Consider the following 128577-nt stretch of genomic DNA (forward strand, 5'->3'; position numbering starts at 1 on the left):
ACAGAATCTCCCCATGAATAATAGAAATACTTTTATTTGCTGAAGCAGAATGTTAGTGTTGTGACCACCAGGGGGCAGAGTCAGCAGACATATGAGAGTCATGCTCACTAATCAATGTTCTGATGTGAATAATCTACCTGTTAATATTCCATCATTTCATCTTTCCACTTGTTCCAAACTGCCCTGTCTTTTTATTATAGGATCAATTGTTGTCCATAATAATAATTACTCTATAATTATGTTTAATTACTTAATAACTTAACGCTTTTAGTGATATTAATACTGATCCATGTTCATGCTCTGCTTTGAGTATGAACCACTGATTTTGTATTTCTTATTATGTGGATTTTTTTAATAGTTTTTTTTTGTCAAATTTGTATTGTCATATTATTTTCTTATTTTAGTTTTTAGTTTTGTTAGTTTTTCACAGACTTTTATCATTTCATTTTTTTTGTTTGTTTATTTCAAATTTGTCCAATTATTTATTTTTTTCAAATATTATGCTGATATTGTATTATAATCATTGAGGATCCCCTTGAAAATGTCTCAAGGCATTCTTCATAATTCATTCCATCTTCCATACTAAATGGATGGAAGTCATTGGTACTTCTACTCATACTACTACTACTACTAAAAGTTTACAAAAAATATGTCTCTTTAAACCAAACTAAAAAGACACAAAAGGAACACAAAGAGACACAAAACAACAAAAAGATGCAAAATGCCAACAAGGAGATGCAAAAAATAAACAAAAGACGTACAAAACAACCACAAAGAGACAAAAAACAACCACAAAGAGACAAAAACTGACCCAAAAAGCCTCGAAGAAGTGCTAAACGACAACAAAGAGATGCACAACAACCAAAAAGACAAACAAAACGACTACAAAGAGATGCAAAAGAACCAAAAATGTGTCTCTTTGACTCTGTGGGTTTGCTTAATTGGTCCCTATGTACAGTACGGGGAAACCAACACATCAATCTCCAATAACGACCTTTTTCAAACACACACATTTGAGCAAAGAAGGCCGATCCAAAACACAACCAAATCTTGAGCAATAAACACACAGTCCTTTATTTAACACCCGGCCTGCCTCTCAGTCTACAGATCGACTCATTCAGCTTGTATCCGCTCAGGAAGGACACAGTTTGTCCCTGAAAGACATTTATAAGGGAACAAAGGAGTCGGAGCACCAACGTCTATCCAAACGCTGTGCTCCAGTGTTTGATTAATGTTGAGTAGCTTACTGAGTGAAGGATGGGGAGTATGAAAGCAAAGAGAAGAAACCCAAATAACTAACCAAAGGCTGAAAGTTAAATGCATGAGCCTGAGAAAAGTTAGTTCATTTTCTGTTCCAGAACTGTGCCGAGCCAACATTCTCATGCGTCAGTAAGGGCCATTATATGAACAAGAGTAGTGGAAAAGGTCACTCTTTCCCTTGACTCCCTCATTTAAACTGAATCCCTGGGTGATGGGAGGGGCCGAGCCTCCTCGGAGCGCTCGTTAGCAGATCATTAATCAGCTTTCTTCAGACCTGGCATGCAGTTTCACAGAGATTGTTGAACCTTTTCAAGTTTAGTTTAGTTTTTTTTTAGTTTAATTTAAGTTCCTGCTGTGAATAACAACAAATAAACAGAGACTGCTGTAGGAGTCTTTGTGTACAAAGCTTCTTATTAGACGGCTAACTGTGATGTAGCAGAGCAGGAAGTTGGAGTTAAGACAGTCCGACACATGTTCATTCTCTCTCTCTCTCTCTCTCTCTGCAGATTTTTTCTTTTTCAGAAGCTAATGATCAAGAACGCTGCTGGTAAAAAAAAAAAAAAAAAAAAAAGGAGAGAGAAGCTCATTCACCAACAGACTGTCAGATACATCAGGGTGCATTATGGGTGCTTTATGGACCGAATATATTGGAAATGAAAACGAATGGACTTGCAGAACAGGGAAGTCTTCTTGGGTTATTCTGAATATTAATTATTCAGTGAATGTGACCAAAGTCATTAAACAAGGAGAAACTTTTTTTCTTGTTTTTGTCCTACATACATTTCCTGTCCCAATTTTCTTTCGCCATTATTTTATTAATTATGATAGAAACATGCTAAATGCTGCCATGATGCAGTGAGCTCAGATCAATAATCTGACTGGATGCACTTTGCAACATTAACAAAATACGGCTCTCTTCTTCTGCTGCAGAACAACAGCAGCGACCTCAGACTGACGGCATGGTGATTTATTTGTGTGGATTCTATTCTCCATTAGGTAATTACTTTGTTCACCATGTCGTTGCTTAAAGTGAACACTTGAGCGGAGAGTGAGGACTAATCCCGACGTCCTCACGCATCAACTTGCAGACTTTGAAGCTCTTTCCCGTTAAGTCCTAGAGGGCTGTCCCTGTGTCACATTTGATTTGTCTCTGAGACATTTTAATCCCTTAATTCACATTTTCATTGAGTCATCATTTCTGCAAGGAATAACCCAAAAGTCATAGTGTATAGACGTTAAACATGAGGACTGCCTTCTGAGGCTTGCAGACCCTCTCTAGTTAGAACTACAGGAAAAAACATTGTTTTCATGCAGTGATCAATTTTGCTTCCATAAATTCTTCTCTCAGACTAGTGGAAAAAATAAAAAATAAATAAATAATAATCTTTATTTATATAACACATTTCAAACAGACTATGTAGCTCAAAGTGCTGTACATTTGAAAAAAATAAAATAATAAATTAAAATTAAAATAGTACAGAACATGCTTTTTGCACTTACATTTTTAGTGCAATCCAGAAAATGTCAGCATATGAATAAAACTGGAAAACATATCACATTTAAAATGACCAGAGTTTAATTTAATACTTTGTCTATTTATGTCTGTAGATTTTTCCTAAATTCACCAAAAGTTACCATTATATAATGCCTCACTTGCATATTTAAACATCCAATTTCAGAAAACCAGTAATATAAAAAACACTTGGATTAATGTAAGTCTGAAAGTAACAACAAATGAAATCAATTAGCTGGTGGGAAAGGAAATGTTTGTTTTGAGAATCCAATAAAGATGCAATTCCAGCTTTCTCTCCAGATTCTCAGTCGTCAGAAAACAATAATCCTGTCACATAAACGAATCATTGCAAAGAATCCACTTTGTAAAACAGTTTTGGCAATAATGCAACCATCACGGGAATATAGATGCATAACTAAATGCAACTTCGCAAATGAAATGTTCAGCACAAAACTGTGAACGCCTCATTATTTCTAACAAAGACCGTTTTTTTTTCTGTTATTCAACAGCTACCGTTCCACTGAGGTGATGACATGCCATCAGTATCACAATGAGACCGTCTGGTGTGCATCGTTACCCTCAGAAAACACGGTCACCCGGCTGTTTGTGTTTGCAGAAACATAAACTTCAGAGGGGGGGTCGTCTGCCCCGGGTGGCTCGTTCTGAGCAGAGTATTCATATCTGAGGTGTTTCATATCGAAGCATTTGGACCTCGAACACATTCGTTTCCTTTAGGGAGAGATCAACAAAAACTGCATTTCAAAATTGCACTTCTTTTAAAAACTGGGCTGGAGGCTTTATGAAGCAACACATCTGTTGTAAAGCAGACAGAAATGATCCATGGAGGAAACTCAACAGTGACACATCTTTGTTGAGACGTTGTGGTGGACATTTTACACTCGTGGACGAGGAAAGTGTTAAATTCAAAAGACAACTCACAGTTTAGATTCCAAACCATGTTGAATTAATGACTCAGGTGTGCACACGGCCCAGCATGCCTTGCCTGTTTGCAAGAACAAATATTGGTTGGTATGGAGAGCTGCAGGATTGAGTCCTAAAACCAGGAAACGAGTCAGCATTTTTGTAGTTCCCACGTCACCAAGACAGTCTTGTTTGAAAATATTTTCTTATCCAATGGAAACAGTGTGATGCTAACTTCCTGGTTGGCTACAAAATCCATCACTCCTGCAGAACTCTATTAAGAAATATTGTTTTTGTATTCTAAACTACTCCAACTTTGCTCAGAAAAGTACGATAAAGATACAATCTATTTCTACTATTATAATAAACTCATCTCATGATCACATATTTACAATCGTTGCTAAAAATGTGGCCTCTTTATTGACATTAATTGGTGCATATTAATAGGTACAGAGAGAGTCAAATGTCTGCTTCATGATTAATAGTGGAATTATTCCACTGTCATCTTTCATTAAATATTTATTGCCTTATTTGTGTTCTTGGATGACTTGATGATGATGAAGGCGCTTATAACTAAAATGTATTATTATTATTATTTATTTAATTGAGGTAATAAAGTTGGATAATTAAAGCTGAAAATCAATTAACTACCAATTAAGCTGAAAAAAGAATCTAAATGTCATCTTAAGATGCTTTTTGTCCTCATTCTACTCCTTCTAATTATCACAGCACTGATTTGTCAGACGTTGATGCCCGGGGTTTCTTCAGTCTTTGTGTTTTTGTAGAAATGGTTTCCACTTGTGTTTGCTGTTGACTGGTCTCTCTGTTTACTGGAGATAATTGCCTCTGAGTGTCTGGGCATTGAGAGAGGGCTACTCTTAAAGCCCCAGAGTCCCACACTGATGTCTCTCTGAGCATTGTTCACAGTCATGGCTGCACTGTTTCTCTCTAAAGCCCCTCTATGTGTATTAAGTACTTCATCTTCAAACCTTTCCCATAATGAAACTTTATGAAAGTTGGAAGGCCCTCTCTCTTGTTTGACGGCCACGATCAACTATCAACTGTCAAACTGTCAAACTGTCCTTGTAATAAGCATTAATCAACAGTTAAAAATCCATTATCAGTCCTTATAAAATGCTTATTAACATCATTATGTGTTAATAAGACTATAAAAGTGTTAATTATAGCATTATAACCACATTTATTGTTAGATTATAAGATATTTATAATCACTTTTTAACAGTTTATAGACTCCTTAAGAACGCTAATAAAAGCTTTGAATTTCTTATAATTGTTTAAAATAGCTTTACAAACACATTTATTGTAGTAAACTAACTTAACTATAATATCATTAATAAACTTTACTAGCTTTATTAGGATTAATTAATTCATTATTATGCATTTATTATCTGTTATACACATATTAACAGTCATTTATGCTTTTTGCAAGTACCAGAACCAGAGAGAGAACAATGCCTTATTGAGATCAATAACTCCTTTATTGCGCACTAATGACAAGTTAAAAAAATAATATATGTTAATTAGTGTATGATAAATGATTTATTACATTTCTAAGGAATTGTTCTCCTTTAGATTTGATACCTGCAAAAAGCAAAGTTAACTGTTAATAAGTGCATAAAAAATTATGTATTAGTCATAATAAAGCAACAATAAAGGGTTAATAAAGGATATAGATGTGATTATATTGCTGCTATAAAGCCTTTTATTAAACCTCTAACTAGTTTCTTATACATGCTTATAAAGATCTTATAGTCTTAATTTATGTATTTTGCTAAATAACTAGTCAAAATATATGATAGGAAAATAAACTGGTGCATAAAATAATGAATTGCCTCTAGCTATGTCCAAAGCACAAACAATGTTTTACTGAAGTCTTTGGATTCAAAATTGATTTATCGTACAAACTGATCCACTGGACCTCGAAACACCTTCCTGCTCGGGTGCCGCCTTGAACTTCACAAAGCTTTAACTTGTTGCTGACAGCTAACACTAGAGGGCGCTGCGGCCTCTGTCTCACTGCGGTTCTGTTTGTGAATGGGTGGAAGGAGATGGAAGAGCTGCTGCAGGGGTTAGAGTTCTGGGTCTGCAGGGAGAGCCTCTCCTGAGAGACCATGAGCCTCTTTGTTAGGCAATGTGAGTAACAGGAAAAGTGGTGAGCCTTTCTAGTGTTCAAGAGGGGGGGATTATATCAAGATGGACTTATTGTGAATATAAATAAATGACATTTTAAAGCTGAATCTGTATCTTTAGCCGTTGCAAACGGAAGGACTTTGTGATTCTACTGGATCCAGAGGCACAGCTGTAATTTTCCATAAAAGGTCTCTTCTGCATGTGCAGCTTTAACACGACATCGTTGTTTCACGGTTAATTACAACGGGTCTCAATGTCAACCTGATCTTTGCACGCGGCGTGATGAAATGCGATGATGTTAAACGAGTGTGAAAGTGTCGCAGGTTTCCTCCGTCATCCCGCAAAGACGCAACAGATGGCGAGCGATTAGGAAACGTACGATAACATCAGGGCGCGCCGACGTGCACGGGGAAATAGGCCGTGTGTGCATGAATGGAAGGAGGAATGAAGAGTGTTTATGAGTGTATGAAGTGAGAAAAAGAAGGAAAAAGAAGGGTGTGATGGCAGAAAGGTAAAGGAGGCAGGCAGGGGCGGCTTTAGGTATTTTGTAGCCCGACATCGACCTCAAGGATGTTTTTTTTAAAGTGGTTGCATCAAAAACTAAAGGAATCCAAACTAAACTCAAACTGTTCATTTGCATGCGTGCAATTGAAAAGTTCTCGGCTACAAAACATGCTGGACTGAGAGTCATGGATTCATTCACCAGAGGTAAACACCACACGCACCCGTCCGTCACGGCGGACCCCCCCCCGACCAACAGATGGATGGGGTTAATATCATAATTAAGCACCTTCGGGCCGACGGGTTCCTGTTTACCGCTCGGTTGCTAGGCAGTGACATCAGCTGATCCCTCCCTCCGTCCTCTCTAATCCCTCTCCCTCACACTCCCTCACACACCACTCTCTCTCTCTCTCTCTCTCTCTCTCTCAGATAGGCAGCGCAGACGTGGGCAGAGTGTGGGGGTATAGGAAGAGGAGAGAGCGGGAGGGTAGGTAGTAGTGAGTGAGGCTGTCAGACAGCATGGTCCGGGTCTGAGGACGGCACTGGAAGACGCAGCAGCAGCACCACCAGCAGCAGCAGCAGCCTCCAGACCTCCATGTAGACCGGTGTGGTGACGTCCACAGATCACCTGGACCCGTCCGCCCGGCAGCACCCGCCCAGGTCAACACCGGAGAAGCAACAGGAAGAGGAAGCAGGAGGACGAGGTGGGGGGGTGGGTGTGTTTACCTTCCTTTTTTTCCAGTTTTTTTTGGGGGGGGTTTGTGGAGTAGGCTCCGGGCTGGACCGCATGCATGACACAACGCAAAGGCGAGAAACCCACCATCAGCATCCAGGAGCACATGGCCATTGACGTGTGCCCTGGTCCCATCCAGCCCATCAAGCAGATCTCAGACTACTTCCCCCGTTACCCGCGGGGCCTCCCTCCAACTGCGCCCCCAAGGCGGGCCCCGCCGGGCCCCCGAGCCCTGCCCTCTCCACCTCCACCTCGACCACCGCCTCTGTCACCGCCACCGCCGAAAGTGACCGCCCCAATGAGGATAAACCGGACCGGGCGTGTGCCGGAGCCTCCGCCTCCTTACAGGCCACCAGGAGGGAGGAGGAGCCCGACGTGGAGGGATACGACTCGGACGACTCCAGTGAGTGATGGTTACCCCGTCCAGTCGTCCCCATCCTTCTGTTGACCACGGTGTTTTCCAACATGTCCTTATGTGTGTGTGTGTGTGTGTGTGTGTGTGTGTGTGTGTGTGTGTGTGTGTGTGTGTGTGTGTGTGTCCATCCCTTTCTCCCTTTCTCTTATTACTGCATCTCCATTTTTTTTTGCCACCGGTTGCCAGGCATCCCTCCAGCCGTGTGGCTTTCTGTCTTTATCTGTCACCTTCCCTTCTCTCGACTCCCCGTCCATCTCTTTCTGTCTGCCGTGTGTGTGTGTGTGTGTGTGTGTCTGTGTGTGTGTGTGTGTGTGTGTGTGTGTGTGTGTGTGTGTGTGTGGTGTGTCTCCCTGCTGCAGCTAACTCTTTCCCTCTCACAGCCAACTGTTGCTGCTGAAAAGAATACAGCTCCCCTCCTCCTCCTCCTCATCCTCCTCTTCTCTCCTCCAACTGAAAAGATGACAATGTGCCGTTTTATTGGAGTGAATGACTACATGCGTGTGCCAACCTGGTGTGCATGTGTGCATTTCTTCATACCCCCCCCCGTGTGCTCGGTGTGTGCCGCCGATCGGGCTGAATGATTCATGGCTTCTTGGTGAAGCTTCACATTAGTCGCAGTTTTGCGCTCAGCTGTGAGCGGACGCGTCTGTGAGCTCACGTTTTCGGCTGGTGGCAAATCGGGCAAGTTCCAAATGTGAGAGCGCATCGTTCGCCTGTCGGTCTGGTTTTTTTGTGTTGCTTTCACAAAGCATAAAGATGTGTATGTGTGTGTGTGTGTGTGTGTGTCCTTATCTGTCTCCATCACCGAGGGGAGGCTCCTCTGCTGAATGTCATTCCTTCAATCTAACAGGTTTGAGTGGATGAATAATAATGGAAATTAATAGAACGCAGCACAGCTATCGGAGCAATAACGATTCAAAGAGACAGAACAAGATTTTCCACATCTTTCAAAAACATCTTTCAGCTTCCAGCAAACATCTCCGCAGACAGATGATACAACGGTCTAAAGGTGCTGCTGCCACCTGCATCATTTTCTTACAAACCTCAAGATCTGACTGATAAATCTCTGACACAGAGGAGGAATCTCTGCTCTGGTTGACTCTGAGCTCGTCCCGGTGTAACGTGTTGCTCTCACGTTGCACAAAAACAAACGTTTGCTTCACTTGTGTGTTTGTATCTGACTCTTAACAAACCGTTTTCTAAAGGTTTGTCACTGTTGTTCTCTGCACAGGAGACTTGTGATTGCAGGTTAATGTGTGACAGCAGTGCAGCTTCTCTTAGAGTTAATCCATGCAGAGCGGCATGCACGGGTGGAGGGGGGGTTTAGGCCATCTCTAATCCAGAACTGGACAGGAGGGGGGGATGGTAGGGAGCAGAGGCAGGTCTGGCCTGGCAGATGTTGCTCTATAACCTCCGACAGACGACAGGGACTTTACAGAGATGCATTCTCCTAATTTGTGCGAGCCGTTCTTGACTCCTGCAGTCAGATATGAGCTCTATGAAGGGTTTTAGCGCTTTTGTTTTCCAGCAATCACAACATTGATTCCGAATGCCTTTGTTGGTGCAATGTGAAGTGTGTGGAAATTTATATAATCAACTGCAAAGTGATACTTCTGGCTGCCTCTCACACTAATAGCATACTGCTAAATCCAAAGCCACCAACAGCAGATATTTTGGTGTCACTTTGCAAACCCTGCGAGGGAGTTGTTGTTCATTTCATACACGCTCAGTTTGTGTGAAGAAATGTGTCTTGGTTTCACGAGACTCACTCCAGTCCATGAGGTGATATGAAGAAACCACGAGCTGCTCTCCACCTGTTGCTCTAATGTGCGTGCAGTAGATAAGATCCAGTGTTGGCTCCTGCAGCTGTGACTCTGGAGGTAGAAAGCTGTGAGGATGGACCAGTGAAGCAGTGCTTTACGCTTTAAGGTAGGAAAAAGCTACACTGTATAATTCTTGTCCATTTAACATGCTTTTAGACCGAGTAAAGGGCTCAATATATTTATTTAAGTGCAACACCACGAATCCTTTGAGGAGTGACTCAACGAAAGTGTGAACCTCTGTCCCCAAAGACGAGCCAAGACAGAGTTCTTGGACAGACATTGGGGAACGCAACAAGGAGGATAACTACGACTGCGTATTAGAGCCATCGAGGGACAACAAAAAATATAATTATTGAGCCGGAGGAGGGGGGTAATATTCAGACACAAAACTTTGAATTGCCAAAATTGAAGTCCCAGATCTACAAGAAATAAACTCGTGAATTTGCTTGATTACATTAACAAAATAAAACTCACAAATATTTGGTATTTTAAAGTCATACATTTTGGAAAAAAATAATAAACTTGCAAGATGATTTAAAGATTTTAAAGTCACAAATTTACAAGAAAAAAACCCTAATATTAATTACAGTAGCTGCCGTTGAGTGTAGCTTTTTAAAACAGGTACAAACACGACCCAGAGTGAAGCATGCAAACACAAAACTTACGTACGCAACTCGAAAACAGCTTTAAAACATCTGGATAGAATAAATCTTTAATTTCAATCTTTTATAAATTGGTTGCATTTACACTCAGCTTGTCTCTAAAACAGCAGCTGTCTCATAAGATGTGTCACATGACGTGTACATGTGGTTGGCCATGTGCGACAGGTGGTGGGATGCCAAGACATCTGTAACTTTATCATATGGGAGTACAGCACAGTTATTAACCTACATGCTTACAAGGAGTCAGTTGAGTCTCAGTCAATCTTCAGGTTTATGCAAACGTCAGACCGTCACAGCTCCTCTGCATCCGCCCTGCTAACAAGGCAATTAGACACAAACATCTGCCGGAGCATCATCCTAATGATTTTACAATCACCTGAAGAGTCATCAGTGATGCAGGATGATTGCAACGACAACTACAATTCCCCCCCCCAAATAAAAAAAACAAGGCCAAAAGAGGAAGGAGCTTTTTAGTAACCATGGTAGCAATCAATTGTAAATAAAAAATATCAGATGTGTTATCTAGAGTCTGAGTCATCTGCATGCTTATCACCTCCAGCTAATGTGTCTAATGAAGGCAGGCACTTACAATAAATATATAAATAAAGAGTAAATAACAAGTGGCTGTTTGGGTCTGATGCAACGTCCCAAATAATCCCAAGCTGCTGCTGCTGCTGCCGAGGGAGTTTGAGAGGAGAAACATGAGGCGTATCAACAAAATACTGCAGCAGCAGCAGCAGTCTGCTTTAAGGAACGGCTCCAGTGACTCACTTATTAAGACCTGCTGCTCTTTACGTAGGAAAAGTCACACCGAGGCACTTTAACACTACGGGTGGCTCATCATGGGGTTTGGGTGTCAGTCAGATTCACTTATCCGGACTCGTTCATTTGCACAAAAAGCTCAACAGTTAAACAGTGACAGACGTACGCTTTTGTATCTGTATGTGTTTTGGATTGAGGAGAAATGTTAAAAGAAAGCTTCCATTATTGCTCTTGAAAATAAATCCTTTTTTTTGGTTTTATAAATACATAACAGACAAGATGAGTCCTGGAATATGCAGCCAGACGTAACAGCTTCTGAGAATAACAGCAAAGGGACTGATTTTATAACCACTTTCCTCCTGTCGTATCAGCTTAGCTTGTGTATGTTTCCAACTTCATCTCATCTCGACGGGTTAGTCAAGTTGTAACACCGTTGTCGTGAGGCTGATCCGATCGTTCCTCGGCCTCTTACACACCAGTCACAAACTCATTTTCTCTCTCCCCGACGGTGCAGCGAGCGGCGCTGTGATCCGAATGGAAAACAAGTTTGATTTGACTTTCAGAAAGTAGAACTTCCCCCACTGTTGCTGCATTAAATGTACGAGAAAGGAACTCTCTTCTTCTTCCTGTTGTTTGTGATTTAAAAAGAGCCAGCGCTGCCCCAAATTGGCTCCTACCGGTCCTGCGGGACTTGATCCAGTATCTGCACGCTTCCTCTTGGGTTTTGGGTGGAGCAGTGTGGGAGGAGGGTGGAGCGGTGAGGCAGTGTTCTCCCTTGTGTACCAAATCACACAGGGATATCTCAATCCTCGCTAAGAACCTGCTGGCTAATCTGCATAGCAGCAGCATTTCATGATTCACTGTGACTCAACCTTGATTTTAATTGAAACAGAAAAGTGCATCACCCACCAAGTGTCTCGGCTCCCCTGCGAAGGGTGGTGGTGGTGGTGGAGGGGGTGGAGGGGCGAGGGATCAAAACCAATTGGACATCCAGATCTCTGCCACATCAGTTAATGGCTGGTTCTGTGGCGGGTGTGGAGGGCCGTGGTCCGGGGAAATGACCGGGGTGACCCACGTGACGGAGCAGGCTGTTGTGTTTCTGAGAGATAAGCCTCAGAGCCATGTGTGTGTTGACGGGACTGGAGGTGGGGGGGGGGTTGTTTGGTAATGTATGCACATGCAGGTCTCCCCGGAGAGGTCTCGCTCTGGCAGTATACTGCTGTCTCCTCTGCACAAGACTGGAGCTGCAGTGTTTGCTTGTAGCTGTCAACTGGTGAGGAGATATGAAGCGAGAGGAGGAGGGAAGGAAACAAAGGAGACTGATCCGGCAGAGAAGAAGTCAATGAAATCAACAAAACTATATTTCAGATTTTGGGGTTATTGAGGATAATGGGGATTTATTAATTGGATTTTTTCCTGTTTTTTGCTGATTAAATGAGTACATTTACATGCAGAATAATATTCCACTATTTTTCCAAATTTGATACGCTTCGTTTAAACAGCATATTCTGTTTGGATATTTACCAGATGAGCCTTAATCCAATTATTGGAGCATTTTCCGATTTAAAGGTGCAGTGTGTAGGCTCTGAAGACAGTTAGCGGCGAGGTTTACAGATTTTAACCAACTGAAACTTCTCCCCGAGTAACAAGTGTGAGGGAGAACTACGGTTGCAGAAGCTCAAATACACATATGCCCTGTCTAGAGTTTGGTTTGTCCGTTCTGGGCTACTGTAGAAACATGGCTCCGTGAAAAGGAAGCGGTCTGCATGTACAGTAGATATAAACGGCTCATTATAAGGTAACAAAAACACAATGATTCTTACTTCCAGGTGAAAACATACTTATTAATATTATATTCCATTCTGCCAATAGATCCCCCTAAATGTTTCACACTGTTCCTTTAAGACATGTAGGATATTCTGATATTATTCAGGTTTTAAGAGCATTCTTTGGACATATATACAGTGCATTCAGTATATCTATCTCCATTGGGGTGTTTACAGCGGTTAGCGACACACTGCCTCTTTCCTGTTTATCATTATACACAAACCAACTAGCCGACAGTTTGCAGAGACACATGCCCAAAAGAAAAGCCCACATTTCTGGTCAGTAGGAGAAACAAAGCTCAGTTTGAACATTATCAAAGACTTAAGAGTTTAGGAGATGTGCAAATATCGCAACGCTGACCTTTCCAAGAAGGTGGTTGAAGGAACGAAAGGATGTGTTCACACGGTTAGATCTACCAATGATTGATTCATTTCAAAGTTAAATCACTTTCTCACAAGTGTCCATATTACGTCGTCTCATATCGTCAATACTGCATTGCTTCATGAGAAACCATCAATATACTTTTAGTCAAAAGATCTTTATCAGATATATCTGAACGGTGCTTTATGTCTAATAATTGTATGATTAACGTTGTTTGTCTAGAACTTTTAGATTAACAAGAGAGCAATAACAGATTTAGACAACAGGAGTTTTTCTGCAAAGCCAGCCGTCCTTTTGTAAGCTGTGCTGAAGCGTGCGTGAAGGAGGAGTGCTGAGGGTGGTGCAGCAAACCACTGCCTCTAGGTGCCTGTAACATTTTTCCACCCCTGCTCTTCACATCCCTGTCTCGCAAAATATGTTTTATTAAAAGTACCTGCCGTTCTTTGGCCCAGTGAGAGCACCTCTCCACAAAAAAACCTGATGATGTCTGAAAGGGAAACGGCAGCGCAGATGTCAGGAGAAGAATAATTGAATATGTCTGCATGCACCACCCTGATTTACTATGAGGATTAATCACAGTTGTTGTCTTTTCTGAGCAACATATGTGCAAGACTTGCAGCCCCAAATCAACGGCTTAGTCACCAACACTCCATGCTAACTCTTTAGCATGTTACACACACATCACGGATGTTTGTGCTGTCTCTGATCAATGGGATAATCCCCCTGAAAACTCAGCGTATTCCTTTAAGGGCGGACGAGGACGGCGTGTGTGTGTGTGTGTGTCGAGCCATCTGTTGCCTCTCTCCGACCAAAAGCCATTTCCAGACCTTTGCCTAACAGAGGGGCGGCAACAATCCACTTAGAAAACCTCCCCCCCGAGCCTCATGACGCTCCGCTCAATGTAAAGAGCCATTTCTCAGCGCTGGCGTTCCCTCCACAGCAGAATCCTATTAAGAGTCTATCTGCAAGCTGTCATGCAGTAGTAATGACTCACTGTAGTGTCCCATGTTTTTCCTGTGAATATTCCCCGGTGCTAACAAAGCGGGGGGGGCACATTGTCGGCCTGCTCACATTATGGGTTATTATTATTACTGCTACTGTCTCTCAACAGGAGTGTTTTAAGTCAGCAGCAGCTCTGCTTCATCAGAGCCAAACTCCGCCTCTGCCCTCCCTTCATCCCACTAAGCACATTATGTAACGATAATGCAAGCTATTACACACATCCGTTTGACGGCGGTGGGGAGAAATTTAGTTTTTTTGGGGGGCTTTGGTTTGTATCATTCTGCATGCACGCATTGAGGGAATGTGTTTGAATATTATTGGGTGATGCAGGAGGTTATGAATGCAAAATCCACCTGTTTATTAGTTAAAACCACATGCATGAGGAGTGCGTCATCCACTTTACTGAGAAGAAGTCACTCCATTTGCCTGAATTAAATCGGATCACTTTTCTGCCCACGCCATGTGATGAATCAAAACTTGACTAACTTAACCACAACTGCAGTGAGTGGGCACTCCGGTCCACAGAGAGCTCCGTTCACCAGCAGTACATTTTTTTTATCCCTTGGTGTAAAGTGTGTGAGTGTACCGTGTGCAGTTTAATGAGGCCACATTAAAGGACACAGCGGTACGGAAGTTCAGAGATTTCAAAGTGTTACATCTGATTTTCATTTGTATTTCTTGAGAAGAGATTATGGCTTCTTTGCATAGTTAGTCCAGTAACTTATAGGTCACAGAACTGTGAAGAAGACAGCATATCAGACATAACTACCAAATTCAGTTTAAGAGGAGAAAGATTTGAGAACCCTCCGGGCCGATTTCATTTCCAGCTTTTTCAATTTCTAATAAAACCACTGTATTCTACTTGCTGGACACCAAAACGCTGATAGACATATTTAGAAACTAGCTGGTGAAGAAACTCTTTTTTTATGTGAATTGGTGAAGACCAAACCAGAGCTAAAAGGAGAGTAAATATTGTACTACTGATGCTCAGTTGTTTGCTAGATGTGTAAATAAACAACTGTTTGCTAACATGCTAACCATACCAAATGTCTGAGGTGATAAAAGGTCTCCGCCAGCTTGTTTTAGCGTTCTTTTGGTTGATGGAGCTTTAACAATGGGTAATCTTTGTTTTGTGTGTTCTAATCATTATTTAAAGTATAGAACTCTTTTACTGCTGAATGTATCTGATGTAAGGGTGCCGGAGGGGTTGGAGAAACTGAAAAACAAACACAGGACTTTCACTCAGGAGATCGGCGTTTGTGTCCTGTGTGTAACCAACAGTTGAGTTATTATGATTGGCGACGTTATGTTACGCGACACAATGATGTTACCTCCATAGTTATTTCAATCCAATCCATGATCTTTCTCCAAAACCTAATGTTTCACAACATTACCTGCAACCATTTCACAACGTTAAGGTTACAAGGTTATTTTATTGTCATTGTACTACAGGGTTGCATAACGAAATGCAGATTGCAGTCTCATTTTGCTACACAACCAAACAAAAAACACAAAAAAATACACAAAACTATATCATTTGTGGAGAGGGGAGGATAAGTCAAGGAGTCTCAAAGCCTGAGGAAATAAGCTGTTCTGGAGTCTGGTGGCACGGCAGCTTGTACTTCTGTATCTCTTGCCAGATGGCAGCAGGGTGAACAGACTGTGGGCTTCGGTGGGAATTGTCTTTTAATATCCTTCGCAGGCACCTCTTGTCACCAATGTCCCTGATGCTTGGTAGATAAGCACCAATGATGTAATAACCACATGTTACAAGGTCAACCACAACAGATTCACAACACTGACTGCAACAGTTTCACAATGAGTAACCGTGTGTTACGTTAGCCGCTACCTTTTCAATTTAAGCTAATGCCTTGTGGCCATTTGGGGACTGCAGCCTAAGGCCCTGCTGCATTTAGCCAAAGTGGTAGCTATGTGGCATCAACTCAAGTAAAACTTTCTAAGAAGCCTTGAAGGTCTCAAAAAATGTACTCCATCTGCTGCAACACCTACTGTAGAATAAAGAGAAAGTCCATGTATATATATATATATGAATAGACAGTATTACACTATCAAAGACATATTATTTATCCAATAAAATCAATAAAATCTAACTTTTTGCTCGCGTAAGCTAGTGCTGCTGACCGTATCCGATGGGAAATACTGCCCACCTCATCTCCCCACTGCTTCCAACCGGAGCACTTCAGGTTAAAAACAGACAGAAATCAATTGTTCCTGGAATTTTCCCCTGTGCATCCCAGAAGGCCTCCTGATTGGAAAGCAGCGCTGAAGAACACCTCAAACCACCACATGATTGTTGTTCTTCCACATTTTGAAAAAAACCAACTGTGTATTTGTGACTGCTGACCTAATCTGAAGATTTTTACCATTTGATGTTTGAGAATATCTGAATATATAAGTTTGGTGCATTTGCTTTTAGTACTACAGATGTGTCTTGAATATAGAAATAAAAAAAACTTCTTTGTTGGGAGTTTCTCAATGGCCCAGAGGGTTAGCTCTGCTATGAATGGAGGAGCTTTTTGTAAGTCAGAGCCAGCAACACAGGTTTTTCTAACTTGGCATAAAAAGCTTTCTTTCTTTCCCTTCGAGTTCCTCTTGTTACTCCCTGAGAACATGCTGAACTCTAGTTCTTTCAAGGCTTCTGCATCCCACCGGAGCTGGGTCGATAAAAGGTCTCTGTCCTGCTTCTTTTGGACTCCTGGAAGCCACATCACGGTTGCTGCTCCCACACGGGGGGGAAACTCAATGAGCAGTACAATACAGCTCTGCTGCAGACGGGCCGCAGACCACAATGTCTGGCTGCGGAGAGGAGTGTTGAGCTGTGAATGCTCGCTGAGCTCACCTGGACAAATACCAGCCAGGCTGGAGGATTTCCTCGTGTAGGCGTATTGTGTGTTTCCTTTATCGTCTGCTAAAATGGATTTGGTTTCCTTGGAGTGGACGGGGGGGTTCTGTCTTGCTACATGTTCTCCAGACGACTGCACGCTAAACGTTTTAATCGTTAATCACACTGTAATAATGATACAGAAAATCAAATTTATGTCCTAGTTATTTTATATATTATCATTTGGAGTTCAGGCAAGGAATACGATCAACAATTATGTCATATGCAGTTTATATTTGGGTATAATATAAACATAAATATTTCGCCCTGATTTCTCAGAGATTTATAACCGATGGCCGTTACATTTAACCTGACCTGTTGATGGTTTTGTTACACAGAACCATCTGGGAAGCTGGAAACTGTTTGGAAAATGGCAGCTAATTTTAAAAAAGAAATACTTGGAAGGGGGTTTGATGAACCATCTGTCAATCAAACTCTTACCGAAGCAGGTTTGGAAAAAAGCATAAACATCTCATCTGTCGAGAAAAACCCTTCGGTGTCATTCTTTGTTCTGATTGGTCCAGACAAACCCATTGATTAGAGCCTGACATGACGGATCCTCGTGATAAAGCGAGAATAATTATTTTTGTTTGTAGAAAAGGAAGATAATGCCAGTGAAAACTGGTGCAGTCCATTCTTTTTTTAATTGTATTTTTAACTAAAAATGTAAACATTGCAAAAAAAAAATCAAGCTTGGCTGAGGTGGAAAAGTTTATATATCAATAAAAGCATAACACAACAATGCAATGAAAACAGACACATAAATCACAACTAATATAAAAGGTGATTTATTTGTCGCTCCAGGTGGCATTTTTATTGCGCTGTCTGCACTACATTTAAATGGAAACCTACCAAACAGTATGTTGCTATAAATTGGCTGTTAGATTATGATATATCTTCTTCAGTTGATGTTTTGGCCTGAGAGTGGAGGAAGGCTCATGAAATGTCCAAAATGGTGTTCATCCTCTGGGGAGCATGAATATATGCAAGTATCCTCTAGGTTGTATTAATTTACAAAAAAAAATCCAGGCCTGCAGTTATCCAGATATTTTTGTCTGGACTAAAGTTTAGGATGGACTAATCCTTAATTTACATTTATGGGACTTTGATTTAAATTGAGAAAATATGTAGTTCAATTAATTTTTCAAAATCCATTTTATTTGTATAGCTTAATATCACAAATCAGTACAGCAAACTCTGTCCTTGGACCTTCGCATCAAATAAGGAAAAAACTCCTTTACCTTTCGGTATTTGAATAATAGTGCATGTTATGACATTACAGATTTGTTAGGCTTAAATGAGACAACAAAACTCTCCAAGCAGCTGTTCTGAATTCAACAAAGCAACTTCCCCTCCTCATTTGACAGATAAGGTGAAACTAATATCACAGCGTTACAAATCAAGGGCTTCTCACAGTTTCGCGTGACATTTAATAGCCTTGTTGAGCATTAAAAGCTTATTCAGTATGCAAACTGTGTCTCCAATAAAATTCATCAAAATATCCCCACAGAGAGGCTTACATAAAGATCCATGACTCGTCCGCTTCTGGCAACCCCACAAAGTAGCAGAGCTTGAGTCATCTTTTTAGGGAGCCACAGGTCTGTTAAAACTCTCAGAAGGCCCAAAAAAATTACATTTTTCCATGAAAGTCAACTTTTATCAATAAATGCAGGGGTGTTCTTGATGGTTTACAGCCTCTAAACCTCCACTTTGGGTGAGGAGGGAAATGAGGAGGAGTTGTAAATGTACCTCACGTCACCGGAAAAATGTTGGTGGAAGAACTTCACAGAAGTATGAGCTAACGTTCTGATTCCTGCTCACAATTAGTATGTCCAGTATTTGAATTCTTATTGATTATTTAAATGTAGCTTGTTTTTAGAAAAGAAAGAAAGAAGTTTGATACAAAAACATGTTTTTGTATTTTAATTCTTAAGCATTAAAAGCAGCTTTTCGCACGTAGTTTGTGCAGTTGAAAACAGGCATAAAGTGAACCTGCAAACGTTGACCTCTTTGCTTTTGCATATTCACGTGCATGCTGCAGGTTCAGCCTGTCCTTTGGTCACTAATAATACATTCACACAGTGAAGAGTGACTTCCTTTCAAATCCCACTAAGTGCATTCTTATCAGCTCGTTGAGATTAAATATTTGACTATGGGACTCAGTTAGTTCCAGCTGCTCGCTATGCCTCTTCATATTCACGCATCTTGATTTTCATTGATGGATAGATGGTTGGATGGAGGGATGGATGGATGGAGGGATAGATTGGTGGATGGGTGGAAGGAAGGGTGGAGGATGGAGATTGGATGAGTTGATGGGTGGATGGATGGAAGGAAGATGGAGGATGGATGATGGAGGGAAGGACGGATGGGTGGATGGATAGATGAAGGGATGGAAGGATGGATGATTGGAAGGATGGATGGATGAGTGGATGTATGAAGGGGTGGATGGATGGAAAGACGGATGAGTGGATGGGTGAATGGATGAATGGAACGAAGGATGGGTAATTCAATGGATGGATGGAGAATGGAGGATGGGTAAATTGGTGGAAGGATGGATGAATGGATTGACAGAGCGACTGATGGATGGACGAACCGACCGGCCGACCGACCCACAGACGGATGGGTGGATGAGTGGATGGATGGATTGATGCATGGTTGGCTGAATGAGGGAATGAGTGGATGGTGGATGGATGATGGACGGATGGATGAGTGGATGGATGGACAGATGATCCATGATTAGCCGCTCTGTAACGTAACGCCTCCTTTTGATCCACATAAATACTTTGAGGCGTCTGCAGCAGTGCTGCTTCCTTTATTCACCCTGAGGTTTGACATGATAACAAAGCACAGCACCGTGAGCCCTCTCTCTCCGGCGCATTAACAGGAGCAGTCAACTTGAGTGTGCATCATAAAAAAACACAACACATCAATAATCCTTTAAAATGTAAATCCCCAGCCTTGAGTGCGAACACAATCCTTGTAGTAGACGTGCTGTGACACTGAGTGAACGTTTGATGGAACATAGCGTTTGTTGTGGGGGTGCGCCGTGAAAACATCACTCTCAATCATACTGTAATGCTTTGAAAGTCATCCATTCTTCACTGTATCTGATCACAGTGAAATAAATAAGTCATCTGTAGAACACACTTTTTGAAAGCTTCCATCATTTGAAGCTACTGTAAGGCATTTTACAGTGAAGAGTCACCACAGGGCCGCCACATGAAAGCAGGTGCTTTTTATTGACTGTTTGTGCTGTGAACCACTGTGATGGAGAACGGATGGTTACAATGCCACTATTGTTCTCCAGCCAAGTGAGGTTGAAGAACTGTCACTGGGATCGGCCATGACACCAGGTGCATAGGGTAAAAAATAATAGATGTCATAATGAAACTTGCCCAGATGATAACTTACATATAGACAATTCTTTTTTGTATTACAAGTATTCTGAAATAGTATGTTTAAAAATGCTATTGAGGCATTATCTAATGGTAACGTGGTGGTAAATTGAGGAGAAATCTACGGATGCAAAAGTAGGACATGTATGGGTATTTTGGATGTTTTCGTTCCACTATTCTGAAAGAAAACAATGTATGGGAGATAAGTAGCCCAAAAAAAATGATGTTTTATCCCTTAAAGATGCAGTGTCGTCTAGCAGTGAGCTTGCTTATCTCCTAATAATATCCCTCTAAATGCTCCAACCTGTTCCTTTAACAGGAAAGCAACGTAAGAACTAAGTGAGTTGCATCAGATGGTCAGGTATCTCAAAACTGCCCTTAATTACAACAGTGAGTACTTTGTTACTTTCCCACTCAGTTTAAAAGTAAACTCTGAGGTACAGAGCGGGAAAAGGCCTGCATCTCTTCGCTCGACTAGCATTTGTTGTCATCCCACCAGGTAGAAATCTACATCTCACTGAAGAGAGTAGCAGAACAAAAATCCCACACAGTGCTCCAAACAGTAATTCAGAAGGCAGCTTCATCGCACCATTTCAGGAACCGATGCTGGGAGTTTCAAAGGTTTTTGCTCCCTGCAGGTTCTTATCTTACTGTGTGGGTTCTGACTCATGATGTTTCAGCAAGTCTGATTTTCTTTTGAATTGTTTGTTAGACTCGAATATACAGTATCCTGCCCAAACAAAAAGCCAACTCAGCATAAGTATTTCATCCCATCTTCAGCAAGTTTTTAAGTTATTGATTGAGAGATCTGTTTTCCAGGTGGAGTGGGTTGACTGCTCTCGGAAGTCTGTGTAGCTTAAAGTAAAATAACCATCTGCCAAAGACATATCACTCCTCACAGCAGTCTCTAAATATCAAAGTACTAATCGCCTACCAAAAGGAGTATTTGCAGAACAGAGGGCCAAAATGGAAATGGGAATGCTGCCTCACATTCTGTAGGTGGAGGAACTGACAAAAAACTGATAAAAATACATACAGAGTATGTATACAGTACAAAATGTGTCAAACAGGATGGAAAACAGCCTGAATACTATACCAACAGTGTTTCACAAACTCCCGTTTCCTCTTCATTCAACAAAGTAGGATTAGAGAATTGTGTAATATGTCCTATGTTTTGGATTGAAACAGCCAAAAGGATTAATTTTAGTCCCCGACAGACCATTAGAGAATGAAATCTACACATATAGTTCAGGGCAGGTTACTGAAAAACAGCCTCATCAGCAGAAATCAATATTTGTACCAAGCACAAAGCCTAACCAGGGTATTCTCCACCCCCTAAAATAACATTTAAAAGAGCAAAACCCAGATATTAGATGCTTTCAGCAGACATTTAATTGTATAATTGAGTAGAGAAATTAAGTTCTTTCATCTCCTAATGCAGCCATGGAGCTCTCTCAAAGTCAGACCCTCATTAAACTGAGGTTCAGCTCTCTTTCAAGTGTGCAGAAGAAAAAGACCTATCAGCGATAACATGCACTGAGGAACAACACATAGGATGTGCGTGCAGCCCATACCAACCAGCTGATCTTTGCCTTCAAAGCGTATCATGCTTTGGTTTGAGTCCGTGTGCTCTGACGCAGGAGAAGCAGTCCATACCAAAAACATGAAGTGTGATAAATAAAGCGTGCTGCTCGGGCGCTTGAATCATCCGTGAGTTCTCACTCGGGGTAAAGCACTGAATCAACCCTGCACTGACCAAATGTGTCTTTATTTGCTGCTATTGTATCCCTGCAAACGTAGGTGTGTAATATTCCTGCGGCTCTTTCCTTCGTTGGCCATTGTGTTGTATCTTTTCCCGAGGCCCAAGTTCAAACTGACCTCAATGAACTAGCAGGAGACGGCCAGCTATCAGTGTTTTCCTGCTTTGCTCCATTTGTTACATGATTTGTTGCACTGATTTGCTACCCTGACCAGACAATCAGAGAAATCTCTCAGCTATTTCATTCGTCAACAATTCAGCCAAATACAGTTATCAGTGCAACCCCTCCAACATAAAACAAAGAAAAAAACTAAATCCACAGAAACACCATATACTGCTTATAAGACTTAGACGTAGTTGCTGTGACTTCACCAATTGGTTTGTGGATAACGGTTTTGAAGCCTCAAGTTAGGCATTTTGGGCGTCGGTTGTAAGAAGAAAATCATCCCCTGCTTTATGGTCCATTTGACTCTAAATGGAGCATCATTTACTAAATGAACATCATGCTGTATTGAAGAAGACTTGAAACTAGAGAGTGTGTGTGTGTGTGTGTGTGTTGTGTGTGTGTGTGTGTGTGTGTGTGTGTGTGTGTGTGTGTGTGTGTGTGTGTGTGTGTGTGTGTGTTTACACTCCATCAAATGTACCAGTAGAGCTGACTTTGACTACCAGGGTGTGTGAGTGTTTGTTGACAAAGAGTCTGCTATCAGAATATATTGAATTGATTTAAAAAAGTCTTAACTTTTATTCGTTCATTACAAAGTGTGATTGTATTCCACATATTAAAGTAAGTTGCAGTCCTGTTTATGATTGTTTTACTAAGGTTTTTGGTACAGCATTCCCCTTTTTTTGTGTAACTGTTCCTCCAGTTCAGCTCAGCTAGCAAACCGCCTTAAAGGGTCAGTGTGTGTAATTCAGCGACATCGATCATCGTGGTTTACGATTGAAACCATAGGGTGTAAATAAGAAGTGGGTGTAGTTGTCCTGGCGTCACACGTTGGTTTATGGACTGACGTTTTGAAGCCATTTTGGCCAATCTTGTTTATTCTGTGAAATGACCATTTTTAACTGTGGAGAAGTGACTTAGAGACATATGGATCTTGTAGTGACATTCACAAGCCATCTTGTTTATTCCAACTTGTGAAATGACCATAAACTCATGTTTACAATGTTTACTGAGGGAATAAATCAAGAGAGAAGTAGAGTCATTTTCTCATAGACTTCTATACAACCAGAGGAGTCGCCCCCTGATGGACAGGAGAGAGAATGCAGCTTTAAGACACTTCAGCATTGGCTTCACTTTTTAGAAATGGAGGTTTGCCGCCATTGGCACAAGTTTTGGTTTATAAGGAAATGTCACAGTCTTGTCAATACTACAAGTGGGTGCTTAAGTCCCCCCACCCCGACTTCTACACCACAACTACTTCTACTAAACTAGTTTTCAGTGACACGCTCCACTGACTCTGAAGCCTTGCTAAGCTAGCAAGTAAAACGGCTGCAAACCACCACCTTGGCCCTCAGTAAAGGAGACTTAGGGAGCGAGTGTCAAAAGGTAATGCTTGCATTGTCGGCTGACGGGAAAAAAAATGCTTTTGGTTGTGCAATTGAAAAGTAAGCCATTACCAGCCGGTTTGGACATTAATACTAGAGTTACATATGTAACTACTGTTCTGTGAATTCTGGATGTCTTCCAGATGTATTGTTTAGGCTTTACCAAAGCTAAATGTGGCGAAAACATGTCGCTGCAGACAGTGAGGAGTAAAGTCAGAATATCCCAACAACCCATATGCTTATCAAGTGACTCATAAGGGCCCTAGACCCCAATGCTCAGAAACTGTAATACACACATATTAACCATACTAAATACTTCAAAGCGGTTGTTTTTCGTGATATGAGCATCTGTTTGGAGCCAGAGATATTATCTTCAAATGAGCAACATTTTTCTTTATTCTTTTTATGGACGTGGAGGACTTTAAATTACCCGAGACACTGCTGACTATACAAATCAAAGGCATACAAGTAAACAGATAGTTCTTTATTTTTATTTGATTTAATTGTTAGTTAAATAAAAACCTTGCTAACATACAAAGGAAGTTCAACAGACGCGTTTACTGTAATTATTTGTCCTCCAGCATATTCTTTCCACCTCTTTGCTGCCTGTTAAGCACATTATTGAAAATGGTACTCTAATAGTCTGTTAGATGAATCAGAGTACTTTGTTGTGAAACAGCATTTTCCCGTTACTCATCAAGGTCAACCCCCATCCTTCCCCATCTGAGTGCAGTTTGATCGGATCCTGCTGGCTCTAATGAGTCGGCAACACCTTGGTAAGCTGCCCCTTGATCCCTCCAGAGATGCATTTACACTAAACACCAAACAAGGGTCCGGAGGTAGCACAATGGTGGCACAACGCTCAGTGTTTGACTGAGGTTTCAGGGTCCTGTGCAGGTTGCTGTAGCAGGCATGTTGTGTTGTAATAAATCATCACAGGAAAATGTTGTCTCGCTTACGTTAAGGGTAAAGTAGAGTGTGAAAGGGTCACGGCCAATACAGTGTACAGTGGCTTCAGAAATATAGATACACTACACAGGTCTTGCTTTGTGTTAAGGCGGGCTGGAAAAAGCCAGAGTGGAGTGTGCCTGTAGATGGATTGTTTATACGCTATATGTGCTTTGAACCGCCCCCATGACCTTTCAGTTTTCTCTGACTCAGAAAAGGAAGGATTGGGTAAAAGACTTGCATGGAGTCCTCTAGTATTGCAGTCTATTCAAGGTTCAGTCAAACCGGATAACAGAGCCGCCTCGCTATGGGAGGCTCGGGTACGAGTCGGGTTACAGGCTGAGAGAAGCCACCTACAGGCTGTATGACATTTGAAATCAAAGCAAAACTCTCACGGCAGCGGTACACCAGGGCTCCTCTTTGTTTGATAAATGTTTCTGGAAAGGTTAGTTATTTTATTACAATTTAATGCATATTTAATGAAGGCTCATGTTGACTTCCCTTGTCAGGATTTTTCTTTTTTTTATGAAATGTAAAATTCCTCAGTGTCTGCTATATTCACCCAAAAAGTTGAGTTCTCCTGCAGTGCCTACATGTACCAGGATGCATTGCACGTGTCGCTTCAATGGGTCGTACGTCACTCCAGTCAGTAGCTGTGAAACACAGGAAACTTCTGCTGGTCTTCAGGTGCTGCAGCACCTATTTCACCAGAGTCTCTACACACACACACACACACACACACACACACACACACACACACACACACACACACACACACACACACACACACACACACACACACACACACACACACACACTCTACAGCAGTGGCTCTGATCTTCACCAAATGAGCTACGCTACTCTTACAACAGCCAGTCGGTGTTTGTTCTCTGCAGCTCAGGTTCTAGAGGAGCCCCTCGACCTCTCTCCACTGCATTTCTTCAGCCATGTACTCTAGCTTGAATAATTACAGCTAAATATCGGAGTCAGCCTAAATAAAATCTTGTGCATAGCATCATCTGGGATGTCATTTTTTGCGCAGACTGCAATACAACCCAAGAGAACAAGGAAATTCTGTTTTTGAGCAACATATAGATCCCCCCTATACATATAGATCCCCCCCCCGTCCACCAGAGAAACCCATGCTGAAATATCCACCTGTAGTTCCTTCCTAACCTCCAACTACGTCACTGCACTGGATGCAAGAAGGAACAACTGATTTCAGCTAAAAAAAAAGCAGCTCACTTGGTAAATAGAGCTCCACGCTGAGGATTTTATTGCTTCAATTTATCACATTTACAACATAAAAGGGGCTGAGTTTTCCCTTTAATATTGTAGATTATTATTTTTATTTGTTAAACATGTCAGTTCAGGGTTCAGTGTGATGTAGTACATGTTAATTTGTAATTTGCATGACTCACTGACTGTAAATAGCCGTGGTATCCCACCACTATGTTTGTCTCCATTGTTAACCAGCTCAAACTACAGAATAACCATACGATTTGTCGAGATGGCAAAAGACAAATCCAAACTGTGGTCAGAATGGTAACTAAGTCTCCAACTGCTCTGAGAGTCGATCTGGAGGCGACAGATCTGAATCGCAGACTCCCACGCAGGACGAGATATCGTGAGCCGACTGTTCATGTTGACCTGCTGCATTCTGAACGGACCAGTGAAGACTCGCCGTGCTGTTGAAAATCAAATATTCTGGCAAAACTGGAGTTAGAATCAGCTGTCATATTGTGAAGTGTGTTTCCAGACAGACATCCAGCTTGAACAGAGAGTCTGCATCCAATAAGAGATGGACCAAGATTCAAGCTTTGGGAACCAACTACATTTGAATGAATTTTAACTGTGCCACAAAAACAATGCTGTTGTTGCTAAATTTAATTTGTATTTAATGGAATCACTTTCTCGTGAGGCAGCTTGTGAGAAATCCCATTCAGCTGGTGTTTATCGTCCTCCAGCAGGACGCTTCATTTGTCTTTATTTCATCAGGGAATCTATTCCAATGAAACATTTGACATCTGACCTGTAAAGGAGTTGCAGAAATACAAATATGATTGGATTATTAAAAGGTATACTGTGGAGTTTTTGACCATTTGTGGCTCCCTGTTTTGTTTGTTTCATGCACAAGTCTGTACACAGGTGTGCACATGGGTAATATGATACACAGTTTAGCGTATGGTTATACACCGTTCCATTAATGGACAGTTGGTGTCAGTAACGTGCCAAATAAATGTAGCTATGTGCATTTAACACATAATCAGGCCTAAGACAGCTGCGTTTTTATTTTTTGGGTGAAGAAACATTGAATGGTAACTTTGTTTGTTTACAAAAACTGCAAAGAAAACCTCTAACTTTCCAAATTGAGGAAGACTATTTACATTTTGCTGATGTCTTATTAGCAAGTGAAAAACTTATAACCTTATATTGCTTATCAACATTTATAACTTCTGATGATTTATTACCCTTTATTAATGACTTTTGTAACATTTATAACTCCTGATTTAATGTTCATTACCTTTTGTGAGTAACTTGCTAACATTTGTAACTGTAGAGTTGATGTTTATTACCCTTTATTAGCAACCTATTAACATTTATAACCACAGAGTTGATGGTTTATTATGTTATATTACTAACAATTAGAACAGTTGGGTTGACGGTTTGTTATATTTTATTAATGACTTACTAAAATGTATTGCTGCTGATTTCATGTTCATTCAACTTTATCATATTACTAATATTTCTAACTATTACTTTGATTGTTTGTTAGCTCTTATTATTGACTAACTAACATTTATAACTGCCGACTAGTCTTACAAACATTTATAACATTATATATTTATATTATGACCTAACCCACACCCCTTATAACTGCTCCATAAAACATTAGTACATGCTTTGTTATTCTTTAATGGAACCATTTGCTTCCACTTGTAATTGTAGACGCACCTTATTAAAAAGTGGTGCCAACATAACTGAACATGTGCGGAGGGAGGGAGCGTGGAGTAACTCTGGGAACAAATTCTCTCTCATGGCACCAAGTCTGTCTCTGACATCAAGAACGTGAAAAGACTGAATGAACATTTCACAGTGTGCAGCTGACTTGTCTTGCTTGAATGCACTCCATGATGAAGCCGGGTCTCTAATGCTTTCGCAGGGTTCATGTTTCTATGAATGTCTTATGTTGTGTGCACTGTCTCGCTGCTCGTGCCCCCGTGTGTATTTCATGGCTTTTTATCAATGAAGGCACAATCTCACAGGCTGTTTTTCTCTATCATTACTGGTAGAGAAACCGTTGATGGTCAATAAGCCCTGGCTGGTTGGATTTTCAAGCAGAAACTACACATTCTACAATATACACCCAATCTGCTCTCGGTTGGGCCTCACTGACTTTCCAGTTTTTTTTTTTTTTTTTACTCTGTGGTATTTTAGCTTTTCTGTGGTAGTTCACAGTGTGGAGAGACAGGGGACGTCATGAGACAGAGACAGAGGAGTAAGAGGAGGAGGAGGAGGGCATGCAGTGAGGTCCTGGGCTGGAACACAAACCCAGGATGTCATGTTTACGTTCCCTCAGGCACCAGGATGCCCTCTGAGTTCATAAAACTACCTCGACTCCTCTTTAGAAGTCTGACCACGGAGTCAGAAAACTTCTGAAGCCACATTTAACACTTTTAAAGAAGCACCACATGGATAATGGTTAGTTTAAAGCTAACCTGCCTCACTTTTCAAACATCCAAAAACATTTTTCTATGGGTTCCAATGGGTTAGTAGCACACACTTTGGTCTAAACTTAAATATCTAGGGACATTTGATTTCTGCTATCAGATGGACCTGATAAACATTACCATTTAGCTGCAGAGTCACAGAATGCTCGCATTTCTTTTGACTGTGGGAGGGATCTGTAGAACCCGTAGAGAACCCACACTGTCACGGGAGAACATGCAAACACAGAAGCCCCATCTAGCCCGGGAATCAAACCCATGCCCCTCTTGCTGTGAGACGACAGTGCTTACCAGATACTGTGCTATCTCTTCCTAAGCAATGAAATGTATTCAGAGGCGCCCTGCAGTTCACTCTTTAGTTGTTGCTTTCCATTATATCTCTCGGAGCACCAGTGTGTGCTGATAAGTCTATATTTGCATATCCGTCTTCACCCTGCGGCACCCAAATGTGGGTCTATCGTTACAGTTACAGGGTGGAATTAGCAAGCTAGCTAACTAACAAGCTGTGTGCCAGTCAGTCAGTTAGTTAGCTAGCTAGCTTTTTTAATTCCACCATGCTTAAATGCTACACTGGTTACAAATGAGCCTAGGAAGGTTGTCAATGTCCTTTCCTACACTTTGACAACATTTGACTAATTTACTCTAACTCTCAATGCTTCTCAAAGATACTGTTCCTCTGCTCGTATTGGTCGTTAATGCCAGATCTCAAGTCAGTGGGTGCAGGACTTGACGTAACTCCGTTTGGTTTATACAGAAGTTAGGCCGTTCCATCGGTCGCAAAGGCAACGTTCAAATAAAAATGGCCGCCGCTCTCCTCGTCCTGCTACATTAACTTGAATGGGAATGTCAGTTCTTTTCCTTTTCTATTTCTATGGTTCAAACCGACTGAAGATTCATTTAAATTCCTGTCAAACATACCGAAGTCAAACCGACCAATGGCTTTATGTGAATAAAATAATGCTTATGTTGGGGTGTGGGAGATTTAGGGTTCAAGAAGTGATTGGATTTTCAGAGACTGTTTACATTTCCCATCAGGTTCAGGTGCAGTATGCCTGTAGCTCTTAACTTTAAGGAGCACATTTACCTCTTGGCCTTTGAGCGATCGCTCTCTTCTTCCTCTCCAGAACCTTTACCCTCATCCTCATCTGCTTCCTTCAGACTGCTCTCCCTGATTTACAATGACTTCCTCATCCACATCACTGGTCTCCTCTCACTCTGGGGAGCACAGGGATGGGAGTATGTGTGTGTGAGTGTGTGTGTGTGTGTGTGTGTGTGTGTGTGTGTGTGTGTGTGTGTGTGTGTGTGTGTGTGTGTGTGTGTGTGTGTGTGTGTGTGTTTACACTCCATCAAATGTACCAGCTGACTTTGACTACCAGGGTGTGTGAGTGTTTGTTGACAAAGAGTCTGCTATCAGAATATATTGAATTGATTTAAAAAAGTCTTAACTTTTATTCATTCATTACAAAGTGTGATTGTATTCCACATATTAAAGTAAGTTGCAGTCCTGTTTATGATTGTTTTACTAAGGTTTTTGGTACAGCATTCCCCTTTTTTTGTGTAACTGTTCCTCCACCTCAGCTCAGCTAGCAAACCGCCTTAAAGGGTCAGTGTGTGTAATTCAGCGACATCGATCATCGTGGTTTACGATTGAAACCATAGAATGTAAATAAGAAGTGGGTGTAGTTGTCCTGGCGTCACACGTTGGTTTATGGACTGACGTTTTGAAGCCATAAGTTCTGCATTTTGGCCATTGCCATCTTGTTTATTCCAACTAGTGAAATGACCATATTTTAACTGTGGAGAAGTGACTTAGAGACGCCGTATATGGATCTTGTAGTGACATTCACAAGGTCATTTTCTCATAGCCTAAAGCATCCCCCTGCTTTATGGTCTGTTTGACTCTAAATGGAGCATCATTTACTAAATGAACATCATGCTGTATTGAAGAAGACTTGAAACTAGAGATTGAGACCATAAACTCATGTTTACAATGTTTACTGAGGGAATAAATCAAGAGAGAAGTAGAGTCATTTTCTCATAGACTTCTATACAACCAGAGGAGTCGCCCCCTGGTGGACGCTTGAAAGAATCACAGTTTCACAAGCGAGAGAACTACTGTGGCCTTCAGGTAATATAAATAACATGAAAGTCTCTCTCTAGAGTCAGTGTTTGGTTTTTTCAATTTTGAGATACCGTAGAAACATGGCAATGCAACATGGCCGGCACTGTGAAGAGGATCTGCTCCCTTTGTTGATATGAAGGGCTCATTCTAAGCTAACCAAAACACAACGAATGACTCTTAGTTTTAGGTGATTCTGTGATTATGTGATTAGTATTTCAGCTAGCAGATGCCCTGAAATGCTACACACTGGCCCTTTAAGGCAATTTCATAATAAAAGGACTGTAACTTTGACAGACACCCACTCAGACTTACACAAGAATGGGACTATAAATGTAGTCTCCCATCACTTACATTGGAATGGTCTTTTAGGAATCTATGGCCTGTACAGACAAAAAGGAACAATTTCAGTGACCAGTAACTCTTGGCATTTGAGTAATAAAATAGACTTGATCAAGCATGAACCTATGCTTTTTACTGTTCAACAGTGAGATGAGAAGTTCAAGCACTGCGGCATGAAAACAGTAATAGTGCTGCTTTAGTCCAGGATGTTGAGGACTGAGTCAGCCAGTGTATCCACTGTTGCCCTCTACATGTTGTCAGAGATGGTATCTTGTGGCGGATGGTGCCTGCTTGGTGCAGATTCAATCGCCGACGGCTCCATCTTCGCTGAGACGGCTCTGTGAACACCAGCATCGGTCAAACAGCACACTGCTCGTCTGCTCCAGTAAATGCTCAAAATGGGTCCCGAGGATAAAAGCAATTAGAGGTTACTTATTACTCTCAGTTCCTGGCCGTCTCTCATCCCCTCTGTTGTTCACAGAGAAAGAATAATCTTTTGTTTCTCAAATCCCCCTCCTGATTTCTCACTTTCCGTAAGATGAATTGTGCTATTAATTGGAAGTGAAATGCTGAACGTCCTAATGAGCCACTGCATACATTTTGTTTCTGGTGCTCATTCTTCATGAGCCGTAGCCCTTTTTTACATTTAGCCCAACCGGTCATTTCCAATTAATCCCGGTGCTCACCGTAATTGGCTCCCACACCTTGACTGTCAGAAAAAGAAAAGTCCATTATTTATTCAGCTTTTCTTCCACACTGTCCACTAGCAGCCTTTCTGTCGCCTGCTTCCTGCCAATAAAAGGCCTCCCATGGCTTCATTTATTACAAGTGAGGTGAAAAGGCATTAGTAATCATGAGTCATGTCCCCGTCCTTTCACCCCACCTCTTTTGCCCTCATGGTGCCGTCAGCAGCCACCAGAACTTTAAGGCTAATACTCAGCGTCCAGTGGATGGTGTGATGGACCAAACTGCTGTTTCTTTTTTGCCTTTTCAAATGAAATGAAACAGGAAGTGACAGCAAACTGAATGATACATCCTCTCTAAGATTGTAAAACATTTTTAACAAAGGAAACTTGGAACGATTTGGGCACTAAGTTCATTTCCATTTCTTTTCTTGGTCTACAACCATTCATTTCAAACACACATTTGCATGAAAACAAACATAACTAGCAATTATATCCCATATGCAAACAACTTATAAAAATCAGTCTGTGTATTAGTGGTACAAATCTGGTCGAGGCCTGCAGAAGCACTCAGCAGGCCTTTTCCTGCTGGCTTCTACAACACAGTATCTCCCCATAGACTCCTGCTGGCTAACATAATGCAATCCGTCTGTCTCCTCCTCTCCACACTCGCAAGACACGCAAATGCTTTGTCCCCTTCGATTTAATCAAAAGACACTTAAAACAACCAGCGTCCTTTCTCTTCTCTTTTTCCGTCCCTGCACACACTCACTCACGGCGCTCACGCACACTCCTTCTTCTCTTCCTTCAACCTATAGTTAAGAAACAATGAAGAGCTCTTAACATAAATTCCAGCCTGCTGGTAGGTATAGCAACAGGAGGGCTGTTTAAAATACATTCTGCTCTTAGTCATCCAGTTAGTCTGTGGTACAAAAGGAGGCTGTTTTAACAGAACTCAGGTGTTGTTTTGTTTTGCCTTAAATACACATGATGAATGCAGACATGCTGGAAAAAACAGGGTCTATATATAAGTAAGAAGCAATTATTGAGGAAAGGATATTTAAGGGTTCTATTAAGAATCCTTTACTTTCAATGAACCCTTTTTTGGGATTGTTTAAAGCATGGGTGTTAAAAGATCTTACCAGCCCACTGTTGGGTTCTCTGTAGAACCTCTCATAGGGGTTGCTGGGTGTAACCTTCCACAGATGGTTCTGGGTAGAACTCTCTGAAAGGGTTGAAGGTGAAAAACAAAAAAGGTTTCTCCTGTGGGAAAAGCTGAAGAACCCTATATGGTTCTAGTAAACACCTCTATTTTTTTAAAAGTGTAGGGTGATAAAAAACTGTATTCAATCAAAGAGAATTTGTATAGATCTTGTAATGATGATTTTACACGTTTGTAACTGAAAAGGTACACACATCTGGACAGTTGGTAGTTTCTGCTCCCTGGAAGGCGTCCGCCTCCTCCAAAGCTGTTCACAACAAACGCTTCCAGGCACTCAGATACAGAACATAGATATAGATGTAATATCTCTATTTCATAATTATGAAAAAACAAAGTTTAAATTGAGTGTATCTTCATACATCCCATTTTATTTTTGCCTCATTTTATTGTTAGGCACAATTTCAAGTCTTTTCTTTCCTTGTTTCAGCAGCGTCCTTAATGCTTAGTTGAACGTGCCAGGTAAAAAGGAACACCCATTTCTCTGGGTTATGAATTTAGATAACGAATTAACTTTATGATTTCTCTAGAGGAAGCTGTTTCAAGCCATCAGTGATGACACGCTGCTGTGATTGAGCAGACAGAAAACTTCAAATTTTGGTACAATCAAGTGTCTCAAACTGTGACCAGAGCAGGAGTTCATTTCCAGATGATTCAGTGTTTGAAGCTCAACCTTATGTTAATACCGAGTGCTGATATCATAACTTTTTGACTCTTTAAGGACCGCCCAGATGTTATCTCTTTAACAACTGTTAGATACTTTACATTTCTACTGTCAACTATTGAAATGCATTCTTCCTGTCTACTGGGCAGACTCTTTAAAACCTTTCACAGATGTGTAAACCATCCAACAGTACATTTTGTGTTCAAGCTTCATTACAACAGAAAGGTTCTGTGTAGAACCTCTCAAAGGGGAACAATTAACTCACATGACTGATGTTTTCCCTCTCAGTCTACTCGAATATTGTCATAACGAGCAAAAACATGGCTGCTAGAGGCAAAAACGGGTACATGTGGACGGATGAGGAGACAAAAGTATTCTTTAGTCCTACACACTGTCTCTATAAAATTTGTTTGACAATTGAATGGAAACACTGCTACACTGCTGTTAACCCCTCTTTAATAAAACATTTCCTTCAAAGTGTAATAGAAAACCAAATCCTTTGATTCGTGAGTCACAATCTTTTGCATCCATCTGCAGCTTCCAGGCCTAAAAACTTAGTCAGAAATTGCAGATTACCTGCCGATGTTGTGGTTGTCACATTAAAAAAACAGCCTCTTTTAATATTAGGCTTCTTTTTGTGCTATATTCCCACAATTCACAGTAGTTAATCCGACCTGAATACTGCATTAATTTAGCAACTCTTCCACAGTGTTGCTGGGCTGATTTGGAGTAGAAAAAAGAGTAGAAATGCTTTGATTTTGATCCTTCTCACCTCATGATTTCAGTTTACTGAACAGATGAAAGCAGTGTTGGTGGATGTTAATGCCTAGTCGTGGTGTGCATGATGGGAGGGCAAAAGGGAACAGCATTTCTTCAGAGAATTGCCGGGCAGCAAAACATGAGCATGCAAACTGGGGAGAGGAACCAAATTCCCCTTTCAGATTGCAGAGGCATTGACAAAGCGAAGTCCAATCATCTTCAGAGAAAAACGGGGGTCAAAGGTCAATCAAACGATCAGAGGGAAGGGCACTTCTATGCTGTAATTTGTCCTGAATGTCACACTGCAATATGGCTTTTTTAATAGGAAATCGAGCAGACGAAAAGGGACTGTTTCACATTTTCTCCCAGTGGCCTTGAGGAGGGAACAGTCTGCTGTTTTCACGTTGTGTGGTGTGAAGCGCTTCAAAGAAAAAAAATCAAGATGTTTAGCCTTGCTATTCACCGGGCTCATTTCATTGTTCAGTCAGAAGTCAGTGACGCAGATGATGCTTTTTGTTAAGGCCAGGGGGGGAGGGGTCAGATGGAAAATGAAACCTTTCATTAACCTTCCTCTATCGTTAGAATAACATCAGTTCTGTTTCAGGGGAGGCTTTACCTGAATAATTGATGCAAGCAATGGAAATGTAATCTTGAAATAATCCTTCGTTAAGCTTCAGAAATGTTTCGCTGATCAGCAAGATAAGCTTATTTAGCCACATAATGATAGCAGCAGCTCAGTGGAGCCGCAATGTGAGGACGATCACAAAGTGTGTCTCTATTTTGCATCAGTACCACTTCAATTATTTATTCCTCTTTCATTAAAGTCATGGCTGATGATTTTTCCTCACATTCACTTTTGTGCTTTAAGTGCCGAAGTCCGTTCCACAAAGTCCCAAGATAGCAAGTGTTTTCAAAGATTTGTCCAATTATCTGAAGCCAAAGTTAGATGGGCGAAGGGTCAATCAAATAATCAATCTGAAGGACACTTGCACACTTTAATTTTGCCTGAGAATCACACCTGAGGAGGGCTATTGCTTTTTCAACACAAGGGCCTTTCTGAAGGGGCAATTTCACATTTTATAACAACGGCCTTGAGAGACAGACCCTTTCAATTTGATTGGTCCTTTTCAAAGCTCTGAGGAGTGATGGAGAGCTTTGGTTGCCCTGTCAGTTTACACAATGAGGATGTGGGTGGTTTTGCTCATATCATTTCAACCATCCATTATCTTATGCTTATCTGAGGCCGGGTCGCGGGGGCAGCAAGCTTAGCGGGTTATTCCAGCTGTCCTTTTCCCCAGCAATGTTTTCCTACTCTTTCAGGACAGATGAAATATAATCTCTTGAAAATGTTCTGGGTCTACGAAGAGGCCTCTAACCATTTGGACATGCCAAGAAAACCTTTAAAAGGGAGGCGTCCAGGAGGATCCTGATCAGATGCCCAAACCACCTCTGCTGGCCGATTTCAGGGCAAAGAAGCAGCTTCTCCACTCCATGTTCCTCTGGATGTCTGAGCTCCTCACCATATCTCTAAGGCTGAGCCCAGCCACCCACAAATTAAGCTCCTCTCGGCCGCTGGTATCCACGACCTCATTCTTTGGGTTACTACCCAAAGCTCATGACTATAGCTGAGGTTCAGAACGTTGATCGGCTGTTAAATCTAACACTTTGCATTCCGGCTCAGCTCCATCTTCACCATCTCAGTCGGGTAAAACGCCTGCATCACTGTTTCCCAGCAGGGAACCATGGCCTCATATTTAGAGGGTCAGACTCTCATCCCGACCGCCTCAGTGCACGCTGAAGGTCACCAACAGAATCACATCATCTGCAAATAAGCAGAGATGTAACTCTAGAACCAGCCGCAGGTTAAACAGTATGCTATGGTAGGATTAAATTAATGGTGAGGGATATGTTTAAGTTTTTAGACCTATTAAGTAATTTGTTATTGTTTTTGTAGTCAAGGCGGCAATCTGTGAAGTGTTCCTAAAAGGCACATTTCTAAACTTCCATCTTAACATTTGACCATTTGGTTCTTTCGACAAGCCTAACAAGTGGTTGAGCAGACTCAATTATTTGCAGATGATCAAAGGTGTTTCTACATTCATGGCAAACTGTTGGAATGTGCATGTGCGCCCACCATTTTGCACAGTACAAATTTAATTTAAGCCTCTTTTTCGCACGACATACGAAAACGCAACAATCAGCGAGGATATTGGCTATTTCTATATAGTTATTCTCAATGCTTGTCATCAGTGTCATCGGTTCGGATACTGTGCAAAATCTTATAGGGGCTAAATAAATAAATGAGAGGTTTTGAACATGGACTATGGTGCTCAGAAACACTTTTGACCATAAGGACCCCCAAGATCAACACAAAATGAAACTACTTTATAGCAGCTTTAATATTTCCATAGTCAACCCTGCAGTGATTCCAACTCCAGCGAACTCCAGTTTGTGTAGGATTCAAACCTGACGATGGAAAGTGTGAGACGTGTTGAGATGGATAGTGGGCCATTCATCACAGGGAGCAGCCCCACTGATCCACTGCGCCTGTCTGTGTACATTATTGCATCATATACCATCTGTAGTTATGATTATATGTCACTGAAGGATTACATAACCAATAATAGAATGGAGACAACTGGGATAAGAGAGGAATGACTGAAGGTTTTTAGACCTTTATTAAATCTAGATCTATATAATCTCCACTGTATAGTTCTCCCTTTTCCCGTGCATTGCATATATATTGAAAGCACAGCAGTGTTTTCTCTTTATTGTCCTCTTATCCGTTACCTCTATTCCACCCAGCATGCAGACTTTCTTAAAAAAACATCCCACAGACAGCGTCTAGGTTTTTAACAAATCTGTAAAATGGCATGCTTCAACAAATACAGCATCAACAATGGTAAACCCCATATTTGAGTTAATATTTAAATGTATTCTAAAACTGTATTATGCTGATTATCATAGCCCCGGTTGCATGGCTTTAAAAAGCCGCCTACGCAATCAAAAGCAGACTGAACTGAAGGAATGAAAACAAAATAACAGACTGATGTCACAACCTGGCATCCTCTTAATGCCTCTGAACTGCAACATAAAAGAAACATTTGTGTTACAGGTGAAATCACATTATGGCAAAGAATAATGAACTGTACATGAAGAACAAAACTCTGAAAAATGGTTCAACCAGACTGATAACTAAAAGAGGCAAAGATCAAAGATCATTGGCAAAGGGAACTAGACGCTGAGCATCTAAATGTGTGCAGATTCCAACAGGAACAGCTTCCTGTTTCAGCGTCAAGTGTTGGAATGAAGCCCTAATTATTGTTATTAATTACAGCTGTGCTACCTGCTACACTAAAGAGTGTGTAAAATATTCCCCAGCAGGGTTAATCTTTTTGTTTTTCTGTCATCAGAAACACCTTTTCCCAGTCCCCCCTCCCCCCCCTCGGCTCAGTATACCATGAGATGTTGTGATGTTCAACGCAGAGATAAGAGCCAGATCACTCAAGTCATGTCTGACAGCAGGTTATCGATCTGCAGGCAATTTTATTCCTGCATCAGGAGAAATGAACGGCCCCTCTAATTCTCCGTGTGACCAAATCCTATCGGCCCTGCACATCTTTAATCTGCCGGACGGCAGGCGGATCAGCCGGGGGGGCTGAACACGGGCGAGATGTGAATGCAGTGTTTGTCGATATGGCTGCTGATACAAACTCTATATCTTTATTCGTTCATAAATCTGTGTTTTATGAGGTGAGAGTCTGTGATTTACACTGCTACTTACGATATGTAAATGGTCCCATTTGAAGCATATTTCTGTTTCCATTTTGGACTTCCATAATAATGTTTTTCTTAATTTTATGTTATGTTTTTCCAGGACTTTTGCAGATTAAGACTTTTCTGAATCGACTCTTTGTCCATCTCTGACCAAGGTCCAACAGCTGTCCAGATGTTCTTCATGTTCAGACTGGTTTGGTGGATTTTGAGTTTGTCGTGGTTAAACTCGTTACCTGGAGAGGGTGGAAGGCGATATAAGTTTCTAAAACGTTATGTTTCTAAAACGTTACCTGTCTTCGTAAAAACCTGTGGAGCTAACATCAGCAAAGTACGTTAGCACATCGTTAAAACTTCTATGCTACGCTAGCTACTTAAAAAGGTAGTTCTCCAATCAGAGGGTCGGTGGTTCGATACCCGGCTTCGGCAGTCGATGTGTCCTGGCTAACCCCAAGTTGCTCCTAAGGCTTGTTGTGTTACTGAATGGTAGCACATGCTGCATTTTCTTTTTTAATGATTGTAACAGTGAAAGTCATACCCGGCTTTCCAAGAACAGTGTTGTTCTTTAATTGCATTGTCTTCTGTCTTCTCTGCAGGTGATGTGGTGGTTCGCTTTTACACCAATCTGTAGCTTCAGCTTCTGTTTTGAATCGTTTAAACCTGTTTTCACTGATAACTCACTTTGAAATCCTGGTTATATCCTTCAAACACATATTGTTAGATAGTAATTATTCAGGGAGTGCATTTAGTGACCGTGTGGGCTCCATGGTAACGTGGCAGCGGGGGGCGGGGCTTAGCCAAGGGTCAGTTGAGCGGAACACAAAACATAGATCTTGTCCTTACAAACCTCGGCACGTCCAGCATTGCAATAAAGTGTCCAGTTCATGTCAAGTCAAACCGCTGCAAACCTCGGGGCCTGATAAACAGCCTTTTCTTCGTCCTTTTGTGAGGGCAAGAATAAGTGACATCCTGAACAGAGACGGGGCGTCTGACACTCACAGCTGGTTGAGACAGCTTTACTAATTATAACAGCAGTGTTGTTATTGTTGTTGCGTTGTTGATGCCTATAAGCTGATAAAACACACTGATGCAGGAACCTGCCTGCAGGTGGTCTTCATGCTGACAGCAGATTACAGCCTCCATGTTGATGATATCGAGGGGATTTTTCTGGGGGTTTGGATTATTTTGTCGTCCTGAAATGGACTGGAGCTCAAAGGTCAGCTCAAGTCCTTTTGAACCCAATTGCCTTTTTTTTCTTCGGTTTAACGAATACAACGTCAACCCTGAAAACAATAATCCATCCTGTCACAGTCCCCGTGGCCTACCTGCTCTATGCATTGTCCTTAAATGCTGTGTTTTATATTTGTGCGTGAATATGTGCGTCACTAAGATTTCTCCGTTGAGGTGTCAAGTCGCCAGAGGTTGAGGTGTCAACACCAGGAGATGGTCAGGAAGTAGCTGCGAGCTTTATTCATGCAGAATGTTTTGGCATGAACGTCCCTCTCATTTTCACACATATATTGTCCTTTGTGATCTGTACTATATATTTCCTGCTAATTAGCAGTGTTGAGATTAACACCAGTCCTCATCCTTCCTCTTAAGCAGCTAAATTACTCTAGATATGAAACAAGGATTCTGCATATACTGCAGAATCTTTGCTTCGGTCATTAAAAGACTGTCCCTGTGCTTTCGTCCAAACAGATCTCATCCTGCTGGATCCCCTGTGTAGTTAATTTACAGCTCTGTGATTCTGCAGCGATTCGGAGCTGGTGGAGTGACTAGATGAGGTGAACTGCAAGAGTGGAAGAGTGGAAACACAGAGTGGTAACAATGAGGGAGGTACAGTGGCAGAGAGAGGTGATGATCAATGCTGGAACCAACGATTCCTACTAAGTGAAATGTTTTTTTCAGGCAGGATCACGATCTTATCACTTTTCTTTTTCATGTCAGTTTTGAATTGTGTTTTGACAGTTACTGAACAGTTTAACCAAACTAATTTCCCTCATAAAGAAAATAAAACCCTTCAAGGTTACAAAGCACAACACTAAATTCAGTTCCCAAATTTGACACTTTTAAAGTTTCTTGAAGATGGGAAGTTTCTTTTCCCAAAAAAGTTCCATGTGTGGAGAGCCTATATGGTCGAAATGTCAGGGCTTGTTCCATCAATAATCCTCGTTTTTTTCCCCAACTCTGGTTGCTAAAGTTGTGATAGACAGTCAATTGTGTTTGGGAATTTTTGTATAGCAGCAGCGCTAATCATTTTGCTGTGGTTCTGAGCCATAGAACTGCAACTGACAGTATCCTGCTACAGTGCAAAGTCTTACAATCATACTGTAAAAGGTACATAAGACACATTTGAATCGGTCCCGATCTAATTTCATCATATCTCACACCCCTATACACAAGTCTCTCTGAGGGTAAGACTCGCACAAATGGTTCGGGAAGGTGTAAATATGGTTTTGCCAATGATTCTAGATAGATAGAAAACAAACTGTATTTAAAAGGAGCAGCTCAGTTTGTAGGAAACTTGAGCCATGCAAGTACTGGTACTTTATCATGGATATACAGCATGCATCAGATGAGAGGACGTAGACACACAGCTGAAATATTTAAGACATGACGATGGACCAATTTGACTTGGTGTGAGGAGAGAATTGGTTGATACCCAGCACTAAGCCTGCGAGGAAGCAGGACGTGTGGTGAAACGATAAGTGTTCTCCATATAACCAGTCAGTCAGGTAGGAGGGAAAACCCTGCTAACGCTTTGCTGGTAACCCCGAGATGTGTGAGAGTGTGTAAGAGCAGGCGGTGATTGACGGAGAAAAGGGAGGCAGTCTGAATGACACGGAGTGATCCTGAAGCTGTGAAAGCACAGCGTCAGTCCAAGGAGCTAAAGCCCTGATTGACGGGCTTCACATACGAGAACAAGAACCGGGTGTAGTTTGGAGGCGTGTCTTGTACTACAACATCCATTCTTGAAATACAATATCAGCTCAAAGCAACTTTTTTTATGGTTGGGCATTCACAACAGAATTGGGAGACAGCAATAGGTGCAGTTGGTTCAGGGGGCTCACCATAGAACGGATATAAGAAGTGGTCGTAACGTCACCCATTGGTTTGTGAACTGACGTTTTAAAGGCTCGAGTTCTGCATTTCGGTCTTTCAGTTTTTCCCAATGATGATGTCCTAACCTGGTTTGTGGGTGGTAATGAGCATCACTCATAGGGCATATTAGTTAGGGTATAAGAATGCACCTGCTGGTATCCTGATTATTAATATTTTTATATATTATATTATTAAAACAAAGCCTCTGTTGTAGGTTACATATTAGGCTATATTCCCTTTAGTTTTTTTCTGTGAACCCCCGACCTTAAAGTTCAAATGCAACTTCTCATTTTAGCGACACCATGATCTTTCCATAACTTCAACCAAATTGCATCACAGTATCACAGCCTTTCTTTTCTTTCATTTGAAAAGACGTTAACACTCAAACATATTACCAGCAGCAATTCAATTTCCCTGAAATAAAACCTGCAGTCAGACCAGTATGCTTTTGGACCACATCCTCTACCAGGACTGTATAATGAAAAGTAAGAACGTTCACTATCCTGTGAGTGTAGATAAGGGTTCCCATTAGGTTTTTATTATATATGGTGCTAATTTATCATCCAGCAACTGGAATGAAGCAGCCATTTATTTTATTGGGCTATTCAAATAAAATTAATTGAAAATTGATTCTGAAAAATAGTTTATAGAGAAGATCATAGATCCAAGACTAAACTCACTCAGAGAAAAAGTCACCAATACTAATCCGTCTGATACTTCAGCACCACGGACAGCACCATAGATTTATCAATACGCAGCACAGTTAGGCTACTGATATTTCAGAGCCGTGGTCGGGTTTATAGATTCTAACTTGCACAAACATCCGTCAGTCCAGGGATCAATAAACAGCTAAACAACCCCTCTGCCCCTGAGCTCGCTCTGCTACCAGGCTGGTAGAGAGGGGAGGGCAGGTTAACAAGGGTGATGCATTTTGGTTATTTTGCTAACAAGGATGATGACTTCTCTCAACATATTGACTACACTGCCCCGGGGAATTAAACTAATATTGGTTGGAAATGTTGGCTTTCTTTTTAAACACACTTTATAAAATGAGGAATATAGCTTCACTGTAAGGCGCTTTTGCTTTATGTACTGTTTCTCTCTAAGAGTATGGATTCAAAATCTAAATAAAAGGTTTCTACTTTTGTTTGAATTTAGAGCATTAAACATACTGACGTCACAAAATGGCTCTTTTGTGCATCCTTGTCATTTCACATTTAAAAGACGATATAGACTATTGAGCTGCACCCAAACCGATATATACCAAAACCCTCGGTATAAATATGTATGTGAATCACTGTAAACATCCATGAAAATGAATAAATGTAACAGTCACTCTGAAAGCTGCCGTCAGGGATAAAACCCTACCTTTGTTCATTTCCATGCATCCGTTGGACGCTGCTAGCCTTAAATCACCCGAGCCACACGATGACCACATGCAGCTGCGGTACATTTTTTAATATGATTGTTTCCAGCCACGTGCATATTCCCCTTCCACAACCAGCCATTTATTCCCCCCCCCTCCTTGATATTAGATCAAGTCTGGCCCGATGTGGTAAGCTATTTGATGGGGATATATAAAATGGTCTGCCTCATCCATTCCCCAGCTTGCCCAGTTCCTAGCAACCAACAAGATTAGTCTGTTTCTCAGTGGTTTGGAAAGACCATGAGTGCAGGCAGATACCATAATCACATTATACAGATAAACACATATGTCCCTGCACACACACCCGACCACACACAAAATTGATAAGTCAGTGATTCAAAACGAGATGTGGATATATAGAGAAAATTCTGCAATCATCCTGTATTATGAAATGCCAAAAATGTCAAAGAGGATGAGCTCGGGTGGATTCACTTTTCTCACCATTTTATTTGTAAAATAGAATTCATCCATTGTGTTATGCTGAGATAATGTTTTAGATAGGTCTGTGACACGAGGACAGAATGTTTTTAAAAGAACACTCACTGAACCAGAGTGTCCCAAACTCCTTATTTTTGCCTTTTTTGACCATCTACATCCGACTATAGACGAGCAATATCTGTCTATGTGTTCCTCCAACTAATCTACTTCACACTTGGTAGGTAGATTGCTGGGGATCCCATGACGTGCAGTGTCGCATTTTCGTTAAATATTAATTGGCTTTGGATAAACAAGTGATTTCACTCTTTGTAGCAGTGGGGGCGGGGCTTCAGAGCGAGCATGTAATGCTCCTCCTGGGGGTACTGCACCTGCAAGTGACTTTAAGTGATACACAACCCTAAAGTAATACCACAGCACCTGAATAATGACCAAATGATCAAATTGACCAAAAGCATGACCGCTTTTCGTACCTTGACCACGTTTTCGCAGCCTAACCCCCAAGTGTCCATTTCCACTGTTAAAGTCCTTTTACACCAACCATCCACCCCAACCTCTCCACTTCTGGGCATTACAATGAGACGAAGGTTTTGTAAGATATTAGAAGAAATGATGACATTAACATGCACAGACAAAGAGCAGAGGCAAAAGATTGTAAATGAGTCTTGAACTATCAGATCCGGCTCAGCAGGAGGTATTCTAACGTCAAATACATATATGGTTTTAGGAGTCATTGACAAACAACCTTTTATGATGTTATGAGGACAGCTTGTTCAAAGTTAAAATCAGTTCAATTTTAAAGGAGGCGGGACTTTTTCTTCCAAAACAGTTAAACCTGTTGCTTTTCTCTAACATCGAGTTTTGTCTTCCTTTATTTTGTCTGACTGATGGTTGATTAAATGGACGTAGCCTCGGTGAAGTCCTTGATGACATTTGGTGATGAACTGCCATAAAAATACATGGACTTGAACCTGAACCTGAGATCACCACCTGGTCAAGTGACCGTCCAGTCCTCGGTTTTGATCAACAACCCAATCAACCCTCACAGATACCATGCCCAGGGTCATTTAGTGCAGTGGGGCATTGCAGCCAAACCTCCAGGCCCAGCACCGGCAATGTTTAGGACATGAACAAACTACAAACCGCCGTGTCGCAGCAGCAGGGACACGGCCGCATTATGGACGATAACATGGGCAGTGATAGTGAGATAAGACAACAAGCACAGGGGGAAAAAAGAAACATGTTGATAGATAGATGGGATTACTGTCAAATGGGCTGATCCACCGCTGGGTAAGATCACTGTGTGTGACAGGTGCCTGACAGAGAAAAGACAGAAAGCTGCACACACACACACACACACACACACACACACACACACACACACACACACACACACACACACACACACACACACACACACACACACACACACACTAGGACATATTCATAGGCATTATTCGGTGCACAATCGAGAAAGCCGGCTCCTCTGAAAATAGAGGTTTATGTCGGATGTTGTTTGACTTACTCTACTCTCTGTTACCATACACTAAAGATTCAACCTTCAGGCATTTCATGAAAAGAAATACAGAAGACATCTGCCAGTGGACAAAATATAAAAAAAATCTTAAAAGAAGATCTATTTAATATTCTAACTGGGCCTTCGCTGTTGCTTTTTGTTCTCCTTCTACGGTATCTGTAGGAGACCTTAGCTGTGGTGACACATATGGATCCAGGCAGATGCTTCACAGTTCACGCTCAGCACTGATCAGACACAAAGATTAAGCGCCGCATCAATCAAGCAGCGCTCCATCAAACAGCCCGTCTTCACGGCAGTACATCTCAGTGCACGGAAACATACATATTCATACACCATACGTCTTCCTAATGGAACTCTGCTAGCGTTGCTTTATCATTTTGCCCCCCGTAATGTGGTACAATCAGACCCGACATTTCCCCCAGGTTGATGAGTAGTGCATTACTTATTTTGCAAAGGGTTGGGCAGTAGATGCATTGTCGTCTCGTCACACCAGAATGTATCACGGTGAGATTCATCCATGCACAACATACTTTCTTCTACAGGATTGGTGGCGTGTTGTAGTTGGCGAGCTAGTCTCCTGTTACCAGACAATTCCTACCAAACCTTAGTCCCTTACATGTCTTGGATTCGAACAGGTTAATAACAACCTTTTAATCTTAATGTGTGGGGACGCACAAATGTACCACATATGGTTAATGCATTGAAAATCAACTCAGCTATGGAAGACAGACAGGAGGGAGCTGGATAATCTGGAGGAATAACGACCCTCGAGTCACATTCTTGGTGGGAGTAGAGCTCCAAGATCATTTTGATTATTTAAACTTTAAAGACCCTTCTTTACGGTCTATTGGAGCGACTCTACTAATCGCAATCAGTTGGGCCTGATGGGAATATTAGAAGGTCTGTTAGTGGGTTAGTTTCACAAACACTTTGGTTAACAGTCAATCAGAAGATACTTTGTTTGGAGAAAAACAATAATTCATTACATGTGCATGATGGGGTTCGTGGCAGAATCTGGTTGGTTGAACAAAGAGTCAACGCTCATATTCAGCTGAAAGAATAGATGTTGAAGAGAGAGAGAGAGAGAGAGAGAGAGATTGTGAATGAAAGAGAGTCTTCCTGACTGATCCTCCACTAAGCTTCATTTGTCAAGACGTCGTGAGCCAGATTTTGTTGAAACTCTCTGTAAATATTAATTGTCTAGAGAAGATGGATCCATCTGTTGTTGATTTGATTTATTTCTTCTTCCAAGAGTCCTCAGGATTAAAACACTTCAATAATTACAAACAGAAACAAACACTATTCAAACAAGTAAGACACGTAAAGCCCCAAATTAGTCCACACATAAAATAACATGACAACAGTTGATGCCCAGCAGGGAACCCACTTTATATGCAGTAACCTATAGCATCATTACCTACATATGTCTATCGTCTTACATACATTAACTTAAGATAAAGATTTTTTTTTTAAACTATTCCGTGCCATTGGTAGTTTATTCCACCGTTGATGACCCTCTGAAGTTTAAATCTAGCAATCCAACCTCAAGGTCGTAAAAATAGTTAAATCATCAGAACGCCTTTCTTTCCAACCCTTTTTTTTTGTCATATGTCATATTTTTTGATGGTTGTATTTCTCATGAAAGTGAAGCAAAGTGAAACAGATACATATATGAGCTTCAGCGCTGGAAAAAAAAAAAAAATACCATTATTTTTCCTACTTGTCCAATCAAAACGCTATTATTTTAAAAAGGAGAAGAAAAAAGCGCCCCTGCCCCTTTGGCCCGTTCCCTTGTGTTAAGTTTCTCGTATTTTCCTCATCAAACATTGCGACATTCAATAGATGCTCATGTAATAGCCCGCGGCCTGCACTGAAAATGCGCCACAGCCGAAATGAAAGCGAGGACGGTGTCCGTAAGTCATCCATCATATCACTACCTGCTGCATCGCTCTGTGAAGTCAGCAGCTAAATATCGTTCAACAGCATCCAAAGCTGTTGTACTGAGGAGGGGGGGTTCACTCTGCTATAATATCATATTGTAAAACATTTTATACCCAGTTGGAGGAATGTTGAACTTGGCCTCTTCTTGCGCATTACCATCTGCTGAATGCTTGATGGGTTTTGATTGCATTCATCTTCAACAGAGGATGGAGAGCGCAGCGGCCCGGCAGCTCATCATAATGTTGATGTGATGGCATGTTTCACCCTCTGATATAAATATGAAAATCCCCGGCTGTTTTTTTATGCACTATGGACTTTATTTCTACCTATAATATAACGGAGTGATGAGTCATCATAATGCCGTTACAATCTGAGATATAATGAATTCAGCAAACATATATTTCCTCCGACTACAAAAGGTGGCAGTTGTAATGTGTCGGTGGGGGGTTGTTTCTTATCGGGGAAACGTTCTCTGTTGTCAGCTCCGTCGACAGAATTTCATATTTCAGCAGCAGAAGCACTCGTCTCCCCGTCTAAGCCACCGGGCTGCACCAGTGAATGTACAGCGGGGTGGAAAAGATAAATTCTCCTGCCAGGCACAACCTCCTGATCGCCGCCTCCCTTCATCGTTGTTCCCTCTACACTTCTAAATGAAGAAAAATGCAGCCAAAGTTTACCCAATAGCGAAACAGTCTTTAATCTGTCACAGTTCGGAAGAGAACTTTGAGCTCCAGAGGGATGCTGGACTTTCTACTCGGCCTATTAAGTGGATTAACGCAGCGTGTGACAACAGTATCATGGAGGTGTTATACAGGCCACTGTCTTCAAAGCCACCTTTTTGTTCCTGTAAGCCAACAGACAACCTGACAGCTTAATCCTTCTAAAGTGAAATTTTGTTGGATGAAAGACTGAAATGATGAAAAAAAAAAACACAAAAAGGTAAAGCTGTAACCTGCCATGCACTGAACATTTACCTCCTGGGGCTTTCATTCTTTATAAATAAAACTGTTACATCAGCAAAGAACAGTTCCATCATGGTGACCAAACTCTAACTGTTTGGCTCCACCATTTACTAGTCGAAAAAATCTACATTGTTGTTCCTTTAACAAAGCTTTCATTTTTTATTGTTACATTTTCATTATCAAGACGTATATATGTATAACTGCATAGCATCTGAATTACTCAAAATATAAGGTAAATTAAATGGAATCCTATTTCAAAGGTTATATCAAAGGTTCCGGCAACATTATTTTGTCTTTTGGTTTGAAACCAAAAGACAAAATAAAAAAACAAGACAATATCTCTAAATATCCACTTTACATAACAGAAATATTGTATATAACCAAGAGTACTCTGTCTTGTCAGCCAAGCTCTTCCTCATCTTCCAATCTTTGCAAAACCAAAACATCATACAGCTAATTAACCAACTCAACACACATCATCTTCAAACAAACCAAAAACAAATCAGGATAGTTGCTGCTGGGATTCACAGTGAGAGCTGAAGCTTTGACAGCGCTCACAGATAATCTGTCATCCTCCAATCGGCAGTTAGTGTGTGCACATTTTAGAAAGATGACATGTCTGCCATCCATTAAGGAATAAATGCTTTTTAACCATCGGCAAATCTATCAGCAATTCCCCATAGAGCTCATTTGAGCCTTTAGTTGGTGCAAATTCCTCCACTCTCTTCCCCTGTGCCCTCCAGTGCTGCACTGATCTCACTCATCTTCTCATACACTCACAGGGGTCTGCTCCGCCCACACAGAGATTTGGACTCTTGTTAAGTTCATTTACGGGCCGGGGGGGCAAGCTTTGGCTAGACATCTATTCTATAAACTGTAATATATTTCTGTGTAAAAGCCTCAACCTGAATCGAGTAATTAGGTTTTATGGGAGCGAAGGTCACTGGGAGGACAGAGCAGCCCTGATGGAACTGCTCTGGAAAAAACGTTGGGAAAATAATACTTTATAATCACAGGTCTTCTGTTGTTCACCTGCGTTTATTTCAAGCTTTAAATCTGTGTGTAAAATCAACGGATGCATTGTAATGAAAGATCAAGGGTGAACCTGAATTTGGTTTCCAATCAAAGTGAGATTATTTTTGCTCTGATTTATTATAAAAGGGTTTTCTGTACAGAGTCCCTCTCCCCTAATAATTTATATCATTATCAGCCTTCATCCAGATCCATAATCAGCTGACCTTTATTCTAAACTAGATACATGGAGTATTGATGCTGCCAGCTTTAGCTTTGTCAAAACAACAGAAAAGCAATTTGAGACAGAGAATAAAGACAGAGACTGAGGCTTTTGTGAGACATGGTATTAACAAAAAGGCAGCATAATCAAACGTAAGAACACAATTCAGTTCTGTTTAACATGAATTCCTCCCGTCTGAATTATTACCCATCACACGTCTAAAACACGCTGAGATTCAGAGGAGCGTTTGGCCTTGAAGACAGACCTGCCATGTATCACAATGACCTGTGCTCCAGCTGTCTCAGCTATAATACAGATGTGTCTCTTGGGAGAGTCCTGATAATTTAGTCTTCTTCTTGCCAAAGTTTGCATCGTGTGCAGAAAAAAGACAAAGACCGAGCCTTACGTACCCATGTGGAAGATGTTTTATATACCTCTGCTAACGCATGTTGGCCGGTTCGCCAGCTATTGGATGGCTCGCCATGCAATTTGGTAAAGATATTAGCAGTTCCCCACTGACTTCGTTCCCTACGTCACCAGCAGGTCAAAGTTTAAAAATCATATTACAACAGCAACTGAGCATTGATCCATCTCCATGGCAACTGAAGAAACTCCATCCCCAACGAGGACTGTAAACTAGGTGCTTTATGCCGATCCGGTAAATAGACTCGCAGATAATCCATCTGTTTACGCTGCATCTGAGGTATTTCTGATTCTGGTATCAGTATAGACACAACTCTACTTCCACCTTTGCTTCCAAGCGACGACTGTCATTGTTCACATGCCCTGAAGAGGTCACGTGACTAGAAGATGTATACATATTTAGTTTTGCACCTTTGACACTTGATCAATCTCCACAGAAAGCTTATTCTCAAAAACATCTCCAACCAATGAAACACTACCACTGGTGAGACTTTGCAATTGCAACGTCATTGGTGCTTCATATGACGTTAACACAGCTGAGCTTAAACAAGCATGGCTCAGCGATCCGACAGTAAAAACATGCAGTCGCACAGACTTCCTTGTCAGCGATTGCCGTCTTCCTTCATCCTTTTCCCATATATATGTTATTATCACATTCTCTATACTGGCATGGCAGCACACATCAGTGTATCCAGATTGTGTTTTACGAGCATGGGCGCATACACAGAATATTTTATGGATGTGTATCTAATGAGGAGAAACTGGAGAGTGAGCAGCTCAGACACAATGTGTCACACTCCAGCGGCTGTAGTAATTAACAGGAGGTTGACCTCTGCTCCTGCCAGCTCCACTAATCTGTCGAACTGCAGGTTCAAAGATGTACACTGCTTTAAATACCTGCTTGTAATTAAACTGGAAATGCGATTTTTTTTCCCATGTAAATAAGACAAACAAACCAAAAAGATTCATGAATTAAACATATTTTGCCGGCTCTTTTATCACGTGTCCAAGGTTTTTTCTTGTTTTAGTATTAATACAGATTCATTTTATAATTTTTGGAGGAAATATTAATGTACAAATTCAGCTTGTGATTGTGAAAACCAATTGATTTAAGGTTGCAAAGTGTTAGTTGTGTGCTGTTTCCATGATTTGGACACAGTGAGAGGATGTAAGAGTTTTGGCAATAGAAACAGAATAAGTGTAGAACGGACGTTGAATTGTTTTCCGTGGTCGTTTGACTAGTAAAAAAAATAGATGGTTATTGTTGTTATGGTAACAATACACGTCAGTGGACAGTAAAGTGTGGTCGCAGCTCTTCCCCAGGAAGAGTGCCAGGTTTGGAGCTAATTTTACAAAGTCACTAAATGGTGGAATTACAACTTCATGGTTCAGTCACTTGATGCGACTTTTCCCCATAGACTTGATGTAAACCAACTTCCCAGTACGAACTGTTGAAATAATTAGGTCCTTATACAGACTATAGATACATTTTTCCGTCCTTTGTTCATGTGAATGAGAACGGGATTGTCTGCTTTGTTGCAAGCAAATTACACAAAAAAACAAATGACCTGTTATGGTGAAGGTGTTTAAAAAAGTAAATCTTATTGTGTGTAAGTTTAATACCAGTTTAAGGCAGTTTGTTACTGGTTATAGGTAGTTTAATTCTGGTTTAAGACAGTTTAATACTGGTTTAAGACAGTTTAATACTGGTTAAAGGTAGTTTAATTCTGGTTTAAGACAGTTTAATTCTGGTTTAAGACAGTTTAATACTGGTTTAAGACAGTTTAATACTGGTTAAAGGTAGTTTAATGCTGGTTTAAGACAATTTAATACTGGTTAAAGGTAGTTTAAATCTGGTTTAAGACAGTTTAATTGTGGTTTAAGACAGTTTAATATGTATTTTACTGCTTTCTTTAGAAGGTGGCACAAGACATCCAATTAATATATTTAAAGGTATGTAGACTATACACTTATGTCTGCTGACTCCGGCTCTTCTTCAGTTGCCAGTTTATCTAAAAGGGGCTTTGTCGATGACACCAACCTGCTACAATATTAAACAAGCGCTCCCTAATGTGCTGCCACAATTGAGATATATTAAACATAACTGGCTGCTCTTATGTTGTCATTAAATGAATAAAAAGTAAATGTTCCAATGGAAAAAAGGCTTGTCTTGACAGAACACATGAGTAGTTTCTAAATGAATATGAACTCTAATCTAAAAGCATAACAGTGTTTGTTGAATTTTAATCCTTGATTAATGTGCAAATGTGTTCAGTCATGAGCTGTCTGAAATCTAATCATGTCCTCTGTAGGTGTATGCTCTGCTGAAGTCTCTATCGTGCTTCACACAGTAACCTCTGATGTCAAAAACAGATTTCTTTGTAAAAGTGAGCAGATCTGAATGTTCAGCACTTTCGAATGTTGTGACGGCTGAGGTGGAAATCAGACATTAAATCAACTCTGCAGCTAAAAGCAAAAACAAATAACGTCTTTTAGCGAACATGTCGTCCCCCATGAGGCTTTTAAGGCACATAAAGGCACATAAAGGGGGGCTGGGATTCTGGGATGCGATCTGAATTGTACATTCATTTTTGTTTTGTTTCACATGTGTGGGTTGTTGGAAGTAGGGTTCCATGAGCAGAACATCAAAGCCCAGCTGAGGTTCAGATGGAGTCTTGTTTGGAGACGTTCAGGAAGCATCTCTGCTAATTATTGAGGATGTTTCCGTTTAGCTTCATCAGATTTTGACCAATGATGTGCATTAGTGAAGGGTTGGGTTTGATGCAGTTGTGATCAGAAACCATGAATCGCTCAGGCTAGACATGTTGTGACTAGCTAGAGAAAGAAAGTGGCACATTTACGCAGTTGTCGTAAAGACAAAAACTGAGTTTTTCAAAACTAGTTTCTGGCCATATGTCATGATACCAGAAACTAGACTCCAAATAAGTGCTAATGTTGCTTTGTGTCTGATGGATGTGTAAACTGGCTAGTACCTTTCCAACATGGTCACCAAAACAACTTAATTAATTGCTAAAATGTCAGGGCTGTTTGTGCAAAAGATTATTTTGAACTTTTTTCTGTCTTAGTGAAAAAAAAAAAAAACAATAACAGCAGCTTCAAGATTAGCTGAAGGCTAGGAAATGAATGATGTAAATGGTATTTATTTTTGTTTTATTGAATTGTGAGAATTGTGTTATTTCACTGGTTCATGTAAACTAAAATTCTGGTATCATGAAATCCCTTCTTGGAAATGCAAGTATGATAATCAATATTTTAAATTGAAATCACTAGCTATAGATACACTCTGTTAGATTAGATTTGAAATTTGTAAAAGTAAATTAAAGAGAAATGACTATAAAGGCATCTTATCTTATTTCATGCAAATGAAAAACACTTTGACTTTTGCACATGTATTCAGTGATCCCAAATGTGATTTATCTATTATCCATTCTCAATCATTCTCTGCACAGTGATGTGAGAAAATCACAAGATGTTTAACCTACTTCTTCAGGATGCTTTGCTTTGCACTCAATTTATGCCATTTGACTTTCAGCTCTTTGGAGTTAATGGCATCCTAATTGCACTTTCATTCCACCTGAGCGGGCCTTAAAATCATAAATTGCTGTAGAGTTAGCAGGGTGCGCCGCTAATTTCTTGAAAGTGTTCTTGCCCGTGTTACAACTGCCTCTAGTCGATCCCTGCTGATCAATACTCAAAGTCTGACAGAAAACTATAGATCTGCTCAGCTGCCATCAAAAAGTGCAACGTTGCATTTCGAGATCTTTGAATGTGCATGTTTCTTTAAACCGGAAATACTAGCGTTGCTGCGTTTCATGAACTTTGCTCTCAGCTTGGAGGTGACTACTCGGTCAGACTCTCAGTGGGAATTTGCCTCTACAGTTTTGCCTGGAGGGCAGTAATACAGCTAGCGTGATGCTCCTCCTAACTGAGCATCGTGGTATCCACTCTGACAGCAGCCATCACTCAGAACAGCCTCCTGCCCTGTCAGCTGTGTCTCCTTCATTAGCTCCTTTAACACTATTATTCCCGATGGAGCATAAAGAGCCCTCTGACATGTTTTCGATGAGCTGCTTGGCTGTGCTGTCACATCAAGCACAAATGTGTGAATGGGTATATTACGCCCTTTTGACTGTGGTGGAGGCCCGAGGCTGTTTCCTCCTGTTACCAGTTTTTCAATAGCCGTCCAAGCGCTCTTTTTGGACACAAAGTTTTTTAAATGTCACTTCATGCACAAATTAAGTGACAAATTGTGTGCTGTTTTTGCACCGAGCCAAGAATATCCTCAGGTTAATGTGCCCTGAGATTAGCCCACACAAGCACTCCGAGCAATGGACACTAGCGTTTCTACTGTATGTTCATGGATTGAGAAGTGGTGAGGGAGGAAAATGGAACTTTCCAAAGACTGTGAATGGACTGTGCCGTCTGTTTTAACATCATAAACAGTCTAAATGGACACATCAGTCGGCTGTATACTCTAAAGGAAAGTGAGAGCCTGTGAAACTGTGAATGAAAATATAACTCATTGCTTTTTTCTTGCCACAAAGCCGTCGCTGTTGATGTAAAGAATGTGGCTGCTTTTCAAAAGTCTTAAACTCTGTGATACATTTTTTACAGTTGACTTTAAATCAAAGACCTGCGCAGCCACACTTCAGATGTCACTCCAGAGCCTCAGTCCACCGTTTAAAAAACACATTGGTCGATACGTCGGCTTCAAAAGGTTGCTTCAAGCAAAGTCTGTGATAAAAGACAGAGAGTTCTCTCGGCACATTAATCGTTACACACAGCGGGAACAACGTATGTTGTACAATAAATGACGACGCTGTCAACATTTTAGCACCTTCTCTCAACACTTGTCATCCTTTGTTGCCCGGGAAACAATCACATCTCCTCATTTATCTCCTGCTTTTAATAACAGCAATCTCTCTGGAGTGTCACCTGATGTCATTATTTCAACATTTCAATTCAACAGATTTACAAGCACCCTACTGAACTCTCACATCAAGGAAAAGAAATCAGTCACGCTCAAAGACATCCAATGTCACTTTGTTAGAGAGTAACTCAGCAGCATCCAAAGAAAGACCTGAGTACAAATAATTACTATGTTCATTTATTTCCATTTTTTCAAAGAATTGTCATTTGCAATTCTTTGCAGAAAATTGGGTGATTACTGCTTTCAATGCTTCAAGTAGCCACACAAATTGAATTACACCCATCACCCTTTTTTTCTGAAAGTCACAGAAATTAGGATGCACAGCAGGAGAGGAATATGACTCCACTGTAGGAAAAAACGACTCCACTTTATTATACTCCTGTAGTTCACAGCACCGTTGCATCTTATGCATCTGCAGAGCAAAATAGTTCCAAGCAGCGCATCGACAGAATCCTACTGTTGCCCTGAATACAGAGATAAACACAGGCAGCCTTGCAGTAAATTAAATATTAATGTTGGGAATGAATTCATGGAAGGACAAACCTTCCTTCATCCCTAAAAAAAAGTTTTCCTTTCCTTATCCATTGTAGTGACACCAGCAAAATATAATGAGTAGGAATGAGAAAAAATGAACCCTCATTGTACCCAACAAAAGATAACCTGCATCAGTGTTGTCATAACCGCAAATATGCGGATCATAAAATCAGATTTCCATACAGCATTGGTGGAGGCCCGGATTATATTAACTACACGGAAACAGATGATCCTCTATGACGACCCAAAACGGGAGCAGTCTAAAGAGTCATAACGACGGCACAACAAGTACATTTCAAAGGTTTCCCCATAACCTAGTTAGACAGATCAATAAGGATACTGATATTTTAGTGGCCGTTGACCAGTTCGAGTCATTTTGCAAGGTATCTGAGTTCTGACTCGTGTCAATGAATTTGAAAAACATTTTGTGAAAACCAAACGCACCCACAGAAAGGAAAATTCGAACAAGGGATCATTTTAGATCCATTACAACGCAACAAACAGAACGCAACCTCGGTTCTGAAAAGTGAAGCCAATGCGGAATTGTCCTTAACTTGAATTCTCTCTAGTGTCCATCAGGGGGCGACTCCTCTGGTTGTATAGAAGTCTATGAGAAAATGACTCTACTTCTCTCTTGATTTATTCCCTCAGTAAACATTGTAAACATGAGTTTATGGTCTCAATCTCTAGTTTCAAGTCTTCTTCAATACAGCATGATGTTCATTTAGTAAATGATGCTCCATTTAGAGTCAAACAGACCATAAAGCAGGGGATGCTTTAGGGCGGGGCTACATTTTGATGGACAGGTGACTTGATGTTCCGATACAAACGTTTGTTATCACTATATCACTGTAACTCACTAAACAGGGACAAAAACTTTCCTGCGATCCAAACCTAAGCAGACTTCATTTTCCATAGCGTTCCGCTTTCCAACCCTACTTTGGCATGTGCAATGAAAGACTTAATACTGGCACTATTACCTGTTGTATATAATATAATATATCTATTCTAGAGCTTTACCACAAGAGAATGGCTAACAACACACATATTCATAATAAAACAGAAACTGTGATATAAACTTAAGTGATAAAAGAAGTTATGTAATATGACCTGCCAACATAAACTATCTTTGCTCCAATATAAATAGATGATTAATTGGCTTTTACAGATATATTTTCTGTTCTTGGAGAAAAACTCAGTTTCTGAGTCACCGTCCACCTCTTTGATTCTATTCAGCCATTCAACCAGGTCTGCTGTTGTGATCATCGACTGCTGTTTCCCAGTTGGAGTAACAATTGACAAATTAGGGCTTTGTAGGTCAAGAATAGGGGCATCACTGCCCTGTGACAGAGCCAGAATCAATCCTGGCCCCCACTGGGCAGCCCTAACATGAACACAATGTCAGACTTAGTAACAAAGAGAAAACAACACGGAAAATCTGTCTGATTATCAGGCTGAGATGAAACAGTGGTGTAGGCGGAAATGGAATGGTTCATGAAAAAAGCATGCACATAGCAAATTGGTATAAATATCCATATTAGATTGTTTTTGTTGTCTTGTGCTCAAAGCTAGATGTATTCTCTGAGAAACATTAGTGTGTTTCATACATTTAATGGCAATTTGAGTCCCTGTGACCTAAGGAAAGGTTGTGGGGTCAACAAAAGGCTCATCTTCTGTGGATCATGAGAATTCAAGCTAAATTTCAAGAAAATCTGCACAGCATGTTAAGTCCTTAGGCCTTGCTGTTAGCGGTGTCAAAAGTCATAAGGTCCAACTTTTCAAGAAATTCTTCTTGTTTTTTTCCAGTTAAACTAGCATTGCCCTCCTATCTCTGGTTGGACTTTGGGCTCAGGTTAAGTTAAGAGGAAGGAAAAGGACAAGTATTGGTTCAGATTAAGGTAAAGTGAGACACAAGCTGATGGGAATCAAAATCTGGACTCCAAACAAACCTTTAATTTGGTGACGCTCCAAATGTTTCCATACTGTTCTACCAGGACATTCAGGGGTAAACATGGTTGCAGACTGTTTTGAAGATGCACTGAGCAGTTTTGCACCAAGAAGCATGGAACCATGACCTACCCATATATCATGTACCAGCATCAGCTCATCACTGGGCAGCAAACTAAATGTCTTCTTTGTCTTAGTGCGTGGAGGTGGTGAATAGAAGAAGAGCACTGATTCATTGCTGACTAGGAGACTCAGGACTACTTTAATCACAAACAGAAACTTGTTTCCAAATTGGGATTAATAACAATTTAATGTTTTGGAAGTGAGTACCAATGTTGATGGAGATCCCAGTTCAAGGCCCCAGTGTGGCCTGGTGGTTAAACCGATTATATCCTGTAACTCATCTGTTTTCTGGAAGTCTGGAATACTTTGGGTTCATTAAAGAGTAATGAAACAGCTTTCTGTACTCCACTCTACATGTACTTGAAAAACTAATTCCCTCTGCAGCCATAAAAGTGTTATTTTAATGTAACAGTTTTATGGCTGCAGAGGGAATTAGTTTTTCAAGGAGGATTATCTATTAAGTTTCACACTCTTTTTCTTAACTTTAACATAATTACAGGGAACATTAACTGCACCAGAATAATTTGTTTGGAAACTGTAACTTAAGACCAAAGCTCCTTTCCAAAATCAATTCATTCCTCACAGCTGTCAAACTCAGTGGAGCGAGACACTAAATCTTTGGCCTTTCCTGGATGGAGCTCCTGTCTGGCCCTTTACTAACCTCTTCTGTGGTTCTGATCCCACAGGTGCTTCCACCGCCGCTTCAAGCACCTGTTTCTCCGCTGAGCTTTACTCACTCATAGTTTTAACTTGAGTGCCAGTGAAAATGATAATATCTACTAACATAAGTGCCTAAGTAACATGTGTTTTTTTGTGCCAATGGCAGCAACCTCTAGTTCTTAATAGTAAATCCAATGCTGAAGTGGTGTAAACTTTCATTCTTTGAAATGTCCATCAGGGGGCGACTCCTCTGGTTGTATAGAAGTCTATGAGAAAATGACTCTACTTCTCTCTTGATTTATTCCCTCAGTAAACATTGTAAACATGAGTTTATGGTCTCAATCTCTAGTTTCAAGTCTTCTTCAATACAGCATGATGTTCATTTAGTAAATGATGCTCCATTTAGAGTCAATAAGGCAGGGCTATTTTGTGATTGACAGGTCACTACCACAGTGTTGTCCGGTCTCGGAGAGTCTGTTTTCAGTTCATGAAAGTTAATTGTAACATTTTGATCACCTACACATGTCTTTGGGTTGTACTTTGCTTCATGCTTTCCTGTCACTTCTGGTTGCAAAAAAAACAAGATGGCAACTGCCAGAATGTCGAACTTGAGGCTTCAAACAGCAGTCCACAAAAATTGATGAGTTTCACTTCTTATTTACAGTTTGTGGACCAAACCATTACCATTGTGGTGTCACATCAGTGATTTTTAATACTTTTGGAAGACACTGCTAAATGATGTCGTCTTGCCAAAGTGGGGTCAGATAAGAAAGCACTTTTATGTGCACTGAATTAAATGGTAACTAGTTGTCGAGATATTTCACTCTCAGCCACAAATGTCATCTTGATTGAAGCGCAACTGGAAGAACCAGGGAATCAGAGGTCATTGGAATTCATCCTTTGGGCTGAATGTTTGTACAATGTGCCACGACAAGCAGTCCAATAGCTGTTGAGATACTTCTGGACTAAAGCAGTGGACAGACCGACCAAAATAAAAAAGCCACTACGGGATCTTCCAAAATTTCATTGCTCATCTGCTACATTTGAGCCATTTCTATTTTCGAAGTTCCTAAGAGGAGCTAAAGCGTGGAGGAGGTGGTAATTACAGCACCCTAAAGTACAATTACAAATCCATAAACTAATGGTGTTTTCACTGCTCATATTAATATCAAAGTGTGAATGAAGCAACAAGTGGGTGTTATCTGGCACCAACAACAAAATGCTTATTGAAGCCCACACATATCTTTTCTCTAATATTGTGGTTTTTGGAACGCTTCCATCCTGACCACATTTCATTGATCCAGGAAATGAGAAGCCCCTTGTACAAAGTATGAGATCATGCCATGAATTGTTTTGGATCGCTACTCTGAACTGCAGTGCTTCAAAAAAAAGAGTAGCCTCTGAGTTTAAAGAAAAGCTGGTCAATTAGATCAAGCAGGGGTGAAGTGGGTCTCCCCTTCAGCCCAGGGTTTAGACAATGCTCAGTGGCACACCTCAAGTGGGCAAAGGTTGCTATGGAGACAATTACACTTTTAATTCTAGAATAATCATTTCGAATAAAAAAATAAATACAAGAATCCCCCAAAAACAATCTGACAATACAGTATTACTCAAAATTCTTCAAGGGATTTTAAGTCAAAGTCCATAATCTTCAGAAAATCTTGAGCAATACACTTTTATCTGTCTCTCTCTGCTTCTTCCTGCCTTTTCTCATAATCACTGATCTGATCTGACTATGATTGATTACTTTATTTCTTGATGAATATCTTTTCACAGCCACTTTAACTCTATCTAATCTAATCGATTTGTTTGATGATTAAATGCTTTTAGCCCTTTTAAAATGTAACAATTGAATTATGTCATATTCATATTTCCATTTTGTCTGATTAACATTTGCACTTGTGCCGCCCACTTGCAGAGTATATGCATTAATTCTTTTTAGTGCACTTGGCAGCATCATGCCAGAGTGTGTATTTCTTTTTCACACATATTTTCTCACAGCTTGTTGCTCTCCATCTTGTATATATGATTTATAGAAAGTAAGCAGGATATGAGCTATCAAGCTTTATGAGCAACAGGTTGGGTCAATACAGTAAGAGTTCATTCATTTAATGCCCCTAATGTTATCTCCATAGTATCAGCCAAAAGGGATTTTCCCAGATCTCCTCTGAAGGAAAGACACTGTATTAAAATCATAGTTTTCATGCAGTGATATTTTTTTAAGTTGGGGCTATTTTGCTTCCATAACATTTCATCTTTCAGAGTAGTGTAAATAAAACATCCAAAATACACATTCTGGTGTTTATTTTACTACTTTGTCTAATTGAATCTGTAGATTTCTCCAAAATCCACCTAAAGTTACCATTAGATAATGCTTCATTTGCATATTTAAACATAATATTTCAGAAAGCTTGTAATACAAACATAATCATCTTAATGTCAGTAATCAACTGGTGAAGTTTCATGTTGATATCTATTATTTTATTTTTTTTACCCTATTCACCTGTAGTGTCTTCAACATGTATGTAATTTAACTAAACATATCTTTAAAGGACGTTTTCTCTAAATGAGTTTTTTCTCAGACTCTGATCCATAAATCTCCACTTCAGTAGCTCTTACATACACCAAACTTTACAGTTTCATTCCTCTCTATATTCTGAAGGCTTCTACAGAGGGGTTTGTTCAGATATCATTCAGAGCCTGAAACATTTTAGTACTAAAATATTTAAAACTGGCACATCTATCAAAAGATGTATTAATTTATTCAGGGACATGTGTATTTTGTTTATCAAAACTTTACACCAGAAACTGAGAAAACATTGATGAAACACAAAAGTCCAGTTTTGTAAATGTCCACTCTTTGTATGATTATTTCTATCATGGTGCCTATTATTACATACCATTGCCAACAACCAGCCTGTTGGTTTGTTGTGTCAATAATCTCCTTTTCTCTCTCTTTCTTTACAGCTACATTGGGGACCTTGGAATTCAGTTTGCAGTATGACCAGGAGAACAATGCACTGAACTGCACCATCAACAAAGCCAAGGTGAGCCGCCATGATGACGAGAATGAAGACTGTATTATGTAGCTTCTATGAACATCCAATGTTATGGCTTGGATATAACTTTATATGAGTTTCATATCATCAAGACAATTACAACACTTACACAGCTGTTGCTTTGAGTTTAGCTAAACTGATGGCGAATGTTGTGGCCATATTGATTGAATTTTATTAATTACTGACTGAGCAAACATCTGTCTCTATTTTGTAACAAGGCGATAAAAGGATGATCAACATTCACCAAGTGACAGTTTTTGAATACGTTTTCAAATTCAATAACTGTCAGACATGAATATTTTAGCATCAGCCCCCTCTTGTGTCAACCTACACATACTGGCAGAAAACAAGGCTGTTGAATTCTGACTTAACACGTCCCACTGTTCTCTCTGTGAGAGGAATATTTACATCTATTTTCATCTCGGAAAGCATTCATTATTTCTAAAGCATATTGAAAACAAACACACCAAGAATGTGCATCCAAACACTTTTGTCTTAGCCTAAAGCCGCGTTAATAAGTAGGTTTTATATTAAAAATGACTCTAAGGTGACTCACTGGTGATGAAAATCAAACATCTAATATTTCTTGGTGGAGACCAAAACAGAGCGAAAAAGGAGAATGAATATTGGACTGACTGATGTGCAAAATGTCAAATGGTGACCGAGACCTTAAGCTACCTCAACTGAAGTAAAGCCTTTATTAAAAAACAGGATATTATCAGAGCAGACCTTTAAGTTTAATTTCCTCTATTTTTCTTGGTATATTTTATCACACTGTAGTGACAAGATCATGCGTTCCTGCTTGAGGTGTTAATTTCGCCGGTGTTGCTTTTTAACATTTTAACATCTTACATGTTGAACAATGTTTTTGATGAAATCAGAGCACAATTTCCCCAATAATTCCAATGCAACAACATGCATTGATCTGAGTATCTCCATACTCAGCTCTCTCAGCTGGATGAGGAGTTTCTCTTTTTATCAGAAACACAGTTCTTCTCACTCATTAGTTAACTCCAATCAGATCCCCCTTGTGCCCTGCGACAGACTGGAGACCTGTCCAGGTGAACCCTGCCTTCACCCATTGACAGCTGAGATCGGCTCCAGCACCCCTGCGACCCTTAACTGGATAAGCAGGTTACGGAAAATGGACGGATGGATGGAGATCCCCCTTGTCTTTCTTTCTCTTGTCAATGAAACTCAACCCTTACTGCAGAAAGATTTTGCAAAATTCAAAGCCAACCACCCCAATGCCAATGCAAACTGGAGTAAGAGATGTTGGTTGGTCAATGACTAGTGTTAATATAAGTGTTCTTTAGGACTTTATGCCAAAACATGTACTGTTGTATGCTTTTATCTAAAGCTATATCCCAATGAGGCTGGAAAATAAGAGGCTTTCCACAAAGATGTATAGGAGCCAGCAAGTGTGAAAGACTCACCAGCTATAGGGGTCTACAAGTCAATTTGACAAATTTCAGCCATAAAAGCCCAAATTTGGTGGCTTCTTGCACATTTCAAGATAAGACAAAGGTAAAGATAAAGAGGTTTTTATTGTCATTGTAGTGATACAACGAACTTCCGTTTGGTAGCCCTCAGCCAGCCAGCAGCAGCGAACAACACAGTAAACTTAACATACATAAATAAACCAAAATAAACCAAACGCTGCTGTTTGACCGAGAGCACCGAGCCGCTGCGTCTGCGCCGCCATCTTTCTTCAATGCCACTATTCCACCATATACCCTTTTTTTTGGATTTTTACAAACTTGATTATGACATCTCAGCAAAACAGAAAGCTTTACCTCATATGTCTGAATGCTTTAGAACATCACTACAGGAAAACACATCACCACAAATCAGCACACAAACTCAGATGGAGTATGAATTGTATTAATATTCATTCATTGTATTCAATGTATTCATGCAATTTGTTTACATTGGAATTCACTTTCAAACCTAAGTTATTAATGCTCAATGTGTTCAATATGTGTTTGTGATGAAGTCAATTAGCTGTTACAGTGCAAAAAATTAATTAAATAGAAAGTGTAACAATCTCAGTTTCTAACGTAATTTAACATAATCTGACTGTATATCATGGGCACCAGATCAGAATAAATTAATGTTGTAGCTGAATCAATACTGCTTACAGGCTTCCTATGGACATTACACAACCAGATCAGCACTGATGAATTATTCAATAAATACACAAACCAAATATATAGCATATTGGAGGTGGACTTCCATAACCAACCCATATCTAACTTTTAGATATGGTTTGGATATCCAACACACAATAAATACTAGCCCAGGGGTGTTTACCTCTCTGATTCCCTCCCCTGTGTTTGTTATGATGAAGTGGTGGTTCCGCCAGCCATGGCTGCCGTCAGCAGCTATAACTCTTCCTATCTGTCTGCCTGACTGGCTGGTTTGGAGGAAAGTGGGCATCAGAGGAGCCAGTCTTGGCAGGAGTGTTGGACAGCAGAGTGGGCATCAAGCCATCTTGATTTATGATGGTTATTTTCTTTACTGCTCTGCTTCCTGACTTTGGTTGCTGCCCAGCCAACCAGAAAAAAAAAAGCTTTTTTTTCTCTGTCAAATACTGTATATACCCATTTTCAGGATTTAATTTGTTTTTTTTGTCTCGCTTTTGCCACCAAAGCTGCAGTAGCTTCAATGAAAAACAAACTGTGACTGAGTGTAGCTCAGTTAGGCATTTCTCTGATTGGATCTTATGGATCCTGGCTCATGGAAGAATTGGAGAAGGAACTCTAAATTCTGGTAATTCTGCACTGGTTAGAGTGTTGTGTATTGCAGAAACTGACAAAAGGACTCCAGACAACATGACTAGAGCAAACAAAAGAGGTTAAAAGAAGTTGCAAAGGACGACTGAATTGAACATGTCTTATTTCTAAATACAACTTAGCCTGCTCAACTATCTTAATCCCATTCAAAGTATCGACATTAAATTAAAATATCGAGAGTGCTCATTCTTCTCTCTGTCTTATTCCTCTTCATTTGGCTAATGAAGGACTGCTTGAAACTGCAAACTAATTATCTTCAAGAAAGAGTCTCCTATTGAAAGTGTCAACTTGATTTAATGTACTACCAGGTTTGTTTTTAAACCCAATTGGCCCCAGTACTCTGTCTTTTCTACAGCTCCCTCACTATGTATATACATATATATATATATATATATATATATATATATATATATATATATATATATATATATATATATAAGCAGTCCTTCATTAGCCAAATGAAGAAGAATAAGACAGAGAGAAGAATGAGCACTCTCGATATTTTAATTTAATGTCGATACTTTGACATTTGGAAACATAAGAAAATAGTAATTCCTCAACAGGAATGAATATATATATAATATATGTATATATATATATATATATATATATATATATATATCCTGTTTATAACACACAGCGGTACAGTGACCCTTGAGCTCCTGCAACATTTTCAGACTCTCAATGGACAGTTTTCAGAAAGCATCATCAATCCAGCAGAACCAGACAGGGTCTATTTTTATTCCATGTATTTTTCTTCCTTGTCAAAAAAATAGCCACCTTATGTCACCCACAATACAAGTGGATTGGAAGTAAATGTGGCTGAGGTCCAGGTGTGATGTGGTTATGGTAATTACCTTTATACTATGTTTAAAAAATATGGTTAAGTAAGGTAAAAATGACAACACCTGGTCAACGTTAGAGACAGATTATGTTTGTAGCTTTTAAAAGATGACCCACCCCTCAAACACAGACTGGCCAATCATACTGTAGCATCGTCCAGCTCGGACCAGGGTTTGACCGCTATCTGTCTCTGCTCCATAGACTCTCATCAGTGGTTTCAGAAGTTCTTCATCTTCAGACTGGTTTAGTGGATTTAGAGCTCGTAATGGAGAGGTTGGAAGGAGATATACGTTTCTAAAACGTTATGTTTCTACGAAGAAAACTGTGGAGCTGAACCTGTAGCTCCAGCTTCTATCTTTATCTTTTAAACCTGTTTTCACTGTTAAATCAGTTTGACATCCTGGAGATATCCTTCAAACACATATGTAGACCCTTCTGTCTGCTTCTCTCTGAATACGATAATGTTGTGCAGGTAGTGCAGTTAGTGGCAGTGTGGGCTCCATGGTAACGTAGCTTTGAAAGCTTCACAGAATAGTAGCGGGGGGCGGGGCTTAGCCGAGGGTCATTGTCCTATATGACTGTAATAATGTTTGTTCTGATAACACTGAGCTGACATTTTAAACGGTGTGAAACGACATTACATCTGTGGTACAGCGTTGTTCCTCTTACAGTCAGAAGTTCTCAGACAACAAAAGCAATTTCTTATTGTCCTACTTGTGGAGTCCCTCCGGGAGCCATTCTTTGCTCTTCCTGTTGGTAATTTAACAAAAAAAGTATATTATATATTTCACTATTAGGCTGAGAACACTGCTGAATCTGACTCTAAAAACTCTGAACAATCTGTGCATTTCAACTGTCTTAAGGACTTGTTTGAAGTCTTGACTTGGTTTTCCCAGAGGACTTTTCATCCAAGGACTGTGGTGCTGATGATTATTGAGATTATGAAGTCCATTTTGACGATGTCATACTGAGAGCATGAATAAAGCTCTAGTTCTACAGCTCGATCTAGCAGAGAGAAACCTCCCCACATCTTATACATTGTAACGTGTCCGAGGCCCTTCACTGCCCCTTCATTCACCCACCCAGCACAACAGACAAAATGCTACCTGCATTATTCCCCTTCAATTAAGCTGCCAATCATCGCCTATGTATTTTCACCTTTTCTCATTTTTTCTTTCCGCTCTGCTATTACAAAGCAAATTATATATAATTTTCAGTCGCTTTTTGTGTGTTTCTTTTTTGTTGTGCTGTATTGTTCAAAGAGAAGGAACGAGTAATTCACTTTTGTCGTCATTACCACACACTTGAAATAACAAAAGCACAATAGTAACACGCTGTTTTACTTATGTTCCTTATCATTCATCCCTGTCATTAATGCTCAGAGAAACGGGTGTTAGTGCTCGTGCAAACCCCCAAGATTTTAATAAAGTTCTTCTAGATACCAAAAAAGCCTGTAAATGTTTTAAGAAGAGTGTAGTGTGTCTGTAGTGTGTCTGTGAGCTTCTTACCAACTGCTCTTGGTAATCTACTTTGTAGAATTCATTCGTAGGTGGAAATAAAGGGTTCCGAGCCATGTAATAAGGAGGACGGTAGTAGAACAAATGGCCCATAGACTCTCTTGTTAACATTTAATTAAATACTTCACCTTGACATGTCAACAGTTTGAGAGCCAGAGGTATTCAATAATTACCTTTTTTTTTTTTTTTTAATGAATGCTACTCTAATACGGTAAAATAAAACTGCTGTTGATTTTTTTTTTTCCAGCTTGACACCATAGAACAAATTCAGACAAATGTCCTTTTGTGCAAATGATCCATATTTAGTATTACCTTTATTATTCACCCTGCAGGTTAAAATCATGTGACTTATGTTGTCTTTTAGTGATATTTACTTTGTCAAAGTGAGCTGTGTTTTATTCCCCCACTGAGCTAATCACTGCTGGGGGAGGAGAGCTGCTGCAGCTCGTTTGAACCAAACACATAACGGTGACATCAAACCCGTTTCAATTAAGCTCGGGGTGCGACCACAAATTGAGGAGCTACTAACGATGATGACTATCTTGGCATCCGTCAATCAAATATAACATTATTAATAATGGTCACCAGTTAATATTCACTCATTATGTGAAGTGATTCTATTTAGATAATTATATTTTTAATGAACTCTCGTTTTATGTTCCAGAAACATGTAACCTCTGAAAAAAGAAAAAGCTCTGCTGACAGATGAATGAATGTTCTTCCACTGTGCAGCATATGTTAGCTTTAGCCTCCTGCTTATTTGTCCTGACTCGTAATGATTCATGATTTAAGCAGCCGGTAATAGTTTGTCTTTATATATATATTTTTCTATCCGTTTGCAGAAATAATTTAGTGAAAGGTTTTAATCTTTTGTGGCAACTACGGCTCATATGCAGCAGTCTGTATCATTCATTCATTCATTCATTCATTCATTCATTCATACATGAAATTCACAACATTTTTCTTCTTTTTGTGTTAATTACTGGAGAGCATATGGCATATGATGAGATAAGTTATGTTGTTATATTTCAAGTACAGCATAACTACAGTTTCTCTTATATTTTAGGTGGAAAAAACTCAAAGTCATTCATACAGATTTGTTTGTTGCTCTGCTTTTCAATGCATCTTCTTTTGACACCCCCAAGAAAATGGGGGATTTTATGTGAATTTCCGGGAAACAGAGGGATCTCAGTTCCTGCTACACATCCTGGAAAAGTCTTTCCACTGGAAAAAACGACATATTGATTTGAGCCCTCTATGCCAGTGTTTCCCAAACTTCTATTTCTGGGGACCCACTTTTTTTGATGTAAGATTTTTAATATTTAAGATAAAAACATCCTAGGAATAGATTTTTAAAAATGTCCCGATGGAGAAACCCGACTGTAATGCAATCTTCAGTAAAGCACTTGGAACTAACTGAGAAGCCTACGTGACAGCTGATAATAACAGTAATTAGAAAAGAAAAAGTACTTTAAAGCCCTTTTCATCCACATGTAGCACACAGGTCACCATTACGTCCTCAATGCTGCCCGCTCTGGATAATGATGTAAAAATAAAGGTGAACCGCAGACCAACATTTCAGGGTCGGACATTAACTTTAGTCTCTGAAGTATTGAAGTCTTAACTCACTGTTTTACCTCACTATAGCATCCCTCCATCTATAACTTCACCCCCCTCACAGGGCTGCTCAGTGCAGTAAGTGAATCAGACCACGTCCATCCTGATGGCTCACATGATGGAAATAAGTCAATTTAGCCCCTCGAAATAGGCTTTAATTGATTTAAAAAGGGAACACATGCATGTAGATGGACAGGGCTCAGAGCTAACAGCACTTCCTGGTCAGGAGGAGAAGTCAGGATGTGTGGGATCGAACACAGATAAAAGGAGTTTGGTCTAAATCTCAGCCTTTGGGGTGTTTCTCTTCCTCAGAGTAGTTTCTCCTGGTGAGATTTATTGAATTGTACAGAGTGACTCAGAGTCTTTCCTAATAGTACAGTCGGCTGTTACTCAATAATGTCACTCGTTTTTTAACCTAAATGGCATTTTTCTTTTGTGTCTCATTTAGCAGGAGGTTCGGGTCGAGACAAACCGGTGACTCATTTTGTTCCTCAGCTGTGCGTAGAGGCAATATTCAAACCGAATCTCTCTGAATACAGTCTCACTTTACAGCTTGCTCGTCCCACAAATGGGAGGAAAAAACGAGAGGGCAGAGCTTAAGTCAATAATTAATTGAGCGAAAAAGACTGAGATCTCCAAATTCTGTAATTAATTCGGTGCCTCATTATCGTGAATGTGCCAATAAAGATCAAGGCTCGGAGGCTCGGAGGCTCGGAGGCTCTGTTTGCTGTTCAGTGTCACTCAGACACAGGAGAGCTGGTGTTACTGTTCACGGTATTTAAGTTAGAACACACGTTGCATTAAGAAAAACAACGATCATAACTGGAGACAAGATTTCAAAATGATCTGCTCACAAACAATATGCTAAACAATGTATATTGAGCAGCTGTTGATGGTCGATGCAGAAATTGTTTCAGTGACCAGTGAGGGAATAAAAAAGCAACTTATTTATGTGTTTAAATGCTAATGAGACACAAAAACACTGCAATTGTAACTGACAGACAGGATTTAAAAACAAGTTATCAAAACCATTTTATCTTTAGTCGTAGCGATCACAAGGTTAACAGAAGAAAACTATGTTTACATCACAAAGTAACTGCATTAAATGCCATTGCAGCAGGTCCATGGCATCTGGACTACCACAAAATGTAATTTCTAAAATGTTCTTGTTATTTAATTCTATAAGACTAGACTGCACGTGATAAACAATAGGGATTCATTGTGAAGCAATTTCCATGTCCTGGAAAGTCTGTAAAATGTGGTTTAATGTCACGATATTTAAAGGAAATTAATTATTTTTCCTTTTTTACATATTCATATATTATAGTGAATTTGCGTTCATTTATTTAACCAGGGACTATTGTTTCAGCTTAGGTAAAGTTTTTCCTAGAGGATATACATTTTATTTATTTTCAGTTTACGGCAATTTTTTAACTGCTAATTTTGTTTAGTGTCAGTTTTATTGTACGATAATTACCCTGCTCTGAAGGCAAAAACCTCTTGGGTTAGTCCTGTGACTGTGTGACCAGACTGCATACAAAGTCAATGAAAAAGATGCGCTTTGAATCAAATTCAACCAATGCAAAGACGTGTCCACACAAGTTTACATTTCTTAAACTTGAGTATAGAAATATGCAGGTGATATGAATTTTGGGGAAACGATGGGAAAACAGGTAAAAGAGAGCGGAGGTAAATAACAGAAATACAACAGACAGATAGAAGATCTGCAGGCGCCTGTAGAGAACCCTGAAGGATGTGAACCGCCGGCTCTGTCCCTTGAAGAGGGCTTCAGTGTCTCACTGGATTCATGCATGCCGGTATAGACATTTTAATTGCCATTCTGTTGTTAGGGCAACCGCTTTGGTTCAAGTTTACTTCCTGTCAGCTACTGCATTAATAAACATTGCCACAGGAAATACAAATATAAAGTCTGCGACAGGTGGTCGTGCCCTCTGCATGTCTGTGCATTCTCTCATAACACACCCATGTCGCATTCTAAGTAAATACAAGATTTTAACTTTTGCAAATATTATTTTCATTATGTAACAATTACAAAGCTGCAGCAGATCCACCAGAAAGCATCCGTACGGTTCCGTTCTGTAAAACGTCTTTTGCTGAAACAGCTTGTTCTGTAAGTTGCTACCTGATGACTTGAAATTTACTCCAACTATTTTTATAAGAGCGTCCAAATCTTGATAAATTTACCAACAAACCTGTTCTCATGTCTAGCTTTTAAATGCAGTGTTTTCAACACGTGCGTTATTGTATCTCTCGTTCTTTTTACATCACTGTTTTAATCTGATAGTTTCATAAAAGCCTTATTAGGGATGGATCTTGCAAACTAGCATCCGTTATAAACACTATCATTGTTGCATCGGAAAGCTGTTTTCAGTTTTTCTTTGTATATTCTATCTGCCTCTATCCAATAAACCATAAATAAATAACGATAAATATGTAATAAATCACAGTACACAAGTACAACTACAACAATAAAAGCATGAATGATGTGAAGCTACAAGTCCGTTCCTTCTGTTTGACGGACAGCTGTATCTGCTGCTTCAAACAAACAAACAAACAAACAAACAGACAGAAAAAAAACTGCATTCCTATTTCATACCATTTCAGATTCCACAAAGTAACACTCCGCCACTTTCTGAAGCTCCTCTCCAAGAGCTTTCCTCATGGAACGGCGTCACAGTGACGAGTCAGTCTCTTGTCACTGCGCTTTGGTTCTGCCGCAGCGTTTTTAAGCCTCACCACATCGTCCTCACAGCCATGAAATCATCCAAAGAACTCCTCGCTGCAGGAGCCCCGTCTCTATGGAAAGATGCAGCCCTGTTGTTCTAGTTACTCAGCTACATAAGTGCAGAACAATTACAGGCCGCTTTCCAATCCGACACCTCGCGCTAAAGACAAAAGTTGTGTTGTAGATCACTCACTCTGTGTTTCAGCAGCCCTCCTCCAGCTTCATTGAAAACACAGTAGCAGCCTGTCAACCTGCTGACGGGTGTTTGTGCGTGAGCCGTCGGTCTCCTGGACCTCGGACGCAGCAGCCTGGAAGACTCACAACACTTTGTTGGCTTCCACAACACTGCTCCTAAGTGCTTTCCTGACTTTGATCATTTGCTCACAGTTCTGTTTTACATCTCCCTGTGTATAGATGTAGAGAGATCTAACTTATCTGTCACCTAGGATGATCTGTTTGGGTTCTGCAGAAAGATGAAAGATGAACAATGCGTGTTAAAAGTTTAAAGATGGATCACTTTGTTCGTTCTTGGCCCTGTGACAGCGGGGCCTAAAGATGGTGATACCAGATTGTCTACTCAGCAGTTTGGTGCACAGATTGCTGAGTGAATGTTTTTTTTGCACATGGAGCACGGCTTGTGTTTCACTGATAAGCAATGTTGTAAACTCCACTCTTTGTCAAGCAAAACAAAGAGTACCACTTTGACAGCAGGGATTGTCTTTGTGAACAGCCAAGTGCAACACTATGAACTTCTTCCAGGAGAGACTGTAGGAAATAAGCGGTAATCTCCAAAATGGAAACAACATTACTTGTCTCTCCTCTCTATGACGACTGGGAACGACTAGAAATGATTTTGATTCATGCTGCTCATTCCCCGTTCGACGTTGATTTATTTGTCACGTTACTTACGCCACTTCCATCTCTATAAAGACTCTATGCATATAATGAGTGGAAATTGAGTCATGTTGCTGGACTTTCACTGCGAAATACACAAAAAAAAAGGAATAACGTTTTTGTTAGATATCATACACATCATTGTATGAGGATGTGTTGACCTTAGTCTCACAGAATCTAGTGGGAAGCACTGTACGACATCATCCAAAGAAGATCAACTCATTGTCTTTCACAATAAAAGCCCTAGAAACATACACAGCGTAACTTTTCACTAGAGGAAACTCAAATTTCTCGAAAACTCAGAGCATCTCCCAAAAAGGAAACTCAATAAAATATCTTACAGTATCTTAGACTTTACAACAGTTTAGTCGACAGGATCCTGGTAGTTGGTCCTCTGTCTGCACAAATCTATTGGAACTTTATTGAAAAAAGTGATCGTTCCTCAGGATTCATCCTCAGGGTACCGATTCATCCTCAGGGTACCGAGAAAACTTTCATGGCAATCCATCTCATGCAACACAAAGGATGACATTTTTTTATGATTGACATGTTTGGCATGTTTTAAAATCCAGCGTGACCAGCACACACTTCTTTATTGTGTTTGTCATAATGTTCTGTCAAAAGTGCCTGTATACCTTTTTCACATACTAGAGCTTTGCAAGGCTTTCTGCTGACCTCATGCCTATATATATATATATATATATATATATATATATATATATATATATATATATATATATATATATATATATGGTTATTTACTTCCTCTTATCGTATCAGTCCGCATCATCTCGTAGGTGAACCTGTAGAAAAACGAGTGTCCTGCCCTTATCAGTGAATCAGACACCGTCTCACTATTCAATTGCAGATCCAAGACCTGTTTATTCAGCACCGCCTACACTACAACCTACCTTAACACGCCACTGCAGTCTTTCATTCTCATTCTTCTACAGCAGACTGCCCTTTCATCGCCCGTACACCCACACACTCATGTGTGGGTGCACACAAACAAACAAAAAACACAAAACACACACACACACACACACACACACACACACACACACACACACACACACACACACACACACACACACACACACACACACACACAGGCTCTGATTCTTAAAGATGTTTTTGCTCTTTTGTATTCATTATCTGTGTTTGTATCTGTTTTCATGCCGTTGGTTTTACATTAAAAAGCAACTTGTCTTCATTTTTTATCCCAGTAAAAAGAAGGACTTAAAAAAACAAAATCTGAGAACTACTTTATTTCTATTGTTCAACTTGTCTCTAATATTGATGAAAGGTCCAACAGACTTTCCCACAAGGCTATTCAGAAAGGATGAAGGGAGAAGCTGATGTGTCATGGCAACGGCAAAAATCAATTGTGATTCATATCTTATCTTATCAACAGTTAATACTGCTGCTGTCAAGTCCTGGACTAAGCCATTCATTTGTCTGCCTTTTGTGCAAATGGTGTATTGTTAAGTTTTTTGTGTCGTCAGCTCAACCTCTTTTATCCAGCCCTCTTTACCTCAGAGACATTTTTGTCTTTTTAAAGGGGGACGGGGACGGGGACGGGGGGGACGGGGGGGGGGGGTGTTAAGGGGGAGATAGCAGGTCAACGGGGGACGCCACATAGAAGAGGTGTATATTATCATAAAGGTGAAGAATAATTTGAGATGCAGAGACGTGTCAAGTCGTTCTCGTTTCTCCTACCGATTCTGACCTACACATTATAAGTATTGATCTTGGCATGACAGCCTTTCTTTGTTTATTTTCTCGATGTGAATTTTTAAAAAACTATTGAAGACACTTTTCTGATATGAAATGATGTGTTCATGTTGCTATTGTAGGCCTTTAATGCCATAATATGATGTAATTGATTTTTGATTTACTGATGTTAATGATTCTTGATTGAGTGAGTGATGTCATGAGAGGAGTGCGACCTGATTGGTCTACATAGGTCTACTATTTATCTTGGAAAGTAACCTGATGAAGGTCTGTGTACCGAAACGTTGTAACTAAATATATCTATATGCAAGTGAAGAAGACAGTGTGCGGGAGTTTCTTTGTGTTCTATATTGTCTACACTAGGTATTCTCCTACGCACCTGTCGTCCTATTGGTGTCTTTTGAAGTTGTTCTCGTTTAAAATAAGGAATAACAATTAATAAATTCATTAATTAGAATATATTGTTAAAGTGTAAATGGGCTGAGAACATTTTTTTATGGGTTGATAGAATTTGTTACATAGATTTACACAATTTAACAACTCAAAAATTGACAAAAATGATCAAAAATCCCTCAAAAAGACCTTGAGGAAAACCATAAGAAAGTCATGCTTTTTACATTCCTCCTGATGCATATTTAAAAAATGCACTACAAGAATGCACCTCTGTTTTTGTTTGGCCATGTTTCTCTTGTGTAGCACATGGGCTACAAATGCAATTTAGTTGTGCAACCCCAAGTTGCAGAATGACAATTGAATCCTTGGTATCAATTTTTTTTGACATTTTGGAGATTTCTGCATAAATGACATGTTTCGGCGTTTGACTTCTGTTCTGGAAACTGCTCACAAACCATCTTGTTTTAATAAACCTAGAAAAGGCCTTTAGCTTGTGGTTTAAGAGTTCCACAAGCCTGTGATTATCCTAGAGGTCACAACAGGTCATTTTATACAGTGACCTCAGAGTTTCTACAAAAGGTCCATATAGTATGGCTTCTATGGGGACTGACATCATCACACATGAACACAGTTTGGCTCATTGGATCCACAACAGTGTCAAGAGTTTATTGACCTCAATATGCAGGAAACATTTTTAGAAAATAGGAAAAATAACACATTTATACTACATGAACACTCTGGTTATAATAATGTTTCAAACTTATTCTGGCCAGTTCTTACAATTTGCACATTTAAAGATGATTTTATCATTTTTTTTTATCATTTTAGCATCTCCCCATGTGGAGGTGTTAACATGCTGTATGTGTTGAGACTTGGATTTAAATTCTCTGACTCTATCAGTGAATTGTGTGAGAGATTGAGGGCTGAAGTGATCCTCGTTCACCTTGAACTCAGCAAATCAAAGCTGTGTTTGTAACTCAGACTAGTTTTACTTGTTGTCTCGAACTGCAATTCACTTAAAGACAAACGAGCAGTGACGTTTTCTTGAAAATGACAATATTAACAGTAATTACACTTGTTATTTCATTTTGTTTCTTATGCACTGTCTTGCTGGCTGGTCTGTCAAAGCACTTTGTAAACCTTGTTTTTAAAAGGTGCTATATAAATAAAGTTATTCTTATTCTTATTATTCTTATTATTCTTATTCTTATTATTCTTATTATTATACTCTCAGAAAAACATTCAGCATCGCTCTGAGCTGTGGAAAACAAACTAGCCCAGACTGCTTCTACTTGTTTTGCATTCTTTGTCTTCTTGTCATTGCATGTTTATTTAATTGCTTCAACTTTAATTTCACATGATCAATGTTATCTTTGTTTTTCTCCTCCACCTTTTGCTCTTTTGCATGCTCTCATCATCTCTGTGTGTTGCTGCTTTTTGTGTGCTGGGAAAAAAAAAACAGCTTCCCATCCCCAGATACAAGAAGGTAAGTCACTGAGATAAGCTCAAATCCCCACCAGTCCCCTACTAATCAATGCTCGGTGTTATCCGACCAACATCCAGACCCAGTGAACCCTGGTAGAAACCATCCAGACCCTTAGCTAACCTCCTCTGTGTGATTCCAATAAATCAAAAAAGTGTTTATTTTGATGTTTATCGCTTCCCCTGTGTTATGTGTTGGTCCCATTCTCTTCTGGTTGTAAATGACTGTATGCTGTTAATAATTACTCACCATAGCACCAATAACAATAGTGACAAGAGCGTGCAAAGCAATGCAGTGATTGATTACATTGGACGGCAAGGTCAACCAATTTACTGATTAATTAAAGGTAAACTTGCTGTTACACATCAAGAATTTTTGGTTTCACTGAACCGAAATCCACAGTAGCCATTTTTTCCTGCCTTACCCAGAAAGACCTTCAACAATATGTTACCAAATGTATCTTTCAAGGTCAAATTTAACATATTAATCTAAAATAGATTGCGTAAAAAACAGAGACCATGCCGCCAACACTACACTAGTTTACTCAAATGCAGATTTAAAGCTCCAGCTTTTAACACATTTAAATAAAATAAAATAAAATTCTTGAGTTCTTCCACATTCAAAGTAAAATGTCAGTCCTTATTTTACTTCTAAATTTAAATGTACTTTTATCCATTTTTGTGGCAATCATGTCTGAGAAAGCCTTTCATGCCCGACAACTTTTGGAGCCTTCAAACTATGAGATGAGGTCATCTTTGTACCCTTGTGCCAGGTCGACTACGGCGAGCATGAACAGAGCGTAATCAGGATTAACAAAGGTTTAGATGAGACAAGATCAGACAGAACTTTACTCATCCGGAGGGAAATTGTTGTGCAGCAGTTGCAGCACAAAGTAGGAAAGCGTGCACATAGGAAATATCAATAAAGGTTCCTGTCCTCCCACCTCAGCACAAACACCTTCGTTTGGTGGCAAGAAAATGTGCAAATAGGTGCAAAAATAGACGTGCACCCCGGGGAAAACTGCATTAAAACAGCGTCTATGTTTTCAAGGCTCAAACATAAACAGCAGCAGTGGTCCGATGGCGAGCAAGTGACCTCCCACTGGCTGTTCAAATGCTAGTTTAGTTTAGTATCCTGGCGATAAACGTACACAAATCAGCCTGTCTGCTGTGTTTTTGCACAAAATCAATGACAAGTTATCAAAGACATGGCTGACATTCAAACTAACGTTACCCAGCGTGACCCTGCGACCCCCCCACACTCTGCTCCTTAAGCCTCTCGATCACCAGCGTTGACGTTCATTGGGGATGAATGGGACCCATCTGCCGGCTCTCCGTGTTGCCTCCTGCCATCACCACCCAGTCGCCTCGAGTCGCCCTGACCTGAGCGCCTCCACTGATCCCAGGTGGCCCCTGAGGCTTTAACCCCTTCTTTAACACGACTGTGTGTCAGCCCCCTCTGGGTGAGATCAATGCCCGGTCTCATCCATCCTGTTATCTGCGGCCTCTGGTGATTGATGCTCCCCCCACCTGCCCCGTTACCGGGCCAGTCAGATATGGTAATGAAGACATATCCCCTGGCTGACGAAGAGGCTGATGGCTCTGTGGAAAATAAGCACCCCTGTGGGACATACAGCTTAGAAAATACACATGGATAGTATTAACCCAAGATAAACTGAATGTTTAAAGGCTTCATACATAAAATACACTTTATGGATTCATGCACATGAACTTTAATACATTAGGAGTCTCCTAAACTTAAAATATGGACCTCTAAATATGAAATCTACGTTGTTTATGTACAAAAAGGTGTGCAGTTCAAACATAAAACTACTGTAGTGTCTTGAACTATAATTATTAATGATGGAATCAGTGGCTTTTTGCATTGGTGCCTCTCTCACTGGGACCAACCCAGTCGCTAGAATTAATGTTGGTATTATACATTTCTGCAAACCACGGAAAAGTATAACTATAATTTTATAGTCAGGGACTTTGAGTCTTTGTACTAAACTTAACAAAACGTCAAATCAGCAAAGTGCTTGTTATTTCCACCTCTAGTAGTACTACAAAGTAATGAGGTTCAGCATAGTACTGTACGTGCACGGATGAAAGCAGTAAGCTGTAAGGCAAGTAAATATTTCTCCAACATATTGACGGGAAAATTGGAGATCATGTACTAAACATTCAGTGGTTCATAGGATTTAGTTCGAATTCAAACTTCTGTAATATCCTGTAGATAAAGTCTCATATTCAAAGTTAATAAAGCTGCATTCATGCTCCCTGCAGTATTTGAAAGCAGCTTTTGGCGAGCTTACTCTCTGTTCATCATGATGTTTTCAGATCAACTCCAAACCGGACATCACCAAACACGCCAACCCTCCACACTTCCTCTGAAAGATTACGAGGAAGCTGATCATTTCCCAAACAAAGGGAGCTCAACTTCATCTCACAGCGTTTAAAAAGGAGCTGTTATGAGTGAGTCCGTGTGAGATGGGAGGTGTGTGGATACACTGATGCATGTTACCCATCTGCCTTTCGCAGTGGTCATTTTTTTTTTCCCTCCAACCCTCAGTAATTATGATCAACCGAGTATTCACAGTGTGCTCTCGCAATCAGCAGCATGACGCAGCTGCCTGTTCATCCCAGTCCAACCCCACAAAATGTGCCTCCGCTTAAATGATAGCTCAGGTGTCTGCTGGAGGCAACAATAGAGGTAAATGAAGGCAGCACAATAAAGCTCTCATGGAGCCGCCTCGATTAACCAACGTTCGTGAGGAAAACACAGTTTGAAAAGAACGGCGAAACATCAGCAGGAAATTATGGAGGAGCATAACGGAAAATGAAAATCAATGACCAAGGAGTCGCAGGAAAAGTTGTCTGTTTGTATTTCAGATCAAGCATGTTATGTAGAAGCTGCATATTGTACGTGTTTAGTTCACCAATGCTGCTCCCTGGATAAAGGGAGGAGAAAATAAGCAACGAGATTGAGGAGAAAGGGTCACGGCTGGCGCTGAGATTGGAGTTGCAAAGTGAATGTCGACCGCGTTGTATCGCCTTATTGTCAGCCAGCAGAATCTCTCTGCCTCCCAGCTCTGCTCCCTCATTCTGTTCATTTTTACAGTCCTCAGCGTGGCAGCAGACATTTCTCAATACATGCATCTTTTTTTTTACAGTTTCCCCATGTAACTTCAAGTAACTGAAACGATTTAGCAACACATCTATATCTGTTCACTAAGGTAATCACATGTTCATTTTAAATGTACATAAAATATACACATTTAAGGTGTGAATGATACAGAAAAATAATGTATACCAAGGAGAACTCAAGAGAAAGACATTTGTGTGCTCAGGCTTTGCCAAAAATGTTATCGCAGTTTATTACAAATTATTCTATAACCTCCATTTAAACCCCCTGAGCTCCTAATGCAATGCATGCATCTTGGACTACAAGTAATTAAGGTAACACTTTCTATAACACTGATGTCTATAATGCATTATATACTAATGCTGCTTTATAATGTATACATTTAGATATAAACACTTTTAAATATTTGTCACAATAATCAATATAAAGCATTAACGTGTTATAAGGTCAAGAATTGTAATACTTCATAATTTGCAAGGATGATAGTCTATTATAATTCCCAAAGCTGTAATACATTATAATAATGCTATAATGCATTATAATGTAATTATAAGTGACTCTAAGTGGTCATTGTTTGTTTTAAGTAATGTAAAAATTTGTACCCGTTTTGTGTTGTTCTCACATAGATTTAATGATATTTTCTTAGCTTTACCTAGAGCAAACAATGACTTCTTACAGTACTTTATAATCACATTATAACAGTGAAAAATATTATAATGTATAACAATTGAGGGAATTCTAATACTCTAATAGGATCCCTGCAGATCAAAAGTCAGTGAGTGACCAGCAATTATGAAGTATTATGATACTTGACCTTATAACTCATCATGAAATGCTTTAAATGTGTTATGATTATGTTCCTAAACGGTTTTGAATATTTATGTGTTTATAACTATAATTTTACAGTGATACAAGCAGACTATAACACATGTTTATATGTTATATATATGTTTATTATGAATTATAGACATTGTATTCTTTACCTTCTCAGCGTTTACAGCAAACACAGGACTGTAACTCAGGAGACTGCTGTTCATGTCTACTGTGAAACCAAAAGTTATGTACTTATTTTAACCCAGAACAATATCTTTCACTAAACCTAACCGAGTAGTTTTGTCGCCTAAATCTTAACATAAAGCGCCATAAAACAACATTAACATTAAAACACAATGTTGATAAACACAGAAATGTTGATATGAAACGTAAGCTTCGAGATTTAACGTTTCAGTGTTTTTACAGAAACGTACAATGCCAACATTTCGTAATTCCATTCAGTCTTTCTCATTAATTTAAGTAATGTTAGACACATACTGATGAGTAGAGTCTGTTGACACTATCTACCACAGAGAGTTAATCTCTCCTCCCTACATGTTCAGCTCTTTTCAAAAACCCTTTTCCTGTTCTCCCTTTATACAGTTTTATAATCTAAACGCTGTCCTCTGACCGTCACTGCCAAAATCTAGATGAGAGAAGAGAGTTGATGAAAATGTTGATAAGCTCATCTGGGTCGGCTAATTACTTTACACTGACAGCAATTAAGCTTGATGAGCAGCAAAGACTGAGGCCCTTTCTACAAACAGGTCCTACCTCCTGATCAATAGAGGCTGTTTGCTGTCTGGAGGCAAAGACGAAGCCTTTGTATGTCTTTTTTGGAGGAAAAACAATGATTTATTTAAATAAATCTATTATCATCAGTTTCTATCAAGGTGATTGTTTTACATAACAATGCAGCTTTAGTGCATTTCCTTTTCTATTATTGTTGTTTTTATACTGGCTTAATTATGGGAAGAAAGCAGTAAAACCAGTTCCACCATAAACTGACTCACATGAACGAATATAAGTGCAGAAAATGGTATTCACTTTTTTTCGGAAACCAAAACTACACCCCAATGGCTGTAACATAACAATAGTTTATAAAAAAAGGGTTAAATTCAAAATAATGAATGATATAAAGTAGTTATATAATTTAGTTGTTATGTATAGATAAGCTTAATTTACTAATTCCGTAAATTATTTTGGCAACATTAATTCCAACCCCTGTTTCTTCATTCATATAAGACATATCAAAACATTAATTTAAAGGAATACTTCAACCCCAAAATGATAATTTGTCAATCAATTACTCAACCTGTGTTGCCTTTAATTCTTCAAAGAAAACTTTGTTTTTCTCTCAAAGAAGAAGAATCAAAGAACGGAGAAAAGTCTTGATGAATAGAAGTAAATGGTTGCAGCGTTTAAAAAGAGCAAAACTACAGAAAATCATCCGTTTACGGACTCCCACACATAACTTGTGCAGTAGGGCTGCTCAATTATTGCAAGAAATCCTAATCACGGTTATTTTGGTCAATTTTGAGATCACGATGATTTAACACAATAACTCAAAGACTTGGTAAACATGCATTTAGTATGCATTTAGAAAGAACATTTTGTACATTTATAAGTTCAATGCATCAATCTGAAAGCAAAATTAGGAGGTTTGATTTATGAAGAACTTTGTGCTCTTGTAAACAATTGAATAAAAGATTAATTGTATGCTAAAAAAACAGTGATCTTTCAGCCAGAAGACTGCTGCTCAAATCCCATGTGAGAAACATCAACATACAAAGAGCTGCTTACTCTTCTATGCAGATGACAGTCATGAATGGGTGAAAGTGGAATAATCTAATTAAAAGTCAAATCTAAGACTCTTTATTAAAATCTACATCCTAATTGTTGTATAACACAATCCCATGTGAGTAACTTTCTGTTTCTGCTTTGTGTTTTACTGAAAAAATGACAAAGAATCACAACAAAAAGCCTAGAAGGACGGAGTTGATCTATCTAACAGATGTGATGAAGTGATATTTTACTGCATGCAGACACGACTGTCTATTAGTACTACCTGTTAGTCTGCTTTCATCTGGTAGTCTCTTCTGTCTGGACTCCAACAACGTCTACGTGCTTTTAAAACGAGTATATGTACATGTATGAGAGTCAGCTGAAGACATAACTGTCACCATGGCTCTGTGTTGTGCAGACAGGATCTGAAACTGTAGTGTTGCCTTATCAGATGATGTGTCATGCTGCTGCCAGTAATTCCTGCTGAGTGCTCGGCTTTGAGCCCAGCTCCTCTATTAAGCCTGATAATTGTGGGCGAGTAGACGTCACATTTGTTTTGTTTTTCTCTTTCTGATCCATTAAAGAAAGAACCATAAAGACTGGGACCAATTAAAATAATGGAACTGGGTTTGCTAAATGAGACTTTGTGGCTAATTTCGGTGACAGGAAATCTTTGTAAGATGATGAAGCCATGGGGTTTTATGAGCCTTTGTATCGCTTATACTGCGTACTAATACATCAGAATCAGCTTTATTGTACGTGTATACAGACAAATTATCATTATGAACGTAAACATGACTATTGTTAAGATAGAAGCTTGTGGAAGACTTTAATCATTATATTCGAGCCAAATGAAAAGATTGGAGCGGCTTATGACAGTCCTGTGTCAAACACACATACAGGAGGCTGTTCTTTTTTTCTGTCCGAGCATTTGATCCATTGCTTGCTGTCAGGATGTAATGAGAATTTCGACAAAAATGTTTAAAAAAATGTTTTTGAAAGAGATTACCAACACTGCCTTCAACTAACTATTTTGTAATTACACATTTTACAGCCTTAAATCTGAACATTTCAATTCTTTTGGAATTGTTTTCCCTGTGAAATCGCATCCTGTAAATCAAAAAGAACAGATTCAGAAAACTTAATAATACTTTTTCACAATTTAAGAAAAGGTTATGACATTAGTTCATTAATTATTTTCCAAAACGGTTGTGATCATCGTATGGATAAATTACAGCACCATCATCCTAACACCCTCACCCTCATCCTCCCCCCGGTGACCTGCTGTCCCTGAAAATCAACACTCAATATTTTGCAGCACCAGTGTTCAGCAATCACACCAGCTGAAATCAATTGTAGAAGATGAGCAGACAACAATTTCTCACTGATGGAAGCTTCAGTGGACCGCCATAAAACTCAACTTGTACACAGTCAGAGCCACATCTGTCACTTTTTCTGTAGGATTAATACAAAACTGCAGAGTGAATGATTTACAACCACTGCTTTTATATATTTTTTTTATGTTCAGATGTTTGGCTACGTTCATACAAAGCCATAAAAACTGCACCGCTCTCTTCACTTCCTCTTACATTTTCTATATATTCCATCTATCTTCACTCTAAACTCACCGGTATCAAACTCCCACATTCACACTCTCACTTCCACTCCCCCCTGCTCCCCTATATGTTCTGCATAGTGTCTGTTTCTGTGTTATAGAGTATGTTTTCTCTCTGTGGACTAAATAAAGACGGCAGAAAAAAGAGTGTGTGGGGTTTGACAAAGTGCCCATTTAGAAGGCATGAATGATGACAGCAGGGCTGAAACAATTAGATGACTAACTGATGAGTTTGAAACGACTGAAAAACTATCGTCAAACAGATTTGATACTCAATAAATCATTTTGTCCTGGAAAAATATTTAAAGACATCAAATTGGACCCTGATTATTTGTGACGGGCATATTTTACAGTATTTTAGAAGGAATTGATCATTAATTTTAAAAAAATTAACAGATTAATGTATTGAAAATAATCCTAAATTACAGATCTGAATGAAAGGGAGGATAATTCAGGATCAGATTCAATTTGATCAGTTTTTAATGTAAATCTGTCTCCTGTGAGTCGCCCAGCTTTATGCAAGTGCAATACTGAATCAGCAGAGAACCATGGAGTTTACTAGTCATGGTGAATTCATCTCAGCCTGTAAAAGAAGTTGTATAATCAATTCAGTGTTGTGTGGAGGAACTTTATTTACCAGACGGGGGAGGGTTTTACAAAGATTTCGCTAAATTGCATCATCAGAAATGTGTGTTCCAGTGTCTCTGGAGTTTGACTAATACTAAGGACATTAAGGCTTCTGCTGCTTATTCTGGACTCATTGTGATTAATAGTTGTGGTTGTTTAAAATAAATAAAATGTATCATCCGTCCTTCATTAAAGGTACCACAATGAACTTTCATTTTATGTTGAATTTGGCGGTCCCTGTGGACAATAGTGGTAGTGTTACCGAGCACCAGAGTCCCTTTAGAAAACCTCTCATTTTACTGCAGCAGGGTCTGACAGTCCGCCCTGTTCAGTCCTGTTTCTGGTTCTCCTGTGCCTCCCTTGTTATTAGGTAGTCAAAAACAAATACATAAAGCGAAAGTGGACATCTGCGATACGATAATGAAAAACTGTCCTCAGTGGTGTCTTCATGGATGATTACCTTAAATGGAGTTGTCAACCTGAATCATTTTAACACCACACAAGTTCAAAGAAGTGCTCTTTGTTCTATATGGGTGCATTTTTTGAATGAGGTTTTTCATTTCCTTTGTTTATTCCCTCTACATTTAATCCTTTCACTTTACTTTCCTCAGTGGCACCCTGTTTTATTTGGTCATTATACGAGTGACCTTTACCTGCTGCTCCCTCCTTGAGTCCCATTGATTTGCTCCTCAAAGGAATGTAAAAATCTATTTTCTTTTAGCCAGTTCGCCTTTTCACTTTCACAGAGTTTCTCAGGGTGCCGTGTTGAGGGTCTTTACAGCTGAGGTGGTGCTGGACTTAATGTTTCAGGGACAAAGATCAGATGTAATGATTTGCAGGAAAAAATAAAAAGTAGAGTGTAAAGTACAAGGAATGAAGGTGCTGAGGGAAACTGAACAGAATGCAAAACTTGTGTATGCTCCTGACATTTTTATTGGAGGTCACATGCATGGATGGATTACTGAACGGGTCAACCGATCACAGGGGCCCAAAGAGTCGGAGCCCCCCTGGACTTCACCTACAAAATGTCACTCAAAGAGACGCAAACTAATCAGAGACTCAAAATGGCCACAAAGAAACCAAAAATTGCCACAAAGAGACAAAATACATTTACAAAGGGACACAAAGTTACCTGAGAGACAAGAGACACAAAATGACAACAACAGAGACCCGATTGAGACAAAAAATAACAACAAAGAAACACAAATTTATCAGAAAGAGACAAATAATGAAACAAAAAGAGACACAAAATGGCAACCACAGAGACACAAAGTTACCACAAAGAGACAAAAATATGAGCACAATGAGACACAAAATGACCTAAAAGAGACAAGAGACACAAAATGACCAAAAAGGAGAGACAAGAGACACAAAACTATTACAAAGATTGATAAATGAACACAAAGAGAAAGAAAATCATCACAAAGAGGCAAGAGACACAAAATGATGACAAAACAAAATGAGTAAAGACCTGTAATGACCACAAAAAGACAAAAAAATATGACCAGAAAGAGACACAAAATGACCTAAAAGAGAAAAAAGACTCAAAATGACCGCAAAGAAACAAAGGGACACAGACGGACTACAAAGAGACACGAAACAATTACAAAGAGTGATAAATGAGCACAAAAAGAAACACACAAAATGACTAAAGACACACAGAGATTATGAATCTCTGTTTCTGCCATATACATCATGTTTATATGCCAATATGTTTCTATGAATGATCAAACAAGCATGTTGAAACTATTTGAGAAACTACTGACAATAAAACACCAATAAAAAGAGTTTCACACTGCTGCCTCTAGTGGCTGCTTATGAGGCTGATTAGACTCTCTGTTAACTTCATACCTCTGTTTTGTGTTGATGTTGCAGTCACGATGTTCGGCCAAATTCTCATTGAGTAACACTGTTTACACACTGTGTTTAACTCACAGGGGCTAAAGCCAATGGACCACAACGGGCTTTCTGACCCCTACGTCAAGTTGCATCTACTGCCCGGAGCCAGCAAGGTGAGCAATATGTTAATTAATGATCATCATCTGCTGGATTGTATTGATTCTCCATGACTGTTCTTTGGATTTACTTTGCCTTTTCATGTTTAGCCTAGCTTAGCATAAAGACAGATGACATCCGGCTAACCTGCTCTGTCCAAACTGCACCTATTTTCTAAGTTAATATGTTTAATATCGTTTATTTAATGACAACATAGAGCCTGCATAAGCCTCCAGTGCAATGTACTGCTGTGGACGAATTTTAAACGCCTAAAAGAGTACTAGTCTCCTTTGACAAAAAAAGTAAATTCAGCTCTCAGAACACAAGAGTTGCAGGTCTACTACTGCCTCAATCAATTTGTTTGTTTGTGTTAATGTGTGACTTTGGTGAATCTAAACTAACGCTTTAAAACACCAAAGTCACACACTTACAAACTAACCAACCAATCAAGAAGACAATAGACGAGCATCTCACAAGTTCTGCAAGGTTAAATTACTGTTTTTGTCAATGGAGTCTGGCGGCTTTGAAAAGAGCATAGATAACGATTTCAGTTCCCTGTAAGAAATTATTTTCAGGGATATAAAATATGTTGTGCTAGTACCCCCTGTCCACAGCAGTGCATTGCTTTGCTTCATCTACTGTAGTTAATACACCAACTATGAAGTACCTCATTCAACCACACTTCAAAACATCAGAACTATCACCTTAAGCTAGGCTAACCAAGTCCAGCTCCATACTTAACACACAAACATTAGTTATAAGGTATCAATCTTCCTCAACTCTCTCTCCTGAAAGAAATCCAAGGGTATTTCTCGACAATATTTCATTTGAGTCATGACTTCATGATCACAACAACCCTAAGAAAATGATCAACTAGTAGCAAAGTCGACCATGACCACTCGGACTTGGTGTCTTTTCAGTCCTATCATAAATGGATTCAATTCTTTGAGGTTTCATGGGTCAACAAAGTTCCCTGAAATCTGAGTTTTCAGGAACACATACATATATTTGTGTTGAGCCCTTCTTGCTGGTGTTTTTTTCTCATGGTTAGTAAATAGACCCACATGAGGAGGAGGCTAACAATCTATATCATGATTCGGGGAGCAGCGCAGAGAGCCGATGTCAGAGCAAGGCTTCATCAATGTAAACAACATTAACTGGCTGATCTAATGGCCCCGCTCACTAACGGCTGGGGAAGGCCGGGTCTCTTATCACCATGCCGTGCGGGCCGAGCTTTGGTCTGCTTAATGTCGCCAGTGGACGCGCTTCAAGAGACGTAACTTATCTCATCGTCACTTATCTGCTGTGTGAGAGCCATTAAAAAGCCTGCATGGCTCTCCTAATGGCAGAACCAATCCACTGCTTTTCCACCAATGTGATCACGAAAATATACGTACAAATTAATCAATGATGGAAATTAATCTTAAATGTCAAATGTAAAGAATGCCTCACTAGTTGACAATGAATTCTTTAATTTGCTTGCGTCTGCCAGGAGGCCTTGAGGTTGATTTAATCCTTTCATTAAAGTCCTCAAATCTAATATAGATCTTGTGAATGAGTACACTGCACAAAAGCAGCTTATTGAAAGCTAAAGCTGTGTGATTATCTATCTACCTGACTCACATCTCCCTTTCTTCTAACACCTTTTCACTCACATCTCATTTGTTCTTTTGATCTGACCTTTGTAATTATTTAGTACCCACTTCAGCTTTGGCTTCAGACCACTTTAATGTGTGTGGTAACACCTGACAGAAATGCAGGAGACGGATGAATAACCATGTTACTACTGCTTCACTCATTTCTAATGCTGTATCATTGACTTTGGGTCATTCTTTAAACTAAAGGTCAGTGCAAGACAAGGAGCGTGTGTCTACTGTACGATAAAAAGGCAAAGTGGAATTAAGTGGTTTAAAATTGGCTGCAATAACAAAGTCAGACTCTTCATGTTGAACTTTAATCAAAGCCTCTTAGCCGCGACTGCTAAGCACCAAAGATAACGACCAAAAAGCTCAAATTAACAAAACAGAAATGAGGCTTTTTTCACACAAACAATGGGGACACAACTCTGCAAAAGAAAGGGGAAACTAGTCAAGCCAACCGGTCAAGTTGAATTGTACGTCCATGTCTGTATGTAAAATATCATCACTTCATCATTTTATCCAGTTTTTTTCTGACATTTGTGTCAAATTGTCAAAATGAGTAGGGCTGTGCAATCATGTGTCTGGAGTCTGACTTGGAGGCGTCACTGAGGCCTTTTGCATATTCCTGTCAGTAAAAACAAGATGCCATCACCTCTTCCCCCTCTCCGTCTGACATTTCTCTCAGCTTGCTCTCAAAATAATCATTAGGCGCGGTCTAAGAGCCTCATTAAGACCCACTAAAGAGGTCATAAGTTCTGCTCGCACTCTAATCAAATATCATTATATTTTTGACCAAATGCCTCATATTGATATTTTATAGTTGACTGTTGGTGCTTAACAAAATATATACACACGTTTTGTGATAAATAATCTTCAGTAAGGTGGATATAATTGCCAGCTAGAACAGTCTAGTGAATTCAGAAAATTACAAAATTGTATTGTAATGCAGCCTCTTAAAACCAGGACAAGACATATATGCCATATTACCATAATCAAAATCTAAGACGATATCTAGTCCCATGTCATGATATATTGACCGGCCCTAATAATTTGCATTTAAATACTTGAGTTATAGCCAAACATGGTATTTGTGAGGTCACAGGGACCTTTGATTTGCTTAAATCTGATCAGGTCATTCTTTAGTCAAGGTTTAAGTTTGTTACAACATTTAAAGAAATCCCCTTCAGGGGTTCCTGAGATATTGGATTCACAAGAATGGACCGGATGTGAGGTAACAGTGACATTTGATCACCAAAATTTAATCAGGCCATATTTGAGTCCAAGATGATATTTGTGCCAAATTTGAAGACGTTGCCTTCAGGCGTTCCTGAGATATCACATTCATGAGAATACACCGGACGGATGGACAACTCGAAAACTTAAGGACTTCATGATTTCGCTAGAGTTTTAATGCTCACTACAAACCAGAATTTAAAATTGTTGCATGGATGAAATATTTAATAAAATTAAAACTTACTATATTATTAGACTGTTATTAATATTAGAGTGAACAATGTCTCTGGGTGGCACCAGAGGAAAGGTCGCAGCTGTACTGAAGTTAGAACTAGACTAGAACAAAAGAAATCTCATGATATCATATTAGCCATTGTAAGAGGATACGTTGAATTATTACTTTCTCTACAACTGAGGTTATTCTGGTTCTACATGCATCTGTTAGATCTCTGCAGACAGACGGAAGCTGTCCCAATGTCTGACATGCATATGCCACCCTTTACTGCTACCAATGCCAATGTGTTTTTATGACTTTTATTGGGCATTGTATGAAGAAATTACGATGTTAATAACTTTAAATCCAACTTGAATAAATTACTATTTGTCTGCAGACACAGATGGTGCTTCATTGTGACACAAGTTGTTGTTGTTTTTTATTTAAAAATGGACTAATTAGTGAGAATGCACCGATTGAGTTGTAATTATTAGCATGAGAATGTGTAACTAGCAATTCAGAAAGTGAGAAAAGCCCAAGGCCTGACAACTGGAATGAAACGGTAACGTAATAATTGTCACAGAACACATGGAATAGACCCATAAAACAAATCAACAGTCCGCCTGCTGTTGGTCTCCATTGGACAACTCCACCCCTTTAATCAGCAGAGAAACAGGAGAAATCAGCTAACTGTCTCAATATCCGTCCAATAGATTTGATGTTGTTTAAATTCATCACAACATGAGGAAGATTAAAAGGATTTCTTGCAGAAAAGTGTGGTTTTAGTGTAAAAGTACAGCTTAAACAGCAAAAAAAACTACTGTTAAACCCTGCTTATGAATGTCTGACTCTCCATTCTGCTGAGAGGAACACAAGGACAAAGTATCACTTAGAGGAATTAGTTAAAAACACCATGTTCATATAACCTCAGCTGCTGTGGATTGAAAGTAAATGAACCATAATTACACGAGTAGTGACTCATTTGTTCTCAATGGACATTCTATTTGCTTTCTCACAAGATAATAGCTATTGTTAAAAGTGGGTTTTGAAGTATGATCCATTTATTGTTTTAGATTATTGAATCAGATCTCATCAGTCTGTGATGAAACAAAAAAAAGAACTCTTACCAGCAAAGCCTAAGGTTTAAATCACATGTTGTATATTCCACGCACAGACTGAAACGTAAAAGCAATAAGGCTGTGTTCTAAATCCCACACTAAGGTACTCAATACTACATACTACAATCAGTATTAAGTGCATACTGCCTAATAAATGAATGAATAAGTATGATGTAACCAGCAGAATGCTCAAGCAATGGCGGCAAAAAGGTTTTACTGCATCCCTTACCGGCTGTCAAATATCCAAAAACGATGGAAGCCAATTCGTAATCAGGCCTTACTGGTCAAAAGGTACCCGCAAGCAATGCATTGTGGGGCATCTCCAGTAAGCTTAAGTCTCACACTCAGAAATTCTGGCTAATGTATACATTCGGGCATATTTCTTGCATACACAAAATCCACATACTATGCAATGTGAACACACTTAATAACCAAACTGATTTTTTCTTCAGCTAAAGAAGGCTAATACAGTAGGTGCTTAGCTCTGAACTTAAATCTAAAGAAATGAGAATGAAAGCAAAGTGTTTTTACCAAAACAATTTCTTTACGCTTTTGTATCCAAGTGAATAATGGGGGCAACAATTTGTTTTAATTGGTCCATTATTAAGATGGAACATGCAGATGGAAGTGGCTTGAAAGAACTGTAACATAAATCGCTGGAGGCAAATCCTCACCATCAAGGAACTTCAATTTAAAGTGCTTGTTCTTGCTACTGACAGACTCAGATTGTCATTATAAGTGTCTGACATCATTACGGAAAGGACCCTGCAAAGAAATTAATTGGTTTTCTTTACTTTTAACTTGCTCTGTCTCTGTCTGTTTTTTATTATATATAACCAAGTCTTGTTCGAACGAGACTTCTCCAAGCAGGCAAAAAGCAACGAAATTTTGTTACAAAACAATAAATCCTCATCTCTTCTCTGATTTATCCGATCAGATGATTCTCTACAACTACACTTCATAGTGATGTTTTTTCAAAGACAGTGAGACAGTTGACAAGTCAGTTGCAGTTAGTAAAAAAAAAACGACGTCCAGGTTCTAACATCTGTCATTAAAGGAATGTATAAATCATTTGACTTGATCGGAGAAATTTGAGCGAGACTTGGTTAGACACAATAACAAGCAGACGGAAGGTGTTCTGTTACGTGACCACTTCTCTCACTGTTAAAGGATTACGTTTTTTTCATCATCCAACACTTATTTCTACAAAGGCTGAAAGATGCACACTTTGTAAACTCCAACAGTGAGTTTGGCTTTCTCCCCCCCGCCATCTGCTGCTCCTACCAGCTCTCCATCCCGTCATCCCTGCTGATAAACTGCCACCGTACGTCTTCTGTGAATGAACGTGGACTTTCCACATGCAGTTTTCTAAGCCGATTTAAATTTACTTTTTTAAACTTTCTGAACAGTATGCAATTATTTTTTAGGGGTTTCTGACAAAGTTTTTGCTCTGCAGGAGAAGCCTGGCTTTGCACTTTAGTCCCTTGAGATCATTTGTCAGCCACATAGTCTGACCGGTGTCACATTGAATGAGCAATGATTGGTTTCAAGTAAGGGCTTTTCCTTTATTTATGTGTCCTGCTATGGTGTATTTATATTAAATATCACGGATTATTTCACTGGTGAGTGAAATAAGACTCCATGAGAGCATGTGGCTTCTTGGGATTTGTCTGGAGTCTGACTTGGAGGCGTCACTGAGGCCTTTTGCATATTCCTGTCAGTAAAAACAAGATGCCATCACCTCTTCCCCCCTCTCCGTCTGACATTTCTCTCAGCTTGCTCTCAAAATAATCATTAGGCGCGGTCTAAGAGCCTCATTAAGACCCACTAAAGAGGTCATAAGTTCTGCTTGCACTCTAATCAGAAGTGAAGTTTCACGCTCTGCTGCAAAGCCAGATCACAGTTTCATCTCCTGTGAGACCACAATCATTGAAACGCCTGTAATTGTTCCAGATTTCACTGTCGATTACTGACAAGGGATTAGATGCTGCATGGAGTCATGATGTTTTCACACGACCACGAGGTGATTAACACTCGACATATACAGTAGCTACAGAAAATAAAGCCATTTATGCTTTCATACTCGACACAGCAGCTCAATTATGTGGCATGATGGTGATAGAAGTCCAAGCAGGAGTTACACATTCTGCACCTGATAAAATGTATTTAATTGCTTTACTTTACTTTAATTACCTGACTTTTGTATAAGAATAGAGATTGGAATAAAACAGAATCAGTGCTAACATTTGATTTAACAAATCATAACTTGCATCGCAGAGACACAAAAAGCTCCTTTGGTTTAGATTACCTTAAAATGAAGTCAATGTCTTTTCAGTTAAATCAGTCTCAAAACTAATCTTCCAAACACACCATTGAAGGTGGAGTATCAAGTTTAAACCGCTATAAACCATGTCTGGTTAGTATTTATTCCCTCATGCAGCAGCCACTATGATGAGTTGTCCATCAACAAAAGTGTGAATTCAACACCCGCCAAGTGTCAAAAGCTCCTAACAGCAAGGTCAGCCACGCTGACTGTTCGTTTTATGCTGATATAACCTTAGCTTTATACCGCGTTTGGCCTTGGCAGAGCCATTTGATGTGTCACTTTGGGAGGAATTATTAAAGAAAAAATAAATAAATATCCTGCTTGACTTTTGAATAAATAACACAGTTAATATTAGTGCAAAATAGGAGTCAAACAGCTTTGAACCAATGGTTTATGAAGGACCTGTTGTGATTGAAACTGGGTCACTGAACTGATCCACAGTGTGTTTGCCTGCAGCCAGTTGATTGTCTGTCTTTTACTCCCCCCCCCATTCTCCTTCAGGTATGGGGGTCTTTGAAACTAACTTGAGATCCAGAAGTCCATGCCAAAATACTTCTATAATTGGCTTGAGAGCAAAGGCTTTTTGAACCTCGGCATGACTGAAATGACTCGTGACACCGGTTGCTCATTTGTAGCGCTGAACCTCCATCTGTGAGCAGGTGGTGCTGAATTATTTCCCCTTTAACGGCTGCTGATTACACATGTGGAAGAGAAAACTCCCGGGCCTCCTGCAAGGTTCACACTTCATCTATTTAATTCACAGATTTCATCACCCTGCAGCCTGTCACACTGACATCACGTCATCTCAAGGATCTGAAGCGTTCAGGGCTTCCAAGCGCTTTAATGAAATACTTGTTGAGTCATAACTTCAGGTCGACCCCATTCATTTTGATTTATTGACATCCCTGTACGCAAGTAACTGATTACATTATAATGCAATTGATCACTTCTGCTTTTTGCCATCCTGCCAACAATCCACTTAGAATATAAGAAGTTGGGTGTATAAAATAATTAAGATGTCCACCTACATTTAGAAGACCTTGACCTTCAAGGAAGGGAACATCAATTTAGACAGCGATCAATACAATGCAATATCACATATTGTCTTTCTACTGGACCTTAGATTACAAACAACATCTTTGTGTTATATGTTAGTGTTGTTGTCGTGCATCTACTCTGGGGAATTATTGTCAAACTGACTCCAGCAATGCTGTTCAGTAATTGCATCCCATTAACTGGAGTCCACAGCGTTTCCATTAATCTGACACATGTCCGATGCATTACTGTAAATGCTTTCACTCTGTCAAGAACTTGTTATTTAGGAATAGAAAGTACCAAGCAAGAAATATTCAAATGTAATCATTTGATTGAGTTAAAAAATAAGTGTTATTTGCAGTTTTTTAATGATTATTTTTGCCTGTATTTGACAGTGTAGAAACAGAGACAGGAAAAAGGAATATGACATGCAAAAAGCTCCCACGGCTCTAATTAAACCTGTGACGATGCATTAATGTGGCATGAGCCAATAATTAGGAAGGTTAGTAGCCGATTCAGGGGGATTTATCAATATTTATTACTTTTATTCTAATGTTTTAGATTGACAAACTGCATCTACGACATTGTAGCGTGAAAGGTTTACGTTAACGTAATTGACACAAAACAAAACTACCTGGGTAAGCTTAGGAAAAGTCAGTGGTTTAGGATAAAAAAAGGTCCCAAATTACGTAACATAAGTATGGTCAAATAAGTCAACGTTGACTTTTGCTTTCACAGAGGACATGAACAGTGGTATTCTTGGTGAAAGTCCTGTGTTTGTTTACCCATCTATCGCCCGAGCACCCCTATGTGGGCTTTGTTGTTCTTTCATTAGACTTTTTCCGTCAAGGCCTACACACACAGAGTTAACTGAAATACAATGTGAAATACTAGCCCACAAATATTATTTGCCATCTTGGTTGATGCTACAGAGCCGCTGTGTTGTTGTAATCACGTTGTCCATTCCTCACTACATGATTGGTTGATGTCTTTATACAGCGGGGCAAAAGCATCAGAAAAATCAACCTTGTTCTGAAAAATGATTTCTGTTTCTTATTGCTCATGACATAAACAACTGTTATATAAAAAAATATATATATATATTCTTTGCAAAGTAATCACACACAAAAAGCCATCACTGTATAAAGAGTAGAAGTCACCGTCCAAACTACTAGTAGATGAAGCCGACCCCTTCAAACCCAAATCCATGAGGCTGATAAAAGCTGATAACGCCAATTCAATCTTGAAGGCACCACAATGTTATTTGCATTTTTATACAAAATCTTGTTATCAGCCTTTAACACGTAATTTTGAATGCTCGGTGCATCTGTGTGTTCGACACCCTTCCGGTGGGAATCAACCACTGATTGAGGGAGAAACAATCAGCGAGAGCCTTATTACGTGGATCGCTGCCATCAGACTTGTAAATAAATCACACCAGCTTATTGATTAAACTCCACAGATTTACCCGCACAACATTACACTAATAAAGCCGCGTTGCTTGTCAGGGCCGTTTTGAACAGCTCGCTAGAACTTGAACTTCTCTTTTTGATACATTTTGCATTTAATGTCACATTATTCCACTTTTTGTCCCTCTTAGCTTTCTATTTACTTCTATGGAATCTTAAGATTTGTCGCTCGTCCCATTGAATGTATGTATCGTCATTTATCAATGTCATGAGGTATTAATTGTCTTAGGTGTTGTTCATGAACAGTATTGTTGAAGCTTGTGGTTTATAATTGGAACACTGTTTTCTCAGAAAATGTGTTGTTGACAGAAACAGGAACAGCCTGAACATGAACGGAGCCATTGTAACTATCTTAAAGCTTCAGTGCATTGGACATCATTGTCTTCCTGCATTGCTTTGATTACAGCCGTCACTTCATGTAAATGGAGTCTGCAGTTCATTTTTCATTCCCGACAGTGTTCAATATGCAGCAGAGAGCTTGTGTTTGCATGCGTGACACAAAGCGTCAATGCATTGACAAACGGAGAGGCTTTGTACGTTTTATAAAATTCTGGCAACATTTCAATGGATTCGACACCTGAGGGATGAAGCAGCAGTTAATCAATGAAGATGTTTAATCCTGTTAAATGACCAACTTTACTCCGTTTGTCTTTCAGGCCAATAAACTCAGAACCAAGACCCTGCACAACACACTCAACCCTGTCTGGAGCGAGACCCTGACCTACTACGGCATCACCGACGAGGATATGGTCCGCAAAACACTCAGGTGGGAAACGCTCAACTGTATGTATGAAAAAGAGAAACTGCATGAAGGAAACATGAAGGGGAAAGAGGAAAGGTGGAAGGAACACCAAAAAAGAAAAGGAAAGAAGGAAGGAAAGTTTTAGCAAGAAAGGAAGAGTGAAAAGAATAGAAGGAAGGAGTGACAGAATAAAAGGAAAGCAAAAAAGAAAGTGCTTGAAAAAGAAAGAATGAAGGGTAATGAAAGCTATGGAAGAGAGGGACAAAGTGAGAAGGATGCAAGAGAGAAAGGAAATCAAAAGGAATGAAAGGTGTGGAAAGGAAGGAAGTGAATTAAAGGAAGGAAATTAAGATAAATGGAAGGGCATGAAAGGAAAGAACAAAAGATGGAAATAAGAGGAATGGGAGGCTAGGAGAGAAAGCAAGTTGATTAAAGGAAAGGAAGTGAATGAAAGGAAGAACATGAGAGGAATGGAAGGGGAGGAAAGATAGGAAGTGAATTAAAGGATTAGAAGTGACGGTAGGAAATAATTGAGAGGAATGGAAGGGGAGGAAAGGCAAGAACAAAAGACTAAAAGTAAGAGGAATTGAAGGGGAGGAAAGATAGGAAGTGAATTAAGGGAATGGAAGGGAAGGAAACAACAAAATACTGAATTAAGAGGGAATGTAAGTGAAGGAAAGGAAAGGAAGGAATTGACAGGAATGGAAGCGGAGTAAAGGAAGGAACAAATTATGGAAATAAGAGGAATGGAAGCAGGGCCGATAGGAAGTAAGGGAATTTAAATAGTGAGGTGAGACAGAGGGGAAGTGAATGAAAGCAATGGACGGATGGAACAGTAAGAAAGAAAGAACTGAAAGGAATGGAAGAGATACAATATGCTTTTTCCATGTGTTGGTATATCTCAGCTGCTTTAGATTGGTTCTGAAAGGCTGAAGACTCCTCTTCAGGAGGCAGTGATGTTTGAAAGTTCCTCTTCCTCGGGGCTCCGGAGGTAAATCACTGCCTTTCAGCTGGTGTTTGACAGCAGACATTTCACCCAGAAATGACTTAATCATCTTCCTCGCTACAATTTACGATGAGTGTCTCGGTGCTGAGGAGAACCTGACTGTGTGATACCCCCCCCCCCCCCATCAGTTTAAGGGCCGGGGAAGTCCTTTTGTTTGTGTAATCTCCAAACAGCTCATTGTTTGGGTGAGATAACTTCCTGTTTTTGTTGGTTTTTTTCTATTTCACTACAACACCTGAGAATAAACCTGAACCAGAAACGTCTGCTTCTCGTGATAAATATGACACCGTTATGCAATGGAGGTGTTACTTCACTGTTCTTTGCTCCTTTATTTTTACCAAAGTGTGAACACTGTAGTAGAAGTAGGTTATATAATCAAATGCGTGATCATTTGTTTGGGAGCTCCAGTGCAGAATACATCCCAGTGATAGGTGGGCCGCATGCAGTGGAGGGTTTTATTTTTTGCTTTGGTTTTCTGTTTAACCTGCAGGAATCTAAGTAACTACTGTGTGTGTTTCTGGTGTGAATGTGTTGTTCTTTTTTTCTTAACCTACAGCTGTGACTTCCTGTTTGTACCGGGGGCTCATTATATTTCCCAGCAGTCTTCTGTGTTTGTTTGTTACACTGAGAAAAACTGATTTTGCCATTTTTAGGCTGTCAGGCTTTTGTTCTTCCTGTCATACAGTTGGTCCAGACCAAAGTATCTTAACAACTAGTAGACGGATTGCTTCTAAAGTTTTGCACATATATTCATGGTCCCCAGATGCTGGATCCTGATGTTGGAACACTGACGTTTTCTCAAGAGCCGCCATGAGGTCGACATTTCTGGTTTTGAGTTAAATATCTCAGCAACTATAGAAATGATCAGCGGCCCCTGCAGACATAATCCTGTACGCACTATGCCGCATGTTCTTTGGTGGTCTTCCTGTTGCATATTATTACTGATGATGCTGCTAAATGAGGTAATCTGATGCTTTTACGCATAACAACGACTTTTATTGCACAATTCTCTTGACTATGGCGCTTTATACACAAGCTGTCTGAGGCTCGAAGCACCGACACTGACAATGTTTTGTTTAAAAGGCTGAAACGCCCAAAACTATGGATTGAAGCAGAATATTTTGTTAGATAAAAACATGTTGTGATGCTTCGAAAATTATCAAATCTCTTTTTTTTTTCATGCATTTTGACTTTAGGACGCAATCAATAGACATGCCAACAAAAGAAAAGAAAGAGCTGCACAGCATTCAAATGTTGATTTATTGGATTAATGGCTGAGGAATGCTCAAGCACTCATCAAATCAACATTGTGATCAATGTGTTATTCAAATTAAATTGCGTTCTTTCTAATTATTTCAAATGCTATTATTAATTATTATATTACTCGTTTCTTAAAAGTCTCACAGCGGGGGAAGTGATTGTAGACTCACTGTTATTATCAGACCCTCTTATCAATGCTTTGCAAATATATTATGGTTATTTTGTTTTGCAGATGAGGGAAAATATGGATTTTTACCACAACAACAGTTATATTGTGCAACTTCTCAGAGATGTGATCTGACGGACTTCACAAGTCAAACTTTTCGCATAAAAGCACCTTGATTAACAGTTTTCCAGGAACAATACTGTAAAAAGCTTCCACATTCCCAGACAACACTGTTAATTATTTATTGTTTTATTGAAATTTGAATTCAGCACCACCTGTCCATGCACTGCAGCAGAAGTATATATATTTTTTATCCCTGTATTTCATTGTGATTCTGAGTACACCTCATCCCCTACAAGCTACAGTGCTAACACTTGTTACTCATGCCGTTGGCTGCACAAAGGCTGCATGTTTTTCCTCCACGTGCCGGCTGATTATGCGGGAGAAAAACACTTGAAACAAACAGTATTCCACCAAACCGAGCCTGGTGTGAATCATGTCATGTCAGAGTGCTTACATACAGACTCACCCTCTGCATTTATTGAAGAAGTAGATCTGCCGAGAGCAGCGTGGTCCCACACCAATAATTGACCTTCATTATAAATGTAATGAAATGGTGGAGAGGAATATAGATCACCGGTGTGGAAAGTAAAAGTGTGCTGTACGTGTGTCTTTGTGCTCCGCGGTTTGGAATAGAGAGCTGCCTTTCGGTCATTATCTTTTCTACGCAGCTATACTGTGGAACATAATTAATCATTTTTTTCGTGATTGAAGAGTACACTTGCAAACATGTACTTTTTCAAAAGGATGTCATGCATTGAAGACAGTGTTTGGTGGAAATGATACAAACAAGTAGACAGACTGAATGCACCATGCACGACGGCACAGCTCAATCCAAGCTGCACTAATTGAGTAAATAAGATCAGCACAGCGAGATAGGTTCAAGTTCAAGTCATGATTTGGTTTTAAATGACTTTGACATGAACAGAACATCATTTACATCACCTGACTTCTCCTCCCTCTCTACTTTATTATATGTAAAGTCTTTTGATCCAAACATGGCCGAATGCTTCCGGAAGCCTAATTATCCCGTCGTCGGCTGTCATGCTGATCGAGTTTGACAAAAGTCTTGTGAACTCCTTCACTGCAGAACTACCGGGGTTTTGCTTCAGTGCTGTTGAGGACTAGAGAGGCAGCTCTATAGTGAAGTGAAGTTTTTTGCAGAGAATTGAATCCCTGTGATGGAGGATGATCGACTCCAGGTGGAAAATGACTGGTTTTATGGTTTAAAGCCTCCTTCTCTGCAGCAGAACTTTAACCTGAGCCTCACTTCATTCTCATCCTCCTACCTGCTCTGCTCTCTTCTCCTCTCAGGATCTCAGTGTGCGACGAGGACAAATTCCGACACAACGAGTTCATCGGGGAAACGCGGATCCCGCTGAAGAAGCTGAAGCCCAACCAAATCAAAAACTTCAACAACTGCCTGGAGAAACAACTACCTGTAAGTCCAGAGTACCACACAGATACATGTGGCTTTAGATGTCTCTCTGAGCTGGATTTCACAGTGGTGGTGTTTTAAAACAAAATACTTAAAAACTCTAAAGCACTAAAACACGGCTCAGTCAAATGAAAATGTGTATACAGAGATTATATTTACAGCAGTTGTTACATTAAAGCAAGTTTGTATAATCATTTCTTCATATTCTGTACTCCAATATTCTCTAAAGAACTATTTTTTAATATACATTACCAATCAATACTTACCTCCAGTGTTTGCAATACTCTAGTATATACGTACTATACCTCAGTGTAAACCTTATTATACACCAGTGTGTACTATACTTCAATATATACTATACTATACAATACTCCAGAGTATATACTATACTCTACTCTACTCTACTCCAGAGCATACTATACTTCATAGTACACTATACTATACTCAAGCATTTACTTTACTATACTATACTCCAGTGTATACTATACTACACTATATACCAGAGTACAGTATTCTATACTATATTATACTGTTCACCAGTAAATACTATACCATACTGTACTCCAGTATAAAACACAATACACTATATTTTACAATGATATGTTATACCATACAATACTTCATTGTATAGAATAATATAATATATTATACATTAGTGTATACTATATACTCCAGTGTGCATACTGTACTACACTTATCTAGTATATCAATATCAATATTTTAACCAAATGATATGCATACTGTGTGTCCAGAGTTAATTCAAAGGAAAACTGAATAAACGACACAAAGGCGAGCCTTTATTCACACATCAAGATATTTTGGTTTTGTGGTTTTGAGTCGTATTTATTGGTCACTTGTTAACTTTTCTTCTCAAACCTAATCTTTTTTCCCGATATATTAACTGCGAACTGAACTGTAGGCGTTGTTTCTTAACGACCCATGTAACATTCCCTTCAGGGTATTGTAATTCGATGAGAAATGTAATACAGGAAAAAGGAAAATGTTTTTTGCAAGCCATTATTATACTTATTATTATATATATTATAATGATGAAAACAAAAACAAAACATTTATTTCGTTTCCGTGTTGTGTAGAGAAAAAAACTGAAAAAAATGCTGGACCGTTGGCATTGTGAACTCACTTTTTAATTAACACTGTTCACAGGAACAGCATGTAATTGGAAAATAATTGAAATAGCCAGAAAAACATAATAATAATAATAATAATAATATGTGCAGTTATCTCTTGTATTGCAGTAACAACAAGACCCCCGAAAAGAGTAGAAAGCTCTGCACATAAGGGCTAAAATCTGGCTCACAATGAAGAACACGTCAACAATTACATGCTGGTAATTGCAGGAAGAACATGAGTTCAAACAACTGCATCCATAAGATTTTCCTTTGGGCTCTGAGCCCTTGAGTGCAGTGCAGGAGTGGATTATGTATTATGAGAACATGGGAGTGGAGTGGAGTATCATTGAACTGGGATTGAACATCCTTTTCAAATTGCCTACACAGTTTATGTTTAGAAAACGAAAAAAAAAGGAATACAGTGTAATTCTGCATCAGCCATATTTGGAGTACAGAGCACTGCCTTGTGTCTGCAGAGACACATTCCTGTTGCTCCTCTCGTATGCTTTGTTGTCCATGTGGGAGTGTGAAATAGCCTCCAAAAATACTAAGTATGCTCGTATGAAACAGCCACGGCACATTCACCATTCTACGCCCTGATTTTGTCAAGGTTTATTTCATTTATGTACATGTTATGCTTCCAAACAGTGGTTTTAATTTGTCATACAATGACTACAGTGGTGTTAAAAATCCTTTTTTCTGTGTTTGTATGAAATCATTAGTAGTGTTTATAATTTGCAACATTACCCTTCTACACTTGTGTGGTATAATTAAGATCATCTGTACATTGATGACAGACTATTTACAACAGATACTGTGACTTATATCTCACTCACAAGTATTTTCAAAGCCTCCGCCACAAAAAGCACATCCTGACACAATGTTTCCGACTGAATCCATACCTTCACCGTGACAAAATGTGAAAATGATTTAGAAAAATTGAAGGTAGACCTGCTTCAAATAGTAGCTTTTCTACAGCAAAGATTGGATGGATTTACTCTAAGATAAGATAAGATAAGATAAGATAAAATAATCCTTTATTAGTCCCGCAGCGGGGAAATTTACAGGATTACAGCAGCAGAGAGGATAGTGCAAACAAGAGACATAGTAAATAAAAAAGTATTATAAATAAGTAAATAAGTAATAAAACAGTAAAGAATATTAAATGAGTAAAAAGTAAAAAATCCACATGCTCTTTATTCTTATATTGCACCTTTCAGGAGGCGTAAACCTGGAGGAGCTTTTAGTGGATCTGGTAGCTCAGACCATCACCACATGCAGTAGAGCAGACGTTTGTGTCAAACTCCATAGCTGTTTGTTTTTTTGTTTGTTATTTTTGGACCACCATGTCAAATGTCTTATACCCTAGCAACGGAGAGCATGAAAGCACAGTTTGGCCATTTTCACACAGAAATGCTTGGAGGCAGAGTGAAGCTATGATGGATGCTGGTTACAGAGGAGAGAAAAGAGGAAAAGACAATTTCTGCTCCGCTCGCTCTTGAAGTAGCAGATAAGGAGTTCTGTCTCAACACAGGATGTTCTGGATGCTGCGCTGAGGAGAATAGAGCGCCGGAGATTTAATCATCTCCTCCAGCAGCTAGCCGTGCCTGTTTTAAGCCTCTTTCCCGCTGGACAAATACAAACTAACACCCGCAAACATCTGGCTTCTGTCTTCAGTGGGAAAAGGTTACAATCAGCATTTGTTCCCAGGAAACAATGACTCTGCAGTAGTGACGGGTATTAATCGGCTGCAGCTCCAAGCAGCAGAAATGGGAACACAAAACCAAATCTCTGCCTCTTTTTCTGTTTCAATGCTATATGACGCGTGATGAAATCATATATCGATATCATTTTTGGATTTTTTTTGTTTTTGTTACGAATACTTTCACACAGAAAACAAAATCGCTTTTTCGTAGCGTAATACTCGCATATTACGCTACGAAAAAGCGATTTGTTTTCTGAAAAGGTAGATTTTTTAAGATATCGCACCGCAAAAAGAGACATTAATAAGACGGCACACTATTTCTCTTTTCAACCTTGACATAGGCAGTGCAGAACAGATCCACTCCTTCTGCTCTCACCTTTCACGATAAAAGCCCATGACAGTATTTGGCTTTTTATGTTGTTTATTCATCTCGCCCGAAGTTGAAAAGGCCTTAGAACGTACACACATACACTTTTTTTTTGCTCTCCTCAAAGCCACCAGACTCCAGGTAGGAAAAAGTCATTTTACCCTTCTGATCATCAAAGCACACTATATTCAAACTGGACAGAAAAAAAAATCCCCTGTTTTAACAATCACCAACTCGGGTTTGAGAGTTCAAAGGAGAGAAAGTTTTAAATAAAGAATTAACATTTTTACTGTTTACTAACCCTGCTTCAGTCGCTTATTTGACATCTACTGTGACAACGGAAAGGCCAATACAACTGCAGGGCATTCACAATGGGAGTTTTTTGGAGGGGAAAATGGTATAAATGATGGTTTTGGCCTGACAGTGGAGCATTGTGACTGTCCAGCTCATAAACAAGTCAGTCCGCCTGTGAGCTTGTGGAATGGACCTGTCACATTTAAGAGCCTAAAAGTCTGAAAACCATTCTACCAAATGCATATCATTTGAAACTGATTGATCTTCTCTGTGAACCCTGGGAATTGATAGTGCTTACAAGTTTTTACATTAAAAGTTATCACACCCATGAATGAGCAGAGAACCTTTAGGATAAGAGGAAAACATGGTCACATGAAGGTCTTTGGAAGACGGAGGAGCTGTTTGTATGTTTTGGTAATCTCAAGCTAGCTGGGCAGCTGTGTCCTTGCAAACATCGTGACCATTCACCCATTTCCATCGAATGGATGTGTCCGCCAGCCTCGACCCTGGATCTGCCCTTAGCGTTGGCACCAGTAGGCAGTAGAGGGCCTGAACAGTGTTGGAGCCAGCAGCCTAGTCTGGCAATGAATCTTGGATCAGTGTCTCTGTGCAGTACATTTCTCTATTCCCTCAACACAGCTGGACAACCAAAGGCTTAACTGTAGGAGATGGCCACACATTTGTAGCTGGTTTAATTCCTGTTTTTGGAAAAGAAAGCACTTTGTCTCATTACAGTGCATGTAAACCAGTGTTGCTAATGACCTGGCAACTTAGCAGAAGCAAAAATGTTGCTACTGTGATGAATTTCTGGACAGGGAACACAAAAACGATTCTGGATAAATTAGTGTTAGAGTTGTTCTAAAAACAGATACCAGTATCAGTTCAGACTCCAATGCTGGATGTGCACCAATCAGATATCACGTTATATCATTTATTAGCTAATTTACACTACAAAGAAACAACATCATCATCATCAGCTCCAAAACAATAGCTGCATTTGAAACCAGTGATGGAAGTAGTTGCACATGTGCAGTACAGATCAGGCAGGTGCTAGCTGAGAGGGCAAAAAGAGATAATAAAAGAAAGTTATATGGTATTTATTCTCTGTATGTATTTGTTCATGTTTCACAAAGGGTTTAACCATACAAAAATGATTGCAATCATATCTTATCCAAACAGGGTAAGTAGCATACAGATGATTAAACATATTTTTAATGCATTGGTTTCGGATCAAGTTCATGTATCAGAAACGATATTGCAATATTTATGGTCCTCAGGGATATAATTAATGTTGGTTATTTGAGTTATGAGTGATTTGGAAAAAGGTGTTATTTGTGCATTACTCAAAGTATAGCAACATTTTTGTATTAAATGGTTGATCAGATTGGATTGATCAAGCTGTTTATATAAGCAAAGAACACCCTCAAAGTCCTGATGAAGAAGATAGCAGAGTTTGTGACTGTTTAACTCTAGATTTGTAGTCATTTAGATTGTTTTTCCCTAAATTTCAACTTTGATTTTGCTCTGTCTTTTAGGCACGACACAGAAAACTTTATATTTCAAACCAAGTTTTCAACTTAAATTCTTTCAGGGATCAACAATTCCTTCTCTTATGGGGTTCTACCTCCTCCGTTATCAGCACTGCTTTCTTTATCCTCTCTGTGTGGAATGTGTCGGTCGGTGTGCAGACTCAATGCCCTGGTCTCTTCTTCTGCCTCAGCACAACAGTCGGCGCGTCCCACTGTTCTCTGAGAGGTGTTGATCTCAGGCATCCAACCAGGACATTGGCAGGAGATGTGTTTTGTCCAGGCTTCCTGTTACACACTTTTACAGCCTCATATCCTGAACTAACAAAGCATTGTTTCAAATAAGTTTTGCTAATGATTTGTGGCACAGAGAAAGGACCTGTGCTCCTCTAAGCAGGTCAGGAGAAAGGCAATGAGGTTGACACTTGTGGCAGTTAATTACGAGTTTCCACCTCCAACTGTATGTTAAGAAATTGGAATTGATTCGTGACTCAGTCAAAAGGAGAACCCCCCTTTATACTGAGATGTCACCTGTCCTTTTTTCCAAGCAATATCGCTGTTTCCCTGGTAACCCCTGAGGGTCTGAGTAATACCTGGAACACTTGGAATATTATTGTGTTGGGTTGCAGCCTGTGGAGTTACAGAACACAAAGAAGCAGGCGGAGAGAGCCAGCGACAAACATCTCACTGGATTATTTGTCTCTGCAGCTGCATTCATTAAGAATGATGTTCAGACGGTCACGTCGGAGGTGTCCGGTTATACTGTGCATTAAATTAAATTAAGGGACATCCTCCAGCCGATCTTAATTGAGTTTCCCCTCCAGGCAATGGTACAATTAGCTGGAAAATGTTAAGCAAACACTACTGCACAGCAGTGTGTTTGTTTATGTAAATAGATTTTATGTTTGAGCAGATTGATGGGAAGCGGAAAAGGAAACTCATGGAAGAAGACATGGGCGGACTATGAGACAATGAGGCCCCCGGGCACACATGTAAAGGCCCCACCACCTCGAACCCTACATAGGATCAAAACATCAAGACTTTATAGTTGTTTAGCTTTGTCTTATTGTTGTTTTGTGCCTCTTTATGGTCATTCTGTGTCTCTCTATGTAGTTGTTTTGTGTTACTTTTGTCCCAATGTGGGAGTTTTAAATGTTTTTGTAGTCATCTTATGTCTCTTTGTAGTTTTATTGTGTTTCTTTGTATTTTTTTGTGTCTCTTTCTTGTTGTTTTGTGTGTTTTTGTTGCCTTTTCGTGTCTCTTTGTGGTCATTTTGTCTCTCTTTCTGGTTATTTTGTGTCTCAATGTGGTCATTTTTTGTCTCATTGTAGGTTTTCTTGTGTCCGTTTATGGTCTTCATGGTCTCTTTGTGTCTCTAGTTTCATTACATTTTTCTTTTTTGTCATTTTGTGTCTCTTTGTGGTTGTTTTGCCTCATTTCATAGTCATTTTATGTGTCTTAGCGGTCTCTTTTGGTTTATTTGCACAAGTTTTGTATCCATTTGTATTTCATTTTTCTTTGTTGTCATTATGTGTCTCTTGGTAGTTGTATTGTGTGATTTTGTGGACATTCTGTGTCTCTTTGTGGTTGTTTTGCCTCTTTTCATAGTCTTTTGATTCTCTTCGTGGTCTCTTTTGGTTTAGCAGTTTTGCATTCATTTGTAGTTATTTAGCTGTCATTTTGGGTCTCTTCCTGGTTGGTACGTATTTCTTTGAGTGACATTTGTAGGTAAAGGGCCCCTGTCATTTTCGGCCCCTGTGCCCAGTAGGCCCGTTGAGTTATCTTTCCATGGAAGCAAGAACAGAGAGCAGACAGAGTCAATAAAGAGCAGAGGCCCATATAGTTGCAGACAATTTGTGTGTCTTGTTTACTTGTGATTAATGGTGTATTTGTTGGTATAAGATAAGAAATATAGCATCTTTAAAATCATTTGTTAGAGAAGGGAGGCTAGAAGCCAAGGTAAACGGATGATCTGCGAGTGTGAAATAGAAAAGAACACACAAAGGGCTGAATAGATGTGAGCACTTGTCAGGTATGCCAACCTTGATTCCATCCAGGCAGCCTGAGGTTTGTACTTCCTCCCTCGCTCTCTGTCTCCACACTGTTGTATTCCTGTCAGCCTCTTGGTATGCCACAGACTTCCCGCAGAACATCTAGTTAAAAGGAGACAGAGAGGCAGAGACAACAGTGGGAAGTCCTAAACACAGAAGAAGCAGCAGAAGAAGAAGAGACGGCACTAAATGGATTTGACAGTAAACCGAGGCGGCGGACCAAACATGTTGGCATGCCAGATGAAATGGACACCGACTCCATAAGTCCAGTGAGACGTCTTGTAAAAGTCGTCTGTGATTCATGTAGAGAGAGTCGGTTCCCTGGAGATATCTGATTAGTACCCTGCTGTGGACACTGTTGGACAGATTGTTGAGCACTGTCTCCGACACACAGAACAAGACTGTGGAGAAGACGGAAGTCTGTGTCTGCAGAGACTTTCTGAATTTCATTATTCCACATTTTATTATTCTTATATTGTTTCCGAATGCAGTGAATAGCAGTGAATGTGTCAGCCCACAACAGTTGTAACAAAGACCACTGCTTGGAGCTTTTGAGGGCATGCTTATTTAAAACACCAACTTTCAGTTGGACCAATTGCACATAAAAACCTATTCAGACATCATTTTTCTAGCTTGTAAAATTGTTTTGCCTTTAAAAAAAAAAGGAAAATCGACTGAATTGACAACAAAAGAGCAAAGAGAGAGAACCAAAATAGTAAAACGTGAGGTTGGACAGCTAAATAATAAGCTGAAAGTCACTATAAAGCTCTATAAAGCAGAAGGGGAGCTTCAGATCAGCTTTTTCACATTTACGTCACTTCATTCATTGTTATTAAAAAGTATTGAATATTGACAATTTAAAGATAATTTAACTTTATTATTTGATGATAGATTTTTTCCAATGGAGTAAATTTTGTTTAAAGGAATTAATTATTGACCAATGAAAACTGTTGACAGGAGACCTGGAATAACAAAAAAAAAGCAAATATTAGTTTTTGTACTTTGAATTTAAAACCCTGAATGTTTTAACATTCCTGGAGCCCCCCAAAAAAACTATTTGTTTGTGCATGACGTCACCCAAGTGACTTGGGCGAGTGCATGAGCCATAACGAAGACACGTCTTCAGGTTATGAGTTTGGTGAGCGTTTTTCATTTAAATTAATTGCCATCATCTCAGTATCCATCCATCCATCCATCTACCGTAACCTGCTTATCCAGTTAAGGGTCGCAGGGGTGCTGGAGCCGATCTCAGCTGTCAATGGGTGAAGGCAGGGTTCACCCTGGACAGGTCGCTAGTCTGTCGCAGGGCTGACATCTCAGTATCCAGTATCCAGTTATTATAATACATATATGAATGAAACACATTGGCCAACTGTTTCCCTTTTCCCACTGTGTATCTACTTACAACAAATGGACATAATTGGATGCAGACAATTGGCACAGTCAGAGATTTCTCATTAAATTGCATTTGACAGAAACAAATCAAAAGCTTAAGCTACTGTATTTGTAACAAACAGGCTCGACTCATCCTGACAGAGTATTGGGATTTGGGTCAGTTCCAGATCAGGTAACATAGTCAGATCTGTTTGGTTCAGGCGGCAACCTCTGGTTCTGAAGAGTGAAGCCAATGCTGAAGAGTCTTAAACCTGCATTCTCTCTCCTGTCCATCAGGGGGCGACTCCTCTGGTTGTATAGAAGTCTATGAGAAAATGACTCTACTTCTCTCTTGATTTATTCCCTCAGTAAACATTGTAAACATGAGTTTATGGTCTCAATCTCTAGTTTCAAGTCTTCTTCAATACAGCATGATGTTCATTTAGTAAATGATGCTCCATTTAGAGTCAAACAGACCATAAAGCAGAGTAGTCCACAAACCGATGGGTGTCGTCAAGGTGACGAGGTGAACTTCTTACAAACAGTCTGCTGTTGGGGTCAGTTGTTTTCTGCAAGAGTGTGTTTGATTAAACCACTGTGGGGACACCAAGGTCAGATTTTTTTCTTCTTGTCTTGTAGTCTTGTAGACTTCAGCAGTTTTTCCAAATGCCAATTTTTATACATTTGGTAATATGTTTCATTCCAGCTCAACAAACACTTTAATGTATCTAGTTTTTCTTTAAAATACAATACAACAGGAAGTTGTTTCTACATAAGGATTCATGGATGGTATTTTTGAAGTCATGTCAAGAAACAAAGTATTGGAACTATATACCACTTAGGTTTAACTGTATTGCTTGGCTCTGGGGTGTGAAGTAATTTGTCATCAAGTCAATTTCATATATATAGTCCAATATCACAAATCACAAAGTTGCCTCCAGGGGCTTCACAATCTGGACAGCAAAAGACACCCTCAGTCCTCAGACACTCGCTTTCGGAGACAGCGAGGAAGAGTGAGACAGGGAGAAAAAACTAATGCATATCAATTTGAAATGGCACAAACCAAATTGAAAGAGCTCTCAGTCCCATTTCCCCACATTTCCACTGGTCCATGCACTTTCAAGTAACCATTGATAAGCTTGAAGTCGTTAAGCCTCTGTGCATTTCCTTCAAATGGTATTTTACTGTATATGTGGTAAAAAAAAATGCTGGCGTATAGGAAAGCCCAGTGCATATTCACACAATCAGCAGCTGTGGGACTTTTGCTGGTAAATTGCATTTCTAAGTCATTGGGCATAGCAGTGAAAAAACAAAAGCTTAAATAGCTCTTTAGGGCCCCGAAAAAAGTCATATGCTGAAGTATTTCTCTCTCTTGGGAGCTTGAAATGCTCTGCGGAGCAGTGAAAGAATGCGAACAGAGACTCAGCTTTAACCATTAAGTAAAATCTGACTCATTAGACTGATAGTTGGCTGATCAGATGGTTGGTCTCGGGCTTAATAAAGTGAATTTGGTTTCAAGGCTGCAAGAACTGCAAGCTTGAAGATATTCAAAATATCTCTGAATGAGCTATTCAGTCTTCCAACCAACGGAAACAGTTAATTTCGCTACATTCTTTAAATAATAGCAGTTTCAAGCAATTCACTATAGTGATAAACGATATAGGGAATTCTAAAAGGCAGTAAAGGGGACAGTTTAAACAAGGGGGGGATTTTTGACAGCCTTATTTATTACGACTTAGGTCAATTAGGTTTAGGCGACAAAACTACTTGGTTAGGTTTTGGAAAAGATGTTCATTTGGGTTAAAATAACCACATGATGTTTCTGAAGCGGTCTCCTCGCTGAAATATCGCTGTTTACTGGACCCATCCACCTCCACTCTAACACTGTGTGTGCTTTTACAGTCTTTTTACTTCCTCGTTCATGATAACGTGGATAACATTCAAAATTTTTTGAAGGTAAAGCTACGAATGTTAGATGAGACCAGCCTGTATACATTTTGCTGTGGCCAAACATGATGTCCTAGGAAGACGGATAAATAGCAAGCAACTTTTAAATACATTCTTGTGTCATGAGGCATATTTAGCCACGTTATTCATGAAAAACCGTCACAGTTAAGTTTAGGCAACAAAACTTAGCTAGGGTTAGGAAACAAATCACGGTTTTGTTGACATTAATACTCAAACTATGTAAAAAACGCACGGAAACAAAGTCCAAAACGTCACTGACGTAACATCAAATAAGTCAACAGGACTTTAGATTTCACAAGAGACATGAACACCGGTCTCCTGGGTCAAAGTCCTGTGTCTTCATATTATTCCACGTCACTGGCTCTAAGCATTGCACATTCACACTGAAGGATTCACATTGTAATAGGTTGGGACTAAATGGTTTGACAGCATGGACATTGTGATTGCAGAAGAAATCAGCTTTAATATCAAACTTCCTGAACATGACAAGCTTTTTGGAATTAATTCGACTTTTGGCCGTAAAAAGCTTGGTTCTCTTGTTGAATGCTGTGCTCATCGGAGGACGCCTGGTGTGTTTGTCAGTTCAGATGTTTGTCTCGTCTCTAAAGAACATGTCAAATTAATTTTGATGAGCCTATTAACTCACCATCTACAACGGAGGTGACATCAATCAGCCAATCAGTGTACGGCTGATTTTCAGGACACACAACTGGCAAAAAGTCGCTGAAGACTTTTTACGACTTACGTTCCGAAAATGCTTAACATTGCAAAAGGAAACTATTGGAATCTGAAAAAAATGAATGAAATCAATGAGTGAGAACTTTTCCAGGTAACAATGTTGTTGTCTACATTGATTAACAGCATTTTGGAAATTAAAGATTTGGATTAATCAAATGAGGAAGATGCCAGAAATGAGAAAAATCTGTTGCAAATGGCGCTGTGTATGAGGGGGAGCGTATAAATGCCTTCATGTGGTAAAATATAAACTAATATTGTCATTTTCACCACTGCAGGTCAACAAGACAGAAGACAAATCCCTGGAGGAACGAGGACGCATCATGATTTCTCTCAAGTACAACACCGTGAAGTCTTGCCTGGTAGTCGGCATCATACGCTGCGCTCACCTCGCCGCCATGGACGCCAACGGCTTCTCCGACCCCTACGTCAAAACGTCAGTATTCAGACACGTGATAAGTAACACACACCCAAAACAGAAACTGTGCTCCACAATTTCATCAAGGTGATTCTGGTTTATTTAATTTAGATTTAATTTCATAGTTTGCGCCATCATTTCTGTCTGTAATAAGACCGCACTCTCCAAGTTAGGGTTGCAACTAAGGATTATGTTACTTTTGATTAATCTATTGATATTTTCTTTAGCTGTAGGTCTATAAAATGTTTAAAAAAGTCAATCAGTGTTTCCAAAAGCTCAGGATGACATCTTTAAGTGTCTTGTTTTGTCCACAACTCAATATATATTCAGTTTACTGTCATAGGAGTAAAGAAAACAGAACTTATTCACATTTAAGAAGCTTTAATCAGAGACTTTTAACTTTTTTCCCCTTAAATAACAGATTAATCGATTGTCAAAATTGTTGCTGATTGATTTGATAGTTGACATCTAATTTATTATTAGACTAACGTTTGTGGTCTACTGAAGGTTATGTTGCCTTTTGTAGTGTCCACATCCAATTTAATGGAGTCATTTTCATTAACCGAAACTGTTGCTCAAGGACAAAATCTGGCCTTTTGCCTGCACTGGAGGAAAAAGTAAAAAGGTCACAAATACCATTAAGAATCGTCTGCCGGGCTTCATGAATTTTAATATCATATTTCTGAGCAAATTGGCTTTTTAGTTCTCAAGATAACTGTCAAAGTGTCAAACGGCCTTCCTTAAGCCCTAAAATCTTCATTAATACACTATGAAACAAGCATTTGTACATTAAAAGAAGCACTTTACAGCAAACATGATACACACACACATGGGCTAAAGCCACCCGTCACTGTCGATTGATTACCTCCGCTGATTGTCATAATACGGCTATTTTTAGTGGATGTACAAGGCGCTGAAATGGAATAGCTGGCAGTGCTGATGTTTTAGCAGAAAAAGAGGTGGGCTACCTGTGATTATCAGCTGCATGAAAGACACGCTGCACAAGAGGCCATCCGCAGGGCTGCAATTTGAAGGAGAGTCCTATTTATCACACCTGAACATTTCCCAAGTCTTTCATCTGGCTGAGAAATGAAAGTGCAATTAATTTCCGACTCTGCTGTGCACACCTCGGGAACAAAAGCGTGACTCGTATCGGAGGACAGGGGGCTGGCAACAATTTTCCAACAGTTTGAGGTTGAGAAAACCTCCCTGAAGCTTGAAGGACACGCGGGGCAGATAATGGATTTACCGACAAGCTCATGTGAGAGAGAATAAAGGAAATGTATACTCTGTCAGATAGACAGGGCTGCACAACGTCTCTCCTCTGTCAACACCAAATGGTTTATTCCATTGTGTTGATAATATTCTTTAAATGCATGTGTAGTATGCATGTAGGATGCAGACATCCATTAGTTACAAGTGGAGTGCAATCCTCCGTAATGGCTCCTAAGTCAATTACCTTCATCAAGCTTAAAGGAAAAGATATATTTCAATGTTCTGTTGGATTACACAGCTGCTGAACAAAAGCATTTTAATGCAAAACTGCAGCAATTTGGAGCCAAATGTCACAATGGCATTGTTTGCATCCTAACCTTCACTCTCAGCTGGTTTCGCCTGGGGGTTGGTAGTTCTATTACATGACAACAATTAGGTTCCCTGCAATATTCTCATCAACAACAATTTGAGCGCCCACTCCCCCTGGGGTAAGTTTGTGAGCAATAACCCACTTACATTCCCTTTAAGTCTGTGTGTTACCGTCGGGAAATGGAAGTCTGTGAGGGTCCAGTGAGCCCGTAAACGGAGAGAGGGAGGTGACGAGCGACTGTAATTGCTCACTGGATTGAAATGTACCAACGTCAGAATTAGCTTTATTGCTCAAAAACTGTTCTTTGCCAAATGGACAGAGGCAATACACAACATCCACTACTAGAGTTCTTTTCACATAGATTCCAGTATCAGAAATGCCCTTTATACAGCTCAAAATACTGGATCAAGTATAGCCGAATCTAAGCCTCTGTCAGATATCCAGTTATCATATAATCTACAAAGGAACAACAACAACACCTGTCACTCCATACCCGATCCCTACATCCTGCCTGAGCACTACTGCAAATGTGCAAATTAGTACTACACACCTGTGGTCAAACCATAGACCTTATATAAAGACGTCACCCATAGGTTTATGGACTGTAGTTTTGAAACGTGGAGTTCGACAATTTTGCCGTTTCCATCTCGTATTACGGACATCATCATGTTATTATTATTATAAAATCCATTATATTTGGAATGCGGAGGAGTGACGTAGAGATGCTGTATGCGTCTCACAAGGTAGCCCCGCCCTAAAGCATCCCCTGCTTTATGGTCTGTTTGGCTCTAAATGGAGCATCATTTACTAAATGAACATCATGCTGTATTGAAGAAGACTTGAAACTAGAGATTGAGACCATAAACTCATGTTTACAATGTTTACTGAGGGAATAAATCAAGAGAGAAGTAGAGTCATTTTCTCATAGACTTCTATACAACCAGAGGAGTCGCCCCCTGATGGACAGGAGAGATAATGCAGCTTTAAGACACCTATTCATTGGCTTCACTCTTCAGAACCAGAGATTGCCTCAGGGGTCAAACACTCTTGTGCACTCTATTTTTCCCCTGATAATGTTACATTGTGAACAACAATGTGAACAATCAGTGTTGAAATAGGCAGGAGGAGCTGTCAGCAGCTGGTCGGCAGCATATTACTTTTTGGCTAAACAACAGAATGTTAATGGAGGTTGCATTATTATGCGTTCAAGCTCCATTCAGTAAAGAATTGTATTTGGTGAAGGTGAATTATAACTTTATCATGATGTGTGATAGAAGAGAGAGAATTTTGTTAACTTTCAAACAATAGCTGTAAGCAGCTTATCGTACATCATTAAAACCGCTGGCACAATTATTTTTTTTCAAGCAAAAGATAAAAACGCAATTATTCCCTAATCATTTGATTGTCTGCTTTTATGAAAATAACCACAATGGATGACAATTACAGAGTAAAAGGACGTCACTTTTGACGGTTCACACTGACTTCAGGGTGGCGATGAAGAGAGTTAGTCTTTGTATGTGTGTAATAAAAATAATCAGGAAGGAAAAGAAATGTATCTGAACACCTCTGTCCACTACGCAGGGTCTCATATATTCATATATATATCCACAATCTGCCTTTTGCATTATTTATGAGGGCAGAAGAGGAGCAAAGGTCCAACCTTAGCACATATTCATAATAATGTATGCCTGGCGGCGACGATAACGATGTGTTTTCACCAGCGACGCACCGAGTCACGTCTTTTAGGAACACCAGAACCACCTAACACCTCCGTAAATAAAGTCAACCTTTATTTCAATTGCATATTTCACAATATATACACAGTTGCCAGTTCCAGGTTCCACTAAATAAAGCGTTGTAATATGCTACAGTCATGAAAGTTTTAATGTTCAGGTTTAAGTTCAACTCTATGGTCATTTTGAAGGCTGTAGTTTTGTGGTGTTTTGCATGAATTATACATTCAAGGTTTGACAAACTTTTTGATATGAAGTGACATTTTTAAATGTTCTTGTTAATCATAGTGCCATATCAAAATGATGTTAAATCATGACACAACATCTGTAATAGATTCCATCCATATAACTTGCATAGCAACCTTTTTAAAAACATATTTCTCCCTTTAGTATTGTAATCATACAGAAGAGCTCTAAACAAGAAGGCTGCCATCCTTATGAAAACATCCACATCCGAGTTGAAATCATTAACTCTATCAACCTTCCACCAATCTTGTTCATCAACAATAAATATTACAAATCCTACTAAGAAGTCAACGAGCGACAGAATCAGAGGCAGAGGAGGGCGAGTCTTTGCAGAAGGGGAAAAAAATCAATCAAGCTGCCGATGGCTGTAAAAGAGGTCATTCAGTATGCAGATGAGAGGGCTCTTCAATATTTCTAATAAATTATCAAGCACACTTCTTGATATTGTGTCATCGGTTTAGCTGCAGTATTAAAAGGTTGCCTACGTCTGCATTTTACTGAGATGTGTTTCTTATAATTTGTCGATCCCATTTATAGGTTTCAGGTTAGACTAAATATTAGAAACGCCTCTCTGTATTAAAATACAATTCAAATTAGCACATATTTAATAAGATAATGGCTCTTTTGCATATTTGAACTTAACCTTTCATTAAAGGCCACAAATTCTCTCTGAAACCGTTTGAATAAAAAGGTAACATTATAACTTTGGTGAAAATAAAAGTAGTTTTAGCTCTGTGTACCTTATAAACTGGTGACTGAGTTTAGCAAGCTTCAGGCGAGACATTACAGGCAAAGACATTGTTTTACATGCACCGATCAATTTTTCTTCTGACTAGAGGAAAGATTTATTTTACTTCTTTGTCTATTTGCGTCTGTAGATTTTTCCTAAATTCACCAAAAGTCACCATTAGATAATGCCTAATTTGCATATTCAAACATAATATTTCAGACAACTTGTGATACAAAAAACAATAGTCGTAATATCAGTAATCAACTGGTGAAGTTTCATGTTGATATCTATTAGTTCATTTTTTTACCCTATTCACCTGTAGTGTCTTCAACATGTATGTAATTTAACTAAACATATCTTTAAAGGACGTTTTCTCTAAATGAGTTTTTTCTCAGACTCTGATCCATAAATCTCCACTTCAGTAGCTCTTACATACACCAAACTTTACAGCTTCATTCCTCTCTATATTCTGAAGGTTTCTACAGAGGGGTTTGTTCATATATTCATAACCTGATTTATACAACATCTTATTAATACAAAAAAAAAGGATTTTAATGGCTGTTGACAGTATTTTCTGATTTATAGAGTGATACAAAGATATAAAGACAAAATGACACAAGAACTTTGAACCTGGCTTTATCCAATCATCAGATTTATGTTTTGGAAATGTTTTCAAATTAGCACATATTTAATCAGATAGTGGTTCAATTGCATATTTAAACATAACATTTCAGAAAACCTTGAAACTGAAAAGATTAATAAACTCTACCAGAGCAAACTCATAAAACCTCATATTGACAAATACTGAGATTTATGTGTTATTGTTGTCTTTAATCTCATCATGAAGAGACTTAAATGAAAACTAATGTTTTGGACATAAATCCTCAGAGGTGATGGCATCCATGAATTACCAACTGGAAAAAAATGTCTTTAATAAAAACACAGATCGAGTCTATTAAAGTCAGATAGTGTAAGTAATGTAATGTAGTGATGTGAAGCTGTGTGTGCTGCAGGTAGGGCAGTGCCACAGCGCCCTCTACAGGACAGAACGCAAACACAGCTGAATGATGTTTCTACATAAGGATTTACATAGTCGATGAGGGTTTCAAATAATACACGATGAAGACATTTAATGAGCGAATTTGAAGGGATTTTTGTCATTGTTTCTGCTCAGTAAAAGCTTTGAGGTGTTAAGTCTTTGCTCTGCTCTCCTGCAGGTACCTGAAGCCTGACGAGAACAAAAAGTCAAAGCACAAGACTGCTGTGAAAAAGAAGACGCTCAATCCAGAGTTCAACGAGGTACGAACCCCACCGCTATGGCGCTAAAACCTTGAAGCTCCAATTTTCGTTTCCTAGTTTTCCTTTTTCTAAGTGCTTATCCGGTGCTTTTGTGTGCTGAGCAACCTCCATAACCCCGAGACCAACAAAAGCTATTCTGAGAGGGCTCGGCTGTTTTTTAGATGACTTCCAGTGAGAGAGCAGCAGCCGTTCATAGATGTGGGTAGAACATGTATGTAGCTCAGCACTGATACTTTATTTAACCTCTTATCTTCTATCATCTACTGGTGAGACGTTGACCCAATGGCCTTGCAAACATTTTCGTTTTGCTTATCGTAACAAATCCATAAGAAATAGAGAATTATCACCAACTGTGAAGTTCCTCTCAGCTCTACAGAGCATTTCTCACAAACATTGTATAAAAGAAGTGGATTGTGACATCACACATTGGTTTGTGGACTGCCGTTTAGAAGCCTCAAGTCCAGCAATTTTGCCGTCGGCATCTTGGATTTTTGCAACCGGCAAATAGAAGTTTCCATATTTGAAATACGGAGGAGTAACGTAGGGATGCTGTATAATGACTCTGGTAGAGACCTGTCAATCACAGCAAGCCCCGCCCTAAATCAAACCCTGCTTTATGGTCTATTTGACTCTAAATGGAGCATCATTTACTAAATGAACATCATGCTGTAACTTCTCAAGAGAGAAGTAGAGTCATTTTCTCATAGACTTCTATACAACCAGAGGAGTCGCCCCCTGATGGACATTAGAAAGAATGCAGCTTTAAGAAACTTCCACATTGGCTTAAATTCATTTTGGTTCAGTCTCATAAGCCGAATTTCCCAAAGAGCGTTAAGTTTAGACTGTGCAGGTGGTGTGGATTCACTGAGGCCCAATGGGTGGGGTGGCTTGTAGACTAGTAATCAGCCTTTATTTTCAGCAGTCAACTCCTTTGTAACCAAAGGAACTGGAATGCACTGCTGGAGGAAGCCAAACATGTTCTCTAAGCCCCGTCAGAGCGTCGTGCCACAGGGCAGCTCGTCTCTGAAGTACCCCCCCGTATACGAGCGGACGGCCACGGCCAAACACTCAGGCAGGCCAGCGGCTTGACATTTTCCTCTGACATTTTTTGCGTCCATACCCCTCCATCACCTCTTGGCCTTTCTGTCAGAGACGAGCAACGGTACCAAGGCATTGATTTCCACTAAGGCGGAGCAGCAACCCTGATTGAACTACAGATTTAAAAGCAGAACGAATTCCCTTCCTTCACACGGTGCAAATTGTTATCAGAACAATGCTTGGTTCGCTTCATTGACTTTATTGATTATGTTGCTATTATTGATGAGTGATCACAAATCTTTTTTTAATTCGAAATGATACAGATACCTCATTTTACAGTTTTAACGCTACAGATAATTTCTCAAATAGGTATTTTTAGAAAAACAAAATGACACATACCGGCCAGTAATTAATTTATTACAAAAGCAAATATGAGTATAACTACATCAAATGTTTGTGCCACTAAGAGTAAAAAACGTGTTTTAGGAGATTACTTTTGCATCTTGCTGTAGTTTTTTCTACATTTCCTATCCAATGAGTGTCTTGTAAGAATCAATACCACCATATTGTTCCGCCGATCTTTAAATGCCATTTTTTTGACAATAAACACTTAATTCCTCTCTGCTCCAATCAAGACACTTTCGACACTTGTCGTATATTAAATGAGTCTGCCGCTGTTCAGTCTGTAGTGAATGATTCACAGACAGAAGGCAACCACTGCACCGACAATAACCTGAATTATATTTGAAACACTCACAAAAGCAATTCCATCTCAATGAGGCAATCGCAATTATGTGAATCACTTTCACCAGAAAATCAAACAAATTTAAACTGCATTCAGGTCTGTAATGATACAGCAAACCCAACACCATGCAGAATAGTTTTGTTGTGGAGGTGGCAAAGCAGATTGGAACTAACATTTTAGGTTTTATACCTTGTTATGATCTGAAAATATGTAATTGTATGTGATCATACTGGAGAGAGGAGCTCTTATTTTCTGCTGTTTTTTTGTAGGAGTTCTGTTACGACATTAAATATGCAGACCTCACCAAAAAGACCTTGGAGGTGACCGTGTGGGACTACGACATCGGAAAGTCAAACGATTTCATAGGTAAGCACAGGTGAACGGCGTCAGCTCTGCTTTGATCTGAGATAACGACGAGCTGAAACAGCTCTGCAGAAATATTCAGCAGCACCGCTGGCTTCCTGTCCAGCTGAGTCTGCCATCTGCCCGGGCCTCTGTGAGGCTGGAGGCTGGGAAACAAACAAGCACTGAGCCCTGCTGGGGACCGGCGTGTCAAATGAGCCATGTTAATGAAAAAGCTTTTATTCTAGTTTAAGAAAATCAAATTAATTGAATTTGGGGGGGAAATACAAATATCAGCAGAAGATTTTTTTTTGCCACAATCTTAAAAGAAATTCTGCTGATGTGGATGTCCAATCAGTGTTGATGGTTAATGTAGTCAATTGAAGCAATAAACTCCTCAGTTGCTATAGTAATCCAGAGAGCTGTTTTCCAGCCGCAAATTCTGATGTTCATTCCTGCATCCATTGACGTCATTTGATTTTACAGTGACGTAGTTAGGAATAAAGAAGAACTTCACGTTGTTATTTCAGATCTCTCTGGTAGCCAGGGTCGCTCAAAAACAGAACTTCTTGATCTCTTTGCTGGTATGAAAAACTGCAAAAATGGAATCCCAAAATATGCAGAGAATGCTAAGGATGAGGATACGTGTTGCAGTGTTTTGGCTGCCTCGGATATTCAGCTGTATTTATTCGAGACAGAGTATACTGTACTGTATCTTTAGGGTAACTCAGTAAAGTGTTGTTATTCAGCTAACTCCTCGAGGCCCCTCGTCTCCTTCATTATACATATACAAACGAAGAAAGAGTGGTGTAGCCCATCTGAAGAAGAGCAGAACCAGTACCTATGGAGTGTGTGTGCATAGAGACTTGGGAGTGTGTGGTGGAAAGAGAGAGAGTGATGTAAATGTTGTGTGAGCGGATCAGAGAGAACGATCGTGGAAGCAGTGAATAGTTAAGTGGTGAAGTTATCAAGTAAAGATACAATAGAGTTTGCAGTTTGTGCAAAAATAAATGCTGCAGCTCATCAAAAGTTTCAATGAAGTGAAGGAAGGGCACATAGGGGTGAGGCTGGACTAAAGACGGTATTGAAGAAGTACACGCGGTTGTCATGATGTCATCAATTTGTTTCTCGACTGCGGTTTTGAAGCCTTGAGTACGGCGTTTTGGCCGTCGCCATCTTGTTTTTTTTGCAACCAGTGAACAAAAGTGACCATATTTGTACTGTGGAGGAGTGACGTAGAAGGGCTGTATACGGCTCTGGTAGCGACCTGTCAATCACAGTAAGCCCCGCCCTAAAGCAGACCCTGCTTTATGGTCTGTTTGACTCTAAATGGAGCATCATTTACTAAATGAACATCATGCTGTATTGAAGAAGACTTGAAACTAGAGATTGAGACCATAAACTCATGTTTACAATGTTTACTGAGGGAATAAATCAAGAGAGAAGTAGAGTCATTTTCTCATAGACTTCTATACAACCAGAGGAGTCGCCCCCTGATGGACAGTAGAGAGAATGCAATAAAGGCACTTCAGCATTGTCTTCACTTTTCAGAATGGGAGGTTGCCGTTTGTGTTGGACAAGAACTTGCACTCAGTGCATCTTGGTAAATGTGAGCAATGCCGGCATGGCTCCAATTAGCAGTTGAAATCAGCTTTCTGGGTCAATGTAGCATTCTGAGAAATGTATTGCTTAAAATTGACTACATTTATCAACACTGATTAGACTTCCACATAAAGGGGGTGCATTTTCTCTTTAAGAATCAATTAACATTGCAGTGAGGACAAATTTCATGCTCTCATCCCTCAGTGACCTTGCTTGTATATCAAGCTTAAATGCCACTTTGTTCCAATCATTCAGCTTCACAGGAACCAGACTTTACGCATTAAGCAGCGGTAAACATGCATCTAGCTCTTGCTGCTTACTACGTGGTTTGAATGCACTTAAATGTACCTAAAAGCATGGTTAACTGCTACAGTGCAAGTGCTAAGAGATGTTTGTTAAACACTAATTCACACATTTATTCACAAACAAACCGAGGCCAGCCATATGACCATGAACTAGACTTGGTAATATTTCACTGTGTCAACTAGAGATCACTTTAAACTAAGATGGATGCCCTCGGCAACACAACAGACACCATCAGAACAGCCAATAAAAGGACCTTTGCTAAGAACTGATCGTATGACTGATACTCTCCTTGTGCCTTCTTTCAGGTGGCGTTTCTCTGGGTATCAATGCAAACGGAGAGAGGCTCAAACACTGGTTTGACTGCCTTAAAAACAAGGACAAGAAAATTGAGCGCTGGCACACGTTGACCAATGAATTACCCGGTTCATTAAATGACTGAAGACCCACATCCTGTCCCCCCCCCAACCAGATACGACTTCCTGCCTTCATTTTCACTCGTCTTCTTCTCTGGATTCTCCTCATGTTGGCCACAGCGACCTGCGACACCTCTATGGGAATATATTTCCTCTCAACAGGGCTCAGTTAAAAAAATATATCCTTACGTTTGTGTTCACATGTACAATAGGTGTTGCACGGCTGCTCATTTCTCTTCAAAAGAAATTAAATTAACTAAATGAATCACGGGGGTTGCGGTGACGAATTTGTAAGCTTCGTCATTCTAAATCTGATTAGTGAAGACAAAAAAAAGGAGTAAATGCTTTCTGTTTGATGAGATCTTTAACAGCAGCTAAATGATTTACCAATGACTCACCAGTCCCTGAAACAGCACAAACAAAGAGTGGAGGATCTAACAAATCATGTAGCAACATTTTATACCGCTGGGAGTATGCAGAAATGTTTGGAGGAATAGTTCTCATTTCGAAGATGTTGCACTTTAATATGATTGTCAAGCTGTTGGGTAGTGAAGGTCCTGTTATCATGTAAGTGGCTCCCACACGACGGGCCGACTACAAGCAGTTTGTTTTAGAAATATGGAGCATTTATCCTTTAGTTTGACCCATTTGGCCTTGTCACATCAATGGCATAACCTCAAGTTAAGTCCTCAGTATACTTCAAACAAAAATTTGATCGTGCAACGTGATGTCTGACCAAGACCGTCCTCCAGGAAAAAACAACTTGTCCACGTAAAACAAGTTATGTTCGGCTGCTGAAATTACAGTATGATGCTTGTCCATAAAGAGCAAAGAAGATGGTATAGACTTTAATGGAGAAGGTCAGGGTGGTCGGATGAGTAAGCAAAAGATTAGACTTTGACCTTTTTCACCAACAATTAACGACGTTTCTTTCAACCGTGATCATTCCATAACTTTTGTGCCTAAACCAAACCGAACCTTAACCATAGGGATGTCGTGTTAGAAAACTGTTTCTACCTGTTCTGAATGTGCACACTTGAACCCTGGTGTGTAAAGCTTGCAGTCGTATCTTTCTCCTGGCTTCCTCTTATTGCCTCGCCAAATCTATCTCCAACAACTATGTCTTTTGTCTATGTCGTCTCCTTAAAATCAGGTGGTTTTGTACATGATATTACAAACGAATCGCTTGAAAAAGTAGAGCTGAGAGAGAAGTTCAAAGGCTGCAACTGCAGAAACTGCAGTGTTAGAAAACATTCAATGGGCCTCTGGTGGGGGCAAAAGATAGTTGGTGAGACGATGAATTACAATATAGGAGGTTCACTTCCAAGCGGCAGTTTCACAGGCAGTCACAAGACAATCGTGAGGCAAACAGTCGAAACACAGCGCTTGCACCAAAGACTGTATATAAAAAAATGGACGTAGTCGTTATGAAGTCAACCATTGGTTTGGGAACTACGGTTGTGAAGCCATGTTGGATTTTGGCCGTTGCCATGTTGGTGTTTTGCAGCCAGTAAACGCAAGTGACCATATTTGGACTGCATTGGAGGGAGGTAGAGACGCCTCGGATAGAGACCTGTCAATCACAGTAAGCCCGCCCTAAAGCTTTCCCTGTTTTCTGGTCTATTTGACTCTAAATGGAGCATAATTTACTAAATGAACATCATGCTGTGTTGAAGAAGACTTGAAACTAGAGATTGAGACCATAAACTCATGTATATCTATACAACCAGAGGAGTCGCCCCCTGATGGACATTTAAAAAAAATGCGGGTGTGAGGCATAAAGCATTGGCTTCACATTCAGAATGGAAGGTTTCCACTTGGCTTGCACGCTTTGCGTTCAATTGGAGTTACTACTTTTTTTGGTCTGAACGTGTCCTAAAGTGGGCGTTGTTGGGTATTCAGTCAGACACTACTACACCATGAGTACCTTGTTTGAAGTATACTGAGGCCTTAAATCCTCTTCATAATTATCTCCTGTGTGGTTAGAGGGGGGAAAGTTACATAACCATACCATCAACATTTAACAACCCCTTAATCCAATTCTTAATGGTTTTGAGGAGCCATACGTTGGCAGTTGATCGCCATAAATTCTGCTGATGAAACGACTGATGCCTACCTGTAATCCTGCGGGATGACCAAATTTACCAAACTGTCAAAAAAATAAACTGTTTGGCCAGTTTGATACGCAAATCCACTTCCACCTTCCCAAGGTTACTTACAGCAAGTAGAGCAAGGTGTCAAAGCACCCCCTACTTGGATTACTCACTGATTTTTCAGTGCAACCCCTAATCGATAGAGCTGCCTAGTTGTGTGGTAATCCTGATGTCAAGGCTCCACAAGTGGTTCGTCCATTCAGTCATCCGACCTGGACCTCAACATAGCAGGTTTCTTATTTACAGTGCAACGGCTATTTCAGTAAGATGCATTGAGAAATTCAAGTAAAATTGGAGAAATTAAATTAATTGTTGCTACGAGTCCAAAGTTTGTAAACATTGAGGTACGCAAATGTTCGCACGTAGTTTGGCAACGGAAGTACGGCGGAATGCAACAGCTTGTAAAGCTATGCAATAGCATTAACCACCACAGATGGAGAATGCAACCTAAAACAAACGACTTTCCAGATCTAGAAGAAGAATAAAGTAACATGTGGACCGATATTTAGTATTGGGATATATACAGACGTATTTGGTGGACGAGACCTAGCGTGCGGAATAGATGATCCAGCTCTGTTATCTGTGTAAATGCTCAGAACGTCAAACACCATAACATAGACTCAGAGTTTTGACTTTATTCAGTTTTAAAACAGTTTTCCACACGATAAATAGCTTGCAGCCATAAACGCCTCCGGTGTTTAGGTTTAAAGAATGACCTTGTTAATTGGTGACTCTTAGCCAAATGCGTTGGTTGCTCGTAGTGACGGCCGATGAAAACACAAACAGAACATAGTTAGGTATCCTCGTAATAGACTTCAATCAATTTTTGAATACAGACTTATCTGTGTTTATTATCTACTCCAAACATTTACATAAATTACTACCATATACCACGGTCACCAGTTAACACAGTCACTAGTTAAACTGAAGCATCTCTTGCTCTGAAACAGTCAGGATCCTGTCGGAACTCCACAGAACTCGAGTCTACTGTTGGAATATCGATTCTGACAACCAAACATGTAACAACAAGACATTTTGATGCTGAATTCCATGTTTAAAGCTTGTTAACCCGTCTGGATGGTTGGAGCAAAACACCAATTCTGTTGCCAACGTGCACACGCACATTTTAGATGACGTCAGAGGTAAAAGGGTCAAGAACTAGGTTTCAGACTTTAGGTTCAAGATGTGTCAATAAGTGCAATAAGAGCATAATCTGGTTAAAGCTGCACTTAGTCAGGTTATGAATTTCAAAGCAGATTTCATATGCACCTGATAATTCAGATGATTTTCGGCTTTTGAATTTCATCACCGAGGTGGAAACATTCACAGTCACTGTACACGGCGATCACACAGCCTTACGTCTCAGTGTGGAAGCTAGAGCGCCTACTTGATAGAGAGCAGCTGTAATCAACAACAGAATGATTCTGCAGCTGAACAATAGGAAATCACTTGTCGACCACAACAACACCACATGTTTGGGCAGCTCTATGGTGTGTGAATGTTTGTGTGTGTGTGTGTGTGTGTGTGTGTGTGTGTGTGTGTGTGTGTGTGTGTGTGTGTGTGTGTGTGTGTGTGTGTGTGTGTGTGTGTGTGTGTGTGTGTGTGTGTGTGTGTGTGTGTGTGTGTGAGTGCAGCTTATTGTTTACACTACTAAAAAATGAGTATCCACAAAATGAAAAAAATAAAACTAGCTGGCAGCATTTTCAACTGTGATGTGGCTGAAAATGTACCCGCTGTTTGTCAAAAGGGCAGAATTTCAACAACGGAAAGTTTACGTAAATTATTTTACTAAAATATAATAATGATATCAAAAGCATGTATTGTTTACAACAGCCTATTGTTGCTGAAGTTCAAGTTTGCTGCTGAGGGGGTGAACACGCCCCTTTTGCTAAAGTCACTGCGATTGTTCAGTCGTGCAATGCAAGCTTCGCTGAGACGGGCCGGGGGGGGAGTATGGCAAGAATGTTTTAATATATTAGCCGTGTATGTATATTGTTACTATGATGTTAAGGTTTTTTCTTTTTTTTTTTATGTTAGCAGCTCCACTATAAATGTATCAAACAGAATGTAAATGTTTAACCCCTTCTATTCCACAGTAAACCCTCTGAGAATGTGCAGCTTAGTGCTCCGTGTTGTTGATATCGTTACATGTCAAATCTAAAGCTCTGTATCTGGGCACACACACACACATATATCTGGAATAGAGATGGTTGAACTCGCAGCCAAAGAGCAAACGACCAGGGGTTATGTCACACACGTCAGATACGAAGATAACAAATTTATACTTTGACTCTTTCTAGCTTGTTGAATTATTTATGTTTTATTCTTTCTTTTAATATTTTATGTTGAGGTTTTCGTACCCTTAGTGCAGCCCTGGAAACTTACCAGGACTGGAAAAACTCCCAACTTGCGTTGCCCTCATGAACCAGTAGGCTGAGATGCATGCCATGTACTTGTGAATTTATGAGTTGGATGACCTTTTTTTTCTGCATGCCCCCACACACACCCGCCTCCCTTGTATATTCCCACCGTGCACTGACTGGTAACAAGGAATACGCCATACGAAAACAGTCCTCGTGTTACATTCAGGATTCCTGTCAGGCTCGCAATTCAGCTAACAGCTTTTAGTCATAACCTTGCATCATTGTAACTGAATGGTCAGGCATGCTTGTGTTCAGGAGCATGTGGATGCTGTCAGTGTGACTGCTCTAATAATCACATTATCACGAATAACTAATTCCAGCGTCTGGATGGTGACGAACAGCCCTAACGTCCATTTCTTATATTATTTGACCCTCTTAACCCCTTAGTTTCATTGTTGACATTATTGCATTGCTTTCACACTACATTCTGCTCACCCTCAAGGAAATTTGATTTAAGACAAACGTCATCAAACCTTCAGAGCCGGGGAATGAAATGTTTAATTCATCACGTTGAACCCTGGCTTCTCCGTTTCCTTTAAGCGTTAACAGCCTCTTCAGCCACATTGATTTGTGATGCACAAACCGGCTCTTAAACCTTGTTGGCATCTCAATATAATCCTTGACACAACGGTGATCCCTCTCTCTCTCTCTCTCTGTTTCTCCAATGAATATGTAATGGATACAACCGACGTGTGATCTTGATTTTGTATTCTGTCTGCCTTTGTATGCAAGCTCAATATTATGAAAAAAAACTAAAACTGCATGCGTATGTTCTTGGTTTTGTCATGACATGACTTTGCCTAATGTTTGATACTGTTTTCTGTATAAAAAAAAAACTAAATACACAACTGTGGATGCTCTAAGATTATGCTATAAATCAGTCTTTCTTCTGGACAACATTTTGTACCTTTGAACACTATCGCATTGCCTGTTTGGCTGCTGTATTGACTATCTGGAAGCGTGACTTGATGTGAATTAAAATCTCTCCTTTGTTGTTGTGTTTCCTCTTTGACACTCAGGCACTTGTTTGCATCATTCTGGTTTGTAGAATGTAGGACTATAAACACAACGCCCATCAATGGACAGGTTATTTGCCTTTCGTCTTTTCTATTTCTGTAATTTATCTTTCTTTCCTCTCCAAAGAAAGAAATTTAAACATGACTGGATAATTGTAATAATTAGTTTATATACAGCATGTTGCAATCATTTTAAACTTAAGAAGATACATGCAAATAGCCAACAAAAGCAAATTAAGAAAACATCACCAATTTCACAACATGTGCACACCATTTAGGAAAACAAAAGCATATTTTTAGGTGACAACTTTTCTGGTTGTGTTTTATGTATTTGTAGAGCTTTTTTCTGCAGCACATGTTAATGTTTTCTTCATTTGCTTGTATTTTTTTCTTGCATGTCATTCCTTAAAGACTAACTAAACCCCAAAAGTAGTAGCCGTAACCCTAATGCTAATCACTAGCATACAGTTCATACTGTATTTTGTCATCATAAAAGACTCTTTACAGCACTCTTACCTTGCGATAATTATAATAATTGTCGGCATGCTAGAGAGTAGCACTAGCAATAGCAATTAGTATCGGCTACTTGAGAGGGTTAATGCTATATAAATGATAATAATTATAAAACAGTTAAGTCCTGATACATGTTAAAGTATAAGCCCAGCAGTCCATGTGGTGCTCTTTTATGTTCTGTAACTGTAGCATGAAACAATGGTAGTATTAGCAATCTAGCTAGCCAACTACACAGCCGCTAAATCAGTAAAACTGAACACCTAATTTGTCATCCAGACGCTGATTGTATGGCTTCATGGAATAACGGAACATGAGCCGACGATGGATGCGACTTGGCGCGTCTTACACCTCTTCATACAATGCTATAATGCTGATATTTACCATGTTAACCATTGTACTAAAGGGAATAAGCATGCAATATTTTACAATTTTGACATATTGATGGAGCTACATTTAGAGTTATGAAAGCATCAAAGTTATTGCAATTCATCCTGAAGGGGACATGATTGTCTGTACTTAATTCTATGGCAATCCAACAGTTTTTGATGCATTTAACTCAAAACCACAAATGTCAACCTCTTGATTGTGGAAGAGGTAAAGGGGGATCTCCAAAGTTTTTAAGATTGAAAACATTAAAAACATTAAAAACATTAACCTGCTAGAGGAAAAGTCAGGGTATCATAAAATCCACTGTTTTATCATCTGGGGAACGTGAATGTCTGTGCAAAAGTCTAAGAGAATCCATCTAACAGACATTGCTATCCCTAAAAGTAATGTTTATGTTATATTTCGGCAGCGTTTGTACTATAAACCAAATCCTGCATAATGTAGTGGAGAAAAATATGTGCATATTCCCACAACGTCACACAATCAATGCAACATTTGAAATCAAATGATATTAGTGATTTGCTATTTCACTACTTATGGGGTATTCACAGGAGACAGGCTTCAAAAAAAGAATATCAAAATCAATGCAACAGAGGCATATATAACCAGACTTTAACGTGATAGCAAGGGTCAAGCTCCAAGAACACCTACATTTTTACATAATACAACCAATAGCTGACTTTATTTCCCCTGAATTGAAACCACTCCTCAAGAGTTAAAGAAGATATAAAGTGGTGGATTCCCTACCTTTTAATGAGATGCATATTTTCACACACATCAAATCTGGAAATCTCCTCAGAAAACTACATTATAGTGCTGTAACTTCTAATCTATTTTAGAGATTCTTTTCCTATTCAGAGCTCGGCTGCATTGTGCTGGTCTATTGAAAAGACAAGGCAATCATTCAAGAGGCATTCTCTTATAAAACAAGACAATTCAAGGTGTGCCTTTTGCCAGATTACTCTTCTAGAAAACAATAAAGCTGCACAGCTCCGAGTCCCAGAAGGGAACATGAATTAGCTGTGCGACCCATTTCAGCCTAAAAGTGAAAGAGTCTGAATTCTCTGTCATCAACATTCAGGTACTAATGTCCTTCTACACAATATGATCAGAAACACTGACAGATAACAGCAATTAGCTGGGTTTTATTGAACCACAATACAGTTAAAACTCCACTAATCAACAGTTATATTTGAACAATTACCGTAAAACTTGAATCAATTTCATTTAATGAATTTATCTGCTTCAAACACTGAACTGGGACGGGCCTTTAATTCCGGGCCTTTCACACAAAACTCAGCAAAGATGGGAAATACTGTAAGATTGTTTAGTTAAACAGTATGACTATTACTTAACATATAAAATGAAGCTATAAGTTATTAATAACATTAATTATGAATCATTATTATCTACTTTATTGCCTTTGTACAAGCCCTGTAAAGAAACAAGTCAAGTATTCAATGCATTATAGAGAAACAAAGGTTGAATATCTTGTAAACAATTAAATTTAGCTGCAAAATATTTACTCAAATGAGGATTTTTAAGACTTCCTGTTTCTAAAGCATCCAAAAACTAATCAGCCTTCTTTGTATAATCACTAGACATGTATAGTGTTTTTATCAGAGAACTATTGGTGACAGTCACATGATGATAATTAAACTACGCTTTTGACATGCAGACAGCAGGAGCCGGAATCAAACCACCAACCTTGCAGTTTGAGGAAACATGCTCTACTCACTGAGCCACAGCCGGCAAATCTTTTCAGCAAAAACAAACAGTTTTTGCTGCTCAGCACTAAAGAGCAGACACATTTCGCGACTACAGGTAAACATAATGGAGCATTTAACAGCTACAGAGCCAGACATTTCCCTGTGGAATTAGTTCAGAGCAGAACGGAGCTAGAAAAAAAAGTGAATATTGGACTTTAATTCATCCCAAGGCCAGAGGAACAGCTCCAAATGATTGATAAAGTCGCTCCGAGTCCTCTGGGTTTGTAAATTGGCAATTAGTTTGTTAGCCAACAGCCATGTGTCTCTGAGTTTCTTACCCCCTGGTGGCCAAGAAATCCATGAAAAACAGTTAATTTACTTACTTATTGATTATCACAATCACATTTTCTTTAAGTTGATCAGGACAGGTTTTGGAAAGAGGACAACAGAAGCACTGAAGAGAAAGTTTAATTCTGTTTGCTCCAACGTTTCATCATTTTATTTAATTATCTGGCAAAGATCAAATGTACACCTCATCATAAAATGCTCATTTATTACATCTCTCCAATTTATTGCAAGACGAGACATCTGTGAAGTAAAAAAGGCGATAAAGTGACTGAAGAGAGCAAAAAATAATAATTATATAAATATTCTTGGCACATTTGAAGGATATCTTTTGGGGATGTATACAGAAGTGTGGAGGATTCCCATTTACTTCCCTGCCAAGAGTCAGACTTTTAGATTTATTTTGAACTTGTGATTTATGTCTTTGAGCACAACAGAAATGAGAAAATTTGAGCTCTCAGCCATCCATCTAACAAATGGGAAAAATGCATGAAATGATGAACGAGTGGCTCCTTAAAAGCTGCAGCTGAACTCTGAGGACTCCGCCTCTGCAGGTGAAGAGGACAAAGAGAGGGATGCAACAATGAA

At 39.6% G+C, this 128577-nt stretch overlaps 1 protein-coding gene across 1 annotated transcript; it reads left to right on the forward strand.

Moving 5' to 3' along the window:
• The first annotated feature begins 7137 nt into the window (after nt 1–7137).
• doc2b (double C2-like domains, beta) lies at nt 7138–119469 on the forward strand. Its single transcript, XM_054626514.1, has 10 exons — nt 7138–7365; nt 7443–7482; nt 60037–60116; nt 84072–84146; nt 93821–93930; nt 97713–97839; nt 109265–109422; nt 114916–114997; nt 117050–117146; nt 119336–119469. The coding sequence occupies exons 1-10, from the start codon at nt 7138–7140 to the stop codon at nt 119467–119469; spliced, it is 1131 nt and encodes a 376-aa protein (XP_054482489.1).
• The last annotated feature ends 9108 nt before the right edge of the window (nt 119470–128577 follow it).

Source organism: Anoplopoma fimbria, chromosome 24 (genome assembly GCF_027596085.1).
Source record: "Anoplopoma fimbria isolate UVic2021 breed Golden Eagle Sablefish chromosome 24, Afim_UVic_2022, whole genome shotgun sequence".
In the NCBI taxonomy this organism is placed as follows: Eukaryota; Metazoa; Chordata; class Actinopteri; order Perciformes; family Anoplopomatidae; genus Anoplopoma; species Anoplopoma fimbria.

Bases quoted from the DNA above. Each gene is read 5' to 3' on its own strand.
- doc2b (XM_054626514.1), top strand. From the start codon at position 7,138: ATGACACAACGCAAAGGCGAGAAACCCACCATCAGCATCCAGGAGCAC. The intron at 60,117-84,071 runs GTGAGCCGCCAT...TTTAACTCACAG, and splicing joins GCACCATCAACAAAGCCAAG to GGGCTAAAGCCAATGGACCA. The intron at 97,840-109,264 runs GTAAGTCCAGAG...TCACCACTGCAG, and splicing joins GCCTGGAGAAACAACTACCT to GTCAACAAGACAGAAGACAA.